This window comes from Barbus barbus (genome assembly GCF_936440315.1).
Source record: "Barbus barbus genome assembly, chromosome: 16".
In the NCBI taxonomy this organism is placed as follows: Eukaryota; Metazoa; Chordata; class Actinopteri; order Cypriniformes; family Cyprinidae; genus Barbus; species Barbus barbus.
Genome location: NC_136744.1, coordinates 14683818 through 14784872, shown reverse-complemented (window position 1 = coordinate 14784872; position 101055 = coordinate 14683818). Strand labels below are relative to the sequence as shown.

At 37.6% G+C, this 101055-nt stretch overlaps 3 protein-coding genes across 12 annotated transcripts; 1 reads left to right on the top strand and 2 right to left on the bottom strand.

Moving 5' to 3' along the window:
* Positions 1-1593: 1593 nt before the first annotated feature.
* On the top strand, positions 1594-18057 carry LOC306882712 (multimerin-2-like). Of its 2 annotated transcripts, none has more exons than XM_079437553.1 (8): positions 1594-2007; positions 8464-8586; positions 9354-9460; positions 9838-9921; positions 10640-10807; positions 12668-13104; positions 13180-14689; positions 15336-18057. In XM_079437553.1, exons 1-8 carry the CDS (start codon positions 1661-1663, stop codon positions 15737-15739), a joined length of 3180 nt encoding a protein of 1059 aa, XP_079293679.1. In that variant the 5' UTR covers positions 1594-1660; the 3' UTR covers positions 15740-18057. The 2 variants fall into 2 exon arrangements, with proteins under 2 accessions (XP_079293679.1, XP_079293678.1); XM_079437552.1 differs by having other exon boundaries at positions 15333-18057.
* On the bottom strand, positions 16050-36312 carry LOC306882713 (bone morphogenetic protein receptor type-1A-like). The gene is made up of 11 exons (XM_079437554.1): positions 36054-36312; positions 22371-22536; positions 22166-22268; positions 21973-22069; positions 21417-21507; positions 20907-21045; positions 20624-20816; positions 20232-20529; positions 19976-20151; positions 18315-18445; positions 16050-18174 (listed from the first exon to the last, which is right to left on the bottom strand). Exons 1-11 carry the CDS (start codon positions 36121-36123, stop codon positions 18049-18051), a joined length of 1590 nt encoding a protein of 529 aa, XP_079293680.1. The 5' UTR covers positions 36124-36312; the 3' UTR covers positions 16050-18048.
* A 12696-nt stretch (positions 36313-49008) lies between these two features.
* On the bottom strand, positions 49009-96211 carry LOC306882861 (LIM domain-binding protein 3-like). 9 transcript variants are annotated; one of them, XM_079437830.1, is made up of 16 exons: positions 90869-90940; positions 90476-90669; positions 75351-75502; positions 70281-70356; positions 67188-67210; positions 65890-66093; positions 62921-63087; positions 62769-62805; positions 56790-56948; positions 54366-54422; positions 53181-53320; positions 52733-53096; positions 51569-51749; positions 51344-51464; positions 51131-51246; positions 49009-51035 (listed from the first exon to the last, which is right to left on the bottom strand). In XM_079437830.1, the coding sequence occupies exons 2-16, from the start codon at positions 90569-90571 to the stop codon at positions 50946-50948; spliced, it is 1983 nt and encodes a 660-aa protein (XP_079293956.1). In that variant the 5' UTR covers positions 90572-90669; positions 90869-90940; the 3' UTR covers positions 49009-50945. The 9 variants fall into 9 exon arrangements, with proteins under 9 accessions (XP_079293956.1, XP_079293955.1, XP_079293954.1 ...); XM_079437829.1 differs by lacking the exons at positions 65890-66093; positions 67188-67210; positions 90869-90940 and adding exons at positions 69240-69523; positions 96058-96211; XM_079437828.1 differs by lacking the exons at positions 65890-66093; positions 67188-67210 and adding an exon at positions 69240-69523.
* Between the last annotated feature and the right edge of the window lie 4844 nt (positions 96212-101055).

Sequence of the window (101055 nt, the reverse complement as noted above, 5' to 3'; positions counted from 1 at the left end):
TCATATTTATTTATTTATTTGCCATTTATCATTCTAATAGGCTAAACATTCAAAATTTACTTAATAAAAACTGTGGTATAAAAGTCTTTCTCTTCAATGAGCTCTAGACAAAATATTTGATCATTGTTTATACAGAACCACTAAAACATCTGTTTCTGTAAGTATGGTAAAGCAGAGAAACTATACTATTTCAAATAAAACACTGACTTTCCTTTGACTAAACAATAAACATCATAAATCCCAGCGGAGGGCCTCCCAACTATTCATATCTCTTAAAGGTACAGTTCACCCAAAAATGATAATTCTATCATCATTTTCACCCTGTTCCAAACACGTTCTCTGAAGAATGTATCCATCGTTTCTGTGCAGTTACAAAGAACAGGGCCTGGGGCTTTCAGGCTTCAAAAATGATGCAAAATCATTTGGACGTAAATGGTATCTATAAGTTTATGTACAGTACATACGGTTATATGCTTTGGAGAAATATCATAACTTTGAGTGGTGGATTCCTTTGATTTTATTTATTTTTTATTTTTTTGTGAATCAGATCAATTCTTTGATATGAATGAAATCAAGCTTAGCTAGTCTCACTAACTCTGATGAATTTTTCAGTGAGGACATGATGTCAAGATTAAAAGTTTAGGGTTGCCAAGATATTTTTATGTTCTTGAAAGAAGTCTCTTATCCTCACCAAGGCTGCATTTATTTGATCAAAAATTCAGTAAAACAGTAATGTGAAATATTATTAAACTTAAAAAAAAAATACCTGTTTACTATTTTAATATATTTTAAAATCAGATTTATTCCTTTGATGGCAAAGCGGAATTTCTCTTCAGTGTCACGTGATCCTTCAGAAATCATTCTAATATGCTGATTTGGTGCTCAATAAACATTTCTTATTATTATCAATGTTGAAAACAGTTGTGCAACTTAATATTTTTGTAGAAATTATAATACTTTTTTTCCTCAGGATTCTGAAAGTTCAAAAGAAATTTAAAATATACTTTTTTTTTTTTTAACAATGCCTTTTTCATATTTATGATGAATTATCCCTTCAAGCTATTTGCTACTGAATATATAAGAAAGAGAAAAAACACATAGAAGTATTGGAATTAAATACTGGAGTTTCCTCTTAAACGGAGTAATGTTTTCCATGGTTTTATGTATAAAAACCATTGTCCTTTTATCTTCTTGTAATACACTTGCATTCAGCTTTAACATCCCTTTCCTGAGCTACTAAGTGTCGAGCGGAGACAAGAGCAGCAAGAGGTGATAAGAGTGTAAAACTTCTGGTGAACAGCCAAGAGAAATGGACTGCTTCCTCACTCATACAGTCAAGTGTGTGTGTGTTCAGCACCTCCGAGCATGTAATAAAGCCTGAGAGCTGACGGGCCTCATTGTAACAGGCTCTGCGACCTTTCCACGGGGAGTAAGCTGGAGGTGGGGGACCATTTCCGAGGATTGTTGGAGGTCTTTGAAACTATTAAGATGAGGGAGGGGAATAGATAGAGGTGGGAGACACAGGGAACAGAGGGGAGTGGCCTGACAGGAGAAGGGAGGGAGAGGATAATTTTTGAGATGGGGGGTGGAGAGTTTCCACAAGGCACCAGAGAGCAACGGCTTTACAACATCTTGTTCTCTCGTGTTTGTAGCGGTTCCTATGCGTTTTGAGGAGCACACAGATATGGCGGTGCTGAGGTTGTCCGTGCTACTCCAGGGGCTGCTTCTCGCAGCACGATGTGAGGTCAGAGCCAGAGACCCGGAGCTAGAAGAGGAGGATGAGCTGAAGGACGTGTCAGATGGTGGTGGATGGGACCACAGAATTCCACTGGTTGGGTTTGGAGCACCTCATCATGGTCAAGGACACCCTGATGTGTATGGATCTGTCAACCATCCACTCGGTCATGAACACCGTGATCCCACTCCAGGACATCTTTCTCCAGACGTGCCAGAGGGAACAGGGGACCCATCAGATCCATCAGCTCGGGGCTCCTTACTCCGCGCTGGGTAAGTGTTGCTGTTCTTCATTCATTCATCATGCTTCATTTGATTCAAACACACAATTGTGACCACATTGTACAAAAATACAAAGTCATTTCTTGAGGTTTTAGCTGAAAAGGAGGTTGTCCATCAGGGTAATTCTCTCATAATCTGGCTCATTACATGTATGCCATAAAACACGTGCATGGTTTTCATGGTTTTAGAGCTCATTATTTATCCTGGAGAGCCACTCAGGTTGAAGCAGATCAGCAGCTTGTGAGATTGTAAAAACAAAGTGAAGTTGGGTTCCTCTCCGTCATTTCCTCAAGTTTCTTATATTCTTATCAAATAACAATTTCTTCAATTTCACTTTTGATCAGTTTAATACATCCTAGCTGAATAAAAGAATATATCTCTTTCAAAAAATATGCCACTGAGGCTGAAGCAGAGCAGCTTGTGAAGCAATTGCTGTAAAAACAAGTAAAGTTGGGTTGGTCTCCATCCCTTCCTCAAGTTTCTTATCTTCCCTATCTCTGTTACAATCAACGTTTGGCTGATGTGGGAAGCTAAACACAGGAAAAGCGTTCCAGCAAACATTTGGAGGTACCTGTTACTAAGAAAATTCTGTGCTTAAAGGTCCCCTCTAACCCCACATCTCCTCAAAGTGTCAAGAGTGCCCATATGTTTTCTCTTAACTCTAACTAATCCATATAATTCAGCCTAATTACCTGGAGCAGATAGGACCCGAATGTTTCCTGCGCTGACTCAGTTTAATCTTTGTACAAGAGCTGGATCACTCTTTACGCCAACCCGCATACATTACACCCCAGTTTGCTCCGCAGCATACTTGAGTCTCTGATAACACCCTCACTTTGTATTTAATATGTTGTCCTTGTGATTAAAGGAAGAACATCTGGTTTGGGTCTCCATTACGGCCCAAATTCGGAACTGAACTGAGCATTGCCTTTCAAAGTCCAATTCACGCGGTTACTGAATTTGATTTGAGATTATGATTATTAATTTGATATTATTTGATTTGATTATTAATAATCAACTGCATTTGCAATTGCAATACTTCAATTTATTTTGTCTTTTATGATTCTTTGTTTATCATTAAAGCCTAGATTAGGGTAACAAAAGGTTTGTTAAATAACAGGTGGAATTTAGGGGAGGTCTCGGTCTGTGGATGAAAGAAAAGATCCCTTTTTTTAGAAATGTGATTCTTGGCACGCATGAACAGCTCTGAATAGTTAGAAAGAAAGACAGAGCGACAAAGAGAGAGTTGCCCAGTTGCACAAAATAGGAGGGAGTCAGAGGAACATTTCACTGATCACGGTAACAAAGGGAATGTTTCACAAAGTTTTTCAAGCTTTCTGAACAAAAAACAGCTGTTGGAATATCACAACAAATCAAATGTCAAAACAAATGACATGTTCTTAAGAAACAAAACCTTGTTTTGCCAAAGTCAAATCATCAAGACACACATCTTTTGTCATTGAAATTCATCTGAATGTGGATGTTCTGACCTGACCTTCATGCGTACCTCTCTCCATGCCTGTGTATTCGGTTTCATATTTCAAATCCTCTCACACACTTCTTTCTCTGATGTGGTTTTAGTTAATCTGCTTTCATCCTGGGTCTGTCTCAGGAAGCTGCTCTAGCTTACGACCTGGCCCTAAAAACGTTTTGCATACAATTTACTTCTTGGGTTTTAACCAATTTCAACAGAGGTCTGTCTGTCAAGAAAAAAGAAAAGAAACAAGAAAATCCTTGTTTCCTTTTGTGCTCAAATCAATATAAACTGACCACTTCACTTGCTTATAATGAGCTTTATTTCTTGGACTAGAATCAGAGGAATAACATGGATGGGGAGAGCTTTATCTGTTGCAGCTGCTGTAGAACAGTCAGAGGCAAAGGGAAGCCTGAATAGAGGATCCAAAGTCAAACTAAATCCTCCATTAATATTCAGCCTTAATATTTCAACTTTGTGTATCTGCAGTAGGATAAATGTCTGCTGATAAAAAAATATCAAAGCAGCTTTTCAATATTTGTTCAGTATTTTAGAGTGTGGTAAGGAAAATCATTCAAAAAACATTACCATTCAAACTTTTTAGGTCAGTAATTAATTTTTTTTAATTAATACTTTTTTCCACATTAATGTATTAAATTGGTCAAAAGTGACAGTAAAAATATTTATGTTACAAAAGAATACCATTTCAAATAAATGTTGTTCTATCTAACTTTTTATTCACCAAAGAATGCTAGAAAAAGTATTACGATTTTTTTAAATTGATAAGAAGAAATGTTTCTTGAGCACCAAATCAGCATTTTAGAATGATTTCTGAAGGATCATGTGAGAACTGGAGCAATGATGCATAAATTCCATATGGATAAATATTAAAATAGAAAACAGTTATTTTAAATTGTAATAATATTTCACAACATTAGTGTTTTTACTGTTTTGCAGCCTTGAAGAGCATAAGACTTCTTTCAAAAACATAAAAAAAATCTCACTGACCCCAAACTTTTGAACAATAGTGTACATTATAATTAAATGATATCTTGTTCAGTTTAACTTCTTAAGTAAATGTATATTGTCTACGGATGTTTAGATATTTGCATTAATAACAAGACAAAAATACTGATTAAGAGAATGATTTTTTTGCAGTATACTCTCTGGAAAATGATACAGGACCAACGGAAAGTATGAAACAAAGGGGCTAAAGGTTAGAGGTCATGTCAGTCTGTATGCGTGGAAGTCCGTGGGTATCTTCGTTGGGTAAGGATCCCAGGATGATGGAAGTTTGCTGGAGGGACAGAGCGTCAGACGCTTCCTTCCTGTGAGAGGACACTAATCGGCAAAACACAAAAGGAAAGGCTGTGTGCTTACAGAGATGTCCATACATAGAACTATATGTCAGGAAGTGACAAAGTCTGATTTAAGCATGAAAGGTGCTAATTAGGGAAAAGGAGTATATGTGGTCCAAAATTTAACACCCAGTTCTGTACATAGCTTTCTGTGTGTGATGCAGTGAAATTGTAGTTTTTTTGAACAAGTAAACTCAATAAATGGAGACAGAAAAGTAAATTGAATGGATTGACAAACAAACTGATTTGTTTTCCTTTCTGTATAAAGGGTCCCAGAATGCTCCAGACCGTTCCAGCTCGATTTAACCTCTTCTTAGGGTTACAGAAGGTAACGTAAACCAGAGATGAAGCCAGCAAGAAGCAAGTCTGTTGTGCACCATCCTTTAATCCTTTAATCGCAGTCTGCCCCAGAATAAAGTAAAATCACAGACTTGTAAACTACAATGATTCACGTGCTTTAAGTAACTTGTCTTGAGACCTTTAATCCCTTTACCTCCAGATCCTATTAATCAAAGACCACATTACGGTCAGCTTAGTTATCAAGACAAATATAATGTCAGAGGAATGACCAAGTACTGTTCAAAACATAGACAAACGCCTTTACATCTGCAATACGATTCCCCTCTGTTTGACATTTTCAGTTTGTCTGCATTACCAGAAAAATGTACTGTGTTGCACAAGAATCACTACTTGGATGTTTTGCCTTACTCTGACATTTTGTATACTGAGAATGTGAGTTGTTTTTTGTCACACAGTTCATTCTATTTGGAGACAAGCACTAAAGCTGTTTATGTAAGGCTAACTGTGGCATGTATGGTACACAATTGTATTTTGTTTCAGCTCAGGCCTTGCGTAAAGCTCTCTAGTAGAAGTCATGCTGCATGTAAGTTTCAGTCTAATGATCTAAAACGCATTAGGTATTACTAATCATCCATAAAGTGCTGTTACTTACCAATAGTTTTGGAACGAGTATGTTTGTGTTGTGTTTTGGCTTATAACTGAAGTGCAGTTTTGCTTAACTGATTCATTTGGCTATGTTGAATGCATTTGGCTATGTCTGTGGGTTTAGAACCACAAATCAAAAACTCAACCTGGCGTATTCCCAGTCATTTAGTCATCAAAATTATTTCGAAATGTACCGGTCTTCTTGACCTGATCTGCCCTACATTCATGTTTGATTAATGGAGAGACCAATACTGAGTTTCTCATTCTTGAGCTCATACTGAATGCATTAACCATTGACCAAAGACTGAACAATTACACCCAAAACAATTCACAACTCAGCAGTGGATGTGATGGATTTGGCAGGGAGGTTTTGACCGGTCTTGCTTGTGGACTATGAATCATACATCAAGAGGATTGAGCAAGTTAAAACAACTAATTGCAGGATGATGTTCCTCCTCAGAGGACCATTTCCAAATACATCTACCCACAGAGCCTTATCTGTCCAGCCTTTAACTACAACAAACCTCTGATCTCTGCTCAGTGTTACCGGTTAACTCGTAATCAGTAACAAAGACTCATGTCAAAGATCAGCTCTAATGATGTAAAATAACTGCAGCTCATCATCATCAGCTCTGCCATGACCTCAGGAAAAGAACCTCACAGCTGGACCCAATGAAACCTTACTGCTGTGTTTTGTCTTTCTGGTCAGCCACCATCAGTGTATTTAACCAACCTCTCTAAACCTGTGACATGGTACGGACCTTCTCTGTCCTTTATGTTGAGCAATGACCTGTCTATTTTTTTTATCTCCTAACTGAGCTCCTAATTTGTATGCAACAGGTCAAAGCAGGAACAGGGTGTTTGGGCTTGCCCAGGTCCTAAGGGGGCTCTGTTTTTTACAGCATTGTAAATCAATAGAGAACTTTTCATCTCCCTCACTGCCAGATCAGATCAGGGGTGCCATGCTCTCAGCGCTACAACAATGAGTCATGACTTTTGGCACCCAGACACCTATTCTTTGGTTTCTGGTTTGAAAGGAAGCAACTGTGTGCCAAAAAGTAGTGGATTTGGTTGACACATTGTGTTGATAGGAATGCAAATGATTGCAATGTTATTACAATCAAAGTATCAAATTTCCAATAACTAAGAAATACAAAGTTAGGTTTTTCTCATTTTAATAAACCTTGGCTTAGGTCTTTTTTAAAACCCAGTTAATAGAACCAATAGTTCAGACTCATTCTGATTGAATGAGGTGTTTGCCTTACAGAATATTATCAATGCACCAAGTTGCTTCACGCTATGTGTAAAGTTGCCTTTCTTCTCCAACATTTACATACAGTTGTTTGATCTTGCCAGTCGCATGGTACTTTCAAGTTGGTCATGAAGTTGCTGCAGAGCCGATCCTCCCTATACGCAGAATACACAAGCTGCGTAGCCTTGCTCTCAAAGATGTTTTAATTTTAGTTTTGTTTTTGAGTTTGGCAAGCGGTTATGAAAACATGAATGATCATTTCTTTTAATGCGGTGCGCTGTCACCCTCTCTACATAAAAATCAGTCAAATCATGTAACGTGAATGTCAAACAGTCTCTTGACAGGCTTGAGACAAAAAAAAAAAAACGAGTTGAAAACGTACAGAGCCGCAGAAGAGATACTTTTTTCTCGGACTGTTTCTGTTTCTTTTATCGAAATGATAAAATGTGTAAATATAGACTAACACACATTCATTATTCATTCGACACAAACAAACAGTTCTTTTGAAAGAAAAGCATAGGGTTTCAAGGACTAATCAACATAAACATTAATTTAAAAATGTATATTATTTGGATGTAATTATTCAGAAATATCCATTTTAAAGGAATGGTGTTTAAAAAATATTTTTTGTGGAAATATATAGGTAATTCTAACTTTGTTCTTCATTAATCTCATACCTTTGATTAGATACATCATATCCGGTTTGACGGTCGTACAAAACTTCCAATATTTCAACATATTCAAAGCTCAAATGGATCTGAAAATTCTGCATAGCCTACACATATGATTGGAACTGTTTCAACGTTTCACTCTTGTAATTTTGAATGGTGTTTTTAACCACTTTTAACCCTGAAAAGAGGTTATCTACGAAGGTTTACAGTGTGTGAGAAAGTAAGCTGTTCAGCAAGTGACAACCAATCATAAGCTGCAGTAGTGCTTGCCTCATTAAATATTCATGTGCTTTGTATAGTCACATAACTTTTATATACAGAAGGAAACTCTTTGTGAATAGCTGTCTTGATGTACAGCGCTGCTGCAGGAATTGCAGCATATTTACTCTTAATGTTGCTGTAAATGGTGTTTATTCCAAGAATTTTGAGGAAAACATAATTCACATTGATTCATCAAACAAATTTGAGATTACCGTGGATGCATTCCAAGAAACACATTAAAGGGCTATAATGTGTCATTTGTAGGTTAATATTTGCGTGTAGACAATGAAATATTTTTAGGCTTGACCCTGAGAACTAGGAGAAAAAAGGTTCAGCTAAACACAAGTATGCAGAAATAACTGCATTATTGCTAAGTGTATGGGTACAATGAACCTCTGGCCTTGACCGAACTCGATACTTCTGATGTTTCCTAATTACAGGGTATACTTACTAAGTTGTGTGGCTGATGTTCACTCTCCCTTCTAGGAATTGGTGTACGTTTGTTCACAAGCATGCAGTTACTGTGGCAGTATCCAGTGGAACTGAGAAGTACACCATCAGGTCCCAGAGTCCCTGTCCTAACGGCACCCCAGACTGCCAGCTAGTCATGTAAGTAATACATTATATCTTAAAAGTGAAATGAGTGAAATGTAGATTCTGCACTACAAGCACCAAACCATCATCTGTTCCATCACCTGCCAGAGTTGGGATCCGGAAGTAAAAATTCCTCTCCTTTTCCCAACAGAGAAATTAATTTTGAATGATGATTAATTAACTTTTAAAGACTTTTTGCTTTTGTTGAAGCCATCGGTCTGCATTCCTTGTTTTTTAAATAATTGTGCTCAGCGGTGGAATTACTGATGGGTAACTGTGTCTGCAGAGAAATCATCAATTCTCAATCAGAGTTATGTAATTATGAGAAATAAATTGTGCCAAATTAATATCCTTAAATCAATAGTTTTATATTTGTTTTATAGGATTGTAGTTCGCCTCATTAAAGACACAGTCCCAGTACATAGTCTTGTACCTTTGTCTTTTTGTCCACTTCTCAAAGACCTATTTTTTTTTCCTTCAAATTAAAGTTTGTAAAGTTGTAATTCATCTCCTAGCTGGCTGGTTTGGTTCATGGTGTATAACTCCTAAACAAAGCCTTTTTAAAAACCCTTTTGAAAAATGAATGAGAAAAACGCTTCTGGATCCTATAGGTTGCTGAAAAAGTGCATTCTATTGGTTGAACAAACAGTTTGTCCTGCCCATAAACTGGTTGAGTTTTAACTGGTTGATGCATATTAATTTAGAACAGAAAAGATATTTTAACATAAAAACATGTATTACATCTCATAACGTAATCGGTATGCAACATAATTTGTATGCAGGTACAAGCTGTCCACTCGGCCAGTGTACAGACAGAAGGAGAAAATCCACACTGCACTGCTGTGGCAATGCTGCCCTGGGCATGCTGGGAAAAACTGTGAGGAGACAGGTACTGATGAGCTTTAACACAATGGTGCTTATGGTGATACTGGACCCAAGAACAAGAAGTGCTTTCAATACCATGCCTGACTTGCTTCATAAGTCAGTGATAAACTGGTTTGCTTCTACACTGGTATTGCCATGGTGTTACTCCTCTCTTGTGTACATGTAACAACATTAAAGATCTGAATATACTGCTTGGCCAAAAGTATATAAACATCCCCCTTCTAATGACCAAGCTTGGCTCTTTCATCTACTGTAAATTGGACCAGATTGTCCTAAACAGATGCAAAACGGCTTTTCACTGGTGAGTAGCCATATGTTCTTGAAAACATAAGAACAGCTAAACCAGGCAACTTTCTTTCTCTCTGTTTTTTCTGTGCTCAGTCACAGAGGGCCACGTCTCAGAATCTGAAGACCCCAGCATGGCTGGCACAGCACATCCAGGGGGACATGAAGCGACAGACAGACGTATGTGGTGTAAAAACTCTTTAATCTTTAAATAAGTTAAAGATCTACAGTTTTGACATCTGTTATTGAATGAACTCTAATACAACATGGATAGTTGCATCTCTGCATGCTGATTGGTTAATACAGCATTCTAGCCATGCATGACTATATACCTGTGACAGACTGACACAGCCTGGCTGCTGAAACAAACTGAGGAAATGCCAAAAGTGTGTTTGTGCAAATATTAGCTGGCTATGGGAATGTTATTGCCACACATGGGAGGAAAGGAAAAAGGGCGTATGAGCATTCTGAAGGCAAGGGGCGAGCCCACACTGGGTGTTAACGTGTATGACCATGCTTCAGTCCAAGCATGGACAAAACAATAACAGTCTTGGGTAAATACACACCTGCACTGGAGCACGCTAGAATAATAGCACGATTCCGAGGTGGCCGTCAAATCCACAGCTCTAAAAATAATCATTTGAGCTGTTTGTTGGGACACATACAAAGGTTTTGGATTCAAACTTGGAAATTCCCATCCTGCTGATTAATCTGATACTAAGCACTCCTACTAATGACCTTCCTGAGATTCAAACGCACAGGTCAAAGTGCACAGGTCACATTCGTGCAGCGAGTAACAAAATACGAAGAGCTGCATGATGGCAAAGGCATCATCAGTCAATACAACCACAACACCACATGAGATTTGGCACTACTGTTTTTTCTTCTCTTTTCTTAGGACATTACAAACTAACTCAGGAGAAGAGAGAGCAGAATGATTACCAAATGTTTGGCAGTCCACTGTATGAAGCTCAACAACCTGATGTAGAGAATCAAACTGCAGCAGAGCCCACTGATGACTATGAGCACAGCCGTCATGCTGGCCATGACCACTTTGAGAGGAGAGGTATGTTAAATTTTATATGCAATATTCCTCACAGACTTTGCTTTGACCACATAGAACTTGCAAACAAGTTGCTAAATGGGACTGCAGAGGTTAACATGAAACATTAACACGCCAAACTGGTAAACTCATCTACTCTATATACAGTATCTCACTGTAAATTCAACATAGCACCTCATGAAAGAACTCTCTGAGGAGCTGAAAAAAATAATTGTTGCGCAAGGTCTCTAACATCCACCAGCTCCGTCATGGAGGAGTGAAAGAGGACTCCAGTGGCAACCTGTGAAGCTCTGGTGAACTCCATGCCCAAAAGGGTTAAGGCAGTGCTGGAAAATAATGGTGGCCTCACAAAATATTGACACTTTGGGCCCAATTTGGACATTTTCACTTTCACATTAATGGCTGTGTGTTGAGTTATTTGGAGGGGACAGCAAATTTACACCGTTACACAAGCTGTACACTCAATACTTTACATTGTAGCAAAGTGTCTTTTCTTCAGTGTTGTCACATGAAAAGATATAATAAAATATTTACAAAAATGTGAGGGGTGTACTCACTTCTGTGAGATACTGTATATAAATATTCAACAAGTCTCTCTTCACACTCTCTCGTACATCCAAAATCTACAGAAAACAGATCACATGTGTTGTCCATACCAGAAACTTGCTTACCAGACATTTCCTTTGGTTGTAATATGCATTGTCAGAGATATTATGGAAATATTATTCTGTTTGTCTCGTCCAGAGCCGGTCTCTTACATCCTTCTGTTCTGTCCAGAGGATGCTGGATTAACAGATCAGTAAATAATGCTGCAGACTGGGGGAAAAACCTCCATTCTTCTACTATGACAACTCCTCCTCACTATCCCTTCTCATTACGAGTTCCTGCGCAGGATATCCTCTCTTTCCCTGGGAAAAAAAGTCCCTCCATACAAACATTGTATGGTTGTGAGTGTGATGTAATGGTCTATTGAAACGACTGAGGTTCAGATATAGATTGAATCCAGATACATACAACACTGAGAAAACTTTGAACAGCTGGAGTTGTATTGATGTAAGGACACATTTGTCACATAAATAACGCTTGAGAGCCTCTTTTAAATGTGTATTCTCTCACAGAAAAAGACAAAAGTCTGAATGGAGAATTTTTTTCTTGTTACCCTGTTGTTCTAGGTAGGCAGAGCTTTTGTGTCTGTGTGAAGTGTGGTTCAACTAGTAATAACAATGTTGTCAGTGTAATAAAAGTTGACTCAATCATATTAGATTTTTACAACACAGGAAAAAATACAGCAGGAGCATACATTTTAAAGCTTTTCCAGAGAGTGTTTTGACAGCATGTGAATAAAAAAGGATAAAAACAGCACATGACCTCTATATTCAGCTTCCCAGCAGGGAACTTGTACATGTACAGACCTCTTCTTGCTTAACTAAAACTTGTGCACAAAAACCTAACAAAACATACCACACACATAGTTTCTTACAACGCAGGGGATGTGAAAGACCTTGGGCTGTTGACGGGTCAGTTAAAAGGTTAAAAGGTCGGTTGAATGACCCAGGCTAAAATGGAAATTGACACATAAATCTTTCCAACATATTTTTGATGTTTCCTCATGAGCAGCACAAAAAGTCAAACAGCACCACAGGGAAAATTATTATCCAAGAATGACAATAGAATAAAATGTCTTTTTTTAGCAATGTGGTTATTTTCATCCAAAACATTATTTTTGCTGGGATTCCCCTCTTTGTAAATTGCTTATAATATTAATAGAAACTGCTGACCAATGAGAACAACTATTTTAAGATTTTCTCTAAACAAGAACAAAGTTCACGTGTCTTGGTTTCTTCACAATGTCTTTTTTCCCAGATGCTTATGCTGAAAATGAAGGTGTTCCTCAACCTGAAACACCTTACCTTCACCATGGGCTCCTACCAATCTTGAAAGAGGCTTTGATGTCTCAGCTGCAACCTGTGTTAGACAGTTTCAATCTAACCCTGGAACGGCTTTCTCAGGAGGTGCAGGGTTTGCAGTGGGACGCGGCCCAAATCCGACATGAACAGGGGCAGGGGAGGGTCACAGAGCCTCTGGAGGTTGGTGGTGAGGAGCACAGTCCACAGGAGTCTGTTGAGGCAGAGCTGAGGGAGAGTTTTCAGAAGCTGGAGGAAGTGAAAGCTCAGTTTCGCAACCACCGCGATGAGGTAGAAGTGATGCTCCACGCACAGCAAACCATGCTGCACTACAATCTGATGAATTTCAAGACAGACATAGATGTCAAACTCAAACGTAACCAAAAGATGTTACAGGTCAGAATTTTTACTTGACCTCAAGAGACTTTTACATGTACAGAACTATTGTACTGACTGTGCATCTTGCTCTAGGTGAATCTCCACTCCCAGAACACATCAATGTCTGAAGTGCGGCAAGAGCAGGAGAGGCTGGACGAGGAACTTCAGAAGATTTGGCCTGAAAAGAAGACCAATCCTGCACAGAGTCAGTCTCATGAGAGCACAGCTGTTTGGGAGGCCATCACGAGACTGGACAACAAAGTCGTCAACAACACAGTGAGACTTAGTGGCTTGATTGAAGGCCATGAACAAGTGACTGCAAGCATTAAGGACCTCCAGAATGGTTGGACAGATTTGGACAAGAAAATAGTCCAGACTGGCCTCAATAGCCAGGTTCAGTTTATGCAGACCAGTTTAGAGGTGGAGGAAGCCAAGGTAGCAGTTCTTGACCGCATTAATGAGCTGAACAGCAACATCAGTGTTCTCCAAAGAACCCTGCAGGAGATGAAGACTGATGTCAACTATCTCTATACAGAGTATTACAAGAATATAAGTTCGGCAAGTGGGGATTGTGACTGTATCGCGCTTGGTGCATCAGTAACCCAGTTGGAAGAAACTGTAGCTAATGTGAAGGAGATAGCGAATGAAAATAAGCTGGCCCGTGAAGCTCAGGAGATGCTACACAGTCCGGCTTGGATTCCAGCTGTGGAAGATCTGAAACTAGGGCTACTAAATGTGCAAAAGTCTCTTGCTTTTGAACAGGAAAAGAGCAGAATGTTACAGCGCAATGCGATACAACTCCAGGCTTCTCTCCTGGGCATCCAGCAGGACATCGAAACACTCCAAGAGCATAATAGGACCCAGGTCGAGGAAATCCAGCAGCTACATAGCATTTTCAACACCTTGCTTCAGGATACCGTTCGTCACTCAGAGGTACTGGAGCTTTTGCTTGGGGAAGAGGTGTTGGTGTTCCTGGCGTTGTCTCTTGAGGAAAAAAGCCATTTCTCTATACCAGAATTGAGGGAAAGCATCAGAGATCTGCAAGAGCAGATGAATGGACACAGTCGCAGCTTGGCCTCAATGCTGAACTCTGCTACCCCTCAGGTGACAGCAGCAGATGAGCCCTCAGTGCTTTCAGACTGGGCCTCGGTGGGCATCAAAAGGAGACGTGGGGATGAAAGGTTTGACCTGTCCGAGGAGCTGCCAGAGTACTCTGTTAATGACTTCTGGACTTTAGAGAAAATGGTGAAAGAACTTGGAGCTGACATTAAACAGCTTGAGGAACATCGTTGTCCTTCTTGCTGCAACTGCACTAAAACTGCTGCCACTGGTGATGTGGAGGTGAAACTGCAGTCCGAGGTGGATACTTTGCGTAAGGACCTTGAGACCCACCTTGGAGTTTTTAACCGCATTTTCAGTAATACAGAGGGACTTGCTGGCTCTGAGGTGTCTGTGGATTTGCATAAACTGTCAGCTTTGATGAAGAGAAAGGAAGCAAAACAGCAAAACAGGAAACAAAAGAAGAGAGCAGATAACAGAGCTGTTCAGACAGGAGAACGAGTGAATTACCACATCAAAAGGGATGCATCACTGGAGTTCGCAGGTAAGGAGATAGTTAAACATATAGTACGTTGCAAAAGTATTCACACTCTTAATGATATGTTGTTGTTTTTTTACATTGTGAACTCATCCTCAGTTTTCACCACTGCTAATGTAACTTACAGGGGTTTTTCTATTAAAGAACTGCCACATCAAAATTATTTTAATATTCTATAGTTTTATAGTTACAGAGCCTTGTATATTACATGATGGGGGAAAATGATATTATGGCCACAAATTAAGAATTCCCAAAACTTTGTTTTAGTTAACTCGTGGCCATGATAAAAAAAAATAAGGAAACAAATTAGTACAATATGGCAATAATTCAACTAAAATGAGGGAATTAATTCAAACATTTGTGGGAACAAAATTTTCATCCTCCCTTATATCATGTGCAGGTTTCCGTGCTTCAGAGACCCTTGCCTTAAATAACTAAATATAAAATTTTCTAGACAGAAATAATGTTATTTAACATGCTACATTAAGCATGTAAACTGTTTTTCACATTGAACCTAGAGTAAATGTTAGTTGACATTTGTGACAGGAGCACCCCCAGTGAGAGTCAATTGTAATTGCATTATCACGTCTCTTTTTTTCTCTCACAGCATTCATAATTTAATGCCTTTTCATTGTCATTTGATTTCAAGCAGTGCTTCGTCAGCTCCCAGGTAGTCCAATTATGTTCCTGGCCAGCACTACAGAAGGTGCTAATGGATCTGGCACTGTACTTTTTGAAAGCGTGTCCCTAAATCATGGACAGTTATACTCACCAAAAACAGGCATATTTCGTGCTCCTACTTCTGGTGCTTACCTCTTTGTGGTGACACTTGACTTTGGACCAGGCCCATCTCTGGCTCAATTAAAGAGAGGTGGAGAGGTAGAAGCCTCCTTGCGGCAGAACCAGAGGAAGTTGGGTGCACCTGCAACACGCGTCTGCATCCTGCAGATAGAGCAAGGAGAGGAACTCCGTCTAGAGCTGGTGAAGGGAACTATAGAGCGCAACAACCCACAAGATAACACGTTCGCGGGTCTACTAATGCTGCAGACCACCTGAGAACATGCAACTAACTAAAGGTGCAAAAGGACTGCTTTTTTTTTGCACTGTTCACGACTTAAATTTATCTTTCAGGATCTGAGAGACTAAAATAACAGCTAGAAATTGTGAATGGTTAAGACATTGTGTACTGTTTTAAAGGAGCAAGATTTAGAAGATTCGTCTCCCTACTTGGTGGAATATAAGTCTTACATTTGATTTCAGTGTAACAACTACGATATTCCATATAAGCCCTAAAAAAAGATATCAAGATACTGTACTTTTTCAGTTCATACAAAACAAACAAACACAAAATAACCCACAGAAGAAAAAAGTGTACTAAAATTATATTTTTAAAAGATTACATGGACAAATATTATACAGAGTTTGAGGTCTAATCATAAGGCACCCTTCAACATGTGGCTGAAAAAAAACAAAAAACATTTTTCCAAATTAGACAGGTTGTTTAATATATTACATAGCGATGGGCTGGGTGATACTATAGTAAAGCACACTGCAATATCTACAGGTGTATATACAGTAAGGTAACAGTCCTTTCAACACTTCATAACTTATGAATCATAAGTTATGATCACTACACATCACTACAGTGAGGAGGTGTAGTCTCAGTTTTTGGATGATGTACAGAAGCAAAATTACAGAAACGAAAAAGATGATTCTTCTGGCCATGAGATGATTCCTCTTTCTTTAATGCAATCAAAAGCTGACTTAACGTTTTAAAATCCCTTTCAGCCACAGAAAAGCATTTGATGTAGATGGTCAATTTCACAGATTCAGATTTCTTGTATAGTAAGAGCAATAGATGCATACCAAACGTATATATTCATATACACCAAATCTAGTGTTTTTCTAGCATACTGTACTGTATGCTGAAGTTATCCACTCTGAAGTGAGATAATGTTTCCTTTAATAGATCTATTATTTATTTTCAGAATATTTAAGTACTTTTGTAAGCAGGTCAGTAACCTTGGCATATTGTTTTAATCAAGATGCCCTTTTGGCATTCCCGGGCATACAGTTCTGAAAGTATTGTGACAAAGCACCTTAGTCTGGCACATTGTATGGAAAGAACTATTGTGAATTGTTCTGTTACTATTACAAATCACATCGGTCTTTTCAATGGCACTGAGAATAATAATAAAAAAAAGTATTCTAGAACACAACACTGCGTTTTCTGAAGAATAATAAAATTAAATCTGCATGGGAGTTCTGTAAACATGTTATGCAACAATGAGTGTTTTGGATCGTACCAGTTTGGCAGCCCTTACTGAAATATAGAGCACTGATGACTAACAGATGTTACAGTCGTACCCTTCACCTTCAGCCTCCTCAAACACAAGATTCATAATATTGGCAAGGACATTAGGTCAGAATATCACCAAATCCTTGAAAGTCACATTCATAATAATCCGTACCAAAAAACCTGCACCCAGCATCTCTTAAAGTGAACTCAGGAATGTATCAGCCTATCCTCAACAAACACTACACTGAGTTTGGCAACTTTGAAGGGTGTTCATACTGACCGCAGTTCAGTAAGAAATCACTGCTAACAGGAGATCCACTCGACCTATCAGTATGAATTGTTTTCTTTCCAAATTAAAATGAGATGGTTCACTTTATGAAACCATATGTTCAAAGGCTTGCACACTGGGAATGTTTTCTATTTTGAGGATGTTAAAAATAGCATGCTTTAAAAACGCAAACAATATATAGTTTAGGCAACAACCATTTTGACAAAATTTCTACTGAAAAAGCAGCATGCATCTCTTTACCTTTAACCTTCTGTGGGGGATGAGAGAAGAACTTCTGTATAGTTAAATTATGATTTTTAAATGCCACGCATCAGATAGTCTACAACAGCTCTTAACTGGACGAGATTATATTGATAGCATATTGTTTTGCTCTGTTGTCAGTTCATCTATTACTATAATATATTACACGTCATACATTAAATCACAGTATGCATTACACAGATTCCAAGAGAAGTCAACAGCATTTCATCCATATGGCAGGAGGTTTATCCCAGAATCTAAAGAAACATATGCAGAATAACGAGTGTATTTTAAGGCAGTGGGGTTTATGTCGTCAATCTTTCCCACTCTACTGTTTCAGTCTGTTGCAGTAATCCTCTGATCCAAGTTTGCAACGATACAGCTTTCACAGAAAGCAGCAAAAGCACCATTGTCTGAACTAAGTTGAGAAAGACAGCTTGCTATATTTCATAATTAGTTGTGTTAGATGTCATCATCACTGACTCTCCTCCTCCTCTGTGAAGGGGATAACGATGTCAAAGATGAAATAAAAGCCACTCAGATTTTAATGTCTTGAGATTCCACCATTTTTGCTAAAGTCTTCTTGACTCGAAGGATGGTCAGGCGCGATGCGGGATTGTGGGCCCAGCATTCTGACATCAGCTTTAACATGGCCCTCAAACACTGGGGAGACAAACGCTTATTAGATCATGAAATACATTTCTCTTCTGCTCGTATTTATTAACTCTACAAATATGAACTAAATCTGTAAACATTCTGCAAATATAATCTGTAAATTTACTGCCATCTGCTGGATGACTCACCTCATCACTGTTCCATCTGTTGGACACAGTGGGCCGCAGTCCTTTGACGCACACAACCTCAAGCATATCCTCATAAGACGGATCTGATGGCACCATCTCATAATATGGCAGCTGATAGTCCTCAACGATACCTGGGAAACAATCATTGAATTAATTAATTAATTACGAATGGTTTCAATTCTGTAAGCATCCAGAACAGGAAGTTTTCATTTTAGAACAAAATACTAAAAGCAGCAATGTAACGGAAGTAGTGACAGATCTGAGTGAAATTTATTATCAAAAAGAAAAAAACTTTGTTCTATCTATCAGTTGTTGATTGGATGGAGGCAGTTCTGAATGCAAGCTTGCAGTTGATAAAAAGGGGCGGGGCTAATGCAGACAAAATGATTGAGAAGTCAGGCCTTTTTGCCTCAATCACCTACTTTGCTGCTTATTAATAGTAAGGTAGTTGTTAAGTTTAGGTATTGGGTAGGATTAGGGATGTAGAATATGGTCATGGAGAATGTGTGCTTTATAAGTACTAATAAACAGACAATACGTTAATAATAGGCATAATAATAAGTAGGGATGCATGATAATATCGGACTGATATCGGAATAGGCCGATAATGGCTTTAAATGTAAATATCGGCATCGGCCTGATATGAAAAATGATGCCGATATGTCTTGCCGATAAGAGGAATGGGTAAACTTACATGTGCTCAGGGTGTGCTAGTGATTAGATCACGTCAGCAGTGAGGCTCATCTCATTCTTGATGCAAATTGCTTGATTTTGTCTGAATGATGATTAGATTGACTGTTTTGGATCGCTGCATTTAATCTGTGAAAGCACGTATGTGTTTGGTGTGTGATAAACAGTGATTGCATGTGCAGCGGCAGCGGGGCAGCAGCGACAGCCTCCCCCAGGTCCTAACGCCCGTTCGGTAAGGAGTTTTAATCTGTAGGCCTACTTCTAATTAAATTAAAAGTAAAATAGCCTACATAAATAACATTTAGACTGTGTTTATGATTAAATAAAGTAGTAATTGATGTAATAAAATAATGAGTATGTTTTGATTTAAAAGGTCAGAAGCTATAGCTTACATGGAAAAAAAAAATTACTGACATGACACTTGTAAATTACATTTTATATATACTGATTTATGCATTAATGTGGAACATGTTTCATTTTTTAAACAAATCATGAGCTCTAAAAATTTTCAGAATTTTTACAGCTCTTTTATTTTAGACCATCTACAAACGTTAAATCTTAAAATAAAAATGTTAGGTTTAACTGCATCTTTCTGGGGGAAAAATGCAGCTATTGATATAATTTATTTATAGTTATTTTCAAAGCTTCAATGTACTGTTAAAAAACCTTCATTATTTTTTATTTAATTATAATAAGTTCTTGTTAAAAACTAACCAAAATGAAAAATATTTTGCTTATAATTTCTGCACAGGAGAGACTTGGTGTTGTTTCCAAGCAAAAGGAAATATATCGGTATCGGCCAAAATGAGTTGAAAAATATCGGCATATCGGATATCAGCAAAAATCCAATATCGTGCATCCCTACTAATAAGCAACTAGTTAATATTGAGAATTGGTCCCTATACGAAAGTCTTATCAAAATTGTTTAACAGATGTATAAAGCAAAACAAAAAAGATTTGCCAGTGAATACCTCCAGTGACACAGCGTCTGGCCATTTCCCATATAACCAGCCCATAACTGTAGATGTCCGCCATGATGTAGGCCTGGAAGTGGTTCTTATTTAGAGTCTCATCCAGGACCTCTGGAGCCATATAGCGTCGGGTCCCCATACGTGTGCTCAGTGGGATGTCCACTTCATTTGTGTCACTGAGACAAACCAATAAAATGTTACTTCCTCAAAATGACTAAACAAACCTTTTCAAAATTAACGAAGAGTGAAGAAGCACCTGTTGAATTTGACAGCAAGCCCGAGGTCAGCGATGCAACAGGTGCCATTTTTCTTTATGAGGATGTTCTTGCTTTTCAGGTCTCTGTGAGCGATGGCTGGTTTTCCCTGCGTGCCATAGATCTCCGTGTGCAGGTGACACAAGCCACAGGCTGCAGAGTAGGCCAGTTTGAGCAGGGCCTGTGTGTCCAGAGTGGTGAACTTCAAATAGTCATACAGAGAGCCGTTCTCATGGTAGTCTGTGATCAGGTACAGCTGTATAGAGGCTCCAGTGCCATTAATGTCAGCAGCAATGAAGCCTTCAGACAGATCCGAAGAGTTGTATTACACAATTGATATACACATACAAACTCTACACATGAATGAGATCAACTTGAATGACATGAAGTGTACCCAGTATGTTCTCGTGTCTCATAAGCACGGTTTGGTAGATCTCTGTCTCTCTGAACCAGCTGGCCTCCTCTCGAGTGAAGAACACTTTCACTGCTACCTTCTCCCCCCTCCACCGGCCGAGCCACACCTCTCCATACCTGCCTTTTCCAATAAGATGCACTGTCTGGATCTGCTTCGCAATGGTGCGCTGCACCTGTAAAAATGAGCAGGAACACGGTGAAGAAAAAAAAAAAATATGATCAGTCCTACAAAGATCCTACAGTCTGCACTTCTGATTTCTCACCAACAGGGGGAGCCCAGAGCCACTGCCTGAGGTTTGAGACTGGTTGATGAGATCTTTCAGAGATTCTCCTGCTGGGATAAAGGCCTTGTCCTGCTCCAGGTCTCTGTGGTAGCGTTGCCTCTCTGTCTGCCACTTATACCTGAAGACACAGTCAAAAACAAAATCTTTTTTACAGTTATACTTGAAATCTGAGAGCGCTTTCTTTTTTTTACAAACATGACACGTTTTGACACAGCTCAATAAACAGACACTAAAAGATTGATTTGTTATAAAGGAAAACTTTTCCATAGTTAGTAGTCTTGCCCCTACTTGCAGTAAGAGAAGTGTTTCTCTTTTGACAACAACAGGCCATGATGTGGGTGGCATGTGTTTTCAAAGGTACTATGCAAAAACACAGCAAACATTACAGTTAAAAGTTCACAGACGTGGAAAATATGGGCACGTCACAAGCGGCTATTATATGTAAGAGCTTCAGTGTGTTTTGCTGCTTCAGTGCAGTAATGATCTCACCTGTAATAACAGATGACAGTGACGCAGATGAGGGTGCAGATGCACACAGACACAGAAATGAGGAAGGCCAGCCAGTGAGGGTCTGGTGGTTCTGTAAACAGATCAAGAGAAAACATGTCCATCATTAAGCCATTAGGTTAGCCAGGGCTCAATCTGCAGGCATGGTCGGATTTTTTTTAAATTTATATTTAAATTTTTTTTTTTAAGAATTCTATGATGAACAGAAAGTTCAACAGAATCTGTATTTTTTTTTTAAATATTAATTTTTGAAACAATGCAAATGTCAATTACTGACAATTTTGATCCATTTAATGCATTCGTGCTGAATAAAAGTATTAATATCCTTAAAAAAAAACTACATTTTGAATGTATATATTGTTTAATGATTTTGATGAAAAATTATGGTATATCATGCTAAACATTACTAATTGATTTGTCCCAGACAAGCCATTCTGACCATTTTCATTGCAATCTATTTTAGCTAGCTAGATTATGTGTTTATTTTGTTTATTATATAATATGTATGACCTGCCAGGCAATTAGTACGGAAGCATACCTGTGTCTCGAGGCGGCAACTCTGGCTTTAGGTCTCGATTACAAAAGTCAAACTGGCAGCATTCGATGGTTCGACGTGCCTGTGCAAACTGTGAATCCTGTGAATAATCAAATGGGTCAAACTTAGAAAGCCTGATATTTAATTACACAAAATGTCAAAGCATAAAACACTTACAAGAAACAACGTTCCTTACCTTACACTGAAAGTGAGAGCCCTCATATTTCATACAGCCTGAGCTTAAGATCACATCTCCATTTTCATCTTCTTCAATAATGGCGAAGCACTGCCCATTCGTCCTGTTATGTTTAAAGAAATGCAATCTGCTTAATTTTTATACCTATAAACAAAGCACTAACATGCAATAATCACTTTAAGGTGCCATGGCCTATGACACTTACTCGCAGGTGTTGTTCTTGGCGTCATCAGGGCAGTGTCCTGAGCAGTGGCAGCTGAGGAAGCGGGCAGCATCCTCTGGTGCCACAGTAGAGTCATCCCCAGGCCTTCTGGAGTCTGAGCCAGGCTTCACTCCAGTGCCCTGTAGCACATGGTCAGGATTCTGACCCGCTGTAAATGACAAGACACTAACAGGTGAGCAGAGAAACAACATGGCCAGTAGCTGTTAATAAACCAATGTCATGGTTCCAGAAACTCGCACACTACCGTTCAAAAGTTTGGGGTCAGGAATATAAAAAAGAAATTAATACTTTTATTCAGCAAGGATGCATTAAATTGATCAAAAGTGACAGTAAAGACATTTACATCGTTTCAAAAGATTTATATTTGTTAAAATTCAGTTCTTTTGACATTCATCAGATAATCCTGAAAATTCTAAAGCGTTCCACAAAAATATTAGTACAACAGTTTTTCAACTATTTTTCTGTCAATAATAAGAAATGTTTCTTGAGCAGCAAGTCAGCATATTAGAATAATTTCTGAAATGTGTGACACTGAAAACTGGAGCAATGATGCTGAAAATTCAGCTTTGTCATCAGGAATAAGGGACATTTTAAAATCTATTAAAATAGAAAACAATTATTTTAAACTAATAGTATTTCACAATTTTCCTTTTTAATGGAACTTTTGATCAAATGTATGCAAGCTTCAGTGAGCACAAGAGAATTCTTTCAAAAACATTAAAAAAAAAAAAAAACTTGCAGACCTCAAACTTTGAACAGTAGTGACTGACAAAACCAGGTTAAAAGCTAGCAATGTGCATCTTATTTCTCTTCATAAAATCTCTTAAGTAGTATTGTCAAACGTACCAGTACTTAAGAACCAAAAATATACTAAAATAAAAAAAATACCAGTCTTTCTGAAGTATCTGTAGCAAATACTCAATTTAATAGCCTGTTCTGACTGACAGTTGGCTAATGAAATTTAGGTATTGTGTCAATCCTCAATAAGGCCATCATCTCCTACTTTTTAAACGTCCCATCCTTCACTCCTTTATAAACCTGCTCCTGTTCAAATGCAGCCTAACTACCATGTGCATCCCTGTATGCCCCTTTATGTTTCACACTCTTACAACCATTAATTTTCCTTTTTATTTGAATTTCAGTTCAATAAAGGCCTCTGAGACATGTCACTACTGATCTTACTGTCTTATCATCATGTCACAGTGCATGAGCATGTATTGCTGTAGCTTTCTGTTAAGCATGACTCCAATCCAGTCCAGACGTGTCGGTAGAACAGCTAATCACTCACAAAGCAGCAGTTTGAGAGATTGGGCGGCAGGGCGACACAGCGCTCTCTTTATCAGCTGCATTCCATCCTCAGATCCCATTACTAGTTTGTCTTACACAGCCTCCCCGTGTGCTGCTGATCTTACAATTAGACTGGACTTTCCTCTTGGACTAATTCTATTAGGACTCAGTGATTAAATAGAGAGCTGGGCATGATAAGGGAGCCTCTGTTGCTCTTCGATTCACTGCATAATTCAATGGATAGCCTACAACGTACATACACTGAGAATGTGATTGATGAGTACATACAACTCAATAGCCTAACAAAACAGGCAGCCTGAAAGAAATGCTATTAGAAATATGATATCATGAAAAACACATTTTTCCTAACATGTATAAGCATATCACAGCAGTTTGCTTTGCAACTGTTGAATGTCCCACGGCAAAACAAAACTTTAACACTGAATTAAATGAAATTTTACCATGCTGTGGGTGCTTAGAGAGATAGTCCACCCAAAAATGAAAATTCTGTCATCATTTTCTTGCCCTCGTTTTGTCCCAAACCTGTATAACTTATTTTCTCCTGTGCAATATTTTGGAAAAATATGTTATTAATTCAAACAATTAAAGTCAGTGCGGTAAAATGTTGTTTTTGGTTTGGAACAACATGAGGGTGATTAAAAGATTTCATTTTTGGGTGAAATAACTCTTTAAAACTCCACAAACCATATTATGTAATGAGGCTCATGAGAAATAATTGTTATAGTCATTACTGTTGTTTATATAACAACTAGGGATGTTCATATTGACCGTTTAATCGTTAACCGAAAGAAAGAATTTAGTTAAACGTTTAAAATTATTAAACTAAAATTGTAACTGGAATCTGAGGGTGCAAAAAAATTTTAATATTGAGAAAATCGCCTTTAAAGTTGTCCAAATGAAGTTCTTAGCAATGCATGTTACTAATCAAAAATTTAGTTTTGATATATTTACAGTAAGAAAATTTACAAAATATCTTCAGGGAACATGATTTTTACTTAATGTCCTAATGATTTTTGGCATGAAAGAAAAATCAATAATTTTGACCCATACAATGTATTTTTGGCTATTGCTACAAATATACCCCAGCGACTTAAGACTGGTTTTGTAGTCCAGGGTCACAAATATTTACAGGCCTATCTCAGTGTACATGTCTTTTTTTTATTTTTATGTCTGACGGGAAAACGACTGCCGTTCTTAAAAGCGCATAGAAGGGTTCAGCGTGTGTTTTAGTTTTGTCATCTTAATTTGTTATTTATTTGATATATATTTATTGTAGGCCTTTTTATTTTATTTTTTATTTTATTTATTTTATTCTGTTTTTCTCTGTTCTCAGAAGCACTGCTAGTGCGTGATAATTTGAGGATGTGTGATTACAGGTTTTGCGGTCACTCTGTATGCAGCTGTTTGCACGTTAAATTAAATATTTGTTTGTATTTTTAATGCGTCATCACAGATGCTTGTCCATTCTATTTTCATTTAATACTAATTTATTATTCTTATTTGATTAGTTAAGGGTTAATGTTTGGATAACGAGCAGTAGGGATGGGCGATATGGGCTTAAAAATATATCACAATATTTCTGGTCTTTATTGCGATAACGATATCAATGACGATATTTCAGGGAATCCTGTTTCTTTAGAGAAAAGTATTATATTTCCTATTTTTACCCAAAATAGGGTGTTGTGAGCATTAAGGCTGATTTTTACTTCTGCGTTGGACCTATGCCGTATGCGTCAGTTTTCATTTATACTTCTGCTTCATTGTCCGCGTCGACGTGCAGTACACATGCAGACCGCTTGTCTGCAGTGTCCACGGGCATGTTGCTTGTGTAACCCCCAGTACCACGGCAAAATCCAAAGAAGAAGCGGCTCGTCGGAGAAGCATTAAAGCCGTGACGGTGGCAAATAAATATCAAATCATTAAATCATTATTTAAAACTACAAAAAGGAGAAATGAACTATGTAGTACTGAATCGTGGAGTAAAACAGTTAAACAGTTTTTCACCAATTCTGTGTTCAGGATTGTTTGGGCGGGGCTAAAACGGTGGCTCGATGACGCAATGGAGCCACAGAGCGTGGCCCCGCCCCTAACACTATAATAACTGTTGAGAGGTCAAGTTCTTAGTTTGTCTTTTTGAATGTCTGTGATGTTAGATATACAGATTCTAGGCAGGGACGGTTCTAGGGTGAATGGATACCCGGGTCTTAGCCCAGAGACATCAATATGTAGCAGAATACATACAATTTAAAAACATGGAGCGTTCATCATTCGCGAGCTGTACCACTTTCTCTTCTTGTGCTCTCGTGGTGTTTGCCGTTGCTAAGCAACCATGAGCAGCGCGCTCACCTTGACGACGAAAAGGTTTCAACTCACTGCAGTACAATTAACGAACTTGCACGCTCAAACATGTATGGCTGTAAATCAGTAGCATCCATTCAGGTTGTAGCGGTATTTGACAGTTGAGAGAGACGGCCGCTTTCCCGCGAGTGGGCGTGGTTTCAGGGCCAACAGCGGACACTTATTTTAGTTACTTGGCAGTTTTTTTTTATCATTCAAATTTGCCTGGGTGGATAACACATTTTGTTGTGTGACAAACTCAGAACACATATTTTAATATCACTTTACACGGACTTTAAATAAGAAGGTGTAACATTAAAATTCTGTATTGACAATATTTTTTTTCTAGGAAATACATCGGAAATAACGCGGTCGTCTTATATTCAGGGTCTAGACTTTGACATGTCAATAATACACCCACAACAATAGATGGCGCCAAATCCGCGTAACACGAGTGTGCCATGAAATACGTAATGTAATGTGTGTTGTAAAGATCGCAAGTGAAAACAAAAGAAAAAGCTTACAGCGGCACGAGTCGTGACTGTCATGTTAGCTTGATGGGACCAAACTTCCTCGGTAAGTGATTTTAAAACGTAAGACAGTACCTAGATTTGAAGACTACAATAAGATTTCACTTCTACTGTTAATAAAAGCACACCAATCACAGCGCTTGCGTTCTGCGTAGAATTGAGAGCTGATAGAACTTTGGAGAGGTGCACGTCAGGCTTCGGCGTAGGTTATGCCGTACTACACAGAGCTACAGCGTAGGTTCAACGCAGAAGTATAAACTTATGGCAAGTGTTATGTGACTTAACACTCTGTTATGGTGCTCATAGTCATATTCCTGTTTGCCGAGTCATGTCGACCATAAAACGTGCGAATATTAGGTCAGGAGATGAGTCTATACATCATGTTGGTCAAGATAAGGTGATGAAACGGTATTTTAATAGAATTGTAAGGTGCATTTTGAAACATTAAATTGGGCGGTCTCTAACGATTTTGTTAAATGAGCAGTCTACTGATGATTTGTTTTTTATGTAATAAAGATAGACTTAAATTAACAGTAGCTTAAACTTTAAATCTTTAAAAAATAGATTTAAATACCTGTAACGATGAGGAAATAATAATAATTGGTTTAAATAAAACATCAAAAGCGAGTAATCATATGCTTTCATTGAACAACACTGTTAAAATACATAAAGAAATATACATCTATACAAACCTCAGTAAAATATATATTATTAAAATGGCCAGCGGCCCAGTGATTGCGACAGGTTGCATATTTAGAAATGTATTGATGTAATATTTTGTGTCGTTACAATATAAATGTTTTCAACAGCGCACCTTTCGTCCACAGATGAACTTTATAATTATCCCAAACTTATCATATAACTCTTGGCATATGCAGAGTTGAGTTTGTTGACTGAGTTGCAGATAGATGCTCCACGTAACAGTGAAACACAATGCACGTTATTGGAAACAAACAGATAACGGTACAATTCAGAATGAAATAACACAAACTTTGTCAAATGTATAGCTACAAACTATGCTGATATCGCGAGACACATTTTCACCTCGACAAGAAATATCCACACGTTGTAATTTCGCGAGGCACGAGATTTCATCAAGACCTGGCGGAAACCCTGAATTTACCTTTTTTATTAATTGAAAATGAACAGTACCAAAGTGTTAAAGGAACAGGGATCTTTGTTGTTCCAAACATGGTTTTTATTATTTATTTATTATTTAGAACATAAAAATGTATGGAGACCCAAAACTTTTCCATGTCCCTTAAAAATATGACTTTTGGCCTATAGGATAAACAAAATGGATTATTTCACTAAAATTTTGAAAACTTCTGAAACCATTAACATTTAGAATACAGCTCATATTTTTCCACTTTATTGTGTCTCTTTTCCAGTGCAATTGTTTATTTATTTTTAGTCTTGTTGCCTATTTTTGTAATTGTCATCATTTCAAGCCACCGTTTGTACTGCTTGCTCATTTTCAGGAATAAAGTACAATAGTAATGATAAATTGGCATTGCTTTGTGTTATTGTATGTTGTGAGAAGTTGTCTATAATATTTTAAATTCATCACTAAACAACTTATTTTAAGTTTTGGGTTATCACAATACTAGCTAAAAATAAAAGAAAAATATTAAGAATAAAATTCATAGTACATTTTGATTGTTATCCAACATTTAATTTGAAGACTTAAAATAAAATAAAAATACTAAAAAAAGGCAATGTTGTCAAACATTTTATAATATTTCAACGTGAATAACAAAAAACACCAGAACAAGTATAAAAAATAAAATACAAAAGGCATTGTCAAATATTTTAATATTTCAACATCTATTTTCTTCTGTGTCTTTTTGATCAGAAGTTACAATGTTAGTATTCATGTATTCTAACCAATTAGAAAAACTATAATTTACTTTGACAGATTTCCATCCCAATGATGTTAATCTTGATTTTACTTTGTATTCTGAGTAAATTTCATCTTCACAATGCCAGAACCATTCACAGTAATCCAAATTTTAGAATGTTTTCCAGCAATATAAAGTCCCTATTTACTTCCTTTAAAAATGTCAAAACCTTTGAACTCAAAGGCTTCAATAATATATAACATCTGAGACTGTTGTGAGGAACCTATCTTTTTTTTTTTCATTACAAAACGTTATAGGCTGTATAACATTTTGAACATCATGAAACCAAGTATATTTCCTTTGTATAATGTGCGCTCCACGTCATTTAATGTTGACTACAGCGTCCTAGTAAAAAAGAACACCTTTAATAGTAAGAACGTTGTTTGCGGTACTACACCAATGTAACAGCCAAAAAAAAAAAGTTATCTAAAATGAAATAAACATAATTATTATTCACTATCAACACTTGTTAGGAAGTAAGTAAAAGCGATAGCCTATAACAAATACATCTACTATTGCAAACTTTAAAGTTCATTTGAAGCGACGTACATGGAGACTACGTACATATCAGGCGTCTTGTAAGGCGACGTACCTAGTTTAGACATACTTCGTACACGTATATTTTTAATAAATTGCTTACAAAAGTAGGTCATTACACTTAAATCAAATCGCGACATGGACTAGTACCTGTAAATATTAAGCTGCAAAGGTAGATTCAAATATGAATCCAGCACGTTCTGCGAGTCTCTGTGTGAATGAATGAATGAATGAATGAATGGCAGAGACACGCAGGATTTTTTTATTACATACACTGAAGCGTGCCTGACCCTCGCGGTGATTTCATCATTTTTCGTCTCAATGAAGACATAAATACATAAACAACAACCCGGAACTGCTCACTTCACGAGCATTTTACCGTTTCATTTGAGTAAAACCAGCATCATATCATATAGCTACACACAGAAATTTAAAGGTAACATTATTCACGGCAACCCATCAAAATAAAAGTTTATCTTAAAGACATTGTGCCAGAAATATATTTCTATTATTTAGTAGAATGTATGTGATACTATTACTAATGTTGGAAAAATTAATAAATCTTTATTTTAAAGAAATAATCACACAATATTTCTTCCAATTTTAATTTTAATAGTAAATCCCCTTTATTTAGCAAAATAATATTTTTTTATTTATTTAATTAATTAAAAGATAAATGAAATTAGTTTAAATTCATACTTTATTACTTGCGGAAAAACTTGAAACACAATTTTAAATAAGTATAAAGAATGGCATTGATTTTTGTACATTTTATTTTTGTTTGACTTTATTAATAAAAATAGTGTGTACTATTTATATAACAATAGCATGTTTTTGTGTTTTGCTTTGGTACCGAAATTGGTGCAGAGAACCGTGAATTTTCACTGGTATCGGTACTGAATGCTGAAATTTTGGTACCGTGACAACACTACATGCCAGTAAATCTCTAATATGAACAAAGGTATACAGTTATCGCTGAATAAAACGCACAAGGCAGATAAAGAAATTTTAACTGATGAAACTTGAAGACAATAAATCAGAATCAGAATGAGCTTTGTTGGCCAAGTATGTTTACACATACAAGGAATTTGTTGTAGTGACAGAAGCTCCACAGTGCAACAGAAAGACAAGCAAAGGGACAAGACACAGATAATAAAAGAATAATATACAAATATCCAAACAGGCAATGTACAAAGCAGCAAAAACACAATATATAATATAGACAAATATGTATGTACATACAGGTCAAGTATGTGCAAATTAGAAATGAAAAAATAAAAATAAAATAAGTGAGTGTGGTGAATGGATAATCTATTATAGTTGTGTGCTCCACGTTTATTGTTGAGTGTTCATGAGATGGATTGCCTGAGGGAAGAAACTGTTCCTGTGTCTGGTCGTTCTGGTGCTCAGAGCTCTGTATCGTAGCTCTGTAGCACTGCAGTCACAGTGCTGTTCATGATGGTAAGTGTGGGGAGAGCAGGGGGTTTTCTCCTGAAGTCCACAATCATCTCCACAGTTTTGAGCGTGTTAAGCTCCAGGTTGTTAAGAGTGGGGAGAGTACGCAGCCCTGAGGAGCTCCAGTGCTGATGGTACGAGTGCTGGATGTCGTTAAAGTCGTCTGCCAGGTGTTGATTCTCCAGAGTGCTGGGGGAGGATGACTCGTAACTGGTGATATCCTTCATTCCTATCCACACTGAAGCAGGATCACTGGAAGATAATTTTTTTCCTGAGCTTGTCAGAATAATTCCTCTTTGCCGCTCTGATCTCCTTTTCCAATGTGTATTTGGCCTGTTTGTACAAGACTTTATCCCCCTTTCTGTAAGCATCTTCTTTGGCCTGACGGAGCTGTCTGAGTTTTGCAGTGAACCATGGTTTGTCATTGTTATAGATTAGATGAGTCCTGTTAGGAATGCACATATCCTCACAGAAACTGATATAAGATGTTACAGTCTCTGTGAGCTTGTCCAGATCGATGGCAGCCGCTTCAAAAACAGACCAATCAGTGAGAGAGAAACAGGCTTGTAGATCCCGCTCTGCTTCATTAGTCCATCTTTTAACAGATCTTAATACAGGCTTTGCAGATTTAAGTTTCTGCCTGTAGGTCGGTATGAGATGAACCAAAAAGTGATCAGAGAGTCCTAAAGCTGCTCGTGGAACCGAGTGATATGCCTCCTTTATTGTTGTGTAACAGTGATCCAACATATTACTGTCTCTGGTGGGACATGTGATGTGCTGTCTGTATTTTGGCAGTTCGCGGGAGAGATTTGCTTTATTAAAGTCCCCGAGAATGATTAAAACAGAGTCCGGGTGTTGTTGTTCACTCTCTGTGATCAGATCAGCGAGTCTCTGTAGAGCTGTGCTCACGTGCGCTTGCGGTGGAATGTAGACACTCACGAGAATGAACGAGCAGAACTCCTGCGGTGAATAGAACGGCTTGCAGTTAATGAAGAGCGTTTCTAGATCTGAACAGCACATCTTCTTTAACACAGTTACATCTGTACACCACCTCTCATTGATGTAAAAGCAGTCCTGCGGCCGCGCGATTTCCCCGTTGATACCGCGTCCAGATCTGCTCTGATCAGCTGGTAATTAGGCAGATGTAGTACGCTGTCCGGTATGTCTCCATTTAGCCCGGTTCAGGTGAAACACAGAGCAGCAGAGTTAGAAAAATCCTTGTTTGTCCGGGAGAGCAGGAGTTCATCCGTTTTGTTGGGTAGAGAGCGGAGATTCGCCAGATGGATGCTAGGCAACGCCGTTCGAAATCCGCGCTGATGAAGCTTCACGAGCGCTCTGGCTCGCTTCCCCCGCCGCCTGCGCCTCCTGTAGCGTTTGACCAGAGCTACGGCTCCGCCAACTACAATGTCCAGCAAAACGTCCGAAAAATCAAAATCCGGTAAAAGATTTTGTGGTGTGTTCTGACGAATGTTCAGCAGGTCATCCCTGTTAAAACTGATCGTATTTGAAATACAAAAAACAGGAAAAACAAACAAAAACAGTACAAACACTGGAGAGCAACGCACAACAACTGCCATCAGCGGCGCCATCTTGGTTTATCCAGTCATAAATATATGACTGCACAAAATATATGGTTTATCTGTGTTCAAGCAATCTTTGGTATTTTTTATAAGGAAAGTATATTTATAATGCAATGCTAATCAACATAGCCTTTATCACTGTATATGGTAGTATCATTCTGTAATATGAAACCACGTCTGATCACAAAAAGAAGTTATTTCAAACACAACTATGTTATTAAGTTAATCTGGAGAAAAAGCATGTCAATAAATTATATCTTTGTTGGACAACAGGTTTGTAAACAGGCTCATATTGCGCATGTGCTACTGTAGTACATTTATTCAAGGCTCAGACCGATTTTGTCAGGCCAGTTCCAGATTGTAAAAGGACCTCCTCATTTAGCGATAAACTCCTCCTCAATTTCACGTCACCCTTCCGCGATGTCGCTCCGCACTGTCACACACAGAAATATGTCAACAACTAGACTTTATCGTTATTATCGCGGGAAGACTAATTCTTATCATGGGGAGAATTTTTACCGGTATATCACAAACGATAAGATATCGCCCATCCCTAACGAAAAGCGGTTGACGGTCAGGACAATTAATCGAAATGAGCATCCCTAATAACAACGCTATTTAAAGTTGCAGATTCTGAACAATTTTATAATATTTACATAAAAACAACAACATTAAATCTGGATGGTGTGGAAAGAGGAAATTGTGGTGGTCACCAACAGCATTATGGGAGTCAAAAACAAAATGTGAGACAGTGAGAAAACCGTCGATCACAACACAAACAAGACTGCTGGAGAAACACCCTGAGAAAACAGAGCTGAAGGAGGCAGTGCGCCTGTGAAGCTGTGAGATGCTGCCTTTGATACGCTCAGTCTATCAGAACGATTCTAGACCACAAACTAAATGACGCACTCAGCCTCTCAACTGCTCTCGTTCAGGGTGCGGACAGACTCCATATCTTTATTTTCTTAAGTGGATCAAACACACCGTCTAATGTTACTTTTACTAAACTATAAAAATCAACTCTTAAAGAGAATTACACTGTCTAGACTTAATCTAATTCAACTGCTCGCAAGGGATTTCAATGAGGTCATTTCAGTAATTGAGCTACTCATAAAGCAAATGTAAGAGGTTGTGTGGCCTTGAGCCCATGCAGGCTAAGGGAAACAGTCCCCCTTTATGACGGCAGATCCTTATACGCTGGGCTAGGATGGAAATTTCGCATTAGGAGAAGGCTGGATAAGGATCAAATGGGCAAAGCCCAAAAAAGGAACCCAGGGATCCCTCTCCATCACTCTTTACTACTCTTCTCCATTCTCTCTACTCAGGGTCAGAGCTTGAGGAATGACTTTGGGATTGAAGGATCTTGAATCTGGTTTTCACTGTCACTGCACAAAAATCTATGTGCGTGGCAGAAATGTGCAAGTTACAACAATGTTAGGATTTCAAAACTCTTCAAAATAACTATGAGGCAGTTCTTCTGACAGGGCAAAGAATCTCTGCCCACTGCTGGCCTGTGACTGGTTGTGGGCGATGACTGATGTGTCAGAGGGGCCCATTAGAGCCTCCACATTCACATGCGTGCCTAATTTTGCCGCCAGTTACAGTGGAGTCTGAGGTCTGGCAGATCATCCCCCCATAATGAGACTCTCCAGCAGATACACACCATTACCCTCTCTCTCTCACTTGAGAAAGAGAGCAAAAGGAAGAAAATCTAAAATAGATTTCAGTCTACAGCAATGCTGAATTACATTGTTTCCCTTCACAGCAATGCATTCAATGTTTCATTGACAATATCCCACTTCACATTAATCCTCACACATGCCACTTGAAGTTGTACTTGAAAGAGAACTGTGAATTAAGTATAGCTGAATTGAGTCAGTATACTGAAATAAAATGTCTGTCATTTCTATTTGTTCACCTCACCTAATTAAATGCCTGCCTGCATTTAAAACACGTTTTCTTCTCTCCTAGGAGGGGTGCTAATCTCATTCACTATTCAATCCAAGTACAAGTCCACAATTGCTTGGGGAAAAAAGCACTTTGCACTATCGGAGGCAACTGAGGGCTTTCAGTCGCCAATGTCACCTCTCCGTTTCTTGAAGATTATATTTCAGAGGTGCAGACACCTGCCTGAAATTACATCTCAGGGGTGCATCTGATGAGCAAGGTAAAAAAGATGTACTATAGAGGTATTTAACTAGCCTTTATGCAACTGTAACACTGAGAAGTCAAATGTCCTCGCCTTCATGCTGCGTCTCTGGTTTCAACCATCTCCTACTTTTTCTGCTGCATCTGTACAAAAATACACTGATAAGGACATTAGACTGATGTTTGATATAATATGAACTCTAAAGGAAAACTGAGCTTTTTGAAAATCTGACTACTTTGCATGTTACAAGAGCACTTTTCTTTCTCTCAACTAACTGATCAGAACCAATTAAAAGACTAGGCTTTATAAAAATAGAGTTCATCTGCAGAGGCATGTGTTGAATCTAAGTGTGGACTAACTATGATTAATTCAAAACTTGTCAAACATACACTAAAACAAATAAACAAACGTGATATTTGTTAATTAGAAACTGTATGTGAATTTAAAAATTAAAAAAAAAAAAAAAGCCACTCAAGTTCTATAGTCAGTGTGGAACAGAAAGCAAGCAAGCCTCTTGTAATATCTAAAATCTACTAAATAGGGGCTTAAATCTGAAGATCCACAGCACAAAAAGGCCAAAGTATTTCCGGAGAACACAGTGTGTTTGGAATAGTTCTTACCAACTAGCAATTGTGAAGTGCCATAGAGGAAATGGTTAATGTGCTAAAAAAGGAAGAGAAAGCGGCAACAATCACTTCAACAACTTCCTTTAGTGGGGGGCCTCTGAGAGGCTTGTGGTTCAGGAGTGAGTCACGACGGGAAAGATGTCTTTGGAACTCCCTTGCATGAGAAAATACACCTCCGAGATTTCAGAGGGTGTTCTAACCTAGAGCACAAAGTATTGTTTTACGCAGAAGTTCAGAGTTAAAGTATGTCAACATAAGCAATGTGAGCTAAAATATAAAGCAGTAGGCCTTTCAACGCAAACAAATGTTTTTCTGTGCACTAAAACTGTTTTCTGAGTAATCGGCTGTTGCTGTTTGCCTTCACAGCTCACTGATTGTCCACAGGCAACCAACAGTTAGTTTGTCTCAGGGAGGGCGTTTTTATTAAACAAAGGTATCAGTTTTCTTTGACATCAGTAAACATCACGTTATTAAGCATATGGAAACGTTCAGATGGGCACATATGATTCCTGCCCTGCTGTACTGCAATCACATCAAAGCCCCCACAAAAAACAAATAGACGCAAGAGAATGCAAAACTTAAAACAACCAGTGTCCCAGCTTTAAACTTGTACCTTCAAGAAAGCGATGAAGGAATTTCCCCTAAACCAACTTTAAATCACAAAAGTAGCCATCTGTACCTCATTGTGTTCAAATGAAAATATAGGCCTAACAATTTACATTACATTGCATTATTTTCTAATCAAATTAAGAGCTTCACAGCATGAAACAAATATTTTTTTTGTAAAATAAAGTCCTATCTGTGGAATTAAATTACCTGTGGCATGAGACTATAGTTAAGTCAGTCATTCCGTGTGATATTGCATGAAAATTTAATTTTTTTTTATTTTACTAAACAGCAGCAAAATATTTCTTAATTTCTTCAAAAGAGTCTGTGTGCATTTGATGTATATTAGATAAAACTCTCCATTCAGAATTCAATATTGAAATGCTTGCGAGCTGAGCTCTCACGGTAGCTCTGGAGATCACATTTATGTGGAGTGTTCATATATAACTCTCAGAGCAGAGTTTGCATAGAGCAGTAGCAAAAAGGCTTGACAAACACCTATCACCTTGTTCGAATGCCACTTACATGCTTGAGACTGTGCTTGGTTTATGTGAAGAGTATGAATATGAGCTAAAGCTACTGTAAATAAAAGATGAAGACAAGGACACAGGTGTGAAGTAAAGAAAACACCCTTACCTCCAGCACAGAGCCTTAGAAGCAGGCAGACTTCAGCCAAAACCACAGTGACATACAAAAGCTGTGCCATCGTCAAACAGCTTCGTTGTAACGTTTGAGGTGAGGATGAGATCAGTGATGACGGCTGCTTATGCTCCTGAAATCCCAGTGAACACTAATGTACAGGTGGAGCTGAAGACATGCAGAGAATGAGAGGAAGATCTGGGGGATGATGATGGCACTAGAAACTCAGAGATCCCTCCTCACGGGGTCCACGGCACTAAAATAATAAAAGAAACAAAGAATATGTGATGAGCAGATCATACACGTCTCAATGCATCTTTCTAGACACACGGTCTACAAACACACAAAAAAAGTCTAAAATCATCTATAGCTTAATAATTACTCAATATTACAAGAAAAAACAGACTTGATTAAACAGTGCTGTAATTTTTCTTGGTAGCACTGAACATCATTGCCCCCTTGTTTTTTCTGGGCTTGACCCCTCACCCCGTCAGGCCGGCGCTACTCTTGAATGCTGAAACATGCCCAAATAATTTGATGAAGGATGTTCTGCAATTACCCCGTTGGCCCCTTTCAGCGTTAATAACGTGATGTGTCTTGTTCCCTTGTAGGCCTGTGCGTCTCGCTGCAATTAGTGGCCCTGAGTGAAGTCTGTCCTGAGGGGGGGACAAATTAGTGGCGGAGTGGGCCGGTGTCTGTCACTTCTGATTTGCCCAAGAAGGACAAAGAGCCCCGACCTGTGCCCCACTTTCACACATCCCTGACCGGATAACAAGGGAACAAAGCTAGCCTCTGCAAAGCAAGGGGACAAGATAGCTGTGTAGGCACCTTCACACAGAGACAAGAGGCTGAGGCTAGCTTTGAGGCCTGCTGCAAAGATGATACCTCAAAACTTACCAGGTGGCATCACTTTCAAACACTTTAGAAAAAAAGAACGGTATAAAGAGCTACACTCTAAAAAAAATCCTGGGGTTTTTTTTATAAAAAATATTCCTGTTATTTTTTTTGGTTATTTTTTCTGTGTTTGGGTAGTTTTTTGTTATACAGCCCCTGGGACAAATGTAACAACCCAATGTTTGGGTAGTTTTTGTGTTACTCAGATCCTGGTTCAGTTATTTATTGCAGGGATTTTGCGTCATCTTCTGGAGAGAACAGTTCTAAGCACCATCGAATTGAAGCATTTCTTTGGTAAATACATTTTATTTTATTTATAAAATTGTTACTGTGCTGTATATTGTTCAATTCTATGCAGTACAACATACAGGTGCACGGTGTGAATCACTAAATGAATGACGCTCGCGCAGGTCTTTTTGCGTGATGGAAAAGCCTGATGCTTTGCATAAAATGAACGATTATTTTTTTATAAAGATACAGGATACAAATACTTTGGATGGATGTTAAAATATGTCCTCAGAGCTGTTTACTGTTTGTTTTTGGGCAGGTTATGAAGCTAGTCGCAGAACATTTCGGCTTTGAGTGAAACGCAAGGCAGCGGTCTTATCCGTGAGCAGTTCCCCACCGAACACGACTCTAGCTCGGGCGCGAGAGCCAGCGCCATTACGGTGGAAACAGAATTACAGAGAATGGTCGATTTACTAAAAATTTAATGTTTAAATTTTACTTCTAATGTATGTTAAATGAGATTAAGCAATATGTATAGATATAAACAATGCTGTAAATGAGAAATAAAAGAATAAAGGAAGTTATCATGCAAGCCAGTGGTTGTGGAGTATTTTACAAAGGTTTAGAGGATTTAACTTAATCTGTAAACATTATTTCATGTAAAGTAAAAAAATAAGATAGTATTATAATAAAAATGTATCAACCCATTAGCTGAATTAAATCAACCCTTTATGATGGGTTAAATAAACAACCCAATTTGCTTGGTAAAATTAACCCCAAATGTGTTCTGTCCTATATTTACCCAGCCCTTGGGTTAAAAACAACCCAAATTGGGTAGTTTTTAACCCAGTGTTTTTTAGAGTGCATGTTAAATTTATAAGTGTACACAGATATGGTGAAGATACCATATTAGGCAAGCACACAAAGTCCTATCAAAGGATATGCAGAACAGAACAGTTTGTCTTTTGCTTTAGGAATGAAATAAGGGGCTAAAAACCCACAACATTCAAGGTTGAAAGAGTGGAAAGAGAGGCAACACAGTACAGTACAGGATGTTTAGAGGTATTAGTCACCAGTTTTGAAAGACACAGTCTTCAGAGTCACATGATCCTTCAGAAATTGTTGTAATATGCTGATTTGGTGCTCCATGTTTATCCATGTTGAAAACAGTTTTGCTGATTCTTTGATGAACAAAGTTCAAAAGTATATCCCAAATGCCAAGGAAATGAAAGCAATTACTCACATTCTGCAAGTAAAATCAACTTTTATTCAGATGTTTAATACGTGAATGGCTGAACAAGTTGGGTCATGTCCTGACATGATGAAGACAAAACTTAGATCTACACACACACAAAAAAGTGTGGAGGAGGACACCCCTGAAAACTGCTTATTATACTTCTAATATTAGACTGATTAAATCAACTGCTAAACCTTGGAGACTTTCAAATTAAACAAGTCCAGCGGTCTTATGTCTTGAATGAACATCTATCACTTTTATTGCTTCAAAAGTACCACAGATCTTAAAAAGCAATATATAAGACACACTGTGTTTCAGTGTTTCATCAGACACTCCTGGAGCTTTGCCGTCTGAATGTCTTTGATGGCGCCATAAATTTATGTTAGGAGGCTGAATGAATAGGGGTATTGTATGGGGATGTGTAACTATGGTGCACCTTTGGAGTCAACCTTAAGTCCTGGCTATGCTTCATTTTCTGCATTCCGCTCCATTTTGTGCACAGCTTTCGAAGTGTACTTGATGGGCGCAGATGGACGAGTTTGACACTCTTCTGTCTCAACATTTCACCTTGCGTGTGAACATGCACCATCACACAATCTATCCATTAGGCCACCCATATCCATTAGGGCAGTCGTGGCCTAATGGATAGAGAGTTGGACTTGTAACCTGAAGGTCCTGGGTTCAAGTCTCAGGTCCGGCAGGGATTGTAGGTGGGGGAGTGAATAACCAACACTCTCCACCCTCAATACCACGACTGAGGTGAGACCCTTGAGCAAGGCACCGAACCCCCAACTACTCCCCGGGCGCTGCAGCATGACTGCCCACTGCTCCGGGTGTATGTTCACTACTGTGTGTACACTTGGATGGGTTAAATGCAGAGCACAAATTCCTAGTATGGGTCACCATACTTGGCCACAAACCACTTCCCTTTCCCCTTTCACAATGACACAAAAATTAATGTCACAGTACATGGAATGCAGTCAGCCCAAGTATACTTTAGGCTTTATGCTCGATCATGAATCGCTCTCAATCCTTCAGGAGGGAGTCATATCTGACCTTCCTAATGTGCAGAACATAATTCAAGAGTTCCCTCAGGTAACCAACCCAACATAAATGAGAGTTCGCAACACATATACAGAAGGTTTGGGTGGGAGTTATAACTAGAAGAAAAAGCCAATGTTTGATAATATGAAATACACATATCTGTGAAATAAATCTCACCTTGTCTTTCTTATCACTTCTAACTACAGCCTGCATGACGAGCAGAGTGGTCTGGTGTATGTCTCACCCTCGCCCCCGCTCTCTTGGCCTGCTTTGGCCCGGGTCTCTGGTCCCTCCTGGGGCCCCTCCTTACAGCAGGGCTCCCAGTACTGGAGGCAGCCTTCTAGGGCTGCACGATTAATCGGAAAAAAAATCACTCTCGATTCATACATAAATGCGATCTCATTTCTAAATGACGGCGATTCACTTCCATGTATTTCCCTGCATTCAGATCATACTGCATTCACGTGTTATTGGTCACACTCACACAATAACAAAACACTATTAATTCACCAATCAATCATAAATCTTGATCACTTTTCTCCTCTCTCTCATTGGCCACGTTCTGCTGTCACTCACGTGACGTGTAACAAGGCGGCAGACCTAAACGGAGTCAACAGGCGCGTTCGCAGAATGATCACCGTATGACATCAAAGTACCAAGAGAGCTGTAAGAAAGCAGTCGGATCCTATGCATTCAAATCGCTCGAGGTACTTTGTTGTCATGCGGTGATCATTCTGCACAGCGTTGCTTCAACGGGACGTCAGCATCAACGCTTGACGGAGGGCGCCATCATAGTGCTAACAGCCAATCACATACTTTTCTGGTGCTGCATGAACGGGATTGGCTAGCGTCTGCGCTAGGGTATTTGCATAAGGCGATCTGATTGGTTGACGCCTGCGTTGGCGCTTGAAAAGTTTTCAACTTCTGCCGCGTACAACACCAGTGAAGCAACGCGAGGGACACACAATTCAGTTCGGCAACGCTTGACGTCACTCCATTCAAAGTAAACGAGAGGCGTTGACGCCCCGTGTGAATGTGAATATTTTTATTTATTATTGTTAATGTTCTCTTATGTTCAACAACTTAAAGCTTTAAAATTATTCACTTTAAGGGGTCTAAAATAAAGAAGAGAGAATTTTTTGTTACTCCAGCACTTTATTATACTGAATGTCCTCTGGGTTTTTTTTTGTACTTGAGTGCAATACATTTTGGTTGAAAAAAATGAGACTCGTGTAAGAGAATCGTGATCTCAATTCCTATGGAGAAAAATTGTGATTCACATTTTAGCAAGAATCGTGCAGCCCTACTGTCTTCCCTCTGTGTCGGCGCTATGCCCGACATGCCTTTCAAGGCCTGCTAGACTGCAGGGCAGACTTTCTGGCTCCACTGCCATTGTTTGCTTGGCTGCTTTGCACCTCATCCCAGGAAAGGATTAGCATAAGAATACTTAGGCACATTGAGATGTGCCCCACGACCAACTCTCTCTCTTCTATCATCCTCACTGAAGTCCCACATCTCTTCCTGACACAACACCAATCACAGTCAAGCAGCTGCATCGCAGAGAGTCAATCAAGCAGAGACTTTAAAGGTAGCACAAGACTGGTGACACAGCAGTGGATCGCAGGAGAAGAACAAAAGTTAATCTGTGGAGCACTTGGGTGCAATATGAGCTCCTTCGGCCAGATTCCTCTGGAGGGGTAATGGGTTGAGACACCATTTATAGAACAAAGCCCCCAAAATTTGAGCACATTTTGGCTGAGAAGTTAAGAAACTCAGCTCAACCGACTAAAATCGGAACAGCTCGTCTGTGAAACACGAAACAAATCTCACTAAGGAAGCCGATTTGATCGTTGTGCTTTATAACTGGACTAATTACCCCAAAATGATTTCAAAGTGCCGACTGCTTGATTTGTCATTACTTTTACAGTTGCTTAAAAAAAACAAAAAAAAAACAGACTAGCTCTAGCTTGTTTTATTTAAAAAATGGCTGAACCTCTTATGGTGCAAAAATTTGTATAAATATAAAAAATGTAATTATATCAGAATTACTGTTGGTATTTATCATTACAGCATAGTTATTGATGTTTTTTATCATTTATTTTTCCTGTTTATCAGTCAGTAGGAAATGGAATTTGCGATTGTGTTTTCCTTCCTATTGTAACGTAAATGGGATTGTCTTGTGCCAGAGGTAGGACATTATAATGGTTTTGATTAAAGATTACAAGGACAAACGAATTAAAAAAAATTGCATGAATAAAATCATTTATAAATATCTTGATTTCATGGTGACTTAAATTGATCAGTTCCCATAAAAAAACATTCTGCATTTCTCTGCTTTTAAACTGAAGACAAATTTTTTTTCTTGGAATTCATATAGGAACAAATATGAAGATGGAAAGTCCACAAATTTACTGGAATTACTGAAGCAGTAGAGGTTTATTGCACAATTATTTTCCATTACCTGCCTCACACATTCCACCAAAGGGTCTGAGTGTTTGGGTGTACTGGGGTTTGATGAGAGATAGGTCCAGTGCAGAGACCTACCGTACTAGTCTTCAAATTTGAACCATCTCCAGACTTATGATGGCACTGCACTGAAACACCCTTTACTTCAAGAGACTTTGGTAGACACATTTTTCAACATTTTCAGAGAAAAATATAATTTACAGCTTTGCATTATCAATCAATCACATTACTTCTTTTGTAAAAGAAAATATTTTTTCCTCTGTGAAAATTCACAGCTTAGCATCTGCTAACCATAAGTCTGCACCTCAGGTGTGAGAGAAACTTGGTAGGGCTGTTGCCTTAGAAACCAGGCACACATGGATGAACTTTGACATGTACATTTTTTTTTTCCTAAAATGTATTCTCAGATCCAAACATGTGGAAAACATTTGTTGCAGTCCGGCCATCTCTGATGTAGGGAGCATTTTTATCTACTGTGGTCATGTAATCACCACATGAAAACACACTTCTTGGTTGCTTGTAATGCATGGGATGTCAGAAGTAGTATTTTTTTTTTTTTTTAGCAGAGGTTTCCTTACCGTACAGAAAGATCCATTTCTGTGAAGCATGTTGGCATAGGGTTTGGTAAGCATGGAGGCTGGTTACAGGTGTCATTCGGATCCAGGTGGCTGAATGTCCAAATGGCATTTGGATTCTGTCATAGTACCACAAAACCCTGTAAAATATAGAAGATAATCTTTTATGCAGTAAAGTATGTTACATCTTTATAATTTTGTTTTTGCTATAAAAGTTTAATAAACTCAACAAATACAATGGTATGGTAAAAGAGTTTATAAATAACAAATATTTGACTGCATCTTTAAACCAAGGTAACATGAGAACCCAGTTAATAGCTGGAACCAAATCAGCCACACTATTTTTATTATTCAGTCAGCATGACCTATAGAAACACAGGCGAAGCACTGCTACAGTACTTGTTTTGAAGCACAGATACTCCAGAGGAATGAACAAGTGAAAAGACATTTGATAAAGGGGTTAAAACATAGTTGCTTTGTTTCTATTCCTGCCATATAGGGTAGTTCTATCCATGATGACAACTCAGTTCAGAAATCTGTGAAATGAACTAGGGCTGCCACTAACGACTTTTTATTTCGATTAATTTATTGATTAATCAATTAATCTAAACGATTCATTTTCCAGAAAAAAAAAATCTACAATTTTACTTAATATTTTATTCAACTTTTATTAAACCAAATTAAACCCAAATTTCTATGAAATCCTTTTTTAAAGCAAAAGTAAACTGCAACAAAGTGTGCATGAAGCAAGTGTCCATCTCATATCCAAATCACGGAAAACAAAGTTCAGTATTATAGTGTAAGAATGACAACATATACACGTGTTCTAGTCTACTAACAATACAATATAATAATAATTTAAAAAACTGGTTTTAACCAGAAATATTATTTATCAGAATTTATTTAGGACAAAAATTTAAATGTGCATATATTTCTTAAAAAACAAACAAAAAAACAAACAAACATAAAATCAATTAATTGGAGATGCTTTTGACTATTAAAAATGTAATGGAATCATTAAAATGGAATCCAGAAAATAATGGAAAACAGAATTTGGTAAAGATAAAACTGTAAAACTCAAATTAATTAGACAGGCTTTTTGATGAATACAATTTAATTTAACCATTAAAACGGTGTATAGAAAAAAGAAAATGGGAAAAAAACTGAATTTGGAAATAAGACAGATTTCATAGGGCCCTATAATTATAATAATTTATTTTTTTGTGGTAATAAAAATAGATGTAAGTGAACAATAGCCTTTAAAATTACTTAAAATACATATATAATAGCAATGAGGCAATAATAATTAGTTCAAATAAAGTATCAAATGCAAGAAATCATATGGTTTTATTGAATAAAACTTAAAATACATAATGTATTATAAACAGTAGAGCTAATGTATATTAGGCATAACAACAAAGGCCTGCAGGGGCGCCGACGGCCTGACGATTGTTTTTACACATTACTGCGCGATCTAACTCTTGTTTAATATTGACCAAGCACCATTTAATTCAAATGTCCACTTAATCTTTCATATTTGGCCATTTCTTTCGGACAGAAATGCTGTAGCTGCTGTAATTAAATGAATATGTGGACATCAAAACCTGTAACCTCCGAGTGAGGGTTTGAGCTTTTATTTTGAAATCGCGATGTATTCTCCTGTGTTTGTGTAGATTTAGAAATTATTTACCTTACAAATCTGATGAAATGGTGCATGTTGCGTTCCCAGATGAATGTTATAATAAACCCAAACTCACAACAACATGCAGAGATGAGTTTGAGGCGCTCCTCATGTAAATGATAACAGTTTCTGTGGAGCTACTGTGAACGGAGCCGCTGTGAGACGCACGTGTACTTAACCTACACGCATGGAAATAATTAAAGAGCATATACTGTATTAGAACTGCATCGCATATAATTATTTCATTAAATCGTAGCGTTTGTGAATTCACAATTATGCTTAATTATGATTTTTAAATGGGTTTAATATATCATGCAGCCTTGGAAAACAGTCTAATAATGTGTTTTATGGATTCTTGTCTGTGAAACGCGCCAACTAAAATTGATGAATCTCAACAGCCCTAAAATGAACTTTAAATAACTTTTCACTTAAATTGCATCATGTTGAACCTGGTAATGTGATAGAGTAACCTACAACATAGCTTAATTGAAAAGATGAATGAGATGAAGGAGAGCAACTAAAGGGAGTACAACTAAAAGGTGTTTTACTCCCAGTGCATAATTATTTTTAGATATATTCTTATTTTCAAACGTAATAAATTCAAAGTCAAACAGGTACTTAGATATGCAAAACAGACAGTACTAACAGAAAGTGAGTGACATTTAGACTTCAAAGACTTAACTTAAGAGGAGACAAATTGTTGAAATCATTATTCATCATTATATAAATCATTATTTTTATTTTCTTTGCATACAAAAAGTATTCTAGTCGCTTCATAACATTCAGATTGAACCACTGATGGCATATGGACTATTTTGACGATGTCTTTGGGATGGAGTAACCCTTTAACATCAGCTTTTTAAAGTAGAACAAAGAGACAATATCAAAAGCATATATCTAAAGCCTAGTTGCTGTACAAATAGAAAAGTGCTGGTATAAGCAAGGCCTAGTGTGTCAAACGCATTCCGGGCATTACAACTCTCACAGGGTGTTCATTACATGCCATTAAAAAAATAAAAATAAAATACAGGCACATGTAATTCAATTTTCTGGGTCTCTACAACCAAATGAAATCCCTTAAATAATATGGTAAACAAGCATTGTGACTCATTACAAGACCAGACAGAAATCTTTTTGGCTGTCTTTGCACTAACCCAATCCATCACTGAATTCACCCTATCCGGTGCCACTCTAAATAATTTACTCCGATAGCCAAGTGTATTTAAAGCAGATCAATACCATTAAAGGACAGCTAGGGCATACTGAATAAACAGAGACCACTCTCCAGCACTGCACAGGCCTCCCACTGCATAGCTTCATCCAATCTATCTTTATCTGATCTGCAATCATACTAACCAACAGTGGCATAGAAAGAGTTAAAGAAATCAATGGCTCTACCTCACTTTCCTACCATCCACTGGAAGCACAAGCACAGAGGACTGCTCAGCCTACAGTAAGTGTTAAAGAAAAGTCTGTTCAATAAAAGCTCAGTACCGTGTATCAAATGGCCGTGCTCATCTAGGATTCGTTTTCCACCTTTTAGATCAGAATGATATGACTAAATGGTGGGGGTGATGCATCAGCACCTTTACAATGGGATGGGTGATACATTCGGGGCCAGGTCTGACTCTGAGGTGGCCGTGTGTGTTTTTCCCTCTTGCTTAGCCATACTGTCTCCAGAGTGAGTCAGGGAGGGTGGGGGGCTGACTTTAGACGGTGCAGCAGCCTGAGGAACGCAGGCAGGGATGTGAAACCTGATCTACACTGCCTCTTAACCCTCCCGCCCCCACACCCCCTCTTCCCCTCCAGCCTCCCCGACCTGCCACCTCTCCACAGACTCCCACTGCAATCCGATCCCTTGCACTGTGGCTGAGATTGAAACACACTCCTAGAGGGCTCCAGGGCAACTCAATCTGGAGCTGGCTGATATTTAAAAAAACAGAAAAAAAGGGGGAAAACATCTGTGTTTATTGCTGTATGCCATTGCAGCCTTTAAAGCAATTAAGTCATTGATTTTGCACATTATTTGAGGGCAGATCTGAGCCAAATAGAATGTGTCAATAAGAGGTAAAACAGGTATTTTTAAATTGGGGGTTTCTGCTGCAAGGGAATGCTAGGGGTCCGTGTATATGTTTAGAGAACAAAAAAAAAGTGTATAATTAAAAATAAATAATAAAACAATAAAAAAATAAGATTAAAATAATTTATAAAATACCTTAAAATAAAACATTGATTGAAATAAAATAATAAATGGTTCATTATAATAATATTATAATTATTATTAAACAAATTGTTTTCCTACAGAGAAAGAGAAAGATCTTTATAAAACTGTTTATTTATACAAAAAACAATTTAAATGCCTTATAGGGTTGAAAACCCCTACACTAATATATTCACTTTGGGGAAAAAGCACATGACCATCACATCTGCATAACAATCGATCATTAATTAACATTCAAAGTAAGACTGAACAAATAATTGCTCTAGCTGTTACTGTCAATACAACGTCACATGCTACAAAACACCAATAACAGGACATACAAGACGTCACCGTTTTGCATTTATTAACATAATAGATCACCCAGAAATTTACATTCCAAATCTGTATGATGATGAAGGTAAAAGATGATTCAGGTTTGCTGTACAGGGAAAAGAAATACTGTGATGAATGATGACTTTGCTCCCAAATATTCCAGCCAACATCTCCAGAAACTTACAGAACACAATAGGGTGAGTAGACAGAATTTAACACACCCTGGTTTTGTTCTCATGAGCAAAGTTCTTCCAGATATTGATTTAATTTTTTTTCAGAAGAGATCCTGCATCAAGCTGTGGAATGCACAGATGTCTGGCATGTATATACTACGAGCTTTTAACTATAATTTGGTCAAATAAATCCATTTTCCTCAGACTAAGCCTCTCTCCTCCAGGCCTCTCGAAGCAGACTGCTTCACAGGCAGTGTTACCATCTGTTTTTTGACCTCCTTGAGAAGGTAAAGGAGCTGAGCAGACCCCCTTCCCCCCAGAACCCATAAATTAAAAGCAGCTTTTGTATTGAGCAGGCTAGAGGCATGGTCAAAAGAGAGACTAAAATAAGTTAAGCAGTACAAAATGTATAGTAAAACCAGCATCATTTAAATGTATTACATTTCCACAACCCTACACATACAAACAATATAACCCAAAAGCAGTTTTTTTTTTGTATTGAGAGGCGGATAGGTGAGCAAAACAGCCTGAAGTTAAAAACAACACATGAAAAGAATTTAAAATGCAAAAATATAAATAAACACAATATTGTATATTTAAAAGAAACAAACATGAAGTGTAAAACAGTTTCCATAAGAAAGATAAATAAACATGTAGAAGCAACACAGAGCTGTCAGATTATCAGGGAAGTTGTTGCTAGCATTACGTTACGCGACTGTCGCGTTAACAACTTTTCACTCGGACTTTTACAAACCGCTTCAAAACAGATGAATGTTATTTTAAAAATATAATAAAACGTAGACTACAAAGACACTGTATTGCTTTGAAGCAAGACTGTCCTTATTGGTAGTTATGAAAGTAAAATTAAACGTATTTTGACTTGCTAACGGCGATAGCTAGCGACACTAGCTTCACTCCGAGGAAATCTCCTGACAAAATCATGTTATAAACGCGTCAACCCTCATCGTTTTTTCTCCTTAAGCCTTGTACATTTGTTTACTGCATAGTAAAAAAAATATAACACCCCACGGCAGTCGGTTTTGCCTTTGTACCGCGTTTAAAACATTACGTTGAAAATGGAAAATTCAGCGCAACAAACTTTCGCGAGGCAGCGTTTAGCATAGCCAAGCTAACACTTTTAATTTCACTTACCGAGAAGATTTTTCAGCAAATCTTATTTCCGTATACTCCGTCAATTTAATACGCTCTCGAGTAACTCAGAGGGGTCGTTAGTAGTTGTGATCGTGATGGACTCAGATTGAGGTCTATTAAAGGTCTGGCACTGACCATCACAGTACAGCCTCCTGCACTTAACGTTACTCCACTGCACTGACTGTGGACAGATCACAGCAGCGACTCCCTAGCGCCACCTGCCGGTGAGCCCGAAACATTCACGTCCTCAAAAAATGTCTCCATACAATTTAATTGACAAAATAATGCTAATAAAAATCATACTATTAGATAGAAATAATATTGGTTCGTTTTATTTCAAAACAACTACTTTGGTTTGAGTGACACGCGAAAATAACAGCACATACATCAGTAAAAAAAAATAAAATAAATTGTGGTATTAGTGTTGTCTCTCAAAAACAAATATAACATTGTAGAAATCCCTCACTGCCCTATATAAATCATAAATACTTAAAAATTATTTGTTATATGTCATTGTTTTATTTGATTTTTAATTCATACAGGCTATGAATAATAACATTATACTTGCACTCAATTAGAAATATTTTTAGATGCCATTTTTGAATACGGCACAAGGCATACATTCTTTAAAACGGGTTTAAACATTTCATTTGATTGTGTGGAACATGATCGTTTGGATTTAATTTAAAGATTATTCAAACACAAAATAAAAGATCATTTCAAATACAAAGAAAGAGAACACTAGTAGTAGTTAGTTTTTCATTTCAACTTAAAATAAAAATAAAACTACAAAAAAACATATAGCCTCGCTCAAAGTAAATCTACAGTATTCTGTAGAGCTGCATCTCATTTTGAACTATCATACAAAAATACAAAGAGAGACACTTGAGAAGACTGCATGCATTAATGACACTTGTAAACATATACCCCACAATGTCATATTTATAAAAATGAGTGTCAGTAACACATACTGTATATGGTTCTTTATTGTATTATTGAAGTATTTATGTAATTATGGATCAATCCTTTGTCTCTGTAATTCCCAGGTGAACTGCAGAATACAGCAGATGACAAATTGAGATAATACATTATTGGTAAAGTACATTCAATAGCATTAAATTACATCAAATACATCTGTTTTTGAAAAATGCTAAAAAGATAGAACATTCCCACTTCTGAGCCCATCACTGCTATTAATGCAATTTTAAGTAACTTACTAAAATCTTGTGTAAAAAAGAAGCTAACAATTCATTAAATTTAAGAGAGGCAATTATGACATGCCAAACCACTGTTAGTAATATTCAAAACAAAACAAAAAAGCCAAAATCAAAAGAGCTAAGAACATGTCAGCTGATGTGGTGTTACATTAACTTCAATATATGGCAGTGAAAATATATAAATCAAGGACACATTTACAAAGTATGTCTAAATAAAAGTTATTTTAAGTGAACTGTATGCATAAAATATCAATATCACATAGGAAAACATGAGTGTCTAGAATTGCAATCTCAGAATTTAACCATGATGTTCTTTAATTGCCAATAGGCATGAAACAAAAACTTCACTGTAATCTTAAAGTTATACAGAGTTGGGTAGCATATACTCAAAGTCTCAGGTACCCCATTTTTACATATTAACAATACAACTTGCATCATGTGTGTACCTCTGTCTTGTTAATTAAAGTATTTATTAAATAAAAATATGAATCCTCCTTGTTGGCAAAGAAAACAAGTAAATTATCCATGCGAATTCAAAACAGTACACCGTTTGCAAAGATTTTGTAAATACTGAGGTTTTGCGCACAATAAATAACAACAAAAATCATCTATCATAGGTGACAAGGCAAAACATGAACAGATAAAAAAAAATACTCCTTGAGAGCTGGACATTATTACAGCTAACTATGTCTTGAATTCACTGTGAGGGCAACAATTAATACATTTAAATAAATGATGTTACCTTTTCAGATGCCCTGCTCCCATTCTTAAAATGAGTTGATAAAAATATGACACATAATGCTAATAATGACATCACATATGCATGAAGTAGCTCACTTGCTTTCCCACACACTAAAAGCACAATTTAACTAGATTAGTAACACATAAAACTCCCATTAAGTATTGAAAAGACAGCAAAACTACGGAGCCCCTTAGTACGGAGCCCCTTAGAGCTCATGGTGATGAAAAGATTTCGGGGTGGGTGAAAAAAATTCGGGGTGGGAGGAAAAAATATTTTTCAAATCTTTTGCGTTCTCTCGCAACGCAAAAGAACGCAAAAGATTTGAAAAATATTTTTTCCTCCCACCCCGAATTTTTTTCACCCACCCCGAAATCTTTCCATCACCATGAGCTCTAAGGGTCTCCGTACAAAATAACATACAGTCTCAATCTATTTAACATTCTTTTGTGACTGATAAGGAAGTCAGGGATCTATAGGCCTCATTATTGTTCAAGAAAACAAATAGTAATGGAATAAAAACACATTTAAGTTTACTTTAAATTTTAAGGCGTAATAATATGCATAGACTTTTTCAGGCTGTTTCAATCATCAACATCCATGTATAATATTAATATCTTTCAAGTTAAGGTTTTAATCACTAATATCACAAAAATTGTATGTTGCATAAACCAAACCAAAAAAAAAAAAAAAGTGAAAATGTTATATCTCTTAAATTACTGTATCAGACAAACAAGTGCATGTATGCAAATGTATCAGGTTTATAATAAAGAAAGAATGACCAAAAAATGTCAAAATGTCTAGTTTCATCCTCTTACTAATATGCTATTTAATATACTGTATGTCTTTTATATTAGTTTGTGTCATTGGATAGGCCCTGATGTCTTGCCATAAAACCATGCAAATTTATTAATTGTGTTTAGTTCCTTCATGATGCAATGTTGAAGCATCTACACATTGATGGCATGTGCATGCTTCTTGCATAAGGGCTTGTCCTTCTTGGAGTAGAAAGGTTGTCCTTCTAGGTTCACATGGCACACCTGTATGTCGGGACAGAAATGCATAGAGAAACTCAGTGCTGAATTAAATATAAACCATATGGGCAAGTGCTTTAACAAACTGATTTTGAACCTACTGCACAAACAAAGCAGGTATCATGCCATGTGTGGCCAAGAGCTTCAATAAATTTGTCTCCTGCCTCAACTGGGAAGTCACAGCCATGGCACTTTGTGCTGAAGAGTGCAATATAATCTGGTGACAGAAACATTTCATGAAAATTATAGCAGTCTGGACTGTATATCTGCATGCACCAAACTTGTAAACATACAAAGTTTACAAGCTCCCATACCTTTCTCACAATACGGCTCACCATCCTCCATATGGAAGAGACTGTTTCCAAAGGGCTTTCCACAAGCCGCACACACAAAGCAAGTGGTGTGCCAGGTCTGCCGCAGTGCATGCATCACTTCCTGTTGAGCAGATGTTGAGCGGATGAACTGTCAGTACCTGTGAAGTGTGTTTACAGTCATGTCTGTGCATGTGTGTGTGTGCAATGTTAATATTTTCAACATACTCCCATGATCTTGGTGTTGCAGCGGGCACATGTAGGTGCAAAGAATTCTCCATAGCAGTTTTCACAGTAAACATTATTCTGCTCCTCCACAAAGCTAACATCAGCCAGAGACGTGTGGCAATAATGGCAGTTGAACTCCTCCGGATGCCAGGAACGACCCAATGCCACCAGGAATGGTCCCCTGAGGAGTCAAAAAACACTGATAAAAAAACCTTATAGACAAATCGTTTTGATAACATAAAAATCTATTATAATATTATTAAATCATTAAAACTAGGATAATCTAAACAAAGGTGAAATAAACAATATTTCAAAATATTTTACATGAGTTTTTCTACTTCCTCAGCTGTGGTGACATTTTTCAGAGGTTTTTCACAAGTCACTTCTTTTATAGAAAGGAGACAAAAGTGTCAAAAAAGAGATTGAGATGTAATATGAGATTAATAAAATGAACAAATGTATGAACAAAAAATAAAGGTAAATATCACTTGAAAATAATATTTTTGTGTCACTTCCAGTCACATAAATCACATTAAATCTTAAATTATTTTACAGCATTCTCTAAGGAGTAATGACTAAACTTTTTTTTAATGTCTGGGTCTGTGATGAAGGTAAAAAAAAAAAAAATCTATAAATAAAATGCATTTTCATTTTAGTATTATTTATAAACTATTATTTTATTTATAATTATATTGAATTAGCTTGTATTTCTAAATTTTCACTTTTATTTTAAGTTTTAGTAATTTTGTTTATATGCTTTGGTCATTTATGTATTTTTGGGGGCTTTTCATTTATTATTATTTTTTAATATTGCATATATAGCTTTATTTTATTTGAGTTTTAGTTTGAATACTTTTAGTACTTCAACTTATACTCCTTTATTTGTAAGTTTTTCATCTAATATTTATTTAATTTGATTTCAGCTTTATTTCAATTAATGAAAACGGTTTTTAACAGTTTTAGTTTGAAAAGTAGTACAATGAAGGCATGCAACAAACAAAAATAATAAATAAATCTGCTTCTTTTTTATTTTTATTTTAATAAACCTCTGGGACATGAAAGTGACCAAAGTTGGAAGGTTTATGGGATGTTGAATAGAAACACATATATTACAAGAGGTCTTTTGATTCGAGATGGGTGAACATTGCACAGGTGTTATCTTACCTGATGATGCTGTTGCAGGCTCCACACAGAGGTGTTCTGTTGCTAGCTGCAAACCGCTCTGCCCTCTGAGCAACTCCACGAGCCACAGGTGGGAAGGGGGCGGGGTTGAATGCAGGGCTGGGTGCAGCAGGAGCGGGAACAGGAACGGGAGCAGGGATGGGGTTAGGGATGTAGGGTGGTGGTGGAGGGGCCGCCTGGGGAAGAGGCTGCACTCTGACATTTGTGGTGGTGGTGGTGGGTTTGCTAGGGTCAAATTTATGGGCAAAGTTCTCATCAGTAACCCAAGGAGGCCTGTTGGAAGAAGACGTTGGAGCTGCGACAGGAGCAGGTGGAGCAGGTTTGTGAACCATTGGAGGAGCTAGTGCTAAAAGATGCCCATGAATTAGTATTGCATACAAAGATGGATACACACAAACACTGAATTATATCACAAATGTGCAATGGATACCTGGGGCAGCTGAGTAGGCTGCAGGCACAATGGTGGCAGTGCTCACCACTTTAGGTGGAGGTGGACCTACAGGTATCTGGATGGAGCTGTGCTGCATGGGTGGTGGTGGCTGCTGCATAGGTGGGAGCTGGGAGTGAGAACTACAGAAGAACAGACAAGAAATTCAGTAACATTTCAGTTTAAATGAGAAGCTACTCCTCCTTTCTGCTTTTCCTAACTACTTAAACTTTTCCTGATCAATCTAAAGCATTTTCGGTAGATGCTTTCATATAAAGCCACTGCATTTAAAATATACATTTGTATTCCCTAACAATCAAACCGATGACTTGTTCATCTGTTTGAGCTAAGGTACACATTACTTTTTTTTCATTAATTATAATTGTAATATGTATTAATTACATTATTGATGTTTTATAAAGAGCTGCTACACATTTTACAAGACTTAACCCACTGATGCCCATATTTTGCCCATGTAACTGCATTTTAGTTTTTAATATGTGGCATTTATCTCTATACAGAAATTCACAGAGAAACGTGTGCAAAATCTATAATAATAAGTGTTTTGCACATCTGCCACTATAAAGTTGCAAGTGTAAACATGGAGAAAGGGCAACAAGAATTTCAGTAAGTTGTCATAAGCTTTTCCTAAGGTTGTCTATTTTTTACAGTATGTCAGCTGTTTTTAAAACATCTATAGTCTACAAATAGAAAAAGAGTGATATTTCCTTTGGTAACTTTAGTTGTCCATAGGCTTAAATGGGTTACTGAAGTTTGGATGCACATTCAGTTCTCACAGACTTTACTGCTAATATTATCCAAGGATGTCTGACCACATAATCTATCACATACACATTTGAAGATGTCTTACCTTAAATCACTTCATTACAATATTAATGCAAGAATTTATGTTATTTTAACAGAGCAGCGCATAAGAAAAAGACTAGAAAAGAAAAAGTCAGAAAAGTGTCAGAAGCGAGAGCTTCCATTGAGCCTCCAAAATGACCAGGAATCCTTTCCATTTAAATACATAAAGACACATATTCAAGAATGGTTACAACATGAAACGTTAAAGAACGATAAGCATAAGCATAATTATTATCTTTTGGGTAAGTTAGCTAAAAGGAGCTAAAGCAGCAAGGGAGAAAACACACTGTGTTTGAATACAGAGCAGGACCACAGCAGTACCTGGAAATGGAGGTTTTGTACTGGGAACTGTAACCCATAGAAGTCTGCAAGTTGAAGCTATAATGTAACAAAGACAAAAATGAAGGACAGTCAAACGTATCATGCCTAGAGTGAATCAGAGAGAGGACATGTGCACTCATATCTGTACGACTGCTAAGCTGATCCAAATATTGCCTATTAAAAAAATACAAACAAGATCAGCTATTTTGGTTTTCCAAATCAAAATGCATATGGAAATAATACTGAATATATCTTTAAAGAACTAGTCAGATATGTATTATGTTCGTTTTGTCTGAATACAACAACAGCACACTATCAGTACTGTACAATATGAGTGAACATGGCAACAAACAGACCATGAAATCGAGTTAAATCATCTTACCAACATAAAGACATGCAGACACACACAAAACAGAAAACAAACATATGCGTTCAAAACCCACCCACCATTTACCAACAACCGTATTTCAATAGCTAGTAAAAAAGACCTAATTTAACACAAGATTCATATATTTCAGGGGTAACAGAGTCACCTGCTGACTCAATCACTTCCTGTAGTAGGAGACAAATGAAAGATAGTCAACTAAATCTGAATGAATAAAAATATGACCATATGGTCTCTAATAAGTACATGGAAACGTGGTTATTTATATGATTATTTGTATAAATATGAAGCTCACTTCAGTCTGGATGCAATAAACTTAACAGACTGCTGTGTCTATGTAAGCAATGGATACATGCAAAGAGTTTCTGCCATGTCTCAAAAACAAACGTATTAAGAAACATGAAAATGGGTTGATAAAGGCCCTTGGGACATATGTTTCAATGTCCGGATATGAAAACTCACAATTATAGGTCTCAGAAATGGACTTGGTATAGAAGATAAAATGAAATCTCTAGAAATAATACATATTAAATAAGAACATTTACATATAGGAAATTGAAAGAGATTTATAAGGCTAACTTTGACATCTGAGACTTGACTGGGACTGTTAAAGAGACTTGAGGGTCACATAACGGCATCAGGTGTAGTAGTACTGACATAGTACCTCATTAAAAGAAAAAACCATGTAAGGAAAATTAATACTCAACCCCCAGAGGAAACGTATTAAGTCACTTTATCTCTGGTTTCATAAACACCCGTTCCTGCTGTTATTGTTAGAGTAACACAAGAACATGGTCCATATAAGTGCTTATGGTGATTTTAAGCTTAAAAGTAGTTCATTGATGTCTTGAGAGGTTTTTATTTGGGTCAAGTCCTGGTGTTGAACAATGTGATGATAAAGAGACACCACTCATAAAAGCAGAAGGCCAAAACAGACAGCCATCCGGGCAATGACGACATGTGTTCAATCAAACATGAGTTTCTAGTTTCCTTTGGGGGAAGAGTATTAGTAGTAATAAGCTTCAGCAAATAAAGCAGCAGCTGCAACAAGAAATTGGGTTAAGACAAAGAAGATCATATTAGAGGATTAAAGTCATTGAGTATAACATTAATAGGATTGGAGGATTGGCTTTGCTTTGAATCTCCAGGATCAATGAAGTCTCTTTGTTCTAACAATCTCTCTTGTCCTACAATCTCTCAAATGTTAGGTTCAAATCTAATAGAAATAGTTCATTTTCTACAACATCTGTCACGTGTCTCCACTAATAAAAGTTCATTAAAATTTAAATAACTCACTAATGCTATGTCCTACACACAGCCAAACAAATGACCTGCAAGCAATCAAATTTTAAACGTGTTCTTTTTTTTTTTTTTAAGTAAAATTAGGAATGAATAACCCCAAACATTCAAATAATAAAAAAACAGCAATAACAACTTAGAACATAAATAAAATAACACTATGAAAGTTTGAGGTCGGTAGGATTTTTAAATGTTTTTGAAAGAAGTCTCTTATGCTCAACAAGGCTGCATTTATTTGATCAAAACACAGTAAAACAGTAATATTGTGAAATATTATTACAATTTATTAGCCTACTGTTTCCAATTTTAATATATTTTAAAATGTAATTTACTCCTGTGTTGGTAAAGCCGAATTTACAGCAACCATTACTCCAGTCTTCAGAGTCACATGGTCCTTCAGAAATCATTCTCATATGTTGATTTGGTGCTCAAGAAACATTTCCCATTAAAATCAATTTGGAAAAAAGTGGTGTTGCTTTATATTTTTGTGGAAACAAATGTGTTTTCTCAGGATACCTTGAAATAGAATATCTTCTGTAACATTATAAGTCTTTACTGTCACTTTTGGTCGAGTTAATGTATCCTTGCTGAATAACAGTATTCATTTCTTTCTTTCAAAAAAAACCAAACATCTTACTAACGCCAATCTTTTGAAATGCATATACACAAACACATATACATACCAATGGGGAATACAATAAACCAAGTAAAGGTAAAGCAAGCACAAAATGCAACTTTACCTGGTTACCATGGTTTTCCCAGAATTCTGCTCCGCATCAGGCTCGGGTGCCTGATTGGCTATCTGCGGCTCCGAAAGGAGCTCATTGGGCAAAGCAGCAATAGTAGGTGGACAGCCAGGTGCAATACTGGTGGAAACTGGAGCATGCTCAGCAGGAGTACTAGATACAAGGTTAGGTTGCAGGAACTGATGTCAGGCTGAAGCCATAAATACAGACAGTAGCCCTGTTTCAGGCCATGTATGTATATATGCCTTAATTGAAGTTAAATTTAGTTACAAGTCATTGTTTCATTCTCATGCTTACAACATTTCTGAACACAATGCAAGGATGTCCATCATGGGGGAAGGAAAATGTTAATTGCTTTCTTCTCATTTGGCTACTCATTAAACGTATCCATTTTGTCATTGAAGGATTGTAAAAACTGTAACATAAAAACATTGAACTATTGATTTGGTATAAGGAGGACCGGGCTGTATTTTTTACTCTGAAAGCAGTGGTGTCTCGGCAGCTGAGACAATTGTAAGTGCTATTCTACCATGAATTAAATGAATCCAGACATAAGGGCTACAATCAATCGTGTGCTCAAACAGTGGCAATGAACTGCATTTGGCAGGACCTCAATGACGCAGGGCATAAAGGTTACGTAAACCCTCTTAGTGTGTCCATAAAACACAGTTCAGTGGTTAGAGAGCAGTAGATTAGTGTTAAATAATACTCCCCTGTGATCCAAGCAAAGAAAAGTGCATTATTCACAAATTGACATTTCTTTCATTTGAATTATTTGACATCCCCAGTACATATTCAAACACAATCAAATGACGAAAATAGATTGGTGTTGGAGCCGCCCAGGCAGGAGAGAGAAAATAAAAGGCAGGCACCTAGCAGCATAAGGCCTGGTGGTGGACTGATGGCTGACCCCCTTCACACACTCCACAACCATCCTTCCTGACCATCTCTCTCTCTTCTGTTCTCATTTTATGTAGAAAAAGCCCACAGGGAGGAGCGAGGTAAAAGATGAAATAAAGAGAATATTTAAAGCTGAAGTGTCTCATTATTTTACTTTATTTATCCCATGATAATATGCAGAAACACCTATAAGTGAAGTGAACTATTTGTAGGTTTTCCTGTTGATTAACCCTATGTTTACGACCAATCCAATGCAGAGACGTTGGCCTAACCAACCTGGTTTCATGAGAAAATGAGAAAATTTGGACCGTTTGTACGACCAATAAAAAAAATTTTGGAAAATTTTGGAAATCTATACAAAACAGGTATGTTTGCAATTTCAATTTGTGATGTTACCGTCATAGAAATGACACGGTTCAGCTTTAATGTCATTCTGTGGATCTTATTGAGTTATGGTGATGGAACAGAGAGAAAGGTCTGTAACTGTTGGTTGCAGACATTTATGAAGCCTTCATGAAGATTTAAACACTTTCTGTGGTGAACTTGTATGCATATTGAGTCCCTCTCTGTCATTTTGTATAATGTATGTAGCATGTGTGTGTATTGGAGGGGCTTTGGGAAAGGTGTGTGGTGGCAGAAAGCAAACACATGTTAGCATTTATTGCAAGCTGTGAGAGACTGAAATTAGAGAGAGACTACAAACAAACAAAAATGATAACTTAAGAAATGATGTTTACATCACTGATTACATGACTCTAGTCTCTCTCTCTCTCTCTCTCTCTCGCACACACACAAACATTATATGGGTCATAATGTCCCGAACACTGTATTCATCAACTGGCCATGCTGTCAAACTGTGGCACTTTTAGGTATATTAGCAAAATCATGAATCTCAGCACAGATTCAGAGAAAAATGATAAAAATACAGATCACAGAAGCAGACAATGCCTTCAGAAAGAGGGGTTGTTATTGAAACTAAACTACTTGCAAATGTGTGTCGCTAATTTATGGAAGAGGACCAGAGAGCAAAGAGAGTCAAGACAGACAGAGGGTAATTCAGACAATACTGCAGTGCCACCTGCTGGCATTATCCGCTTGACACATGGTTTGGACATAGGGAAAGTGTGTTCTCATCCTAAAGCGGGTTAGTGCAACACAGTCTCATCAGAAGCAGCCTAACATGTAGACTATCACTGTTCCTCTCTTTAAATGCAAATTAGCAAACAAAGTAGACACAGTTGGCATAGTAGAGGGTTGCAAAGAAAAACTGAATGAATATTGAATGGAATGTGAAATATTAATAATAACAACCATACACAAGAGACATTGTAGGGACTGTAATGCTATGAATGTAGGATAGGTTCAGTTTTTCAACCCATGCAGTATTAAGTGTTTTGTAACTGTTTTGAGGAAAATATTATGGCCCCTTGTTAAAGAAATCTAACGTAAAATACAGGAATACAGATTGAGCAGTGAGTTATGGAAAAGACTTGAGTGTGTTTCTTTGAAAGGTTTATATAATGCCCCTTTGGCTTCATTTATCTACGTACAATCATGCATGACAGAAAACAACCTTTACAATGATGAGTTAAAAACACCAAACTAATCCTTTAATATTCTATAATATATTTAATATTATGACAAGAATTCTGGAGAGGCTTTTTAACAAGGGTAGAGACTATATATTATTAAATCAATACTAAACTAAACTAAAAAAAAAGTTGAAGTTGAAATACTAAAATTACTAAACTAAAATAATTATTTAAAGCTAAAAGGAAAAACAAATAAAAAAAAATAACAATTACTAAAATTTAAACTAAAATAAAATCAATATATAATAATATATAAAATAACACTGCAATTAGAACCAAAAAAGAAAAGCAATACCAATAAAGTGCCAACTTGATAAGACCTACTGAAAACAAAATTCTTGGCGGAATGAGCAAAACAAACATACAACTTAACGGACAGCAGAAAACAGCACTGCAGTGATGTGCAATGGAATAATTGTTTTGTTTCAGTCAAGTGAGAAGTGTCTGATGAAAAGTTGGAGACTGAAAATATGAAGAAAATGACAGCATAACATACAAAAGAGCTGACCGATACAACATTATGTCAACATGACGTGTTCAGATGTACATGAAGGCAGAGATCTGAATAAATATGACAAAGATGAAGAGTGAGGGAGGGGCCAGCCACCAAGGGCCACAAGCACCCAGGGCCAGTGCAGTCACACAGTCTTCCCAGCATGCACTGCATGCAAGTGGGAGACTCACAAGTGAAGTAAACCAGTAGTGAGATGGTACGAGAGAAGGACACTGTTAGCAGAGGCATAATTCTATACTATTAATAAAACTCTAGCACAAACCAGCCCAAAGCAGAGCTAACACCATTTCCCTATGTGACAACCAGACAGGCAGAATTACCTGGAGGAAAAGTCCTGGTTTATTGACTCTCTCTACTCACAGACATCGACTTCCATCTTGCTCAACCGCTTGAAGTTCTGATGGTTTCACATGCCTTCGCTCATCCTCTGGACAGAGAGCGGGTCCCTTCAGCCACCACTCATCTAGCTAAAGGTTATTACTCTCCCTACACAAATAAACTTTACACTCCCACCATAAAGTCATACTAACAGCCTAATTTTCTCAAAGTAAAACCATTATATTCTAAAATAGTGATCTGTCAACATGTTTCCAGTCTCATCCCAGATCAATGCCATATGCAAAGCTCTGTGATATTTAACCGACTGACAGATCAACATCCTTATCGCATGAAACCTCTAGGCAGTCTAATTTATAACCACAGGCTTAAGTAAGAAATGTCTGACATGTTAAATGAAAAATATATATATCTTCAAAGGGATAATAGTGTTCGTGATTTGAAATTTGGTCTGAAGCTAAATCTTTTACTATCTGTCAGGATTTACTTTTCAAGATAAGAAATGACTTCTGGAATAAAATTGACTTATGTGCAAGCTATTTCAACATTTGCTAACCTTTTTAACAAACTTGCCCTTGCATAATCACTGAAATGCTATCATTGTATCAAAAGGTTAGATTCTAAGATCTACACAGAAAAAGGTAAATTAACAAATGATCTAATTCAGTGGTTCTCAGCTTTATTGACTCTTCAAGGCACCCCATTGTCCAACATACTGGCTAAGATATTTACTCTGGTATTTCTGCTGTAATTATGACAACATCATTTTTTTGAAAGAATTTGTTTAAAATATAAATAGTTACATTTTTAATAATTTTGTGATTACAGAAGATTCAATGTGTTCGGATTCTGTTTGTTCTTCAAGAAGTTGTTATTGAGGGGATATATAGATGCATATAGATATAGATTTTCCAATAAACTGAACACTTTAGTTTTTAACTTTATTTAAAAAATAGTTTTAAATCATTTAAATAAATAATTTTAAGCAACACTGTGCCCCTGGACGATTGCCAAGACCTTGGCCCCCTTGTTGGGAACCACTGATTTAATCTAAAAAGCAGAGTGGTTTATTTGTGAATTTATGGCCAAGATACAAAATGGGAATTATTACTTCCAGCCTTGCTATCAATGAGAAAAAAGTTATCAGGTTATAGGCTATATATCTAAAGATTAATATAAAGAACATTATTTAATACAAAGTTAATTTCCTTTCTGTAGACATAAATCTTTTGAATCCATGCAGACTGTCACACCCAGACAAATCCCAGTGCCAAAAATCCTTTCCACATGATTAGTTCATCACATTTCTTTTATTTGATGGATTTGAAAGACTTGTGCACAGATGCAGTGTTGTTCTCAACAACCATCAATATGTAAACACACAATCCAATACAGGAGAGAGAATTTAAATGGTGGCAACACTCTCACAAACAATTCCAAAATCTATACTATAGAGTGAACAACTAGCTTGAAACTGTAATGATGAGCCAAACAACATAACTTACAATCATCTTCATTCTTTCTGCTTTCCTATCACATGCTTTGACCTTCCTGTTACAGCAGTACTGTAGCCTGTCTATGCCACCTGTCTAGCTCTCTCTATCTTGGGGTGCTTTACTGAGGCACATTAAGTATTTGTGCCGATAAGCCATGGTGCCAGTTTTTCAGTTTAGCAAAACGAGGGCCTTTGGCTTCAGATTCAAACATTTCCCTGTAACATCAACACATATATACAAGACAAAAGGGGAAGGAAAAAAAGAGAAAAGAGAGGTTGGAGAAATGGGTTAGGGAATATGGCATTCACTCCCCTGCCCAAGATGTGTGAGTGTATGCAAATATGCATGGCTGCCTTGAGACAAAATGTTCAAGTACCCACTAAATGTTTCACATTACTTATTTACTCTTTATAAATAATTTAGAGAAGATATTCACATCTCAAAATGCATATCATAACTTTAAAAATTGTAATCAAGAATGCTCTTCCACCTTGCTATTCCAGTTTTATTTTTATTACTCTATGACTATGTAGTAAAAATGTTTGTTGCCCTGGGTGGATTACTTTATGAACTTCTGGTTTTGCATTACGTTATTCCTGTAGGTTTGCTCAAGGGTTTTATGGATAGTAATGCCAAAACCCTTCCTGTCAAATAACTGGGTTATTATGTTATGTTAAGTTATTTTGCACATTCAATTTGAAAAATTGGAATTAGGTTTACAAAGACAGGGTTAGCAAGCATTTTGTAATGCAACATCCAAATGTAATGTAATCCAATTCCAAATGTTTACTTCATTTTACAAGTACAATTAAACTCTGGTACTTTCATTTAAGTGTAAATATTCTAATATTTCAGGTAAATATTTTGGTATTTCAGTACCCAGCTTTACAAAATAATTTCTTTAACAAAAAATCCAAATTCTCTGTACTACACCCCTGATGCAGACTACTATGAATACATCCAAGCTGTATTAGACTGATGCATCTAATGAGTGCGGATCAAGTTCAGCACAGAGAGTGATGTCCGATTATGGGGGTCTGTGGGTAGATCAGCCTTTCAAGTTTTAAGAGGCAGAGGGCTGGATTTCAGTACAGGTCAAGTATGTGGCCACCAGATCTTGCTACTAGATGCCTACCTTGACCTTCTCAGAGCATCCTCATCAGGGTCTTGCACTGCAGAGGAGAAGAGAAAAGACAAAGAGAGGACATGTCAGACTCTACACTCTAAGTCAAAATCTATATCAAAACAAAAGCAAACTGACTAAAACATGCATGCAGGCAGACTTACTGTATTCAGTTCCAGTAATGTGGGCGAGGACACGGAAGGACTTTGACTGCAGCTGGGCGGCTCTTTTGGCCCAATCAGCTGGCTCCAGTTCATTGGTTTCACTGGGGTTGACGGCCTGATACACTGGGGAAGCACTGTCTATAACACGGTCTTTAACTGGCAGATTACTGCAACCACAGAAAGAGCCGGTCGCGTGAGAACACACACTTTCCTATCCTATCAGCATGGCCGGAATGTTAGCAAAGGTATTAAGTTAAAACTCCATAGATTATGAACTGGGATGTAAATGCATTCATCTGAACTAATCTACTGCCATTTTCACTAATTTACAGTGTATAGCCTAACATATGTTTGTTAACACTGATTATTTCACATAAATCAATGAGTATTTTGCAGCATATTTCATTTAAGTGCTATAAAACAGAAAAGCATGGGCATTGTGGCCAGAAGCTTGCTTATCACTACCAAATGCAGTATGACAGCATATCTTAGACACATTGTATCTCTTACCCAGAAGAATGACAGAGCAGAACATTCAGAAATCTGTTTGTTGACATCTAAAACTCAATCGCCGACTGATTTTGTTCCCACATTAGCAGACCCTCCTTCTGTAAACCTCAGCATTTAAACACATTTCCACCAAACACTCTTAAATGAACCTATCAGCAATTTTAAGGGTTTCAGCACAGAATTTGAAAAGGAAGTTTAAGGTGCCATCTGAGAGGATTAAAAAGAGGAGTAGTATGTGAGGTCATCGGTGCATTCGGCTAAATAAAAAGACAAGATACAACTATTCCAAAAGTAACCGGACAGTCTCGGTTCATGAAAACCAGGTGCATTTCAGAACTCCAGATGCTCAAGATCAGTCAAACGGAGGTTAGAGGAAGAGATGAGAGAGAAATGCATAATGTGGTGATCATGCATGCAATGCTCAAGGGAAGAGACGAAAAGAGACTGCTCATATCAAACAGATGGATCAGGCTACTTACGATAGCGGAGAGTCAGTTTCATTGCTGCCAGGCGGGGCCATTGACATTGGACACAGGTAGGGTGGGGACAGGGTACGTGATGTACAGTGTGATGGATAGATGAAGTGATGGATGGTTGGGATTGGGAATGGAGTGAGAGAGGGAAAATTAGATAAAGCTTCTCTGTTATGCATTAGAAAGTGGCTTCTGACACGAGACCGAAAGCCTGAGCTCCAATTTTCATGAATTCAAACCATATAAAAACCACAGGACATCAGAATACTGGCAGCAACAAAGAATACAAAAATGTAGATCACTGCTAAAACACATAGATATAAAAGAGAAAAAAAATGCACAAATACACAACTCACACTACCAAATCAGACTATCAAAACACTGGAGTCGGTAAGAATTGTTTTATGTTTTTTGAATAAAGTCTCTTATGCTCACCAAATAATTACTCAAAAATACAGTAAAAATGGTAATATTGTAAAATATTATTAAAACATAAAATAACTGATTTCTATTTTAAAATATAATTTATTCCTGTGACAGCAAAACTTAATTCTCATCAGCCATTACTCTTCTTTGTCTTCAATGTCATATGGTCCTTCAGAAATTATTTTTAATTTGATAATGTGGTGCTCAAGAAGCATTTTTTATTATTATCAATCTTGAAAACAATTGTGCTGCCTAATATATAGGATTCTTTGATGAATAGATTTCAAATGAAAAGCACTTATATTAGAAATAGAAATCTTTTGTAACAATTTAAATGGGTTTACTGTCACTTTTGATTAATTAAAAGCGCCCTTTATATACATAGATACACACACACACACACACACATATATATATTAGGGATGCACAATATTACACAGCAGTGACAGCCTCCCCCAGGCCAAATTCTAATTATATTAAAAGTAAAATAGCCTACATAAATAACATTTAGACTGTGTTTCTGATTAAATAAAGCAGCAATTGATGTCATAAAATAACTATGTTTTGATTTAATGGTCAGAAGCTATAGCTAACATGAAAAAAAAAAAAATCACTGACATGACACTTGTAAATTAAATAATTTTATATATACTGATTTATGCATTAATGTGTAATATGTTTCATATTTTAAACAAATAATTGAAAAATGTTCAGAATTTTTACAGCTCTTTTGTTTTAGACCATCTACAAATGTTAAATCTTAAAATAAAATGTTAGGGTTTCACTGCATCTTTCTGGGGGAAAAAATGCAGCTATTGATATAATTTATTTATAGTTATTTTCAAAGCTTCAATGTACTGTTAAAAAACCTTTATTATTTTTTATTTAATTCTAATAAATAAGTTATTGTTAAAAACTAACCAAAATTAAAAATATTTTGCTAATAATTTCAGCACAGGAGAGACTTGGTGTTGTTTGCAAACAAAAGGAAATATATCAGTATATCAGTATATCAGTAATATACCAAAATGAGTTAAAAATATCAGCATATCGGCAAAAATCCAATATCGTGCATCCCTAATATAGATATATAATAAATACACACACACATACACTCACACACACAAAATGTCTTAAAAATATATTTACCTCAAACCTTTGAAGGGTAGTTCACCCATAAACCATGATCCCTAACTTGTGCAATTGAGCATTCTCATCATCATTCCCATTTGAAAAGCACACAAAAATCCAACCGGTTCTACAGAAACTCAACATAACATTTGCTAACATTGAAGACTTCAAAAACCTTTCTTCTGCTTCCGTATGGCAACATGTTCGTATCCTGCGATTTACATTACTCAGATCAATGCTGCGAAACTGAGGAAGAGTAAGACTATATCAAGACTATGATCAGACATCCTTGGGAAGTCTTTAGCCTCTTGAGCATTAGCAGATAGCGCTGGCCCAGACAAGCGTGGCTTTGACAGGCATTATGGCAAACGTGTGTCATGCAGGACATGGGAGGAGGGAGAAGACACAGTTAGGTGCGACAGGTCTTACCCAGACAGCTCGCTACCCCTGGCCTGGGACTGGCCAGCAATGGCATCCATAATAGCATCCTGGGAGTACATGCTGATGGGGGTGTTGTACTGTGCATGGATGATGGTGGCCTTGCCTCCAGGCCCCTTCACCTCAATGGGCTTGTTGGTGGAGAGTGCAGTGTCCTTCAGAGCTATTGGGTTGAAGTTGGGCAGGTACTCAGTGCTGTGCGAGTGAGGGAGTGGTGATAAGGGATGAGTATGGGTAGAAGAGAGACAAAAGAGATAAAATGGAGGTTAGACAGAAAGAGTGAGATGAAGGGTATGTGGACAGTGAATTGGGAGGGAAAGGTATAAGAACCAAGTTTATAATACCAGCATACGTTGTGTTTTGGATGCTGGCATGCTGGTATTTCAACAAAGCTTCTTGATTAGATTAACCACCAGAAAAACTATGCTGGTCGACCAGTTCTGCTGAACAGCATGCTTGGACCAGCATGGAAATTCGTGATGGAAGGTGTTGCAGGTGAGACAAAATCATAGTATGATAATAATTAAATAGCTAAATAAACAAATAAAAGGCTCAGTCTAATTTTTAAGGTAGAAACAACACATCAAAAACACGCTTCACACAGCAAAAACTTACTACTGCACACAGCACATACATTTACTTGTATAACTACAGCAGGCAGTACAACTTAATATACTAAACAGGGACGGGAATCAGATAGAATTTAAATTCCTGATTCTAATTCCTCTTAAGCATTCCAGTTCCTTATCAGCTCCATTTATGATTCTTCCAAAGAATAAATATTTGTAAAAAAAAAAAAGCATGACAAGATGTTTTTTCAAATTAATTTTGCCATTGTTGCAACAAAAATACATAATTCAGATCACAAATAATAATCCTGGGTTGTCATATAGTAAATGTAATAATTATGACATGGTGTGAGTGCAGCATAAGAAACAGTTCTTGATTTCCAACCAAACACTGAGTATACTAACTAAGAAGTGCCTAACTGGGACCAATAAAATTATGAAAAACACATTCTCAACGCTAAACATGAGTTCAGCAAGCAAACCTTTAGTCTCCTAAAACACACACTGCATCACAGTGCCAACTGGGATTCTCATAAATACATATTCCAATGCTTCTCTGTGTTGTAGTCTAGGTTTATTTTAAGCATTAGTACAATCACTAAAGCAAGCTGAGACAAATCTCACTAACCACACTTTATACCACAAAGGCAGATCCAAATAATTTCATGCACATATACCACATAGAGCACTAAAACGTTATGCCAGGAGGCTGTTACTAACTTGGCAGGAGTGTTGGTAATAACCTGCAATGGGCGAAAGGAGACAGAAACAAGGGCATTGGTTAACAACTCATATAAACTTAACATGGAAGGGTTGTGCCAGCGAAAGTTCTTCAAAATGAGGAATCTCATCAGATTTTCAAGGTGCAGTGTGTAATTTCAGATTTGTAAAAATAATGCCTGCTCAAACACTTCCCGTCTTCCGCAGGATGTCCTGCACTAAACTCAAGCCACTGGTTGACCCAAGCTGTGCTGCTCAAATAGACAAATTCTGTTTGTGGCACAGAAATTACACAATTCACCTTTAAGGAAAAGGGAAAACGTTAGTGTGTTTGAGTGCCAATGTGTGTACTGTATGTTTGTCGTGAGTGACGTGTTGCAAGTAGCAAGTCTCCTTTCAGAGAGGCAAATAAATTTAATAACCGAACGCAACAGACATGTCACTGACCACAATTGACAAAAGAGAAATACGTTTTCATAAGAGTGTCTCCCTGCAAAAATGTGATGGGAGGGAGTGATGGGGGTAGTTAGGAAACTGAACCATGCAATTCCATGGCCTTTTATAGGGAGAGTGGCGACAGGTGCTCTCGCACCCATCTCTATCCGTATCACTCGACAGCTTGAGATTTCCTCTGTGCTGAGGCACATGCTAAGACACTTTTCACTGCATATGAGGAAGAGAGTAAAAGGAGAGGGGTACAGGACATTGTCATCCATTTACCTAATCAACCATAGTACTGCCAAAGTGCATTGCTTTGAGGTTATAACGCAGAAGTGAAACTGTCAAACTGGGAAAGTGATATAGTGCTGTTAATGTCTCAATATGACAGCTTGCTTTGGTTAGCAAACCATGAATTTATGCAGATACAAATATAGGGTCTGTTTTCAAAAGTTTGTCTGATTTTTTAAAATGTTTTTGAAATAAGTCTCTTAAGGCCAATTCACACCGCACAGACAAACGCCAACAAACTCCAACAAACTAGTCTGTTGGTTACAGGATCATCAGTTTCGTCCCCAATCAGACTTACACCATCTACACCAGACGCGAGAGGTTTTATTGATTATAATCAGTGACGCTGTCTACACTGGATGCGGCGCGATGCGACAACTGTCGCGTCCGGTGTAGACACGGTGCTACTTGACTCTCTGTGACTCGAAGTTTGTTGGTGTATGTTGGGGCAGTGTGAACATGACAGTTATTTTTAATAAAATTCTAAATCCAACAGCCAACTTGAGCCAACTTGTTTGTTGGTGTTTGTCTGTGCGGTGTGAAATGGCCTTTATGCTTACCCACGCATTTATTTTATTTGATCAGAAATACAGTACAATTGTGAAATATTATTACAATTTAAAATACCTGTTTTCTATTTTAATAGAACATCATTTATTCCTGTGATGGCAAAACTACATTTTCAGCAGTCATTACTCCAGTCTTTAGTGTCATATGATCCTTCAGAAATCATTCGGAAGAGTTCAGATGCAAAAGCCTCTAACTGCCATCTGAAATTCTTCTTCTAAAATGAGCATTTTTCTCAGGTTCCTATGTTTTTTGCTAAACATAATTAATATGTATTCATTTCTTACAAAATAAAAAAAAAAAATTACTGACCCCAAAATTTTGAACAGAGGTGTATTTTCCATTTTGACAGCCAATTTTTCAATCTAACCCCTCTGGTGGATGCATTATCTGGTATAACATGATCACTGTACCTGAACGAGGGCCACCTCTAACTGAAGCCTCAGCTCAAATTTATCTTGCACATTCCTTCAGAGGCTTGAAGCTTTAACTAGATCCTCCTCTGGCCTGCTAATGCCAGTGGGGAATAGGGTCAATGTAACAGATGTAACCTCTCTTTTCTGAATGTTGCATGGCTGCTGTCATTCTTCTGTCAAGAGCAACGTTAGCAACCAGGTGGGGCTGAACTATAACCGGCTCACTGATTCAAACCTCTTTTAGAACTCTACACTGTTAATTTAGCATTAAACACTATATATTTTTGAATAGGACACCTGGCTGCTAGCGTCAGATCTCAGTCGTTCTGTGATTACATACCCACTAGGCATGCCTGACCCTGAGCTCTTAACACTCTCCTGCAGCATGGCCATCTCTCTTAATGTCTCTGCAGAGTACAGACCGATGGGGGAGTTATACTGCTGGCTTTTTTGCCCAGAAGAGGATTTGTCCCTCGGAGCAGCTAAATGCCTTTGAGCAGGCAAAGAAGCTTCTTCGCTACTGCTCACCACAGTGCTATAGGACTGGTTGGTGTGCTTGCTTGAGTAGCTGGAGTTTGTCTCAGCAGAAGCCGAGAGAGCCCCATTCATTTGCACAGGCTCATCCTTAAAAGGAAACATGCATGTGTGTGAACAGTGATGAGAAAGAAAGACAGAAGGAGCTGATCAGAGGAAAGCTTAGAATGACAATAATTTACATTCACACTACGTAAACTACAAAAATGAATTTGACTTGATGTTTTACTGAAAGCAAAAGGAATATTCTACCACAAAAAAAAAAAACATTTTGTCAGAACTGACAGTATGCCTTGTGTTGTTTGAAAACCTATGATTTTATTATTATTGTATAATTTCTTTAAAGCTTTATAGCCCTGATTTAGTATCATTATACTGAAGTGCAGGAATGACATTCTGAAATATACCTTTTTGTTGAAACAAAGAGCAAAAACTGATCATATTGATTTGTAACCATAAAAAAGGTGGGAAATGGCTAATGTTTTGATGAAATAACTTATTCTTTACCTTCTTAAACATAACACTACCATTCAAAAAGTGAAAACCAGCAGGGGGCATCATAAGGCTTTTTACATGAACATTAGTAAAGATATCATACATGATAAAGGCATCCTGAGGTAAGCGAAAACCAAAGAACATAATCTTTTATCTTACCCTCTAAAAAGAATCTTTAACATAATCCCCTTTTAACTGAGGACTTCAGCTGAAGCTTGCACTAAGGCTCGCTCTAGCTTTTACATTTCATGAACAATCATGTGGAATGTATGACCTGTGTTTAACTTAAAGTATGTGAATGCACGGACATATTGTATGGAGATATAAATAGGATGAGTAACACGTGACAGACCTTCTGATGAGGGATCACAAGCATAGGGGAGTCAATCCTTGGTGTTGTCATGTGAACTGAAGTGTGCTGCTTTGACCTGTGATAAAACAGAGTGAGCATTTGAAGAAAATTACAGAAGTGCTAAAGACAGACTGTCTGGATAACATCACATTTTATGACAAAATTGCAATGTCCAGTGGTGAACTATAAACATTTCACACACAGTTCTAGATAAATGATGCAGCCATGTACAAACTTGTGGCAAATATTTTCAGTTTTCCAGGCCAGATTGAACACTGTCACAATAACAACATAATGAATCCCATCCACAACAGAAGCAGTTTTTGTTGCTATCAGCTATCAGAAAAATGCTTTTGTCCAAACAGACACCGTGCCAAATTGAACCTTTTCAGAAGAAAACATTAAAAACATGCCTTGCACACAAAAGGGAAAAACTAGCATACTCTATAGTGAACATTGTTTGAAAATTTGTGCAAAACGAAAAGCACAAAAAACAATAGACAAAAGAGAAGTCCTTGGAACACTTGACAACAATGTACATAACGTATCTTGAAAAGTGTGAAAGGTTATCCCACCCTACATGTCCACTTTCTAACAACAACCCTTACAGAGGGAACTCTGGGATCTATTAAGAGTGTTAAAACAAAGGAAGGAAAGTCCGGTGTAATCCCTGCAGGTATGCTCGAAGAGGGAAAATAAAGGTGAACATGCCTTTTTTGGGGTTTTGCTCATGATAAAGTGAACTAACAATAAACCTGACTTAAGAACTAAGATACATCAGAATTGCAACCTGCGCTGGAGAGATCAAGGATGTTTTTACAAACTCATATATTTCACGGATGACTGGTGCAGACATGGTTCATGAGGAAGGTACAATAAACCAGGCATGTCACTCTCTCTGCAGCTTCATCTATTGATAACTGATATTTATATTATATGCCTAGAATAAATGGCAGATATAATTAATTCCACTGTTTTGATTAGTTGATCACTTTACCCAAGAGCCTTCAGTTATGATAATTTTTCTACTCAAATCTGATGTTGTTCACATATGAAACAGGTTACATGATCTTTTAAATGTGGCCCATACCAGACACTGTCTCAACAATCACGTAACACACTCTAGCCTGTCCTGTATATCATAACACCATCAACACATTTCATAATGCAATATGATACCATATTTTGTTACATTAGAATTTCGTCTAGTCTTCCAATCTCAAAACCCTGCATTAGCATTAGAATTAAAAGTGCCATAGAACAGAAAACTGTCTTTACCTTGGCATAGTTGAATAATAACAGCTCTGTCCATGGAAATGACATACCGTGAGCCTCAAACACCATTGTTTCCTCCAGCAGCGCCTTTACTTCTTAAGGAGCCTTAAGAAAGTTCACCTGAATCCCAGGATCCTTGTGGAATTCTACCGCTGTACCATTGAGAGCATACTCACGAACTGCATCTCAGTATGGTACAGCAATTGCTCCGCATCTGACCGCAAAGCACTCCAGCGGGTGGTGAAAACTGCTCAACGGATCACCGGCACCCAGTTAACTTCCATTGAGAACATTTATTATAAGCGCTGTCTGGGCAGGGCAAGAAACATCATCAAGGATGCCTCTCACCCTAACCATGGACTTTTCACCCTCCTTCCATCCGGCAGGCGTTACAGGTGCCTACGCTCTCGCACTAGTAGGCTCAGGAAGAGCTTCTTCCCCGAGGCTGTGACACTTCTGAACGCCACACCACCAATCTAACCTGCACCTGCTTATTACTGCACTGGTCACAGTACTTTACACACATGCATTTGCACTACTCTTATTTTGCACAGACTGCACAAGTTATCACACTATAAACTGTATAAAGTTGTTACTACACAAAGCACAGTAAACTATTTCTATAAAATATTGCACTACTGCTATTTTGCATAGAATACATTGTTCTATCAATATTTTGCACACTCATCCAGCTGTATTTATTTATTACCACTGTTCTCACGTTTCTGCTGTTCATAATGTATATAATCCTACATTGCTCTGTTCATAATGTACATACAATCCCTACATTGCATTCCTATTTATATTCTGTATATACTCTGCTCAATACTGTACAATACTGTATATAGCAATTCCACTGTACATTCTGTAAATCATATCTTCATTTACTCTGCACTTATATGTATATAAAACACTATATTCTTGCACTTCTGGTTAGATGCTAACTGCATTTCATTAGCTCTGTACTTGTACTCTGCATAAATGACAATAAAGTTGAATCTAATCTAATCTTATGTAAATCTCGTTAATGCAAAAGACCACTGAAAAATAGGCGAATCAGAACATAACACCGACTGTGACGTAACAGTCGGGATCACTAATAGTTACGCCCCCAACATTTGCATATACCCGCCCATGTTCTAGGCCAGCCGCCAGCCGAACCATCAGAAGTTCTGCAGGTATTGTGAAGAAACAAGCGAGGACAACAGTGAAAAGGGCAGATCATGGAAATAAATGTTATGCTCCAGGCTGTGCAGGCTATGTGATGTGCAGGGATGGGTTGGTGTCTGTATTCAGAAATGATCTTGTAAAATGTATGGTAAGTACTGCCGCTTCATAGTATAAACAGAGTACGTGCGATCATGAATCTCGAAAGCGAAACTAAAAAGCGATCGTACATTTGAAAGCAGTTTCAGTGCCCAGCATATTAATATGAATGAATGAATGAATGAATGAGGCATTTATATAGCGCATTATTGTGTATTGCTGTACACCCAAAGCACTTTACAATCATATGGGGGGGGGGGGGTCTCTAATAGCGGCTCCCTGATGCCCGCATTGTATTTACAGTATAATTACCCAACGATATAACTGCAGGAGAAAATATTGAAATATATATTTTCCCTGTTTCCTTCCTGCTGTGTGAGCTACTGAAATGAGCCGCACTGTGAAACAGCCAATCAGAGCAGAGCTCAACATTGAGCCGCACTGTTTAACATCCATTCAGAGCAGAGCTCTACATTATTATTCATGACCCTTTCAAATAAGGTAATAACAGACCATTTCATTCTAGGGAGAAATCCTAGGGTTGTAAATGGACATGTAAAACCGTTTCTGGATCATTTTTGCCCTTACCTAAGCCACATACCTTCTATGTAGATATCAGAACAATTTAAAATATTGTATCAATGCATTCTATGGCACCTTTAACATTTTAGTTTCTTTGCAATGTTTAAAGCAAGTGAAAAACATTATTTGGCATCAATATATACACAAGTTTGGGGTCAATTTCTGAATTTACATCTCTAATGCTTAACAAGGCTTCATTTATTTGATTAAAAACACAGAATATATAGAATACAACAATATACTGCAAAATACATAATATACTATATTAAGATATTCTGTGAAAGGTACATTTTCAGCATCATTACTCCAGTCTTCAGTGTCACGGGACTCTTCAGAAATAATTTTTATATGCCGTTTTGTTGCTCAATAAACATTTTTTTTAATCAATGACTTTAACATTTTATTATATACTAACAAATATTAACATTTTTGAGGAATTTAAAATCTTACTGATTTTTACTGATTCTTTCTGATTCCTTCAAAAATCTTACTTATGGTAGAATACCATATTTTAATATTTTTACACTTGAAGTGTATCAATATATTTTTAAATGCTTTGTCCACTCTTTCCTTTCAGTGTAAGACTTCACATACTGCAATTCATACATTAATTTTATGGATAAATCTAGCATACAATTAAGATGAATGCCGAGCTAGTTAAATGAATGTTGAGATAAAGTTGCATGGATTCTGATCTAACTACAAAGTTTGAAAATCATATCCATATATGAATAAGAAAGTGATGCAGATAAACTGCAGTTTGAACGTAACCATGTTTAAAGCTATGTTGTGTCAGTCCTGGGCAGCCTTGAGGTGGAAAAAAGCTTATCAAGTTAACTGGTATATGAGGCTGCTGATGGACCAATGGACACTTGCCAGAGGCAGAAAAGAAAGATTCTAGAAGCTGCAGCTTCTGAGTGCATGATATTCATTGTCTGTTTTGAAGAGCTTTGTAAATTTGCGCAGATGCTTGTAAAGTAATGCTGAAAATGAGCAAAATGACTCAGCAGTCAGTCCGATGTGAGTTGTCAGATGTGTCAGAATACTCTTTATATATTATACATGAAAGCAATAAAATCACATGACCTTTCCCTGGATACACATACAGAGCTCATCTGAACTCACAAAATCTCAGTCACATATGTTTATGATATACTGAAGCTGCAGTCTGTTTACGCTTCATAAAAATTAATCCCATTATTGACTACACTGAACAGACAAGGCCTGCTTTTATTTCACTGCAGTGAATGAGCCAACAATAGCATATTCATCACAGTAACCCATGAGACCTGCTATCATCTGTATTATTCACTATAATTAATTCAATTAATCATTTGTTTGTAGCTACAGAATTGACAGATCACACAAGAGCATGAGAAAGGCTGCCCCAGAGCAACTATCTAAGAGGCTTCTCTCACATTTCAGACTCTACATGCGTCATACACAATACTGAATTTCCAAGTACTGCCACATCCTTCCTGGTTTCAAAAGGTTTTTGCAAGTACTATAATACACAAATGCATCAAAGAGAAATAAGACTAATTTTTTTTTATTTAAATGTTAGAATTAGAACGATTTCTAAACGATCATGTGACACTGAAGACTGAAGTAATGTCTGCTAAAATTTTAAGGCATTTTTGAGTTCTCTCTATTTATTTTTGTAGGAGATTCTCAACTTTTTGTTGTATAAACTTAAAATAACAAGTTGAGAAAACTGAAAAATCTGCTGAAGCTGGTTGCCTTAAAATTTTAAGTTGGCTCAACTTTTTTTTTACAGTGATATATATTACATTGTAGTAATATATCACAATATTACTGCTTTTACTGTATTTTTGATCAAGTAAATGCAGTCTTGGTAAGACAAATATGCATCTTTCTAAAACTTACTGACCTCAAATTCTTGAATGGTTACACACACAGCTCCAAAACACTAACAATGCACTGTACCTTTGCATGGTAAGGGCCAGATTGAAGTTGGCAGACTTGATCTTGTTTTGGGCCTCCAGGTGTGTCATCCCCTCTGTGCTGACCCCATCAATCGCCACGATGATATCACCCTGGCTCAGGTTGCTGGAGGCTGCCTTGCTTCCTGGTGTAACCTGCCACAAACCAAACAAGATTTTAAATGAAATACTGACAGGTCAGCACTTCAGCAAACACAATACTTAGACAAGGCCGGATTGCTCAGTTTGGCATCTTGCTGTATTAAATGGGGCCATGGTCTCAGAGCAGATGAGACCAGCGAAACGACAAATAAGAAAAGAGCAGTACGCAAAGCTAGAGTAAGCAGCAATCAAATGACAGAGAGAACCCCAGCTCACTTGATCTGCCCCGTTTGTCAGAGACACTTCCAGGCCAGGATTGGCCTTATTAGCCATTTGCGAACTCACATTTCCCATCGCTAGACAACATTGATGAAGTTGGTTATCTTCTTACTAGAAGAACAAACAGAGACTTAGACAAGGTAATAATTTGGTCTTTGTTTGTCTGCCTCCACATGAGATCCACGTAGGTTGGATGTATGAATAACGCTGAACAAAAGAGAAGGCTTTGTCATATACAGGTGCTTGCTTGATGATAACCTCTCAATAAAATCAGTGGAGGATAAAAACACACGGATCCTGAATCCATGACAGCTGGGTGCACAAAGAGATCTTCAGCACACATTTGGCATGCTGCATGCTTAGTGCTTGAACAGATAATGTGTTCCTCTTGCTAAAAATAAGACTGCGTTTGCAGAATAAAGTCACATGCTTAGTCTACAGACCCTAAGTCTGAAATAATGCATATGAAGTATATAATATAAATGAAACAAAAACATGTCTGGGTCATGTTTCACTAGTTTTTAAAAGGCTCTGTGAGATTTATTAATACCTTTAAAAGTTCCACAGAAATTATATAAATTAAAGTCAGAAATATTTTTTTTTTATATTTTTAAATTAATCAAAAGTGACAGTAAACACATTTATGTTACAAAAGATTTCTATTTCAAATAAATGCTGTTCTTTGATCTTTCGACTCAAATAATCCTGAAAAATGTATTACGTTTTAACAAAAATATTAATCACCACAACTGCTTTCAACATTGATAATAAGTCCGTCCGACTGCCACAAGAGGTCGCCTCTTCATCATATTGACTCTCACACATTACACTGGACTGCATTTCCCATCATCCATTGCACTGATTACACAGCTGTCACAAATCACATGCTCACCTGAAAGCTACTACACTCACTATAAAACACACTCACATCCTGATCTAGTTGCTGAGTATTGTGTAGCGTTTATAGCACTCTCCTAGAGTTAGCTACTGTATCAAGCCATTCCGTGTTTATTTTCTGTTAGTCTCTAGTATTGTTATGCGTTTATCGCTCTCCAAGTGGTAGCTGCTTTACGGAGCCATTTCCTGTCTTAGTTTCTAGTTCATAGTTCTAGTCTTAGTCTAGTCTCGTTGTTTCTTGATTTCCTAGTTCCTGATTCTTGCCCATGTATTTTGGATTAACCCTTTGCTTGCTGTTTCGGACTGTGTTTGCTCCTCACCTGGACTTTTGCTCAAGTTATTGGATTACCCCTCTTGTCAAGCCCTCTGGATATTGTCCGCCGATCAAAGACCCACGTTTGCCCTAGGATTACTCTTCTGTCTTGCCTGTGCCATACCTGTTTGCTGTTGTTCGACCCTGCCTGTGTTTTGACCATGGGTGTTTCTCAAACAGAAGGCTGCATCCTACAAAGGCTGCATTTCTCGGCTGCCACGTAATTATCATCGCTGAAGGCCATCTCAATCGGAAGGATCCTTGGAAGACAGCCGTCGTTTTGCGTCCTTCATTCAGCTGAAATTGAAGGATGCATGGGATGTATCCTCTTCGACCTTCAATCACCCACAATCCTTTGTACCCATCCAAGTTCCATTTCATGAAAATAAACTGACGAAAAACTAGTCAGTACTGAGCTTGTCTGAATTATGAAATCGAAGACAAAAATAATGTTTTCGGACATGAAAGGACAGATGTTATCTTTTGTTTTGGTGTAAATTACTTACTAAAGTATTTTAGTACTTACATTGTATTACATTAATAGAAAGCCAAATAACATAACGATTTGTAATACAAATCTTTTTTCCAAAAAGTTTTATTCTGTGTATGTAGTGTTTTTATGCCATGACGGTGAGGGCGGTAACATATGTGATGTAGCCACGCGCACTTACTAGAGCGTCTCATTCTAGCGTTTATATGCAGATGAGGACTCTAGCCTACAAGACTCTGAAGGACTAAACTAGGAAGGACACCGCCTCGGTAGGATGCAGCCTTCCGTTTGAGAAACACCCCATGTTTCATAATAAAAGCTTGCACTTGGATCTGCACGTTTCACGTCTCGTTCGCCCTGTTACAATGTTAAGTGTTTCATGAGCATCAAATAAGAATAATGATTTCTGAAGGATCATGTGACACAGAAGACTGGAGTAATGACTGCTGAAAATCCAGCTTTGCCATATAAAATGAAAAAAATTGTGATAATATTTAACTGTTTTTACTGCACTGTTGACTTTGAATAAGATGAGCTGGTTATACATTTGTGTGTGGGGAAATTTTTATGTAATAAAAATCTTAAAGTTCTTATTGTTACTAAAATTAAGGTTAATTCGACCCAATTCAAATTTATTTCGATTTTGGGATGAAATAGAACATATTCTTGAAAAGTTTTGTGAGAATTTCAGAATTTAAATAAGGACATCAAAACCTCATTGAATGCTTTATTGATGAAACAATTCTATAGGAAATGGTAACTGAAAACTGTTGATTTTAAAAGATTGTGCATCTTTTAAAAAGATTGAGTTAATTATTTTCCTCCATGACATGCACGGAGCATGTTGCAGACCATCATTTCGAATTCTGTGATATACAATAGATCAGTGGCGTGCCGTGCATTTTACACCTAGACCTTCAATCTATTTCTAACTGAGGCATTAACCTGACAAAATGAAACAAATACGGACCACCCGATGTGCTTACAGATATTTATTAACTCAAACGTATTTATACCTTACAGATAACATTGGAATAAAACAAATAAGGCGATTACATGTGTTTTAAAGTTGACCAAACAATTTAATGAACTCTTACTGCTTTACGACTTCACGAGTCTCCCCGCCGGTCTGCCCAAGCACTGCAGGAGATAAATACTAGTTAGCACTAGTTATCTTTACCGGGAAAGCTTTTCATCTTCATGATGACTCTTTCACAGCGCAGGTGCTGAGGAGGTGTGTGGTTGTTTTTCGCGGTCATTTAAATTTACAGAAAGCGAATATTTTTCAGAATGCACTGAAAATATACAATAACGCACTGTACACAGCATATACGGTAAGAAACCTGAGAAACATTAATAATACTGTGAAAACAGAAATGATTTACAAATGCTGTTTGCTAGCTTTTGGCACTTTTCCACTGCATGGTACGGCACGGTACGGTTCAGTACGGCTCACTTTTGGGGGGTTTTCCACTGGGTACACTACCTGGTACTTTTTTTAGTACCACCTCGGCCAAGGTTCCAAGCGAGCTGTACCGTTACCAAAACGTGACGTGTAAACTCTGCTGATCACTGATTGGCTGGAGAAAATCGTCACTGCCTGCGTCATTGAATTTGCTGCACGAGACACAACAGACCCGCTAGATTTAAATCAGCACAGCCAGCGAAGGATTGAACGCAACTGTTTTGAATGAGCTCACCTTTCTTTTAACAACCAAATAATGGCTGTTTCGTTGTCTGTTGAAGAAGTACAGACTTTCCTCTCACTGATAGCCGAGGAGCAGATCCAGCAAGAGCTTAATGGAGCGATGAGGAATTAAAACATTTTTCAGGAGTCACGGCAGTAGAGGCGGCTCAACTATAACGACACGTGCATAATCCCGCCCACGTGCACAACCCCAGCGGTACTAAACTGCAGTGGAAACACAACCCGAGCCGAACTGAGCCATGTCGTGCCGTGCCGAGTCGTACCACGCAGTGGAAAAGCGCCATTTGACTAGTATTGCTCTCTGAGCATCCAATCAAAGGACGAGAAAATGCTGACGCTATCGTAAGCCTGCTAGATGGCCCTGGTGCTGCCAACTCGAAATCTGACTGGTTAAAACAACGGTTTCATTGCCATTGATTTTAAGCGACAGACGCCTGCACTGTTGACTCTGAAGGCCTTAGGCAGATTTCTTTGACCCTGGCAACACGATTGCTGAAATATGATTGGATAAAAGCTCTAATATAAACATACACTACTGGAAGCAGCGCAGCCAAGAGAAAAGATATGAAATGAAGAGAATAGACTATTGGAAATAATTTAATACACATTCATAGAAAAATATATTAAAATTAAGTCAGTGATTCTGATAGTGTTTAGGCCAGCAAAGAAGGCTTTGCTGGCTCTGACGGCCCACCACTGCAATAAATACACGAAAATCATCAGACTGCACATGGGTGGCACTGTGTCATCTCTGTACCATAAAACTAGGCTATCAAGATTTAGAGTGTTTCTTTTCTTCTAAATCTGGTGAGCTTTCAGCTGTGTTTTGAGCCAGAAGCTTCTCTTTAAAGTCTGACTGTGCACTTCTGAGAGCCAACAATGTAAAAGTCTAAGAACTGACTCATTTATAAAAAAACAGTGTGAATGCAAAATGAATAAAGCTGATTTCAGATGTGAGCATATTTCCCTCTAATCTCTTCTGGCTAGATTATGTTTTGACACTGTGATATGATTTGCTTCCTGAGTGACTACTAAAACTCCTATTGAGAAGAACTGAAGAAATTACTCTGTATCTTTATTTATTTTATTTTTTTGTATTTCCATCTGTTTAGAATTTTTAATGAATAAACAAATGCATGTGCATCTGAGCCAAGGATTTAGACACAGAAGTGCCAAGACTGCAAAGCCTATTTCAAGAGCCTGAGAAGTAGACCAGCCATAACAAGAAAATGAGAAGTATGTGTCTGAAACAGCATACAAGACATACAAGATCACTCTATGAAAGTTAGTTTGTTATCAATTATCCAAAAACTATCAAGCAGCAAGATAATTTTAATATTTAATATAAAGTTAATTTAGAGTACAATAACCACATTTAAAGCTTAGAAACTACAGAAAGGTGATTTTGAGAAATGTTTTAAGTTTATGGTCACCAAAAATGTTATTGTAAACATACTTCAAAATAAGTCATACAGGTTTGGAATACCATGAGAGTAAGTAAATGATGACAGAATTTCCATTTTTGGGTGAACTATCCCCTCTAAAGTGATTAACTCGAAACCACAACACTAAAAGAACAATCAAAATCAACTAATTTAATCAGTTCATGGGCCACCTTTGGTATCATATCTGCAATATTTGCATCCAGATCTTTAGAAATTCTGAATTGAATCAACCCTTAATAATAATTATTCTTTGGTTTTTAATTATTTAGGTCAGTGTCAGACATTGATCAGTTCCTGGTATTTGATTCTCACTAACTACTGGGAAGCTTTGAAAGCCTGCTAGATTGAGCCTTTGACAAACCAGCAAATGGTCCAGCAGGAATACTAAACTGACAGATGGAAAGGAGCAGCAGAGCTGGTCAAGCAACATCATCATGCACTATGTAGCTACAACATATAATGGACTGAAAAATACAGTTAAAACAAAACGACTCATAATTATAGGCACTTATAAATCCTATTACACAACAGTTATAGTTCTCTAATTTGATTGGTCAAACATATGCATATTAACATGGCCAAATTTAGTCTGAAATTAAAGCTACTCAACATTAAGCGAGACAAACAGACTGTCCAAATTTATGAATGTCCAAATTTAGTGATTTCCCCCACAGATTTCAAACAAACACTTAAAACTACTTAAATCATGCAACTTAATTATAAAAGATTCAAATATTTATTTTTTGAAGTTGCATTTAAATTCCACTTGGCTTAGAAATCTGAGGGATGTGCAAACGGATGAATGCTTTTGTTTCTTAAGGTCATGTCACGTTAGCAAAAAAGGGCCATTGCTTATTGTCATTACGATTAGCAATGTACTGTATAAGCATAGTTTACACAGTCACTTTCAAACCAATTAGCTTTCTGTTGGTCACTGCAGTGAATATCACATGTCCAAAATGAAACCCATTGTGAAATTCCAGATTGCATGGATTTCTATTGAAATAACCGCATTTCACTGTCAAAAATCACCAGTATGATGGTAAATGTGGCCACAACTTTCTTGATACAGCCATTATTCTCATCTGATACTTCTTTCAGACTCCTCCTGGTACATCAAAGTCGAGACCATTAATAATAGGGATAAACTAGTAATCAGCATAAAAAAGGTTAAAACTATCATGCATTACTAGTGTAAGCTGATAATAACATATTAGGCAAACATAGAATCTTTGATTGCATGCCTTGAGTGTTTGCTTATTAAATATTTTGGTTAATTTGATTATGCTTTCAGCTCCCAATAAGAGCATAGTACTCTTAGCTGTGTTTATCTTATTTAATCATGTTTACCCATTACACATTTTTGCACAAAATCAAAAAACAAGAAAAAGCCTGCAGATTCAACATCATCTTGATAATTCAGTCCATAAAATCTCAAATCAGTGCCGTTGTTAGGAAAAGCTTGCAGCGTGTGGCTACTGTGTATAATATCTTTAAAAATGTATCGGTATGTGACAGCTGTGTTTCGACCACTGTGGTCACGTCCACACTGTGGATGAGCTTAACATGATCAATGCAATCCGACACCTGGATGATCTATATATCCAGGCACTTCACATATACTCATGGGCAAATATGACAGATTGTAGTTGCTCTTCTTGCATACTGCCGTGGCACAGTTTCTGATAATAATTTTCTCAAAAGAATTACCAGCAAGTTCACTGACCATGTTTATGAACCCAATATAACTGTAGCCCCCAACTGCAGAGCTCCTATCCTCTGGCACAAATTCACAAATAACTGAAGTCTGTCTCATATGCTTATTGAGGTACAAGCCTGTAAAAATAAGCCACACTAGGTTTAGTAAAAAACCTCTGCTGGTCTGGGGATCTAACGTCCAACATTTCAAAGTTGGAATGATTATCCTCACAGTTAGATGGCCACGATGAGTCTAAAATAGCTTTGAATGACTTCTTCCTCCTTTCAAAAAGGTGTTCTGTATATATAACTACCCACAGTGGTTAGCAATTGCAGTCTTTTTCTTGCTTGACAGCTGCTCTAATTGTGTCTGTGTGAATGGGTGCTACCCACTAGAGTGCATGGGTTGTTTTAAGAGTCTTCTTCCTCCATAAATGTCAAGTCTAAATGCCACATCTAGCAAGGGGAGTGTCCTGCCATCTTCAGAAAGGCCACTGTGATAGTAATGTTCATGTGCTGGGGGCAACATCTCCATAAAATGATCTGTGGCCCTTTAAGGCTTCATTATTTAGAGGCCACAAACACTTTAATGGCAGAAAAGAAAGCATTTTGCAAAACTTATATTTACTTGCTTTAGTAAATGCACCGATACTGTTGCTTTGTGCCAGGGTTAGCAAAACTAACGGCAAAAGGAAAAGGAAGGGAGTATGGGAAAACAAATGCTTGGAGAGACTGAAGGGAGGATTACCAGGCCTGGCACACAAAACATGCATTAACTCTCCATTCTAGCTCATTCCAATTGATGCCTGGATGAATGAGTGGCTGATATGCCAGCTCAAATCTCCTGCTCACTCACAGCAGCACAAAGGAGCTGTTCTGTGGGTCAAGTAAATCATAGGGGGAAAGTAGGCCTTAGAGAAAACTAGAGAGACATTTGATGGCTAGACAGATGGACTGTAAAGGAAAAATAAAATGAAGCCAACATGAAATCAAAATGCACCCTATATACATTCTTAATAAACATTTCTGGTCTTATTTTGGTAACATTCTGGTAATATTTTCTTTCACATGTCAAACAGCAGCCACGATAACACTGTATAACTGATATAGGCTTATGCTTTTTTTTTCTTTTTATTTGAAATATTCCCAATTGTTAACTATATCATGAAATATCTTGATTCTCAAATAAGTGTAGGAAATGCATTTTGCACCTTTCTAGATCATGTTAGTTGATCTATAATTGGCGATGGGCAAAGTAGCCTAATAGGGTAATCTATTAACTACGCATAAAAACCCGTCTTTTTACTTAAGTTCCAGATATGGGTGTCATGCTATAAAATATTTTTAATACGACTGACTTTGTATTTAAGGTGAATTTATTCAAAACATTGCAATTTAATAATTATAACACTTTCATTGTACAGAAAGAAAGCAAAGAACATTTACATTATCGAAGAACATTTTTAAGCACTCTTAAAAACTCAATCACAGAAGCTTTTTACACTGTGAAATTAATGTACAACTTACATTGTAAGCACATCTGCACACACTTTGTTGTTTCTGATGAGAGAATTTGTCAGAGAGCAGAATTCATTCAGCAAGCAAATGATCAAATCAGCGACGTTTCAGCAATGACTCATTTGAATGCCTCTGATTGGTCATTGCATTGGTCATAAGCTCAACAGAATCGCGTGTGATTGGTTATAACGCGCAGCGCTGTAAAAACACGTCTGTCTCTGGCTCAATGCCAGCCAAAGTGCAACGCAGATTTGAAATTAGCAACTGATGCTGTGTCGCACTGCACGTTCTAATCACACCAGTATGATTGTATGAAATATAAAAAAATATATATATATTATTCTGCTTTTTTTTTTTTTTTTTTTTTTTTGTCTTTTGGAAGCTGCATTCAAAATCTACTAGGCTCAAAAATCTAAGCGGGCATGAATCTGACACCTCTGCATGTACCAATCATGATTTGAATTGACAGTCATGGTGTCAAAATATCTGAAATGGTGAAGACTCGCCCATGATTGAGGCCTGAGTACTTAACCAGATGGGCTCATTTATGCTAACAAGACCGAAAAGAATCCGACACCATATGAATGCAATGTGACCTGATCCTCTCCTGCTGTAGCACCCCTCATATAAGAGCGGAGTAAACCTGCCCAACACCAAATGAATAAAACACATGTGAAAAAGACCAAGAGTTTATCACAGCACATCAAAGCCAACCTGTTGAATGATCTGAGAGCAAGCTTTGGTTAAACACATCAAACATTTCTGTACTTCTGGAAGGAAGCGTGTAATTTTGCTGGATGTTGGCAAATAATAGCTCTTAGAGTCTTCCCCAGAAGGACTGACCTGACCTTCAGCAGCCATCTAAAAACAGCTCTGCCTGTCAGCAGCACCAGCTTCAGGCTCACGGCAAACATCAAGACTGGTACTTGCTGCCTACTGGTTTGGGACTATCTGAGAGAGAATAGCATTATATAATTTGTTATAATAACATTATTGACACAACAACTTGTTATGAGGAACATTTTTGTTTTCTGACTTCGTACATCAAGTTAATTAGTTAAATAAATCAAGTTAAATAAATTGCATGCTTTATGATGTGTGTATAAATCATAACATTAGTCTGGTGGACCACAACTGAATTTCATGTCTTAACCTTGTGCAATGTGACACAAAATCAGTCAATCAGAAGATATTTTATGTTTAATTTTATGTTAATGTGTATTTGCTCAAACCTACAGTCTAAACAGTAATGTTGTAAAATATTATTATAATTTAAAATATATATTTTCTATTTTAATGTTTTTTTTAAATGTATAGTTGTATTTTCAGCAGCTATTTCTGCATGATCCTTTAGAAATCAACCAAATCAATGTGCTGATCTGCTGTTCAAGAAACATTTCTTTATTATATCATAATACATGTGCTTCTTAATAATTTTGTGGAAACCATGAAAACTTTTTTGTCAGGATTCTTTGATAAAATTTCAAAGAATAGCATTTATTTGAAAGTTTTTATTGTCAATTATGATCAACTCAATGCTCCTTGCTAAATAACAGCGCTATTTTTTTAAATAAAAATTCAATTGAACGTTGTTAAATCATAAATTGTTTGTAACGGGACCAGTGAAAATATATATCATATTTTATAAATACAATGAGATATACGTTTCACAAAAATCAAGCAATAGTGAAAGACTGAAAAGGCTTTTTTCTTCCAACTAGCTCATGGCATAGGGAATGCAATAATCAGCTTTAAAAACAAAGTAGTTTTGTGTTCATCTGCCAGCATCGATCTTCCTGAAGACTGACTGGAATGAACAACTTCATTAGAGAATAGGCTTGTGATATGTGTGAGAGATGTCATATAAGCAGTCCAGCACTGGAAAGTCACAATGAAAATCAACACTGTTGGGAACGCTCTCACCAGGGGTGTTGTGCTATTTCAAGAACTTGAAAAAAAAAAAAAAAAAAAAACTTTGAATATGGTCCAAGTGAAGAGACACAGCTACATTTGTGTCATTAATCCAACACACTGATAGTATTAATGCAGATCAAATTCAAGCCAACCATAAAACTCAATCTTCACAAGCTTTATCTGGATGCTCAGTGAATACCATATGAATGAGTGTAGCTCTTAATTTGAAACGTCCATATTTGAACACCCTAATATCACTTCACAAAGGTGAAACACTATTCCACCAGTTGGTGCATTAGGGTACGTCAAGAGAGTCCACAATAATATTATGCTGAGTTTTATAACATTAGGCTACTTCAATTGCCCTTCACCGGATGAAACATCCTCAAAATATTTGGCAGATCCTAAAGAGTGGATCCCTGTTGACATTTAACTGTAACATCTTTTCAGAGTCAAACATTTCTAATGACACCACAGAGTCAAATGAAATGTCACAGAACATTAGTGTAAATATAAGGTGATTTAGTGCTGAGTAATCCCATAACATTCCTCTTTTACATTGGAGGTCCCAACCCCCCTTTACTCCTACCACCACTCAGTTCAATAGGATTAATAATTTTCTCATCTGCGCAATTCTATCATTCTAGTGACAACACAATGGCTAAAACAAGCTTGGATCTCAACTTCTGTCGAATAATGAATAATGCAAATGTTTGATTATTACACATTTCATAGTTCTCAAAGTAAAAACTTACATAAACATTCATAGTTTAAATGCATTTAGTGAGTTCATATGATTTAGTTTAATTTAGTAGCTAAATAAATAATTTAGTAATTTTTTGGGATAATTTGATAGAACTGACCTTCTATAACTGTTGCTTAATTACTGTCTAATGCATTCTCCAGATAAAAGTATTATTTTCCTTAGAAGTTCCTTTTCATCCAAACCACCCAGAGGTATTTATATCCCTCATCTGCTGCTTTCAGTTTGAGCTGAATTGCAAGTTCATGCTTTCTGTGTGCCATCTGTTACAGTCTGAGCTGCTCTCAGCCAAGAGAAACCCTCATTTCAGCACCTAGTGCTGAATAGGAGTACTCACAGTCATACACAGAAGCTTCTGCCAACAATATTTCACCCAATTCAGAAGGCCAGTATATTAGCCAAAGAAAGTTAGGAAATATATTTTCATATCATCTGTTGTATGTACAATTTCTCAAAACCATTTGAAAAATTTCTATGCTAGAGTATAATGTAAACAACCGCAGAAAGACTTCATCAGTCTGGAATACTGATGCATTGTGTTTTTTTCTAAATTAAAAACGGCAATAAATAAATATTTATTTTATTCATAATACTTGTATGTATAATGTATGTACAGTGTTGGGGAAAGTTACTTTTAAAAGTAATGCATTACAATATTGCTTTACTTTCTAAAAAAGTAACTGATTACGTTACTTAGTTACTTTTTATGGCAAGTAATGCGTTACATTACTTTTGAGTTACTTTTTAAATCTGGGCAGGGCTTGCTTGTTTGTTTTTATTATAAAAAGTTCTTCTTTTACAAATGTAAAAGCTCTTTCACATCAAAAATTAAATGAATATGCCTCAGGCTGAAGGAAATGTAAATTCATGTCTGTACAGCGGGCGCAGCTCAAACAAATCGCATGAAGAATATGAAGCAGGAGAAGAAAGTTCAACCATATTCAGCAATAACAAAAATGAAACACAAATGTGTCATTTTTGCTTAGTATGATTGAATTGAATTGTCGACGGTCAGTAGCAAAGACATCGGTTAATAAAATGGGATTAAATACATAAATGATATTTGTCTTATTTAACAATTATTGCAGGTTTGAATAATATTCTGAGTTTGCATTTGACTGTTTTTATTCATTCTGAGGAATACTGAATCTGTTTTTATGCAGGTGTGATGAGTAAATACATGTTCATATTTAGTCTAGATCTACAGTAACATCATGTTCACACAACACCTCTGCACTTATTCCTGATTTCTCTCAACATGGCAACACGAGAGCTGTCAATCAAAACACGGGAAACAAAGTTGGCATTACTTATTTGAAAAAGTCATTCAGATATTTCCTTCTAAATTAAAAAGTAATGTGTTACTTTACTAGTTACTTAAAAAGAGTAATCTGGTTATGTAAACCGCATTACTTGTAATGTGTTACCCCCAACACTGTTTATGTATAATAACTAAACTGAATAGAAGCCCCAGTAAATAAATAAATATATATATAGTGAGTGAGTGAGTGAAGTAGTATGGTGACCCATACTCGGAATTTGTGCTCTGCATTTAACCCATCCAAGGTGCACACACACAGCAGTGAACACACACACACCGTGAACACACACCCGGAGCAGTGGGCAGCCATTTATGTTGCGGCGCCCGGGGAGCAGTTGGGGGTTCGGTGCCTTGCTCAAGGGCACCTCAGTCGTGGTATTGAGGGTGGAGAGAGCGCTGGACATTCACTCCCCCGAGACTCGAACCCGCAACATATGTTTATATTTACTGGGGCTTCTTTTCAGTTTAATTATCTAGACTAAATATGAACATGTATACACACTGCCACTCAAAAGTTTGGGATCAGTAAGATTTTTTATGTTTTTAAGGGAGTTTCTTCTGCTCATCGAGGCTGTATTTATTCGATCAAAAATATAAAAAAAACTGTAATATTGTGAAATCTTATTGCAATTTCTAATATTGGTTCCCTATTTTGATATACTTTAAAATATAATTTATTTCTGTGATGCAGCGCTGAATTTCTTCAGTGTCACATGATATTACAGAAATCATTCTAATATTTTGATTTGGTGTCTCTCATTATTATCAATGTTGAAAAATTAATTCCCATTTTTTGGGATGCATTCCCAATTATATTATATTATATTAAGCTAATTATTCTTTGATCTCAACTGCTCATAAACAGGTCCAGAACAGTTCATTATTGCATGTTTTAACCAGAGCAAAGTCTCTGGCACTGAACAGGAATTCTCACTGGCTGATCAGTAAATAGCACCCAGGCTGTCTGTCTCCTGTGGGCTGGTGAATAATATTCATCCTCTTAAGTTACATGGATCCTCCTCAGACCTACTAATATGATACTCGCAGCATTTGTAAATCTACGTCTTGATTCATATACAGAATAACAGAACACTTCTTGCCTCCTTTACAGCAGTGAGGTACTTTTATAGAAAAGCCCCCTGTTGAGCCAAGCAGCAGCCAGAACAAACGTATTGGGTACCACCTGTTACTCTACAGTGACTGACTAGGCCCTGTGCTACTGGTCTTTTCCTGTAGACAAACGGACCTGCCACACACTTCTTGATTTAGATATTCTTAGTAACCAGTACAGTGAGGCCAAACCGCTGTCAAATGTTGCAAATAAAAAGGCCTAGAAAAGCCTCAGAAGATTCCAATCTACATTACGATACTGTTGAGGGTGTATACGTCACTATAATATGCCTAATACTATGGACTACCTAGGATAGTGGCAGGACAGACATTCTTGCTGACCGCAGACTATATTGGCAGAGGTGACAAAATGGCAGTGCATCATCTCTTTGTGGCATGTATTGCCACCGTTTGACCGCTCGATCATTGTCTGACATTTTTTACACAAGAGGATCTATTTTTTCCAAGACCCTCTAATGCCAGCAACATATTGGGGCAGTGAATCTGTCCTCACTAGACATCTGAGAATAGGTGCATGTGGACTGTGCACTTATCTGAAGACACACTTCAACACAATGACACAAACAGATACATTTATAGTCAAACGCACTCATGCCAACAATATATATATATATATATATATATATATATATATATATATATATATATAATAAAATTAACAAAATCTTTCTACTAGGTCAACTATGCGCGTTTGCAGAGCTAGAATTGTTACAGTACATTGAGAACTCACCCTTCTGTGATATCTGACCTTCCTATCTCACAATAAAGCCCTCGTAAACACCCTTTTGCACTCATTCATGCTGACTTCCTTGTATTTATCGAACTACAATTTCACAGAACTAGCTGTTCAAGAGAAACATTAGTCATCACGACTTCATGTTGCATGCAACAGAACAAGGATGAATCGACTCGAGTGCAATGAACTGACAGCAAACATTACGATCAATACTGTACATCTACATTGGAAATATTGATTTACAGGATTCCTCAAAGCAGCATTGCAGAAAGACTACTAAATATTTCAGGAAAAAAAAAAACATTTCACAATATCTACACAAACTTTACACCTAGATACCAATCACTTCTACGAGGCACAAACTGCACATGCCCAATGCAAGTTTCCAAATCAAGAAGGATATAGCATAATGATAATACAGTATTATAGTAATATAGGAGAAGCATAATCATTATCATCATATGATGAATAACGTCATTACTATTACATAACAAACAACTATGGATCAGCGACAGATCTGCAAAGGATCAAGAACCAAGATAACAATGAATGAATAAAGGAACTACAAATCATCAAATCACACTGTAGTGAAATGACAGATCATATTTTAAGTCTCATAATAAGAGAATTGGACAGTGAGGTTTGGAAAAGAATTCAACTTTGAGTGAAACACTTAAGATTATTCTTACTTACACAACACTCATGAAAATTTCAATTAAGTCGATTAGACTCAATCTACATTCATTTGTATTTGAGTAAACGCATGCTGAACTAATGAATCACTGTCTGTTGGGCCAAGATTTGGGGGTCTTACCCTGGAAACGATGAGGGGCATGTTGAAGTCCTTGCCTCCTTGCAACCGGAAGCCCCAAGGCGAAGGTCCAGTGAGTGAAACGTTGTATGAAGTCATTGTTCAAAAAAGCCTGTGTATTGTTTAAGCAACAGAATTTCTCCAAACGGATGGGGAAAATGGATTTGGAGGGGGGCGGGGCACGTGCCAAACAGCCTCTGAAAGAAGAAGGGGGGAAAAAAAAGTGTAAATTGAAAGTAACACTCACACCTCTCCGATTAAAAAAAAACCCTGCAGGCCCAAAAGGGTCAAAGTAGCAACTTAAAACAAGGAATTCAGGCCCAGCCAAACTGCAACTAATGCAAAATAACTGGAGCAACAGAGAAGAGCTATGAGCCAGAGGAAGAGGATTCTTGCCTGTTCAGATGAGCTGGACAGACAGCCTAAGAATAGCTGCTCCTCTGCCGAGAGCGATAGCACTATGGCACTGAGGGGAGGGGGGAGGAAGGGGCACTTATATGGCATGTAAGGGGACACCCAGAATGCCAGGCCTCCCATGATTCACAGAGCTAATATAGCCCCCTCTTAGGCTAAAAGATTTTTCTAGACTCCTTTCTTCTAGGGTGCCTCATCTATCTGGGTCCTGGGCTAGTTTGGGTTTGGGTTAGGTTTAGCGTTAGGCTTAACTCCTTGCAAGTGCAACCTGGCTGATTCTGAAAAAAAGGTCAACAAAAGGTTAGAGTTAATTGGCAGCCCCTACAGACACAAACAAGCTAAACTCATTCATTCGCAATGCATTCTGGGATTGAACTGTGTCTCCTGTTTAAATGAAGTGTCTATCATCATTCTAAATACACTGAAATTTTAATATACACTACCGGGTCAGTAACACGTTTAAAGAAATTGACATTTTAATCTAAATAAAAACTGTAAGGTCACATATAATGTTACAAAAGATTTTAAAAAATAAACATTTCATAGTTTCCACTGAAATATTAAGCAGCATTTCAACACCCATAATAAGAAATATTTTTTGAGCAGTAAATAAGCATATTAGAATGATTTAGTAATGGCTGCTGAAAAATTTGCTTTTCCATTATAGCAGTAAAACACATTTTAAAATAGATTAAAACAGTTATTTAAATAGTAATAATATTTCACAATAAAATAGATTTTATTGTTTTTTTAATCAATGCAGCCTTGGTGAGCATTAGAGACTTCTTTTAAAATCATTAAGAAGTCTTACCAACCCCAAACTTTTGAATGGTAGTGAATCTTTATGAATACATTAACTTTGGATGCAATCAATCACTCTAACGTCATACTAACATTTAAAACATTCCATTGGCATTGTAATCATAATGCAGGACGTAATTTTTTATTCTTTATTGCAAATAAACCTTGAATGGCATCTACATGAGATAATGTTATCCCAAGCATTCAGTGGCATCTGGAGGTACTTAATGAGCAGCTTTAAACAAAGAATGAGTGGCAGTGAGAAACGCCTGATATGCTCTTATTGCTCTCAGAGAACCGAGATAAGAGGACCTCGTGCACCAGCACATCACAAGCTCCGCACCGAGACATCGGAGGAAAGATAACCACTGAGGACCTGCCTGTTCGCCCAGCCTAATTTGGGAGACCTCTAGTTTGCAGCTAAGTTTAGCACTCGTCAACGGAAGAATTTGAAGTAATACTGTACATGAATGTTCAACAATCAGGCCTTCATAGACGACATTTCAGAGAACAAGCATCCTGGACAGTTAGCGACATTGCTTTAATAATTGATACAGTGCTTGTCATTGTGAGCCTTGGCAAAGACAACATACTATTATTGTAAAAAACTGCATTGGGTTTAAAGTATTTTCTGATTCAAGTTGGTGTATCTTTTCTAACCAGTCATACTGCATGGTTTGTCCTATCATACATTTATATACATTTTAAAGTGTGATACTGCTTTAAAAAAAGCTATAAAATCTGGTTTGCAACAAGATCGACTTCTTTTTAATAGTTTAAGAAATAAGGTACTTAAGACATTACGGCAGGCTAAGGTACAGTTTTTTGTTAATATTAATAGAGGCTAAAGGCAATAGTAAAAGGGTATGGCAAACTATTAATAAATTGATAAAGAAAGACATTAAATCATGTACTAAATGTTTAGAATTGGATTTTAAAGGAAGTATAATTGATAAACCTGATGAAATTGCTGATGTATTTCATAATTTGACTCAGTTCAAAATTTGAGTGATACATTTGGAATAAGACAAAGAAATTAAATCAGTGAATTTAGTCAAATCTGCATTTCATTTGACAACAGTTACAGAGAGTATAATTCTCAAAATTAGACAAGGGTGGGGTTGTGGGTGTTGTGTTCCTTGGTTTACAAAAGGCATTCGATACACTAAATCACAATATTTTATTATCTAAATTATCACATTTAAATTTTTCAGAAGATACAATAAAATGGATTGAGTCTTATCTTACATCAAGGAAACAGTGTACCCGGATTAATACATACATATCTTCTTTGAGAGATTGTCCCACAGGGGTTCCTCAGGGGTCAACCCTAGGGCCATTACTCTTTAGTTTGTATTTGAATGATCTTCCAGATGTTTGTCCTGATGTACATATTCAAATGTACGCAGATGACACTGTGATTTATGTTCATGACAAAACAAAACAAAAGGTGGCACAAAAATTATCTATCGCAATGACAAAATTTTTAGATTGGTTTACTCAGTGCCGCTTAACATTAAATGTTCGTAAAAGTGCATGTATGTATTTTAAAATTAAAAAGGAGGAGGAGGTCCAACCGGATATATTAGTTAATGGTGAAAAATGACCAATTGTACCAGATTTTAAGTATCTTGGAGTTATTTTAGATTCTCATTTAACATTTGAAAAGCATGTTCGAAAAATAGTTTGTGCAGTGACACCTCAACTTACCTTTATTGTGTTTTATAATTGTTTTTTAATGTACAAAATTGTTAACAATCTTGCACTTTCACCCTTGAAGGAATTTGGTTTCTCTTGTACTAAAAATATAAGACAAACTTGAGCTTCGTCTAGAGGTGATTGTGCAGTGAATTTTAGCGCTACTGATTTTGGTCGTTCAGCTTTCTCTGTGAGAGCTGTTAATAACTGGAATAATTTACCAATTACTATAAGACAGTGTTCTACCTTAGCACAATTTAAGCTACATTTGAAAATATGATTAAAGACGAGTCAGGTGTGTGACCATTGAGTATTTCTGTATTTTGAATGAAACTTTGGTGAGTTGTAAAATTTTTATAATTGTTTGTAGGATTCAAGATTCAAGATTTTTTTTTTTATTTGTCACATACACAATTATACAGAGTATAACCAGCAGTGAAATGTAAGTCAGGTCCGCTCCAAGGACAGTGCAATTGTATAGACAAATATTAGAATAAACAAATAATAGAATAAAAGATAAAAGATAATGCTTTGTAGTATTTACAGGGGATATTTTGTAGAAATTTGGATTGTAGTTTCTATGTGGGGGATTATATTTTTTTTATCTGTTAAATTGTGGGGGGATTTTGCAAATAAATCGCACCAACTGTCGTCACCTTCTCACCAAGCTGCTTGGCGATGGTCTTGTAGCCCATTCCAGCCTTGTGTAGGTCTACAATCTTGTCCCTGCCATCCTTGGACCGCTATTTGGTCTTGGCCATGGTGGAGAGTTAGGAATCTGACTGATTGATTGCTTCTGTGTTGTCCACAGAAGGTGACAACAGTTGGTGCGATTATTCGCAAATGGCAGAAACACAAAATGACTGTCAATCTCCCTCGGTCTGGGGCTCCATGCAAGATCTCACCTCGTGGAGTCTCAATGATCATGAGAACGGTAAGGAATCAGCCCAGAACTACACAGGAGTATCTTGTCAATGATCTCAAGGCAGCTGGGACCATAGTCACCAAGAAAACAATTGGTAACACTGAAATCCTGCAGCACCCGCAAGGTCCCCCTGCCCAATTATTCAGAGGAGAACTGGGAGAAAGTGTTGTGGTCAGATGAGACCAAAATTGAGCTCTTTGGCATCAACTCAACTCGCCGTGTTTGGAGGAGGAGGAATGCTGCCTATGACCCCAAGAACACCATCCCCACCGTCAAACATGGAGGTGGAAACATTATTCTTTGGGAGTGTTTTTCTTCTAAGGGGACAGGACAACTGCACTGCATCAAAGGGACGATGGACGGGGCCATGTACCGTCAAGGCCAGGGCATTGAAAATGGGTCATGGATGGGTATTCCAGCATGACAATGACCCAAAACACACGGCCAAGGCAACAAAAGAGTGGCTCAAGAAGAAGCACATTAAGGTCCTGGAGTGGCCTAGCCAGTCTCCAGACCTTAATCCCATAGAAAAATCTGTGGAAGGAGCTGAAGGTTCGAGTTGCCAAATGTCAGCCTCGAAACCTTAATGACTTGGGGAGGATCTGCAAAGAGGAGTGGGACAAAATCCCTCTTGAGATGTGTGCAAACCTGGTGGCCAACTACAAGAAACGTCTGACCTCTGTGATTCCCAACAAGGGTTTTGCCACCAAGTACTAAGTCATGTTTGCGAAGTGGTCAAATACTTATTTGACTCATTAAAATGCAAATCAATTTATAACTTTTTTGAAATGCGTTTTTCTGGATTTTTTTGTTGTTATTGTTGTTCTGTCTCTCGCCGTTCAAATAAACCTACCATTAAAATTATAGGATTGTTATGTATGCATCACATAACAATTTTAGATATTTTAGATAGACCACATTATCGACCTTACAGAAGATCAAATGAGAGTTTGTACATTATTTGAACCAGCAATATGCATCTACACAAACACAATGCAACAGGATATTGAACTAGTTGATTTATGATAACTTGGTCAATTGTGTGCATACAGAGACCAGTCTTTATGTAAAGTCCCTCATGTCTATTTATTGTCCGTAACAATTACTTTTATAAATACTTAATGTTTGCACCAAGGATTCCCAAGAAAATTGACCTTCAAAGAGAAAAAAAATCACAACAAAGCTGACAGGAGCAGCATCCAACAGTTGCCACCTGAAGACAACTTGTATTCCACCTCAGTTACTGCATAAAGCAAAACACTTTTACACCTTTTCACCATGCACAGTAGTGTATTACATGTAGCTACTGCAAATATAATAGATCCATCTTTGACCACATAGAAACGTGCAAAACATGTAAATAATGCCCCATGCAAAACTACACACATCAGGAAAGAAAAGAAAAAAAAGACTTCAATGAGCTTGAACATCACTCAATCAGTGTTGCCAGAAGCCAAAACTAGACACATGCACCTGACAACCCATTCAAAACAATAACAGACAAGCCACTGACTGCAGAATAGTCTATATATTAGACTCGAAGTAATATATAGTAATATATCGGTAGGTACGGAAGAATTGGAAAACTATGAATGAAGCCCTAACGGAGAGATCGATGTTTATAGAAATGTTTTCACGCGACTGCAGTCACTGAGCGTCTCGAGTACAGTGTCAAGCCTGTTGCCTCCATTTCCATTCAACAAACCATTAAATAGAAACAAGTTCTCAAAGTTTTGCTTCAACCTACATTGCATGCTTAAAGTTGCTTTATACTGACACCCGCGAGCCTTGCAGTTTGGTGTCGCTCCGTTTCCTCCAGAGGCGAGCTCTGTCACTCACAAGATCCCTGGAGTCCCCGGTGTACGTAAGCACACGGGACGCATATTGACCAATCATACTATGCCGAAGCATAAACTCATGAATATTAATTAAGGAATGTGGCGTTTCCCCCCGCGTAGGCCTCCGAGATTCGCTGGAATGCCGACGCTGAGCTAATCATCTGGAGAATTAACCAATCATCATATGGTGAGAGTTTGGCTCATGAATATTAATTAGCTTTTGTGGCTGATGTGTTAGTGGAGTTACCAAGCAACACAGCATGACCTGATAAATATTAATGAGGAAAGCCTTATTTTTCCATAGTAGGATTCGTAATTTCCCACACGGGACGGGAAGACATAGGGCGAGGGATTTTCATTAGAGGAATTATTAAAGAGACAGTCGTCCCTCTGTTGCCCATGTCAACTGTTTTGAAAATGAGTCAACTTAACATCTGACCTATAAAAAGCCTCAAAAGCCATCAGACATTCTGCAGGGCCCTATATTTAATTCACTAAACTAGTTCTCAGCCCTATTTAGAATAGAAAAAAGCATCTTAAACTAGCACAAGCTTGTTTGCTGGTCTTTAAACTGGTCTAGCTGGTCTCCCAGCTAAATTGGTTCTCTTAGCTGGTCTGCAAACCGGAACACCAAGTTGACCATCTGAAAACTAAATGTGATGAATGAATGTTATTTATATCTGCTGATGTACAGGTGGCACACTTTAGAGGTTTGGGGAGGACTGTGGACCCCAGAGGGCATGTCAGTTACAGTGACTGAATGAATAACTGCTGTTAGTGACACACTTGAGGGGGTTTTGCACGCCACATCAGGTTATGATGCAGATCCTGCCTCCCTAGAGCACATCAGTAACTGCCAGAATAGGGACTCAAAACATATATTTTGTTTTTCATGCTCAGATACAGCATACATTACTTAAAATCTGATTTTTCCATGAATCACATTGACACACTAATAAATGTGTAACAAGTCAAGTCAAGTCTGCTTTATTGTCAATTCGTAGTATCAGTGTTCAGTGTTGCATGGGGTAAAAGAGGGGAGGGGGTGCAAGGATGGGAGGGAGTTCAGCTTCCTGACAGCCTGATGTATGAAGCTGTCCTTCAGTCTGCTGGTCCTTGCCTGGAGACTCTGCAGTCTCCTCCCTGATGGCAGCAGACTGAAGAAGCTGTGTGTCGGGTGGATGGGATCATCTGCAATGAGGGCTTTGCGGGTGAGACGGGTGCTGTAAATGTCTTGGAGGGAGGGAAGAGAGACACTAACGATCTTCTCAGCTGCTCTCACTCTGCTTTGAAGTGACTTGCGGCAGGATGCGTTGCAAGCGCCATACCACACAGTGATGCAGCTAGTTAGGATGTTCTCGATGGTGCCTCTGTAGAAGGTGCACATGATGGGGGCCGGGGCTCTGGCTCTTCTAAGTTTGCGGAGGAAGTAGAGAAGCTGCTGTGCTTTCTTGGCCAGTGCTACAGTGTTGTTAGTCCAGGAGAGGTCCTCTGTGATGTGCACACCCAGGAACTTGGTGCTGCTCACTCTCTCCACAGTCGCACCGTTGATGGTCAGAGGGGCATGCTGAGTGTGTACTCTCCTGAAGTCAACAACAATCTCCTTCGTCTTCTCCACATTCAGAGAGAGATTGCACCACCCGGCCAGGTGGCTCACCTCGCTCCTGTAGTTTGTCTCATCTCTGTTGCTAATGAGACCCACCACAGTCGTGTCATCCACAAACTTAATGAAAAGGTTGGAGTTGTGTGACGGTGTGCACTCGTGGGTCAGCAGAGTGAAGAGGAGGGGGCTCAGCACACATCCTTGTGGGGCTCCAGTGTTCAGTGTGATGGTACTGGATGTGTTAATGACGACCCGTACTGCCTGAGGTCTCCCGGTCAGGAAGTCCAACAGCCAGTTGCACAGAGAGGTGTTGAGCCCCAGCTGGACCAGTTTGTGAGTGAGCTGTTGAGGGATGATTGTGTTGAATGCTGAACTGAAGTCTATGAACAGCATCCTGACATATGAGTCTTTTTTGTCCAGATGTGTGAGGGCTGGGTGGAGGGCAGTGGTGATGGCATCATCGGTCGAGCGGTTGGACCTATATGCAAAGTGGAAGATGGTAGCTTTGATGGTAGCTTTGAAGCATGTGGGGACAACGGCCTGATTTAGCGAGATGTTGAAAATGTCTGTGAAGACATCAGGGAATTAGACTGCACAGTCTCGCAGTACACGCCCAGGAATGTTGTCAGGACCCGGAGCTTTGCGTGCATTGATCCTGCTGAGGGATCTTCTCACACTGTCCGGGGACAGCATCATCACCTGGTCGCCGGGAGGAGGTGGAGTCTTCTGTGCAGTGGTGCTGTTTTGTGCCTCAAAGCGAGCAAAGAAGACATTCAGCTCGTTCAGCAGGTGGATGGTGCTGTCACAGGTCTGTGGTGGGGGCTTGTAGTCCGTAATGGTCTGTATACTCTGCCACAGGCTCCGTGTGTCTCTGCTGTCGCTGAAACGATGGGCTATCCTCCTGGAGTACTGTCTCTTGGCCTCTCTGATGCCGCGGGAAAGGTTGGCCCTAGCTGTCTTCAGGCCCTCCTCATCTCCAGCTCTAAAGGCAGCGTTCCGAGCCTTCAGAAGTCTCCTTCTAGACCTCCCCTGTCAGCCACGGATTCTGGTTGGCCCTGACAGTGATGGACTTTGTGACCGTTACATCATCAATGCACTTGGTGATGTAGGCAGTGACAGTCTCTGAGTACTCTTGGAGGTCTGTAGTGTTGTTGTATGTGGCAGCCTGTTTAAACATATTCCAGTCAGTGGTGTCAAAACAGCCTTGTAACATTGTGTATGTGTAATGCTAGATGGATTAATATTACGTTTTAGGCATGAGAAACCTTTCCTCAACGAGAAAAAATTGCAAAAAACACACTTTTGTAAATTTTCCAATCCATAAAGGAATATTGTGCGGACATGTGCAAAAATGTCTTGCTGTAATGTTTAATGTCATATGTGTTTTCTCAAGAGCCACTGCTGAATTGGCAAATGGCACATTGCCCACTGGAGGGCATTGTGTGAAAGAGCAGATGGTGCATTATTTAAAAATGACAACCTGCGTCTAGTTGCAATGAAAGGACTCTGTGTAAGAGCATTTTAACCACTCATCACAGGACACACACAGACATAATTACATGAATAATGTTCTCAGGTACCTTTGAGAAGAAGACATGACTGAGATGGAAGTCCACACATTTTACACTCATGCACAATATTTCTAGGCTTTACTGAACCAAATTCCAGAGCATGCACTATTGTTCAGTCGTTTGGAGAAGGTAAGATTTGTTAATGTTTTTTTAAAGTTTTTTTTTAAATTGTCTCTTATGCTCACAGCTGCATTTATTTGATCAAAAATATAGTAAAAACATTACAGTGAAACATTAACATTTTAAAGACCTGTTTTATTTCAATATACAGTGCCCTCCAAAACTATTGGAACAGTAAGGCCAATTTCCTTTTTTTTTGCTGTAGACTGTAAACATTTGGGTTTGACATCAAAAGTTGAATATGAGATGAGAGATTAACATTTCAGCTTTTATTTACAGGGATTTTCATCTGGATCTGATACACAGCTTAGAAGATAGCACCTTTTGTTTGAACCCACCCATTTTTTACCAAACGTATTGGAACATGTGACTGATAGGTGTGTTTTGTTGTCCTGGTGTGTCCTATTAATTGATTATTCAAACAACAAATAGCCCTGAATGTCTGCGCTCAGTTTCAGAACCGTCCAGACTGCATTTATAGTTAGTTAGACGTGTAACCAACATGAAAACCAGAGAGGTGTCTATGGGTGAAAAACGAGCAATTGTGAAGCTGAAAGAAGATGAAAAATCAATCAAACCATTGCACAAACACTGGCAATAGCAAGTACAACCATTTGGAATCTCCTGAGGAAGAAAGAAACCACTGCTGTACTAAGTAACACACCTCAAAAGGGTAGATCAAGGAAAACATCTGCAGTTGATGACAGAAACATTGTGACAGCTGTAAAGAAAGACCCTAAAACAACTGTTAGTGACATCAGCAACAACCTCCAGAGGGAAGGTATCACAATCTACTGTTCGCAGAACAACAAACATACAGAGGCTACACCAGAAGATGCAAACCACTCATTAGCAAGAAGAATAGGAGACGAGACTCAAAAATTCTGGGACAAGGTTTTATGGACCAAAGTGATATATTTTGAGAAATAGTTTGTCTGACAATTTACAGAAAGATGCAACTAAACTGATTGGGAGATCCTTCATCATGCAGCAAGATAATGACCCAAAACATAGGGGCAAAACAACAAAGGAGTTCATCAGGGGCAAGAAGTGGAAGGTTTTAGACTTTTAAGTCAATCTCCACACTTAAACTCTGTAGAATATGCATTTTACCTGCTAAAGAAGAGACTGAAGGGAGTAACCCCCCAAAACTGAAAGAGGCTGCGGTGAAAGCCTGGAAAAGCATCACAAAAGAAGAATGCAAAAGTTTGGGGATGTCAATGGATCACAGGCTTGATGCAGTTATTGAAAGCAAAGGATTTGCAACTAAATATGAAGTCTTTTTCACTTTAATCTATGTTAATTCTATCTGTTCCAATACTTTTGGTAACATGAAAAATGGGTGGGTTCAAACAAAAGGTGCTATCTTCTAAACTGTGTATCAGATCCAGATTAAAATACCTGCAAATAAAAGATGAAATGTTAATCTCTCATCTCATATTCATCTTTTGATGTCAAACCCAAATGTTTACAGTCTACAGCAAAAATAAAGGAATTGGCCTTACTGTTCCAATACTTTTGAAGGGCACTGTATATTTGTCAAAATTCCTTGACAAATATGAAGATAAAATAAAAACAGCATTTATTTGAAATATAAATGTTTTTGTAACAAC

Excerpts from the sequence above, each read along its gene's own strand:
- LOC306882712 (XM_079437552.1), top strand. The coding sequence starts at position 1,661 with ATGCGTTTTGAGGAGCACACAGATATGGCGGTGCTGAGGTTGTCCGTG. Across the intron at positions 10,808-12,667 it reads TGACCACTTTGAGAGGAGAG|ATGCTTATGCTGAAAATGAA; the intron begins GTATGTTAAATT and ends CTTTTTTCCCAG. Across the intron at positions 14,690-15,332 it reads TGCATCACTGGAGTTCGCAG|CAGTGCTTCGTCAGCTCCCA; the intron begins GTAAGGAGATAG and ends TTTGATTTCAAG.
- LOC306882713 (XM_079437554.1), bottom strand. The coding sequence starts at position 36,123 with ATGGCACAGCTTTTGTATGTCACTGTGGTTTTGGCTGAAGTCTGCCTG. Across the intron at positions 22,537-36,053 it reads TCTAAGGCTCTGTGCTGGAG|CGGGTCAGAATCCTGACCAT; the intron begins GTAAGGGTGTTT and ends TGTCATTTACAG. Across the intron at positions 21,046-21,416 it reads ACTGTCATCTGTTATTACAG|GTATAAGTGGCAGACAGAGA; the intron begins GTGAGATCATTA and ends CTGTGTCTTCAG.
- LOC306882861 (XM_079437829.1), bottom strand. The coding sequence starts at position 90,571 with ATGACTTCATACAACGTTTCACTCACTGGACCTTCGCCTTGGGGCTTC. Across the intron at positions 70,357-75,350 it reads CTGGCCCTTACCATGCAAAG|GTCAAAGCAGCACACTTCAG; the intron begins GTACAGTGCATT and ends GTTTTATCACAG. Across the intron at positions 54,423-56,789 it reads GGGAAAACCATGGTAACCAG|CTTCAACTTGCAGACTTCTA; the intron begins GTAAAGTTGCAT and ends GTTACATTATAG.